The sequence below is a fragment of the Diceros bicornis genome, chromosome 6, assembly GCF_020826845.1.
Source record: "Diceros bicornis minor isolate mBicDic1 chromosome 6, mDicBic1.mat.cur, whole genome shotgun sequence".
Classification (NCBI taxonomy): Eukaryota; Metazoa; Chordata; class Mammalia; order Perissodactyla; family Rhinocerotidae; genus Diceros; species Diceros bicornis.
In genome coordinates, this window is record NC_080745.1 from 95,205,151 (window position 1) to 95,326,525 (window position 121,375).

The 121,375-nt window shown below is 56.4% G+C and overlaps 3 protein-coding genes and 2 long non-coding RNA genes across 7 annotated transcripts; 4 read left to right on the forward strand and 1 right to left on the reverse strand.

The window, feature by feature from the left end:
• Positions 1 to 13,207: 13,207 nt before the first annotated feature.
• On the forward strand, positions 13,208 to 79,217 carry KNDC1 (kinase non-catalytic C-lobe domain containing 1). Of its 2 annotated transcripts, XM_058544337.1 has the most exons (30): positions 13,208 to 13,339; positions 19,118 to 19,316; positions 19,981 to 20,039; positions 34,914 to 35,060; positions 35,454 to 35,571; positions 37,059 to 37,750; positions 40,455 to 40,569; positions 41,456 to 41,527; positions 41,624 to 41,685; positions 47,076 to 47,234; positions 48,314 to 48,391; positions 49,007 to 49,100; positions 49,775 to 49,934; positions 50,011 to 50,741; positions 51,070 to 51,214; positions 52,125 to 52,225; positions 53,017 to 53,429; positions 62,588 to 62,681; positions 62,753 to 62,850; positions 63,093 to 63,313; positions 65,043 to 65,156; positions 66,052 to 66,199; positions 66,312 to 66,491; positions 67,136 to 67,342; positions 67,970 to 68,052; positions 68,320 to 68,470; positions 75,246 to 75,368; positions 75,451 to 75,510; positions 76,206 to 76,363; positions 78,300 to 79,217. In XM_058544337.1, exons 1-30 carry the CDS (start codon positions 13,238 to 13,240, stop codon positions 78,529 to 78,531), a joined length of 5,316 nt encoding a protein of 1,771 aa, XP_058400320.1. In that variant the 5' UTR covers positions 13,208 to 13,237; the 3' UTR covers positions 78,532 to 79,217. The 2 variants fall into 2 exon arrangements, with proteins under 2 accessions (XP_058400320.1, XP_058400319.1); XM_058544336.1 differs by lacking the exons at positions 50,011 to 50,741; positions 51,070 to 51,214; positions 52,125 to 52,225; ... (12 more) ...; positions 76,206 to 76,363; positions 78,300 to 79,217 and having other exon boundaries at positions 34,947 to 35,060; positions 49,775 to 49,993.
• LOC131407569 (uncharacterized) lies at positions 71,324 to 86,453 on the reverse strand. The gene is made up of 3 exons (XR_009220521.1): positions 85,502 to 86,453; positions 78,385 to 78,579; positions 71,324 to 73,478 (listed from the first exon to the last, which is right to left on the reverse strand). It is a non-coding gene; the product is annotated as an uncharacterized LOC131407569 (long non-coding RNA).
• UTF1 (undifferentiated embryonic cell transcription factor 1) lies at positions 84,454 to 85,800 on the forward strand. The gene is made up of 2 exons (XM_058544338.1): positions 84,454 to 85,096; positions 85,201 to 85,800. The coding sequence occupies exons 1-2, from the start codon at positions 84,550 to 84,552 to the stop codon at positions 85,680 to 85,682; spliced, it is 1,029 nt and encodes a 342-aa protein (XP_058400321.1). The 5' UTR covers positions 84,454 to 84,549; the 3' UTR covers positions 85,683 to 85,800.
• A 5,071-nt stretch (positions 86,454 to 91,524) lies between the features above and the next one.
• On the forward strand, positions 91,525 to 92,573 carry LOC131406847 (uncharacterized). Its single transcript, XR_009220365.1, has 3 exons — positions 91,525 to 91,730; positions 91,800 to 91,946; positions 92,180 to 92,573. It is a non-coding gene; the product is annotated as an uncharacterized LOC131406847 (long non-coding RNA).
• Positions 92,574 to 94,424: 1,851 nt separating this feature from the next.
• VENTX (VENT homeobox) lies at positions 94,425 to 99,558 on the forward strand. Of its 2 annotated transcripts, none has more exons than XM_058544339.1 (4): positions 94,425 to 95,185; positions 95,571 to 95,936; positions 98,205 to 98,365; positions 98,454 to 99,558. In XM_058544339.1, the coding sequence occupies exons 2-4, from the start codon at positions 95,699 to 95,701 to the stop codon at positions 98,823 to 98,825; spliced, it is 771 nt and encodes a 256-aa protein (XP_058400322.1). In that variant the 5' UTR covers positions 94,425 to 95,185; positions 95,571 to 95,698; the 3' UTR covers positions 98,826 to 99,558. The 2 variants fall into 2 exon arrangements, with proteins under 2 accessions (XP_058400322.1, XP_058400324.1); XM_058544341.1 differs by having other exon boundaries at positions 94,425 to 94,889; positions 95,022 to 95,936.
• The last annotated feature ends 21,817 nt before the right edge of the window (positions 99,559 to 121,375 follow it).

The window sequence follows — 121,375 nt, forward strand, 5'->3', positions numbered from 1 at the left end:
AGAATTAAGATTCTCCAGGGCAGCGGGAAGAGGGACACGGGTTATTACTGCTTGCATACCTACGACCATTCACAGGAGAGACTTGGTTAAGCATCATGGCAAAGTGAGCTTCCCCCATTGAACTCTCCCCCTCTAAGATACAACAAAAAGGACATTCATATTCCAACAGAAGCTATTCACACAACACAGGACGTCTGAGGCACCCAGGCAGCCGTACGCCCAAGGAATGAGGCGCTGGAATCTCCAGAGCAGCGGCCCCCAGGCGCCCGGTCCGACCAGCAGTAGGGAGAGCCTGTACCCCCGCACCAGAGGCAGTGGCAGCTTAGTCCCCACCACGCCACAGCCCCAGCTGCTCCAGCTGGACCAAGCCATGGCCCCAGCTTCCCCAGCTCCACTGTTCCACGGCCCCAGCTGTTTCAGCTGGAACATGCCCTGCCCCTAGCTCCTTCGGCTTGACCACTGCCCCTCTCCCCGGCTAGCAGCTCCGGCTTGGCCTGTGCTCAGGCTCCAGCTGACTTGGTGTCAGCAACTTCAGCCCACCGCACTCCAGTTCCAGCTTCTTTGGCCCAGCACACTCCAGTTCCTCCTTCTTTGGCCCAACACACTACAGTTCCAGCTTCTTTGGCCCAGGGCACTCCAGTTCCAGCGTCTTCAGCCCAGCGGCACTCCCACTCCTCCTTCTTCGGCCCAGCGCACTCCAGTTCCAGCTTCTTTGGCCCAGCAGTGCTCCAGCTCTTCCTTCTTCAGCCCAGTGCACTCCAGCTCCAGCTTCTTTGGCCCAGTGGCACTACAGCTGCAGCTGCTTCAACCCACCCACACCCGAGCCCCAGCTGCTTCAGCCTAGCTGTGCTCCAGCTCCAGCTGTTTCCATACTTCCCCCCCAGCTGCCTCCACTCAGCCATATCACAGATCAGCCAGGGGCCAACAAGAGTGCCCACGGATTGAGGTGGGCCAGAATACACAGCCCTTGACTCCCACCCAGCAGCAGCAAGAGGAAACTGCGACCATATATTTTCACTATGAGGAAAGGTAAGCCAACACCAACAGGCACCATGCAAAAATATATTAACTCTCCAGACCAAAAGGAAAATGACAAGCACCCAGAAGTCAACCCGGAAAACACAGAAATGTATAACCTTAACAATAGAGAATTCAAAATAGCCATCATAAAAAAGCTTAATGAAATACAAGAAAACACAGACAGACAATTCAGTGAAATCAGGAGTTTCTTCACAAAAGAGATGGAAACTATTAAAAAAAAAACAATCAGAAATCTTAGAGATGAAAAACACAATAGAGGAGATAAAGACAAATCTGGAAGCCTTAAGCACCAGAACTGACAATATGGAGGAAAGAATTAGTAATATTGAGGACAGCAATGCAGAAGTGCTCCAGATGGAGGAGGAAAGAGAACTAAGACTAAAAAGAAATGAAGAAACTCTCTGAGAAATATCCAACTCAATTAGGAAATCCAACATAAGGATTATAGGTATTCCAGAGGGAGAAGAGAGGGAAAAAGGAGCAGAGGACTTGTTCAAAGAAATAATATCTGAGAACTTCCCAAACTTGGGGAAGGAGCTGGAAATACCAGTGAATGAAATCAATAGATCTCCTAAATATATCAACACGAAAAGACCCTCTCCAAGGCATATAGTAGTAAAGCTGGCTAAAGTCAATGACAAAGAAAAATATTAAGGGCAGTTAGACAAAAAAAAAATAACATACAAAGGATTTCCTATCAGGTTCTCAGCCGATTTCTCGACAGAAACTTTACAGGCTAGGAGAGAGTGGAACAATATATTCAAAATTCTAAAGGACAAAAACTTTCAGCCAAGAATATTCTATCCATCAAAAATATCCTTCAGATATGATGGAGAAATAATAACTATCCCAAATAAACAAAAGCTAAGGGAGTTCATTGCCACAAGACCCCCACTACAAGAAGTGCTCAAGAAGGCCTTTATCCCTGAGGGAAAAAAGAGAAAGAGAATTCAAAGTTGTGAATGAGGAGGAAAATAAGTCGACAAAACCAGAAAAATTGCAGTCCTCTATCAAAATAGATTAGCAAACACTTAATTATAAAACCAAAGATCAAGGGAAGGTAAGCACAAAGCATAAATATAACCTCATCATGTTAAACACGAACTCACAACACAAGAAGGAATAAGATGTGACAACAGTAACATAGAAGGGGAAGAGGAAGGGGATCGAATCGACTTAGTCTAAGGGAATAATAGACCATCAAAAAATGGACTATCACATCCACAAGATTTTTTATACAAACTTCATGGTAACCACTAACCAAATAATCAGAACAGAATCACACATGATAAAGAAAGAGAAAACTAAGATAACCCCCATACAGAACTACCAAACTAAATTGGTAATCTGAAACACATGGGAGGAGAAACAAAAGAAATGCAAAAGAACTGGAAAAAGAGTGATAAAATAACAACAACAAGCCCCCATATATCAATTATTACCCTAAATGTAAATGGACTAAAGTCTCCAATCAAAAGACACAGAGTGGTGGGATGGATTAAAAAACAAGACCCAACAATATGCTGCCTCCAGGAAACACATCTCAGCTCTAAAGACAAACACAGGCTCAGAGTGCAAGGATGGAAGACAATACTCCAAGCTAGTGGCAAAAAGAAAGCAGGTGTTGCCATACTTATATCAGACAAAGTTGACTTCAAGATAAAACAAGTAATGAGAGACAAAGAGGGGCATTATGTAATGGTAAAAGGGACACTCCACCAAGAAGACATATCACTTTTAAATATATATGCACCCAATACAGGAGCACCAAGGTACCTAAAGCAACTATTAACAAACCTAAAAGGAGATATTAACAACAACACAATAATAGTAGGGGATCTTAATACCCCACTCTCATCAATGGACAGATCATCCAGACAGAAAATAAATCATGAAATAATGGACCTAAATGAAAAACTAGATGAGATGGACTTAATAGGCATATACAGAGCACTGCATCCAAACACAGCAGATTACACATTCTTCTCAGCCACCAATGATCCACCAATGGATCATTGATGAAATTAAAGGAGAAATCAAAGCATATCTGGAGACAAGTGAAAATGAAAATACACCATACCAACTCATATGGGATGCAGCAAAAGCGCTCCTGAGAGGGAAACTCATAGCAATACAGGCCCACCTTAACAAACAAGAAAAAGCCCAAATAAGCAACTTCAAACTACGCCTAACAGAATTAGAAAAAGAGGAACAAACAAAGCCTAAAGTCAGCAGAAGGAGGAAAATAATAAAAATCAGAGCAGAAATAAATGAAATTGAAATTTAAAAAAAAACAGTAGAAAGGTTCAATGAAACAAGAGCTGGTTCTTTGAGAAGATAAACAAAATTGACAAACCCTTAGCCAGACTCACCAAGAAAAAAAGAGAGAAGGCTCAAATAAATAAAATTAGAAATGAAAAAGGAGAAATTACAACAGATACCACAGAAATACAAAAGATTATAAGAGAATACTATGAAAAACTATATGCCAACAAATTGGACAATCTAGAAGAAATGGATGAATTCCTAGACTCATACAACCTCCCAAAACTGAATCAAGAAGAAATAGAGAACCTGAATAGACCAATCACAAGTAAAGAGATTGAAACAGTAATCAAAAACCTCCCAAAAAATGAAAGTCCAGGACCATATGGCTTCTCTGGAGAATTTTACCAAACATTCAAAGAAGACTTAATACATATCCTTCTCAAATTATTCCAAAAGACAGAGGAAGATGCAACACTTCCCAACACATTCTACGAGGCCAACATCACCCTGATACCAAAGCGAGGCAAAGACAATACTAAGAAGGAAAACTACAGACCAATATCCCTGATGAACATAGATGTAAAAATCCTCAACAAAATATTGGCAAACCGAATACAGCAATACATTAAAAAGATCATAGGCCATGATCAAGTGGGATTTATACCAGGGACACAGGGATGGTTCAACATCCGCAAATCAATCAATGTGATACACCACATTAACAAAACAAGGAATAAAACCCATATGATCATCTCAATAGATGCAGAGAAGGCTTTTGACAAGATCCAACATCCATTTATGATAAAAACTCTCAACAAAATGGGTACAGAAGGAAAGTACCTTAACGTAATAAAGGCCATATATGACAAACCCACAGCCAACATCATACTCAATGGGGAAAAACTGAAAGCCATCCTTCTGAAAACAGGGACAAGACAAGGGTGCCCACTTTCGCCACTCTTATTCAACACAGTACTGGAGGTTCTGGCCAGAACAATTAGGCAAGGAAAAGGAATCCAAATAGGCAACGAAGAAGTAAAACTCTCGCTGTTTGCAGATGACAGGATCTTATATATAGAAAACCCTAAAGAATCCATTGGAAAACTATTAGAAATAATCAACAACTACAGCCAAGTGGCAGGATACAAAATCAACTTACAGAAATCAGTTGCATTTCTATATACCAACAACGAACTAACAGAAAGAGAACTCAAGAAGACAATCCCATTTACAATTGCAACAAAAAGAATAAAATATCTAGGAGTAAATTTAACCAAGGAAGCGAAAGACCTATACAATGAAAACTATAAGACATTACTGAGTGAAATCAATGATGACATAAAGAAATGGAAAAAGATTCCATGCACTTGGATTGGAAGAATAAACATAGTTAAAATGTCCATACTACCTAAAGCAATCTACAGATTCAATGCAATCCCAATCAGAATCCTAAGGACATTCTTCACAGAAATAGAACAAAGAATACTAACATTCATATGGGGCAACAAAAGACCCAGTATAGCTAAAGCAATCCTGAAAAAGAAGTACAAGGCTGGAGACATCACAATCGCTGACTTCAAAACATGCTACGGGGCCGGCCCCGTGGCTTAGCGGTTAAGTGCGTGCGCTCTGATGCTGGCAGCCCGGGTTCGGATCCCGGGCGTGCACCAACGCACCGCTTCTCCGGCCATGCTGAGGCCGCATCCCACATACAGCAACTAGAAGGATGTGCAGCTATGACATACAACTATCTACTGGGGCTTTGGGGGAAAAATAAATAAATAAAAATTTAAAAAAAAATTAAAAAAAAATACTACAAAGCGATAGGAATTAAAACAGCATGGTACTGGTACAAAAACAGACACAGATCAATGGAACAGAATTGAAAGTCTAGAAATAAAACTTCATATCTATGGGCAGCTAATCTTTGACAAAGGAGCTAAGGACATACAGTGGAGAAAGGAAAGTCTCTTCAATAAATGGTGCTGGGAAAACCGCACAGCCACATGCAAAAGAATGAAAGTAGACCACCTTCTTTCACCATACACAAAAATTAACTCAAAATGGATCAAAGACCTGAAGGTGAGACCTGAAACTATAAAACTCCTGGAGGAAAATATAGGTAGTACACTATTCGCCATCAGCCATAAAGGGATCTTCTTGTATTCCATGTCTACTCAGACAAGGGAAACAAAAGAAAAAATAAACAGGTGGGACTTCATCAGATTAAAAAGCCTCTACAAGGCAAATGAAACCAGGATCAAAATGAATAGGGAACCCACAAGCTGGGAAAAAATATTTGCAAACCGTATATCTGACAAGGGATTAATCTCCATAATACATAAAGAACTCACACAACTGAATAACAAAAAAACAAACAACCCAATCAAAAAATGGGCAGAGGAAATGAACAGACACTTCTCCAAACAAGATATACAGATGGCCAATAGGCACATGAAAAGATGCTCAACATCACTAGTCATCAGGGAAATGCAAATCAAAACCACACTAAGATGTCACCTTACACCCATTAGAATGGCTATAATCACCAAGACAAAAAGCAACAAATGCTGGAGAGGCTGTGGAGAAATGGGAACCCTAATCCACTGCTGGTAGGAATGCAAACTGGTGCAGCCTCTGTGGAAAACAGTATGGAGATTCCTCAAAAAATTAAAAATAGAAATACCTTATGACCCAGCTATCCCACTACTGGGTATCTACCCAACGAACCTGAAATCAACAATCCAAAGAGGCTTACGCACCTCTATGTTCATCACAGCATTATTCACTATAGCCAAGACATGGAAGCAACCCAAGTGTCCCTCGACTGATGATTGGATAAAGAAGATGTGGTATATATATACCATGGAATACTCCTCAGCCATAAAGAAAGACAAAATCGTCCCATTTGCAACAACATGGATGGACCTGGAGGGTATTATGTTAAGTGAAATAAGCCAGAAAGAGAAAGACAAACAGGGCATGATTTCACTCATATGTGGAAGATAAACCAACACACTCACAGATAGAACTGTTTGGTGGTTACCAGAGGCTAGGGGGTTGGGGGGTGGGCATAAGGGGTGGAGGGATGCACTTATATGGTGACTGATAAACAATAATGTTCAATAAAAATTTCACAATAAAAAAAATCTGAAAAAAATTTTAAAAAATAAATTAAAAAAAAGGAATTGAATCTATAATTTAAAACTTTCCTACTAAAAACCAAAAAAAACCTCAGGTCCAGATGGGCAAATGGCTTCACCAGAGAACTCTACCAAACATTCAAAGAAGAAATCATATGAATTTTACAAGAATTCTTCCAGAGAACAGAAAAAGAAGAAACACATCCCAATTGTTTCATGAAGTGAGTATAACCTTGATACAAGGATATCATGAGAAAGACAAATTACCAGCCAATGAAAATAAATGCAAAAATCCTTACACAAAATATCGGCCTGGCAAATCGAGTGATATTTGCAAAAGATAATGTATCACAGTCAAGTGGATTTACTCTGAGAACACAAAATTAGTTTAACTTTAAAAACTCATCAATACTGTCTAACACATTAACAGAATAAAGAAGATCATATAGTCATCTTAGAGGCAGAAAAACACATTTGATAAAACTCAACATCTGCTTGTGATTTTAAAAGAACACTTGGCAAATTAGCAATAGAAGGTAATTTCATTAATCTACAAAAACCTATAGCAAAGTGACACTGGTGAAGTAGTGAAAGCGTGCCATCTCGCACTGGGACCTCAACGAAGAGGACTGTTGTTACCACTTCTGTTCGACACTGCCCTGGAGGTACTGTCGGGGGCAGTGGAGAAAGAATCGTGATAGGTAACATAGAAGTCCAGCTGCCTATTCTCAGATAGTGTGACTGCTGACCGGGGAGACCCAGAACAATCTACAGATTAGATTGCTAAGTAGGCTTAGCAAAGTTGTTGGATACAAGTATCTTATACAAAAACCTATTTTATTCCTACAGGCCAGCACTAAACAGAAAACAACATTTTTACAAAGATACAATTTACAATAGCACTACGAAGTATCAAATATTCGTGATAAATACAAGATACCTAAGACCTCCTCAAAGAAAACTGTAAAATATTATTAAAATATATATCTATCTCTGAAAGAGAACCTGAATATAGAGAAAGATATACATGTTCATGGATAAGAAGACTCATCGTCATAAAGATTTGTGGATGTGTAGATTCGGTGCAATGCCAATCAAATCCCGGCAAGACTTTTAAGGCACACGGCAAGCTGAGTCTAAAATGCGTATGGAAATACAACGGGCCAAGAAGAGCAAAGGCGTTCTTGAAGAAGAAGGAGGGAGGGGGTGAGCTTCGAACACGGCGACTTCTGCAGTTGACAGGCTGGTGCAAGACAGACAAGACCAATGGAAAAGGCACAGACTCACACGCGGGCACACCTCACCTGACAGAAATCAAAACGGCAAACAGACTCACACGTGGGCACACCTCACCTGACAGAAATCAAAATGGCAAAGCCAAAGGGAAAGACTGACTATCTTCCGACAAGCGGAGCCCGGTCAACTGGACATCTACATGGGGGAAGATACGACATTTAACATATGCCTATCATCCGACCCAGCAATTCCCCGTGTAAATATAGACCAGCACACATGCAATGAGAAACTTAAACAAAATATGTCCCAGGTAACCTTGTTCATAACACCTTCATCTAGAAACAACCCAACCGTCCGTCCACAGTGGGAAGGGAGAGTAAACTGTGGTGAACTCATGTTACTCACTACAGTTCAGTAACAATAATGCGCAAATTCCAACCACCCAGAACGATGTGGTTGAATCTTGCAAACTATGAGTGAGAAAAGCCAGACACAAAAGACAATATACACAGTATGATTCCATTTATACAAATTGCCAAAAAAGGAAAAAATGAGCAAAACTAAGCTATGTATTGACCACCTACGCTTAGTGGTAAACCTATATAAAAAAAGGAAAAAGCACAGAAATACTTCTGTAAATGCAGGACAGTGACAGCCATGGGACATGGGAGGGGTTGATGCCTGGAAGGCAGCTCCAGGAGGGACTGGGGTGCCCACTGCCATTCACTCAGTGATAAATCTGAGGGTGCTCCCTGTCCCCTGCCCCTCTCTCTACAGACGTGATGACTGACAATTTACTGCACGTGTTCCAGCAGCCCTTCTCTGGTGACCCCGCATCTGCCCCCCAGGGGCTGTGACACCCTTTGCTGGGGCCGGGTCCCCCACGTGTTGACAGTTTGTCTGAGTCCCCCCAGAAGGCAGGCTCACTGCAGTCACCTGGTGCTGAACAGGCATCCACGCCCTAGCTCCTTGGTGGACCCTCAGCCTTCACGTCCAGCCCCGAGCTCCAGGGCCAAGAGCTCACCTGGATGATCACAGGGGCAGCAAAGACCACCAGAGGTGGGCGAGCTCCACCGTCAGGGTTAGAGAGACTGGTGCTCATGGTGATGGCATCAGAATCAGAGTGTTGGGGGGTCAGGCTTGCCCTCAGGGGCAAGAGAGACCATGGCCCCCTACTCACCTCTAAAAGTTACCCTGCCCAGCCTCCATCCGAGAACCCTGGTCTTTCTGAAGTTCCCCAAGTGTGAGGAGTGGCATTTGGGGTCTTTGAGTATTCCCAATCAGGCATGCTACAGGGTAGGGCAGCTGGACCAGGTACCCTTGTCCGTGGTGACCTCACCCCATCCCCCCAAGCACGTAAAAAAGCACTGCATGGGGAGTGGGTGCCCAAGGATGGCAAGGTGAACGCAGGCGAGGAGCTCAGGCCCACTGCGCAGATCATGTGGGCAACGTGTGCCAGGGTATAAACCCCTCGTACTCCCTCTGCGTCTCATCCTCCTGGGAACCGCGAGTTCGCTCATGCCCCCAGCCTGTGACTCGGTTGTACATTTGTGTGACCGCAACAAGAAGGAGATGGCAGATTAATGGGCAGCTTTGAGTGAAAGGATGTACACTGGTCAGAACCGTGGGAAAGCAGAAGCCACGCCAGTTGCTCCAGCAGAGAGGACGTGCTCGCGGATTGAGTACTCAGACACGGAAGCTGGTCAGAGGGCTGGACGGAGGGCCGATCGGAGGAGGAGGGCCCCTCCAGCAGAAGCAGTCAGTGGTCTACCATCCTGTGTGTTTGTTCCCATCTCTAAGAGAAACGGTGTCATTTTCTTTGCCAAAAGACTTCAGTATTGTAAAATGAGCCTTATGGTCACTGGAAACAAAAAAAAAGTTTAAATTTTTTTATTTATTAAATATTTGATTTATTAAAACTTACATGCCCATTTGCTGCAAAGTGTAATGGTGGACCTATAGAAACTTTCAAGCACAGAAATATATCACCGTAGGATAAAATTCTGGCCAAAATTAGATGACCATAATGAGTTTAAGAAAAGAACGTTAACACAAATATTCCTGACCGTTAACGAAGAACGTGTTCGTGTGGTTTTTTGCTCAATGATTGATGGTGGATATCAAAACCACTTTGGTATTTAGCTCCTTGGATACGTTTACGAGTGACTAACAGCTTTATTTGAAAACGTCAATATTTGCACACACCAGAAATTACACTCCTTGCAATTATTTACATTTTTTTATTTTTAAAAAAATTTAGATATCAACTTCAAAATGGGCAAGTGGTTTGACAGCTTCTCAAAAATTTTTTAGGGAAAACAAGAGCTACAGCTTTCAAGATTCCTGCTCCATTCGCCTCAGCTGCATGCTGGTCACGCTGAGCACCAACTTCGTGCCCTAAGACAGGAGCGAGCCCCCACCTGGCGGCGAAAGGGGGCTCAGAAGAACAAGACAAAGTCCTGACAGTGTCTGAATGTGTCAAGGGCCCAGAGACCAGCACGGAGCAGGCTTTGCAGGAGAAAGCATCCGTCAGGGGGCTCCTGTCCTGGGCACTGACCAGGAAGGAGGTCAGTGGGAGAGATGAGGGCTGAGGCAGAAGGGAGGGTGTTGCAGGAAAAAGGGGATGGGGCTGAGCATAAGCAGACTGGTCAGGAAAGACTAGTGAGAAGACCAGGGCACCAAGTCACGGCCCTGGACCGTGCAGCTGACCATACAGCCAGGATGCCTCTGCAGGATTCAGACAGCACCTGAGCGTCCTCAGGAAGATGGCGTGCTGGCTGGCACGTGCTAGACACGCGGGGGTGGTGGGGAGAGGCAAGCGTGGAGGCCAGATGGGGTAGGCCATTCGGTAGTCTGTTCAGGAGGGCTCCCGGCCCTGTTTGGAACCGAGCTTGGAATTAGCATCAGTTCTGCTTGGACGTCCTTGTACCCATCTGTGCTGTCTCACGAGCTCTGGGAAGATTTGGAGCACCTGGTCTAGACTTGCTCTGAGCTCAAGAATCATGCCCTTATCCAACAATGTTAATTGAGTATCCACTATGTTCGAGGCACCAGGATACAGGGCCATACCATGTCCTTCCATGGAGCAAAGCTTGCCATAAATGTAAGCAAGTGTGCAAACTCTCAGTAAGACTAACAAAACTTCCAGCAGAAGAAGGTGCACTTCGCTCCAGTGAACAAGGAAGACCAATGACTACAAACTTGTAAAGGAAAGCAGGCAGGTAAGAGAAGGAATGGCAGCGTGACCCTGTCCCAGGCCACTCCCCTGGCGCACCCCCTGGTCCCTGTTCACCGAGTAGCGCTCTGCCTGACCCAGGAGATGGGAGGTGCCCAGTGAGTGCTTTCAGGCTGCAACAGCCAAAGCCGACTCAGCCGACATCAGCATCCTGTTTCTTCTACATTTCACCCAAACTGGATGCACCTTTTCCTGAAGTAGACGATGTGTCATTGGGCCCAGGTGCACTTGCGAAGTGACTGCTCCCTCAGGTACGGGGTTATCTTTGCCCCTTCCACTCAGTGTCTAAGTCCTCACCCCTGAACCCTGGGCCAGTTGCGCGGTGACCCGAGAACCAGGTGGCAAAGCCCACATCCTCTTCCATGGGGCCCCCTAGCCTTCCTTTAGTGCCCACATCAGCCAAGGCCCCCCACGGGTTTCACTAGCCTTTTGTCACAGTCTTAGACAAAGGGAAGTGGCAGCCCCCCAACCCTGCAGCAGAGGGACCCTGCAGCCAGGGCATTCAGCTCTGTGGACCCAGCGTCCCAAGACGGGGTGCAGCTGGAGCCCTGGGGTCCTGGAGCAGGGCCTGCCTGCTGCCGTCTCCTGCTTCTGAGACCCAGTGTGGTGCCCACAGAGAGAGCTCAGGGACAGCCTGTCCAAGCCACACATCTGTGGGTGCCTTTTCTCCAGCCACTGCTGCCTCCACCCCACTCACGACAGGGGGAGGCTGCACCCGACTTCCACATCAGTCAACTTGGGTGGGCCCAAGGAGCAGCATTTTGCACAAGGTGAGGCTGCCCAGCACCCACCCTGGCTGCCACCCTAAGGCCTCACTGCCCACCTGTCTCTCTGGTGTCACATCCTCGGGTGTCACAGTCTAGGGCAAGGGCCACAGTGACCCAACCCAAGGACAGAACGTTGGGAACTGGTGTCGCTGCCCACTGCACCCTTGGACTTTGCAGGGCCTGCCACCAGCTCTGCCTCATTCACAGGAGGAGCACTTATGGAGCGCCTGCTGTGTGCCTGGCCAGGCTAGGCTGTGGGGATAGGGCTGGCCACGTGGGGGAGCCGACAGCCTGGCCAGCAGCGCCTGCTCTCCTGTGGGTGCTCTGACCCACAGCTCCGCTCTCTGAGGGGGCCACCCATGCCCACACAGGGCAGTGAGATGACCATTCACTCTCCTGCGGAAAAGGCGGGGTTGTGCTGTCCCGCCCTTTGCTGGGCTTCGGAGAGGGCATCCCAGCTCTTTGCTATGCTGGGGGTGAGGGGGGCATCCCAGCTCTTTGCTATGCTGGGGTAGGGGTGTCCTGCTCTTTGCCCAACCACAGCCCCCAGCTTGGCACAAGGTTCACCCCACCACCAGCAAGTGGACCCTGATGGGCAGTAAGGGGTTAATCGTGAGCCAGCAGGACTGCCAAATGGGGGGGGAGGGGTTGTCTGGTCTTTGGTTTCTGTTTTACACCCAGGATGCTGGTTGGCAAGGTGGGGATGAAGCTGTAATCCTTGGTCCCCACAAGGCATCGATGGGATCCTAACTCAAGAGTGGGGGCAGGCCAGACCCCAACAACTCAGCCAGATCCCCTCTCCGGTCTCCTGCCCTCCCCCCATCCCCCCAGCTCCCGCCCGCCCCGCCTGGCCCGGCTGGGGCGCCTCTGCAGCCGCCACCCCCAGCGGGGACTGCGGCAGCCCCGCCCCTGGGCGGGTGAGGTGGAAGCAGGGGGGACCCGGTGCTCTCCTTGGGGTGGGCCGCGGCCCTCCACCCTCTGGGTGACCAGGTGGGCGCAAACCCCGGCACCACCCTGAGGCGCCACTCAGGACACTGGCCACACAAATGGCCCCGCCCCAAACGGCGCCAGCCGCGCACAGGCCGCCCCCACCCCCATCCCGTGCATCCTCCCCAGAAAGCGGCTAACGTCTGGAGAGACAAAGTCCCCGAGAACGCCGGCAGAGCCCCTAGCTGCCCCCAAGCGCCGGCAAAAGTGAGCTCTGCCTTTCGAGTGCCAGGCCCCCCAGTCCCGCCCCAGGTGCCCCCCAAACCCTATCCCCCGCTGGGGTGACACTGCGGCAGGCGCGCAGGCGGGGCGCACGGGGGCGGGGCGGCGGGGGCCGCGGGGGGCGGGCGGGCGCGCGTTGCCATGGCGACCGGGCGCGCGTAGCCAGACCGGCCCGGGCGCAGGGGCGGCGCGCGGAGTCAGACGCGACCCCGGGCGCAGGGGCGCGGCCGGCGGCGGGAGGGGGAGGCGCGCGGGGAGGGGCGCGAGCGGCGCAGAACGCGGGCGGCGGTGCGTCCCGGCCCCGAGCTTGGCGGCCCCGGCGGTGGCCCAGTCGCAGGATGCAGGCCATGGAGCCTGCCGCGGCGGATCTTTACGAGGAGGACGGCAAGGACCTAGACTTCTATGACTTCGAGCCGCTCCCAACTCTGCCCGAGGACGAGGTGAGCCCTCGCCCCACGGCGGGACCCCCCACCTTCGGCCACCTTCCCAGCCGCGGAGAGTCCCCCAGGCGCCCTGCCCCTGGGCCAGGTCCTGGCAGCAGGGCGACCCCGCAGCATTTCTCATTCCCCCACCCCATCTTTAACATTTTCGCCTGGAGGGGACGGGACCCCTGGAATGCGGCATGGGACAGCAGCGGGTGGGCTGTCCCTGCAGAAGTTGGTGCCATGCGGGGGGGGGCTCCTGATTATCCATGTGAGGTGGGGGCTGTGGAGGAGGGCACGCGGGCGCTGTTTTCCTCCCTGCCAGCAGCCCTAGGAGGTTTGCAGGAGGCTCTGGGCGGCAGAGCCCAGTCAAGCCGGACCCATCAAGAGATGGTGAAGAGGCCCCCGTGACTGAGGGGTGCCTCCTGCTCACAGAGGACAACCGTGGCCCTCAGTAAGGAGCCGGAGTCCTGAGGTAGCCCCCTCCTGGAGGTGCAGAGGGGTGGGCAGTCTCTGTCATGTGGGGCTTCTGGCCACTAACGGGGCCGAGTGCCCACGGAGCCAGTTTGCTGGACTCATGCAGAGAAGCCAGTGCTCACTTGGCCGGGGTGTGTCCCTACAGCTCTGGCTTCCCCACAGCCCCCCACAGGCTTGGGGTCAAATCAGTAAATTCCATGGCCTGTGAACAAGCCAGGCCCCTCCACAGGAGAGGTGGCCCCCAGAGGATGCAGCTGCTCCCAGGAAGATCCTCCCAAGCCTCCAGCAGGCACATGCCCCAACCCCCGGGCTTCTGTGCTCACTGGTGAGGAAAGCTGGCATCACGTGGCCCACTAGCCGAATGCCCTGGAGGCCTCCCCGCAACCTGAGAGGTGCTGGTGAAGACCCTCCACATGCCCATCTGGGCAAGGCCGGCTGAGAGTCAGGCCTGGCCAGCGCCTTCCTGAAGTAGAAAAGGGGGGTTCAGAATGACCAAAGCCTTCTGCCCGCCCCCCAGCCCACTTTCCCAGGGGAACTGGCTCTGAGGACGGAGAAGCTCATGTCCTCCAGGGGGGAGAGTCGTCTCAGGAAGCTGGTCAGGAGGGGGCCGCTGAGGCAGCGCCTGTGGGGGCTGGTACGCCCCCCCCCCCCCCGTGGTGGCCTGGATTTGGCTGGGGAGAAGGCTGCAGGGAGGAGAGGCGAGGAATAAATAAACCTTTGGACATCCTCATGGCTTTGATGGAAAAAAAAAAAAGGGTGCGCCCAGCCCACAGCCTTCAAAACCTCTCCCAGAGGACACATTTCAGTGAGTCTGTTAGAAGACTCACCTCCGAAATCACCATCCAAAGCAGGCACAGAACGTGGTCCTCACACAGAGCTTTCTGTGTCCTCCCACCCACGCTCCGAGGGCCTCCTCTGTGCCTGGCGCACTGAGTCAGTGACTGGTGCCAAATAAACAGAACGAGCAGAGCCAGAGTTTGGGCCCAAAGCCTCAATCCTGAGCCCATGGTCTGTCCTCCACCGTGCCCTGGTGCCTTCTCCTGGTAGAAGTGTCCCTGGCGCCCTTCTGGGTTGGAGGCCCCCCAGCTGTGCACAGTGTGTGGGGTCTGGGGGTCTCTGTGGTCCTGTGGCTGAGGTGAAGCTAGGCACCACTGCTGTGGTAGTGTCCATTAGGAAAGTTCGGGGGGCCTTTCAAGTTTCTCGCGTCCTCTCTGGAGAGAGAGGTCTTGCCTTTGGATAAGACAGGAGGTCTGTCCCCAGGGCTCGAGCCCTGGAGTGGGCTGATGCCCTGTACCTGCGGACACGCCTGGCACAGACTTTGTGCCTGCTGCACACATTCGGCTCGGTTGGTGTTGGAGACTTCATCTCCTTCAAGGACGCATGGCTCTGTGCCTGCCATGGCATTGTATAGCAGGGTGCACCCGAAAAGCCATCCTGCGTAAGGCAAGGGGGGAGTGAGGCTATGGCCTCATCCCGGGTGGGCCTTCACTGAAGGAGCCGCCAGAGAGAACCAGGATGGCGAGGACGCGGGGCAGCTCCCAGAGAGGGACGGTAGGCACCAGACCTGGCATTGTGCACACTACATGAGACAGAGGATTCACTAATATACAGCTAATTCTGACAACTCACTGCACAGGGACGTCGAGAAAGAGAAGCCTACAGGCCCCCCAGGAGTCCCTGAATGTCCCTCCTCAGTTGTGACCCCAGAGAAAATCCAGATGGCTGGTGAACAGATGCCGAGATGTTTGGCTTCATTATAATCAGGGAACGCAAAATACACCCACCATGAATACCTTTCCACAAGCGCCAGGTTGGCCAGAACCAGAAAGCTGGACGGTGGCCCGAGCTGGCAGGGACAGGCGCGGCGATGGCCCTCCTGCGCTGCTGGTGGGAGTACAAAGTGGAACAGCCACTTCGGAAAACAGCTTGGCATTCCCTGGTGAAGCGGAAGATGCCCGTACTCTGTGACCCAGCAGTTTCACTCTGGGCGTGAGCCCGGGAGACACGTGGCTGGTGGGCGACGACGGGTGTGTGAGCTCTCTTGGCAGAAACTACTGGGGCGTGTGGTGAGTGGGCCAGCACCGCCCAGCAGGGTCCTGGAGGTTGTAGCCTGGCCCGGTCCCTGGCCACCTGCAGGCAGCACCGTTGCATCGGTACAAGCAAAGGGCAGGGATGCGCGATCAGGCAGAGCAGCCAAGAGCAGGACAGTGGGTGCAGAAGAGGCAGATGCCAGGCCGTGGGGAGGCAGGTGGTGTCACCGGCCTTCAGGGGCCTTCCGGGGGTGAGGACAAGGGCAGGCTTGGAGATGAAGACGGCGCAGTGGTTTGGGCACCCGGCAGAGTGTCTCACAGTCCGCAGACTCCCCGGGGGAGTAAGGAGCGTTCTTATCCCTCCCGACTTCAACGAGCACCTCCCCAGCATCTGTGGGCCGGGCGCTGGGCTCGGCTCAGGGATTTGAAGGCACCTGGGGCCCTGTGGCTGCCAAGAGGAGCCCGCGGCTGGGGGTTACCCTGTGAAGAAGCACATATTCCCACTGTGCCCCACAGGGGTCCATACGGCGTCTGTACCAAACAGCTCAGAGCAGCAGGCAGCCCTCTGAGCATGTTCCCCTTAGGCGTGGAACTGGGCCTGCCTGGCCGTGAGGCTCAGAGCCCACGGGGCTCCCAAGCTGCCCCTTCCAGAGGGGAGTGCAGACGTGCAGGACGCCCACGTGGCTCCCATCTCTCAGGGTGGCCGTGGGGGGCATCCGCTGGAATTCTGGCAGGGCCTGTGGACTCAGGGTGCTGACACATGCTGTCCAGTCGCTGTCCTGCTTGTCCCTGGCCCGTTAGCCTAGGCCCGTCCAACATTCCTGCCTGCCCTACTTGGGCCGTGGCGTCAGGCAAGAGAGACTCATTCCTCCCACCTGGGCCAGAGCAAGGTGGACCAGAGGGCCAGGCAGCAGGTCCCAGAGGACCGTGGTGCCCAGGGTTCAGGATCCCTCAGATGCACGAGATCTCCCCTTGACATGTCAGGGGAGCCAGCAGTGTCCCTCGGTCCTGTCCTGGAACAATGTGCCAGTTGAATCCCACCTTCCCGTTGCAACAGGGGGGTTTTAGAGGGGCTGCAACCATCCTGCCCATGAGTGGAGGGCTCAGCCACAGGGAAGCAGTGACTCAGGACCCGTGGAAGTCACCCTATAAAGTCATGCAGAGAATCCCCCCATTTAGATGCTCCCACCACGAATAGGCCCCGGGGCCACACGTCTCCAGCTTCCCTAAGGAGTGGAAGGGGCTTCCCCGCTCACCGGGGCATCTTCCCACTGGGCAAGAGGTGGGGAGGGGCCTGGACCTAAGCAGGAGTCGTGCTGTGGCCCGTGAGATGCCCCCGGGCCCACCTGACCTGGGCTCCCTTCTCTTGGCAGCACAGCCAGTCAGCAGCTGCGCGAGCAGGCAGGCCTGCTGGCCTGTGTGGGCCGCAACCAGTAGGATGTCAGCAAGGCCCCTGTGGTGGACTGGCTCAGACTCACAGCGTGGGCTGGCTTCACTCTCTTAAATAGCACAGAGCCACGGGGTCTTCAGGATTGTTCATCAGTGTGTGCCTCCGCGTGTGTTTACGTGTGTGTGTGTACATGTGTTTGTGTTCGTGCTGTATTATGTGTGTGGATGCACGTGCCCTGTGCATCTGTGTGCGTGCACATGAGGCTGCAGGTGTACCCGTGTGTGTGCCTGTGTGCATGCACGTGTGTGTTTGCACGCATGCGTGCGCTCACAGTGCCCAGGCGCCTCTTTAACTGGGCCCCTCTGGCATTGCAGGAGTGTCTGGCTCCCTGAGTCCTGAGGGGCCCCGGGCGGCATGGAGAGGCCCCAGGTTGAGCCAAATCAGAAAGACCTTTTATCAGTGAACCTCAGGCACCTGGGGAACACGGCAGAGAGATTTCTGGGTTCCCCACCCTCCTCCACCGCCCACTCTAATCGGGCACTCTGCTTTTACTCTGGTGTCTCCTTTTGAAACCCTGTCCACCTCCCTCACAGGGACGCACACGGTTCTGGCATCCAGCTAGGGTCTCTCTGCTCTCAGACTGCTTCACGCGGGGGTCTGTGACCCCTTCTTCTTGAACCAGCTTCAGTGAGTTCCCTTCATCCATCTAACCCCATAGAATGAGCTGGAGGGACCTGGGGAGTGGCGTCATCAAGCCCCTCCCTGGGCTCAGAGGAGGAGGCAGATGGTGGGATGTGCCGTCACAGGGGCACAGAGCAGACCCAGCCCCGGTCCCCCTCTGTCACCCCCACTGCCGAATCCCTGAGACTCAGCAAGCCCACGAGGGAGCTGCCCCCTGGGTCTCAACCTTTCCTTCCTGGTTTAAACCCTTTATCCTTGTGCCTGTGCCTATGGGACCCCTCGCAGTGCAGGTGGGGAAACTCGAGGACAGGAGGTGGGAGACATTCTTTAGGACCTGACACCTTGGTTGTACTTGAACCTCAGCTCAGCAGTCCTGTGTGCTGGGCAGCGCGGAGCAGCTGAGGCTGGAGGCAGAGGCTGGATGGAAAGGAGGGGCTCGGCCTCGCTTCTGCACCACCACCACTCAGCCCTGCCCTCCTCCGGCTTGGCCCTATTCTCCCCCCCACCCCCGACGTGGCCCTAGTTCCTGCCCCCCCACTCGGCCCTGCTCTCCCCCAACTCAGCCCTGCTCTCTCCCCAAATTGGCCCTACTCTCCCCCAGCTTGGCCCTGCCCAACTGGGCCCTACCTGATGTCCAGGTGTCTCTGTAGCCATCATGTCATGTGGGTCTTTGTATGTCACATGATCACGTCGTTGGAACACAACACATCAGCTCTGTTAACGGCTTCCCATGCACAGCTGTACATTTGTAGGCGTCACCTCCATCTCCACAGGTTTCTGCGTCTTGCTCATCTGCCCACAATGTAAAAGAGTGCAAGCCCTCTGCATGCCTGCTGAGCTGTGTGGTAAGCCTGTGGGGTCAGGGGTGTCTCAGCGAGTGGGTGACCGGCTGGGCAGGGGGCTGCACAGAGGCTGCACCTTCCAGAGCCCAGGTCCCGGCTCCAGGAGTGACACCTGCTCCCAGCAGCACGCTGGTCATTTCACTAGAGGCGCTGTGGCTTCTGACATCCAGGGAACAGTGGGACGACTTTCTGTTCCTGTTTTTAAAGACCTTGCCTAAAACCCCACTCCTGACGTAAAATGAAGCAGTGCCACACGTCATCTGCTCCCCTAGACTTCATCTCGACGTCGGGGTGCCGGGCCTTTCCCAGGGAGGAGGGCCTGTTGGTGATGTGGGCCTGTCCCCAGACCTGGCTCAGCGGAGGCCTGTCTTGGCAGGAGAACGTGTCCCTGGCCGACATCCTCTCGCTGCGGGACAGCGGCCTCAGCGAGCAGGAGGCCTGGGCCGTGTGCCTGGAGTGCAGCCTGTCCATGAGGAGCGTCGCCCACTCGGCCATCTTCCAGACCCTCTGCATCACACCTGACACCCTGGCTTTCAACACCAGCGGGAACGTGTGCTTCATGGAGCAACTCAGTGGTGAGGCCCGAGGGCGGGGCGCATGGGGACACACGGGGGTCCCTCCCCTGGCTTGGCCGGGCGATAGCAATGGAGCCCAGGTTTCCATGGTAACCTGAGGGGAGCTCCAGCCCGAGGTACCACTGGGGGAGAGTGAGGTGGGGGCAGCTCTCATGGGGTGTGGACGTGCTCCAGCGCCGGCCCACACGGCCCCCTTCGGAGGAGCAGGGAGGGGCCCACCGGCCCTGATAGCAGCGAGGACAGGGTCAGGGCTTCCTGGCCCTGCGGTGAGGGGACGCAGGGGCCTTGGAGCAGGGAACCAGCGCAGCCAGTGCCCGCCCCTGCTCCAGGGAGAGTGTGAGCGGAGGGGCCTGGTCTTTCCTAACAGGGGCCTTCAGCCCTCCTCCTCCAGGAAGCCAGACCAAATCCTTTTCTTTTTCCTCCTTGGAGCCCATTTCCCACACTTACAGGGAAGGAGGTGGTTTCCCTTTTTAACCGGTGTTTCCTCTAACACTTAAAACTGTCCTTGGGGATGCCAGGACAGAGGGGAGGAATGGGCACCTGCTGAGCCACCGGACGGGGTCCCCTCCTCCGCCTGGCCCTCCTGTGGCTCCTCACTGGTGGGTTTTCCCTTCACCATGAGCTCCGCAGGTGTGATAGAGCATCTTCTCTCTTGCTTCCCCAGATGACCCTGAGGGCGCCTTTGTCCCCCCGGAGTTCGACGTGACTGGGAACACCTTCGAGGTACGTGGCAGCTGGTGGGCCACCGCCAGCCTCTCTCTGACCTTTCCTGAGCAGCGAGCGTGATGAACATGGGAAAGGCACTGCAGCTGGGGTCTCCATGCGCTGGAGCAGAGGGCAGAGCTGCGGCTGGCCCGCACGTGGACCGTCCCAGCGGGCTTTGAGGTTCGCGCACCTGTGTCAGACACGGGGTCCCCGCGGGCACGAGGCTCCAGTGACAGCGTGGTGTGTGGAGGCCTGTTTGCTGTAGTTGTGGAGTAGGCTGTCTAGAGTGTGAATTGACTATATTTAACTCGTTAAAAGTGCTGGCTGGCAGGGAATCGTCATTTCTCTGAGGGATGAGCAGCACTCCGACAGGACACGTGGCCTCTGGATGATCGTTTACAAGCATGAGCAGTGGCCACGCCGAGGCCACACTGAGGCCACACTTGGGCTGAGGTCACTGAGGCCTCCCAGAGACCCCTGCTCAGCAGAGCGGACCCCTGGGCGCCCTCTAAGTCCACAGCCGACCCCAGGGCTCCCTGTGCATGAGACGTGCCAGAGCAATGGGCAGCACGGCTCCTCCAGCTTGGCCAGGGGACTAAAGAAGGAGATGGGGGACCTCTGCACATGCCCCCCTATCCATAGGTCCCCATCTGTCCATCCATCAGGCCCCGTCTGTCCATCGAGCCCCACCTGTCTATCCCACTGGGCCCTGTGTGTCTGTCGGGTACCGTGCTGGGCTCTGGCCGACAGTGGAGTCTGGTCATGGTTCCTGTGTTCATGGCACCCACAGTCCCCTAAGATGGTTGGGTAAAAATAAATCAGTCATTAACAAATAAATGAGTAATTACAAACTCAAAAATCTTCCCAATAAAAGCCCGTTAGCTTAGTGACATTAGATTAAATTTTTACCCTAAAATAAGTTTTAGGATTGGCTCCTCCTAAGCTTAATGTTACTTTAAGTAAGCTAATCCTGAGGCCCTTGCCCAGCTCCGTGGATGGGCAGGACTGCAGGGCCGTCAGACCCTGGTGGATCCCACTGTCGGGTTTGCGTATTTTTTGGAAACTCAAGCGTCCAGAGTCAGAATCCTCATAACCTTTGTCCTCGGCAATTCTCGTCACTGGTGCACGCACAGACTTCTTTTTTTATTGCGTTTTTAGTGATGGGACCTAGCAGCAACATGAAAGCTGAGGCCCTGAAACAACTTCTGTCCTTCTCAGGCTCCCTCCCAATCCCGAGCCCTGCCCCCCGCCCCAGTCCCCGTCCCTGGGGCAGTGCCCAGCAGGACCCCTGTGTTCCTAAAAGCAACGTTGTTTCGTTTGTGCTGTTTGCGACTTTCTAAAGAGCTCACGCTGCATGTAATCTTTGGGAACTTCCTTTCATGTTTTTGCCAAGACTCCTCTGCACAGCACCGGGTGTCACTGTCATCATGTGGGAGATGCCACCTGTCACCTGCCCGCCTTTGGGAGGGCCCTGAGTGGCCGAGGTTTCCAGTGGGGTTCGTGCCGCTCTGCATGTTCCTGGTGTGTCTGGGCTAGAGCTGCTCCCAGGTGTGCACCAGGGGTGGAATTGCTGCACATGGGGCAGGGACCCTCCAACTGGTTTCTAAAGTGGTTGCCCCCGAGTGCACCTGGTGCCAGAGACCCTGCTTCCCCCCTAGCCCTGTAGATTGCCCGGGGTGGGGGAGGAGCACCGCGCTCACTCCAGCCTCATGGCCTCGTGTGTTTACAGGGGATGGGATAGGAAGTCCCTCTCCAGTGAAAGCCCATTTTCTGGTCAGTTGCTAGGCTTTTCTTCATAAATTGTCAGGATTGCAAATGTCGTCTCCAGTCTGGAATGTGTGTTCTCACCCTCTTTAAGGCAGCGGTTCCCAAACTTTTTGGTTCTTGGGACCCCTTTATACTCCTAAGAATTATTGAATACCCAAAGAGCGTTTGTTTATGTGGGTTATATCTGTCAGTGTTTACTGTGTTACAGGTTAAAACTGTGATGTATGTCAACTATTTGCCTATTAATTTGTTCAGAAATAACAATAATACCTCCGTTGCATGTTAACATGTATAATATATTTTTATGAAAAATATTTTTTCCCCCAAAATAGAGAAAAGAGTGGCATTGTTTTGCATTGTAAATCTCTGTGTCGCCAGGCTTGGGGCAAACCTGGGTCTTCACGGCCGCGTCTGCCTTCAGTCTGTCGCAGGACCACACGTCGTGCAGCCTCTGGACGCCTCCACCGTACGAGAGTGGATGAGACAAACAGCAGCTCAGTGTTACTATGAAAGTCGATTTACCCTCTCAAACCACACTTTGAGAAGAGCTGCTTGAAGGCGTCCTCTGAGGAAAAAAAGCTTCTCAATTCTGACATACAGTCCTGCATCGCCTCACGACGGGGATACGTTCTGAGAAATGCATCTTTAGGGGTTTCGTGGTTCTGTGAACGTCCTAGAGTACGCTTACGCAGACTTAGATGGTACAGCCTCCTGCACATCTAGGCTGCGTGGTGCTGACCCTATGGGGCCACCGTCGTCTGTGATGTCCGTTGTTGACCGAAACGTCATTATACAGCGTATGACTGTAGTCAGATTTATTGATGTTTTCTTTCATTGTTAGTTTTTGTGCCTTAAGAAACCTTCCCAACCTCTAACAGAGATATTCCCCAGATCTAACAGATATTCATTATTTTCTACCACGAGTTTTAAAGGTTTGTTCTTCACATTTAATCTGACTAAAGTTGATTTTTTTTTTTTTTTTTTTTTTGTAGTGTGAGGTAAGGATCCAATTTCATCTTTTTCCATATAGATTACTGTTTCTCCCAGCTCTGTTTATTGGCTGGCCTGGGTACAGGCCAACTGTGCCTTATACCACAATTCTAGACAAAAATGGGTCTGCTTCTTGGGTCTCTGTTCTTGCCTGTGGGTCAGTCTGTCCATCCCTGCGCTAGATCTGCGTTTATGAATTATCCCAGCTTCACAACGAGCCCCGCGTCTCACAGGAAAAGTGCCCACTCCCTGTGCTCTTTCAGAAATGTCCTGACTGTTCTTAGCCCTTTCTTCTTCCATGTGAGGTTTAGATTTAGTGTATCAAGTTCCATGAAAAGCTCTGTCGGTATTTTGGCTGGAAAGGCATTGAATCTATAGATCAATCTGGGGAGAATTCCTATCTTTATAATATATGGTCTTCTCTATAAACACTTAATATCTCTTCATTTATTTACATTTTATTTAGTATCTCAGCAACACTTTTAAATTTTTACTATAGGAGTCTTGGATATCCTTTATTAGTTTATTCTCAGAGAGAGATATATTCTGATTCTATTCTAAATTGATGGCCATCTTTGTCATTACGTTTTCTGCTTGCCTGTTGCTGGTCGACAGAAATGCAATTCACTTTAATATCTTAATCTCATGTCCCGCCATCTTGCTGAATTCTTTTATTATTTTTATTAACTTAGTTTCTTTTAGTTTTTCTGTTCAAATCACCAGCAAAAGACGGCAGTGTTGTTGCTGCCTGTCCAAAGGCTGCGTCAGTTCCCTTCCTCCTCTGGCTGTGTGGCAGCACGGAGCGGCAAGGAGACGCCCGGCAGAAAGACGCCGTGTGCGGGTGGCGCCCACCTCAGGAGACGTCGATTCCCGCCCCCGTTCTGAAAGAACTGCCTTCACCTCTCCGCGTCCTGGGCGACGTGTGCGTTGGCTGTGTGAGTTCCCCTCCTGCCAGACGGGTCAGGTTCTCTCGTGAGTGTATGTTGCGCTTTGTGAAGTATTTCTGCATCCTTTGAAACGATCATTAAGATTTCAGTATTTCCGTATTTGTTTTCAAATATGAAATCATCCTTTCCTACTTAGAAAAGACCTAAACTGGCGAGGGTCTGGTCTTTTTTGTACCGTGTTGCGTTCGATCTACCAACACCTGCCTTGGATTTTTGCGGTTCTTCCCGAGGGGATGGGTGGTTTCCATTCTGCCGATGTCAGGTGGTGTTGGCATTGGGGCTGTTCTAAATGAGCGCCCCCTCTCCCTCTGTCCTGTGAGAGTTCACGTAAGAACGGGGTGATCCATTCTTTGGAAGTTAGGTCAACTTACTCATGAAGCCATCTGTTCCCTTTGAGGAAAGATCTTCAATTGCTGCTCTATTTTTAGTGGTTATAGCACTCGTCTGTTTTGTATTTGTTATTGAATCATTTTTGGTAAACTGTATATTTCTGAAGTGTATCCATTTTTACCTGTGTTTTTAAATTGTTGACAGCGAGTTGCAAATGACACCCCTTCCCAGCCGCTGCGTTATCTGCAGAGACGCCCTCTTCCCGCTCCCTAGACAGTTCACTCTCCCTCTCCTTTCTCTTGTCAGTCTTTCGGGACTCCTCACTTTGTTAGTTTGTTCAGAGCCCACTTTGTACCACGTGGTCTTTCCTGTGGTGTCTTTTTCTTTTTTGTTGATTCTGCTGTTATTTTCACTCTCTTTTTTTCTACTTGTTTTGAGCTTAGTAACTGTTCCTTTTCTAACTAAAGTTAGACACTCAGCTCATGAGTCTCCAGCCTTCCTTCCTTTCCAATATTAGCGCTAGTACCTAAGGCTATGAATTTCCCTCAAAACATGAGTTTCGCTGCATTCTGCGAGCTTTGCCGTGTAGCAATTGCAGTATCACTCACTTCTAGGTATTTTTTTGTTTCCGTTGGCATTTCTTCTTTCACCCATGAGTTATTTAGCAGTGTGAGTGGGTTGGGTTTTTTCTTACTTTTTGTTGAGATGTACATACAGAAAAATGCATATATCACAAGCATACAGCTTGAGTAGTTTTCACAAACTGAACATTGCTGTAACCAGCATCCAGATCAAGAAGCAGAGCATGACAGCACCCCATAGCCCTGCCCGGCCCCCAGGAGAACCGCCATCTAGACTCGAGCGATGCTGATCTCTCTTGGTGGCTCCTTCTGCCCAGCATCACGTGTGTGAGATTCAGCACATGGCACGTGGTCAGCACAGAGCTTCCACTCTCAACAATCATTTGTCCATTTATAAACACACTAGGACTTTTTGTTTGTCTTTTTCTTCTTTTTTTTTTTTTTTTTGTGAGGAGGATCAGCCCTGAGCTAACATCTGCCAATCCTCCTCTTTTTGCTGAGGAAGACTGGCCCTGGGCTAACATCCGTGCCCATCTTCCTCCACTTTATATGGGACACCGCCACAGCATGGCTTGCCAAGCGGTGCATCAGTGAGCGCCCGGGATCCGAACCGGCGAACCCCGGGCCGCCGCAGCGGAGTGCGCACTTAACCGCTTGTTTCACCGGGCCGGCCCCTGTCTTTTTCTTCTTGACTTCCAACTGAACCAAGTTCTGGTCAAAGAACGTCCCTGTGCACCTACTGTTTGGAGTTGTTGAGGTGTGTTTTGAGAAGACGCGTGTTCTGCAGTCGGGACGTGCAGTTTCTCTGTGTGACCCAAGCACATGCGGTGGGTTGTTCCAACATCTGTAGCTTTTTATTTTTTGGCCAGCGGAGCTCCGTGGCGCCCAAGCTCCAGTGGAGAGAGGCTTTCCTGGAGGGACTGTAGGGTGCAGGGACAGGCAGGGCGGGCAGGCCCTTGATGGGGAGGGGGCACGCTCCGACCGTCCTTGGTGGGAATGGGTGGCTCTCAAGTGTTGAACGTTTCATGTCGCTGAATCTTCCTCTGATGAGGCGTCTTCTGTTCTCTGAGTTGCTTTAATTCCCGATGGGTAATGGTTGATTCCCCTTGTTCCACCCACACAGCAAGTCAGTCCTTCTACCTTACACCTGTGAAGGGCCCGCCGGTGTGGTATGCATGGACGCCTTGGTCCCCTTGTCCGCACAGGCCCACACGTCCCTCCTTCAGGCCCATGAGTCCCGGGTCTCTGCTCTGCTCCCCGGTTAGCCTCGTTCTGGTGCCCATTCCTGGGGGCTGCCAGCACCCCCGAATGGTTCAAGCACTGCGTTGCGGGAGCCCAGGGGTAGCTGCACACGCCTCATGGGCCTGTCACACTGCTCAGGCACCCCTCAAACCTGTAACCAGGGCGACAACACCCAGCTCATGGGGCCCACCGTGGCAGACGCACCTCTTAGTGTCACTCCCGCCGTTGAGCTCCCACAGGGTCAGCTGCTGCTGGTGACACCAAGACGCCTCCAGCCCGGCCCCCGGGTCTCTGGGCTCCTGAAGGACGCAGCAGGTGGGGCCATGGCTGCTGCTCACGTCCAGGCTGGACCCTCCCCCTCTGCCTGCCTGTGGTCCTCTTGACCAGTAGTTACCACAGTTCACGCTGCCACACACCAGCCCGCCCTGTGAGCTCCCCGCTGCCCTGGTCCTTTGTCCCTCTGAAAACGTCAGCCTAGCAGTTTCTGCCTTTCCCTGTGCCCCTGGTCTTTTTTTTTCAAGATTCACCCTGAGCTAACATCTGTTACCAATCTTCTTCTCTCTTTTTGTTTTTCCCTCCCCAAAGCCCCAGTACATAGTTGTATATCTAGTTGTAAGTTCTTCTAGTTCTTCTATGTGAACTGCTGCCACAGCATGGCAGCTGACAGACGGGTGATGTGGTTCCATGCCCAGGAACCAAACCCAGGCTGCCGAAGCAGTGAGAGTGCCAAACTTTAACCGCTAGGCCATCAGGGCTGGCTTGTCATGGGCCTTGTCTTATCTCCGCATCCTCCCCACAGAGGCAACAACAGGGAGCCCTCCACATCCTCACGCTGAATTCTGCATGTTCCAGGCACCACAGAGCTGCCCCCTCCTGGGTCCAGTCCTTCCACTTGGCCCCACCCCACCCCCCCTCCTGCTGCTGAATTCCCCAACACTCGATGGCTGGTCCTCCTGTGACTATCCCCTGCGCACCTCACTCTTTGCTCAGGAAACCTCAGTGGCAGCCTAGTTTCCAAAAGCTAAAAATATGACCTGTGGCCAGCATTCAAGGCCTGCCCCGGGCCAGGCCCTGGCTCCCACAGGGCTCTTCTCTGGACCTTGTCACCCTGAACAGGTGTGGGCTCCAGTGGGGCACGGCCAGGACAACCTCAGCACCTATCACCTGTCGTTACGGAGTGCTTGTCACCTATCACAAACATGGGTGCACTCAGTAAGTGTCAGGGCTCACAGTGAACAGAGCACATGGCATCCTGCTCGTGGGGGTCATGGTCTACACAGGGACGAACTTGATGTGGACAGTGGGCTGGGCCTGTGAGTCAAGACTGGGCCTTGCAAGGAAATAACGAGGGTCTTCATCTAGATTGAAAGGCCCTGGAGGACGCTTTGAGAAAGTGATGTTTAAGTTGGGACCTGAAGGATGAGTAGGGTTCATAGGATCAAGACTAGGGGAGCTTCCGAGATGGATGGAATGAAATGTGCAGAGGCCTTGAGTGGCAAAGATGCGATATTGGCCAGTGGACAGTGGACAGTGTCATCCCACAACTAACAAGAGGTTTATTTGCTGAGTTATTTTCAAACTAAAAGAGTTGGACGGATGGATGGAAATCAACAGAGACAGATAGATAGAGATACATACAAAAGAAGAGAGAAAGAAGGAAGGGAGGGAGGGAGAGAGGAGGGGGGAAGAAAAATAAATGTGGGTAGATGGATAGAGAGAGGGATGAACAGATGTGTAGACGGATGGGTGGATAGATAGGTGGGTGGGTGGGTGGGTGGGTGGGTGGATGGATGGATGGATGGATGGATGTGTGGATGTGTGGATGGATGTGTGGATAAATAGATGGATGGATGACTGCATAGATGAATGGATGGATAGTCGTGTGGATGGATGGATGACTGCATAGATGGATGGATGGATGGATGGATGGATGGATGGATGGATGGATGGATGGATGGATGTGTGGGTAGATAGATGGATGGATTGATGAGTGGATGCATGAATGGATGGCAGCACGGATGGAGGGAGAGATAGATGGATGGTTGCATGGATAGATGGATAGATGGATGTGAGGGTGGGTAGATAGATGGATAGACAGGTACCGGTGTGCCTGGAGGGAAATAAGAGGGGATAGAGGGCAGAAGTGGATATCCTGGCCTTGCCAGCTGTAGTACAGGGCCAGGTTTTATTCTCAGGGCTGTGATTTGCTGGGGTCCTCACTGTGGGACTCACAGCTCAGAGCCCTGGCTGGGGCCTGGACCTCTCAGGCTCTGCAGGTGGAGGCTTGGGGGGTCTGCCTTTCCTTCCACACCAAGCATCAGCACTCAGCAGGGCCTCCAAAATAAGGCATCTGCCCTGAGTCTCTGCAGCAGATTGACTTAAGTTTGGCCCCTTCAAGAAGCACTGGATGCTGCCTATGTGGGGACTCAGGTGTAACAGGCGTGGTCAGTGTGAGACAGGGCAACATGCTGCCCTCCGCGTGGGGACCAGGGCTTCTGTGAGAGGGGGGGCAGCGTCATAAGGGCCCAGCCTCGGACATGGGGACAGTGAACGGATTCAGGAGCCGTCAGGGCAGCTCAGCCATGTTCCTGAGGGGCCTGAACGGGCAGCAGGATGCCAGCACTGAGCGGTGTGTGAGTGCGGGGCCAGGATCGCATTGTCTGCAGATGAAAAGTTTGTGGGCCTGAAATCTAAGAGCCTTCGCCAGAAAACGATAGAATAAAAGACTTCAGAGGCCAACTGAAAACAAGATACATCCCAAAAAATAAATAGCTTTTCTTTGTGTCAATAATTACCAGTTAGAGATGAAAAGGAAAATTCTCCATTTATGAAGCAACAACTATAGAAAGCCCATGCATAAATATAGCAGAAAAGATTGGAAACTTAATGTGAACCACTTTCTAAAGATGAGGAAAGCAACACACGAGAAAACAAGGAGACAGCCCCCGTCCCTACACCTGATTTTTTCCAAGCTTATTGAGATAAAATTGACATATAATATTATGTAAGCGTAAGGAGTACAAGGTGTTGATTTGACACACTTACACTGTGAAATGATTGCCATGGCAGGGTTGGTTAACACCTCCCTCTCATGGTCACCGCTTCTTCTTGTGGTGATAACTTTTGAGACCTGCTGTCTCAGCAGCTTTGAAGTGTGCAGTGCGGCCTTGTTAACTGCAGTCGGCATGCTGCCTGTCAGATGCCAAGAACGCACCCATCTCATGACTGGAAGTTTGTCTCCTTTGACCAATATCTCCCCATTTCCTCCCCCTGCCCCCAGCCCTTGGTAACCACCACTCTACTCTCTGTTTCTATGAGTTTGACTTTTTTAGATTCCACATATAAGCAAGATCATGCAGTATTTGTCTTTCTCTGTCTGACTTGTTTCACCTGGTGTAATGCCCTCAAGGTCCATTTATGTTATCGTAAGAGGCAGGATTCCCTTCTTTCTCATGGCTGCATAATATCCCATTGTATCTCTATACCACATCTTCTTTATCCATTCATTGGAGGACGGACACTTAGGTTGTTTTCCTATCTTGGCTACTGTGAATAATGCTGCAATGAACATGAGGGTGCAGATATCTCTTTGAGATTCTGATTTCACTTCCTTTGGATATATTCTCAGAAGTGGGATTGCTGGATCATAATAATAGTTCTATTTTTAATTTTTTGAGGAATCTCCATTCTGTTTTCCATCGTGGCTGCACCAATTTACATTCCCACCAACAAGTGCAAAAGGGTTCACTTTTCTCCACATCCTCGACAACACTTATCTCTTATCTTTTTGATAATAGTGATTCTGACAGGTGTGAGGTGATATCTCACTGTGGTTTTGATTTGCATTTCCCTGATGATTAGTGATGTCAAACATCTTTTCATGTGCCTGTTGGTCATCTGTATGTCTTCTTTGGAAAAATGTCTATTCAGTTCCTCTGCCCGTGTTTTTAGTTGGATTGTTTGGTTTTTTGGCATTGAGTTGTGTGTATTCCTTATATATTTTGAATATTAACCCCTTATGAGGTATGTGATTTGCAAATATTTTCGCCCATTCGATAGCTTGCCTTTTCATTGTGTTGGTGGTTTCCTTTGCTCTGCAGAAGCTGTTAGCTTGATAGAGTCCCGCTTGTTTATCTTTGCTCTTGTTGCTTGCACTTTTTGGAATTTTTTGTCACATCTGAAAAATCGTTGTCAAGACCAGGATCAAGGAGATTTTTCTTTATGTTTTCTTCTAGTGGTTTTACACTTTGGGGTCTTACATGTAAGTCTTTAATCTATTTTGAGTTGATTTTTGTGTATGGTGTAAGGTCCAGTTTCATTCTTTTGCCTATGGCTGCCCAGTTTCCCAACACCATTTAGTGAAGAGAATATCCTTTCCCCATTGTATGTTCTTGGCACCTGTCAAATATTAATTGACCATATATGCATGGGTTTAGTTTGGGCTCTTAATTCTGTTACATTCATCTCTGTGTCTATTTTTGCACCAGTGCCAACTGTTTTGATTGCTATAGCTTTCCAGTGTAGTTTGAAATCAGGGAGTGTGGTGCCTCCAACTTGGTTCTTCTTGCTCAGGATTGCTTTGGCTGTTTGGGATCTTTTGTGGTTTGATACTAATTTTAGTATTGTTTTGAATTTTGATAGATTATTATGTTCAATTATAGATGGCTTTGGGGAGTGTGAACATTTTAACAATATTAATTCTTCTGATCCATGAGCACGAGATATCTTTCCACTTACTTCCGTCTTCTTCAGTTTCTCTCATCGAAGTCTTATAGTTTTCAGTGTAGAGATCTTTCATCTCTTTGGTTGAATTTATTCCTAGTTACTTTATTGTTTTGGATGCTGTTGTGAATGAGATTGTTTTCTTTGATTCTTTTTCAGATATTTCATTGTTAGTGTATAGAAATGCAAATGGGAGCCAGCCCAGTGGTGTAGTGGTTAAGTTTGTGCACTCCACTTTGGTGGCCCGGGATTCGCAGGTTCAGATCCCGGGCATGGACCTATGCACTTCTCATCAAGCCACACTGTGGCAGTCCCATATATAAAAAAAAACTAGAGGAACACTGGCACAGATGTTAGCTCAGGGCCAAATCTTCCTCAGCAAAAGGAGGAAGATTAGCCACAGATGTTAGCTCAGGGCTAGTCTCCCTCACAAAAAAAAAAAAAAAGAAATGCAAATGATTTCTGTATGCTGATTTTGTATCCTGGAGTTTTACTGGATTCATTGATTAGTTCTAACAGGTTTTTTGGTGAAGTCTAGGATTTTCTATAGCCAGTCCTGGTGGACCCGTGGTTAAGATCCGGCAGTCTTGCCGCCACAGCCCAGGTTTGTTTCCTGGTCAGGGAACCACACCACCCATCTGTCAGATGTCATACTGTGGTGGCTGCATGTTGCTGTGATGCTGAAAGCTATGACACCGGTATTTCAAATACCAGCAACGTCACCCATGGTGGACAGGTTTCAGTGGAGCTTCCAGAATAAGACAGACTAGGAAGAAGAACCTGGCCACCCACTTCCAAAAAAATTGGCCATGAAACCCTGTGAATAGCAGCGGAGTGTTGTCTGATACAGCACCGGAGGGTGAGAGGATGGCGCGAAAAGACCGGGCAGGGTTCTGCTCTGCTGTCCACACGGTCACTAGCAGTCGGAAACCACTCAATGACACTAACAACAGGATTTTTCTATATATAAGATCATGTTATCTGCAAATAGTGACAGTTTTACTTCTTCTTTTCTAATTTGCATAGCTTTTATTTCTTTTTCTTGCCTGATTGCCATAGCTAGGACTTCTGGTACCATGTTGAATAGGAGTGGTGAGAGTGGGTGCCCTCGTCTTGTTCCTGATCTTAGAGGAAAAGCCCTCAACCTTTCACCACTGAGTATGATGTTAGCTGTGGGCTTCTCATATATGGCCTTTATTATGTGGAGATATGTTCCTAGTATGCTCAATTTGTTGAGAGTTTTTATCATGAAAGGATGTTGTAATTTGTCAAATGCTTTTTCTGTTTCTATTGAGATGTTCACATCATTTTTTTCTTTCAATTAATGTGATGTGTAACATTGATTGATTTGCATATGTTGAACCATCCTTGCATCCTAGAGATAAATCCCACTTGACCATGGTGTATGATCCTTTTAATGTGCTGTTGAATTCCGTTTGCTGGTATTTTGTCAAGAATTTTTGCATCTATATCCATCGGGGATATGGGACTGTAGTTTTCTTTTTTTGTAGTGTCCTCATCTGGCTTTGGTATCGGGTAGTGTTGGCCTCATAAAATAAATTTGGAAGGGCTCCCTCCTCATCAGTTTTTGAAAGAGTTTGAGAAGGACTGGCATTAATTCCTCTTTAAACATTTGGTGGAATTCAGTGAAACCATCTGGTGCTGGGCGTATCTTTGTTGAGAGGTTTTTGATACTGATTCAATCTCCTTAGTAATTATTGATCTGTTCAGATTTTCTGTTTCTTCAGGGTTCAGTCTTGGTAGGTTGTCTGTTTCTAGGAATTTATCCATTTCTTCTGGGTTATCCATTTTCTTGGCATATAATTGTCACAGTGGTCTCTTAACGATCCTTTGTATTTCTGCAGTATCAGTTGTAATGTCTCCTCTTTCATTTATAATTTCGTTTATTTGAGTCCTCTCTTTTTTTCCTAGTTAGTCTAGCTAAAGGGTCCACAGCCAGGGCAGAGGTTTGCCTGCCTATTATCTGACCACAGGTGGGCGAGACTCCTGCCAGGTCCCTTGGCGTGTGGTGCTGGATCCCAAAGGTACTTTTGTCCGTGCATAGATCCAAATTTGTTGTTGAGGGGGACACCATATAGGGACATCTTATGTGGCCATCTTGCTGATGTCTTAAGTATTTTATTTTGTAAGACATTGGTTCTTCCCAAATTCTGCAATGTCAATGGAGTTACAATAAAATCCCAATGATTTTTGGTTTGCTTTTTGAATGGGAATAGGGGAACTTACATTTGTTTTTCAAAACCTGACAAATGTCAAAATAAAGAAACTTCTTGAAAAAAAAAATGAAGGGCAGCTTGTCATCCAGATATGAAAATACCCTCTGAAGCTGTTATGACTAAAATAGCACAGTCTGCCCAGAGGGAGAGACGTGCAGAGCAGCTAAGAGGAGGAGAGGCCAGCCAGCGCCCAGCCCTTGGGGAGCCGAGCGCAGTGGGGCAGCGGTCCTGGCCGGCAGAGGGGAATCTCCTCTAACGGCGCCAGGAGGCTGCTCTCCAGCAGGAGGGAAACAATCCCAGTCCCAACAGCGTTTCAGCACGCAGACAGATTCTACATGGATTAGAGCTAGATGTTTAAAAACTATAAAAATATTGGAGGAAATGGAAAAAAAGCTGTTTTTATCATCTTAGGGTAGGAATGGTCCTTCTAAAAAGCCACTAAAGAAAAAAATTATCCCATTTCACAAATTAAATATAATTTTTGATGTCAAAGACACATGAACAAAGTTAAAAGGTAAGGACAGGTGGAAAGAACATATGGGTGACACACCAACCAGGGGTCGGCCCCCTAATGTGCCAAGAGTGCACCCAAAACAGGCACCGGCTCAGTGGAGAAATGAGCCAAGTCCGTGAGTGGGCGTAGAGAGGAAAATCAGAACGGCAAATAGATAGGAACAGATGCTCGGTCTCATTCATAATTATAGCAATGCAAATTAACCTGAGACGCTACTTTCCCCTAAGAGACTGGCAAAGCCGCAGAGACCTCGGGGTTGGGGGCAGGTGCAAATCCTCCAGTTTGTCAGCAGCTATCCAAATGTAAATGGTTGTAACCCGGGACCTGGGTCCTGTTTGTGGGGATGGAGCCTCTGGAAGGTAACATGGATGCATAAAGACCCCACTGAAGCATCGGTTAACCGGCAGAACATAGAAAACACCCTGAGTGGTGAGAGCGAGCACAGAGGGAGGGCATGGACCCCCACGTGCCCAGCTCCTCAGACAGAGACCCTGGCAGAGAGACGAATCCAGAGAGGGGGATCTCAGCCAGTGAAAACCAGATAGTCCTGCAGAGCCAGAGAGAGCTGGTCATCCTAGACCTCACAACAGACTGGGAAGGCCGGGTCTGAGGGTCATGGGATCAGGGGAGGTGGGACGTCACTGGCAGATCATGAGGCCACCCAGGAAGAGAGCCAGGACCATCCAGGATCCCACCACTCAGTCATGCTGGGTCTGGCTGAGGATGGGGTGTTCACCTGGACCAGAGTGTGCACCAAAGACCAAGGTGTCCTGGGGAAGGGAGTGCCGGGGAAGGAAGGCGGGGAGAACCTGGCCTTCAGTCAGGGCCCAGGCCTCCACTGCGAGCTGTGTGACCTGACTCTCCGGAGCCATACGGCCCAGGGCCCTCGCTGGCTCCTCCTAGCCTGGCTGTGAGGCCCTGGGCCGGTTCCTGAACCTCTCTGGGCTCAGCTTCCTGTCAATGAAGGGGGGATGATAAAGCCCCACATGCACTGTCGTGGGATGAGGTGGGGAGGCGCCATGAGGGCAGGTGACGCCACCTGGCCCCGGGGAGTGACAGGAGCCACTGTCCGCCCCTCCGGGACCTGTGGCCGAGGCCTGCCCTGTGCCCCTGTCCCAGCGTGCGCAACCTGAAGAGCCCACACGCTCATGAACGCGGATAGGAAAACTCTAACTTTCAAACTAAAAGAAAATCGGTCTTTCCTCCTACTCAAATTCAGTTTTTGAAGAATACACCTGAAAAAGAAAAGTCTCTGCCCTTCAGAGTCACGGCAGCCGTCAGGACAGGAGTCTGTGCCCCGGGAGGCTGGGTGGGGCTGGGGCTCTGGGAGAGGCGCTGGTTGGTGCAGCCAGGCCAGCACGGACCCCAGACCGGGGAGCGCGGGGCGGTGTGCTTTAGCCTGGAGCGTCTCTGCGGTGGGGAGGCGCTGCCTTGGCCATGTTTGCAGATGTGGTCCCTGAAAACGCATGTTCAGAGGAGCGGCAGCCATGTGGGGACAGGGGCTGCTGGTCGGAGACCACTCGGCATGCTCCATAGCACTAACAGGCTCTCTGGTGCCGCAGGCTCACATCTACTCTCTGGGGGCCACACTGAAGGTGGCCCTCGAGTATGTGACGGAGCCAGAGCCGGAGCCCAGGCTGAGTCATGACCTGGAGGCGCTGCTGGGCCAGATGCAGGCGGAGGACCCCAGGGACCGGCCCGACCTCGAGGTACGCTCGCCGGCCATCTCCTTGCTTCACCCCAGAGGCTGAGACTGGAGACCCTCCATGCACCCCGATGCCCTTGTGCACACACACATAACACCCAGCATGTACATGGGGCTCTCCTGTTGCCCCCCCCCAATCACGCGGGCTCCTAGCCTGGGATTTGGTGGCATTGCATTTTGTTTAAATAAGAACTTGATTTTTTTTATTAGACATGTTTGTTATGAAGAAGTTTGACTTACAATTCTTATGGGCTAAACAGAATGTCCTGGTTTTCTGTATCCAAGAGGCATTGCTTTCTTAGACCTGAAAATAGACATGGCGGGCGGGTGGGCTCTCGGAGGCCAGGGCTTCCTCCTCGGTGAGCGCCCCATCTGAGCCACTCCCCTGCGTCTGCAGAGCATCATAGCACTGTGCAAAGAGAAGATGCAGTTCACGTCCTCCTGCCGCCTGTGCCGCAGCCTCTCGGCCGTCGGGAGGAGGGTGCTCTCCATCGAGTCCTTTGGAGCGTTTCAAGGTAAGCACACTCGCACATGTATGTGCTTGCACACGCACAGACTCACAGGCATATACAGACACACACATATGTGCACCCTCACATGCACACATGTGTGCACATTTATACACATGCACACGCGAATGTGCACAAACAGTAACACAGACCATGTACACAGATTTCACACCAGTGGACTCACACACCATGTAAAACCCACACTTGCACACATGTTCAAACAAATCACATGGGCCCCCACAAGCACTCACATATCACACTCGCTCAGTCACACACATAAACATACATGTATGTGCAAACTCATCCATACCTATTTATACTACACACACACAAGCATGCACATGCATGTACAAACGTAGCACACACCCACATTCTCATGCACACCGTGTACACCCTCTCCCACACATGCAAATATGTAGAAACATGAGCACAAATTGGCACTACACACATACACACACTCACATGTTCAGTCATACTGTGCGTGTTTTGCAGACACCCACTCGATTAGAGGTGAGAGTCAAGGTCACGTTGAGAAATGACTGATGCAGCTGGTCATCACCATTTTAGTCTGTGAGCATGTCAGAACAGACAGGGGAATGTTTCTCGGTTCATTTCCGTTTGCTGACACCACACGGCGTCTGTAGGCCTCTTTTCTTCTCCAACATGCAAGAGGTTGCAGGAGCATCTGGGATTTCCATGACTCACGTGGGGCTCTGGCGGAGTCTCAGGTCGCATTTTGAACCAATGCCAAAGTCTCCTCTGTGCTGTGCCTGCAGCATGAGCCTGGAGGGGCCTCAGGGAGGCGCGGAGCCTCCAGGTGGCAGCAGGGCCCTCCCGCCGAGCGGGCATTTCCGACCTGACCGCGTCAGAGTTTGTGTCGCTACAGCACCAGGCGACGCCGCGTGGTGGTAACCACAGCGGAGGGTGTTGCACAGCGGAGGGTGTTGGCACAGCGCAGAGCAGAGCTGCCGCGGGAGGGGCGCAGGCCACAAAGGGGCTGTGCTCGGCTGGAGCGGTTCCCACGGAGACGTGTGTGTGGAAGGTTGTGCGTGGGGACTGGGTGGGGCTGTAGCAAGATTTAATTTCTTCCTCTGGGGAGTGTCCTTGTGTAATTATAATAGAACAACGATGAGCTTTTGGATGAGATAATTAGACAGGCCAAGGGCTCCCTTGGGGAACCGCTGTAGGAAGCTGTGTCTGGTGGGGGGAGGGAGGCCCAGGAGCCTTCTGAGGCTCGTTAATTAACTGGATTAAGTGACTAAGGATGAGGACGTTTCTGGGTACTGAGGGAAGGGGTGGGGGCCTGGAAGCGCAGGAGAGGAGCCCCATCCTGGAGGCCCTGTGCTCAGGGTCTTTGGTGATGGTGGGGTCCCGGGTTCCTATAGGAGCTGGTCAGAGGTGGCCGTGGGTGGGGGCAGGTTGCAGGGGTGCCCATCCTGGGCTCGGGTCCCTGGCCGCCGCCTCCACAGCAGCTGCATCTTGCTTTTGCCCAGATGTTGACGAGAGCACCTGGAGAGGGAGACTTGCTCCAAGAAGTGTGGGGCCCAAGCGGCAGCCTGGAGACCGAAGCGCTGACCCGCAGGCCCTGCCCGCCCCAGAGGGCCTGCCCCAGACCCCCGCCCGCACCGGCCCAGAGCACCCCGGGACTCCTCCCTCAAAGCCTCTCCTGTCCGCCCCTGTGAAAAACGGAGACAGCCACGGCCGGGAGGGGCTGGCCAGCCTCATCCTGGACGCCCAGTGCCCCCTGGGTAACCTGGACAGAAGCTTCCTGGAGAGTCGCCGCCTGAGGAAAGTGCAGACGTTCCCCAGGCTCCTGCCCGAGGGCCCCGAGGCCAGCTCCCTCTGCCTGTCGCTGACCAGCGTGAAAAACCAGCTGCCCATACCCGAATTCCTCCCTCCAGACCCCAGGAAGGCCTTTCCGGAGGCGAGAAATGGCCTTTCCAGCTTCAAGGCACAGCCCAAGTCCAGGCTGTGGCTGGAGCAGGAGCCTGAGCTCCAGTGGGAAGGGGCTCAAGGCGCAGGCCACGGCGGAGACAGGGGGGCTGGGGCGCCCAGCCCTGCGGAGGAAAGCCCCCCGCCCCATCCCGAGGACCCTCGAGAGGCAGGCCAAGACCCCGGGATTCCAGAGGCTGTTGAGGGGATTCTGGATGGGGCCGGGGAGCCCGGAAGTGCAGCCATGGAGCAGGTGGGTGGCTTCGTGTTGGTGTTCCACGTGGCTGGGGAAGGGTTCTGCACACACACTCCCTCGGCAGGCCGGAGCCTTGTTGAATGCTGGTCACTTACGCCAAGGAAGGAGGGTCTCGGCCTTCACTCCTGCTTAATAATTCACAGGTTTTAGGAGAGTTGCCCTGGTTTTGAAGGAAGCTGTGAATTCAGCTTGGGGGGCTCACTGTCGCCCCAGGAGTGGCCCCCAGGCCAGATTCCCTCCCTGCAGCCTCCCTGGAGATGGACGGCTTCACCCCAGGTGGTGGTCGGTCGTCCTGAGAGCAGCCACCACCCCCACCCTCCCCGTCGCCCATCACCCACCTGGCTTGCAGGGCCCCGCCTGCCCCACACGTTCATTGACCAAGGCACACCCCTGCTCTGGGGTTCATTTTCTGTCCAAACAACACACGCAGAGAGCAGCTTCCCGGGAGGAGGCCCCAGCAGCCCCAGCTCTAGCGGGGTTAGCTCTGGGGCTCTGCTTCCCTGGTCTTGCCACTGAGGGCCTACAGTGGTCTCCTCTTCTGACTTTTAAGTCAGAAACTAAAACTATGGGTGGAGGCTGTTCACCTGTCAGGCTTGGTCTGCGAAAGACACCAGGAAGCATTGGAGCCCGAGCAGCCCACTGAGTCCTCGGATGCTGGGATTTTGTGCAGCTGCCAGGATGAGGTCTCCCCAGGTCAGGACAGGGTCTCCCCCAGGTCAGGACGGGGTCTTCCCGGGTCAGATGGGGCCTACCTCAGGTCAGGACGGGGAGTCCCCAAGGTCAGGATGGGGTCTCCCCAGGTCAGCATGGGGTCTGGCTCATGTCAGGTCAGGGTGTCCCCAGGTCGGGATGGGCTCTACCTCAGGTCAGGGCCGGGTCTGTCAGACCTGGTGCGGTCCCCTTATCAGCACAAGGGACAGAGGAGTCTGTTAGAGCCAGTGTTCTGGGAGGTTTGGGGTGTTTTTGGCATGACCACAGGGGCTCTGAGGACAGCTCTGTGTCTCCGTGGGCTCCCAGGGGCTATGCCACCTGCCAAGCGCCTTGTTCCCGGCACACTGTTGAAACAAGGACAGCGGGGTGGACTCTGTGGTTTATATTTTTATTTGTATCCTGATAAGCACGTGAGGGTAACTTATGTGAAAAATGTTCACTTTAAAGTCTGTCCCGGAGACCCCGGCTCGCTGGCACATGGTAGATGAGCACGTGTCATCTCACACCATCTCCACCGGCCACGCCGGCTCTCGTAAGGCAGGAAGACTTCATGCACCTGAGGCCTGGACCAGGCTAACCTTCCCATGACAGCCCCAAGACAGCCCACCTTCTGGATGGGTAAACTGAGGCATGGAGCTCTCGTCCGGCCTGTCAGGTGATGGGTGGCCCCTGAGGGGCCAGAGCTGACTGGAAGCCCAGCTGTTGTCCTAACCACCAGGCTTCCCTCTCTCAAAGGCCTCATGGGATCAGGGCCCATCCAGACCTTGGCCCCACACAGGGAGAGCCGGGGACCTGGGTCTCTGCTGCAGAGCCCATCCTGGGATCAGAGCTGGCCACTCTGACCCCACATGGAGCAGGAGGCGTAGGGAGGGGGCACCGTGGCCCGGCACATGTGCCACCTGCCCCGCACAGAAGGGTGAGGCAGCAAGCCGGGAAGAGTTGCAGGACCGAGGCCGCCACACCATGGGCATGGAAGGGGTTGAGAGTGAAGACATAGCCTCTGGAACCTTCCTCTAAAGCATGCACTTCTGCCTGTCGAAGGAGCTGGCTGGCTGTGGTCCTCGCTCTTCCCATGGCCTCAAGTGGAGAACTACCTTCTGTCTGAATGCATTCCTCTGACCCCGGGACTTTTACATGTGTTGGGGGAGTAAAATACACGTAACATAAAATTTACCATCTTACTTGCTTTTAAGTGTACAGTTCAGTGGCATTAATAATGTATATTCACATTATGGTGCAGCCGTCACCACCATCCAGAGCTTTCTCATCTTCCCAAACTGAAACCCTGTCCCCAGGGTTAAACACTAACTCCCCATCCTCCTCCCCAGGCCCTGGCACTCACCATTCTACTTTCTGTCTCTGTGAATTTGGCGGCTCTACAGACCTCATATGAGTGGAATCACACAGTGTTTGTCCTTTTGTGACTGGTTTATTTCACCTAGCATAATGTCCTCAGGGTTCATCTATGTTATGGCATGTGTTAGAGTTTTCTTCCTTTTTAAGGCTGAATAATATTCCATTGTGTGGATGGACCACATTTCATTTATCCATTCATCCCCTCTGTGGACACTTGGGTTGCTTCCATGTCTCAGCCATTGTGAATAGTGCCGCTGTGGACGTGGCTGCACATGTCTCTTCGAAACTCTGCTTTCAGTTCTTTGGGGTGCACACCCAGAAGTAGAATTGCCAGATCGGAGGGTAATTCTATGTTTATCTTTTTGAGGAGCCTCCAGACTGTTTCCAGGCAGCTGCACCATTTTACATTCCCATCCACAGCACACGAGGTTTTGACCTCTCCACATCCTCACCCACACATGCTTGGATGTGGGGACTTTTCCCAGCCCGCTTTGTCGGGAGTGGCTTGTGTCACAGCCCACCGTATGGAGAGCAGCTCTCGCCCTGTCTGTCACCTTCCGCTGTAAACCCTCCCCAGGGTGTCTGGGCGGAGCGACTCCCGGCCCTTTTCACTGAGGGGGACTTCTCCCCGCAGGACGTCTCCCTGCAGGACCTCTTGTCCAAGCTGGGCCGGCCCTTCAGGGAGTACGAGCTGTGGGCTCTGTCACACGCCTGCCTCAGCACGCTGCGAACGCACACCCGGCACCCAGGTGACGCTGCGTCCTGCGGTTCCTTGTTCAGCCCGCCCCAGCGTGTCCCCAGGCCGGGACCGAGGGGCAGCCTGCGGCCTCCATCAGCTGGTGTGGGCCGTGCGATGGCCTGGGGCCAGGCGGCACTGTCCACGCTGTGAGCCGGGGCACCCTGGGGGGTGTCTGCTCCAGTCTTAGGACCAAAGGGGGTCAGGGGGCAGCAGAGGACACATGCTTAAACTGTGGCCTTAAAGTAGGTGACCCTGATACAAGGAGAAGCCGGAGCCGGGGGGTGGCCCACACCCTCTCGGGGGCGACGTTGTCCCCAGGGAGGTGAAAGGCAGCTGGGCAGGGCGGATCTTAGACGGAACACTGCTTTGTAGCCCCCAAAGCTCCAGCCTCCCGGCAGTGTGGCAGGCCGCAGCCCCTCTGTGGTGCTAGTCCGTCCCTGCCATATGGCTGCCCTCCAGTCCCATGATCCGCAGACCTTTGGGGTACAGTCTGAGGGGGCCCCCAGCCTCCTCTGGGACCCCTCTGGGGGCAGCGCTCGGCGGGTGGGCCGGGCCCCTCCGTGCCCTCTCTTCCTTCAGCTCCTTGCATTCCAGCCCAGTATGTCCCATGCAGCCGCGAGGCAGCTCTGGGGGTGGGAGGGGCGCCTCGGAGGATCCTCCTGGTGCCCTGTCCACTCTGGGTGCTCTGCCCAGGGCCTCTGGGAAGGGGAGGAGGCCCCAGCCCCTGTGCTGAGTCCAGGGAGGCCCCTGGTGTTCTGGCGTCCCCTGGGTGACCCGGGGGGTGTGGGGATGGGTGGGAGGAAGGGCTGCCCCACCCCGACCGCAGCTCTGCAGGCCCCCGGGAGAACAGGTCCCCGCAGTGAGTCCGGCCACCCTGATCCTCACCTCTGTTGCAGCCTGCCTGTGTCTGGACTCCGTGCTGGTGGCCGAGGATGGGGCTGTGCTCTTCGGGCCACCCCCAGCCAACGGTGGGTACGCGGGTTCACCCTCGAGGGCTGTGCTCTGGCATCGATTGCCGGGGCTGAGAGGAGAGCTCACCTGGGGTTTGGGGGTTTCTCTCTTAGGCGCTTACAACTCGTTCTTTCTGGCTCCCGAGGTTGCAGAGCAAAAGCTGGTGACTGAAAAGGTACCTGGGCCCTCCCCCTTCCCTTCCCGTGGGCTCCTGCCTGCGCCCTGCCGTCGGTGGTGCCCCCTTCTTTACAGAGAGCCTGAGGGGGGGCGGCATGGGCCCCGGATCAGGACTCGGGGCGCCAGGGTGGCCCCCGAGTGCAGCACCCACGTCCAGAGCCCCGGCTCTGCCTGGTCTGGCCAGCCTCCGCCTGGCAGTGCCTCCCCCGGAGGGTGACAGGGATGTGGCTCTGGTGGTGACACCCTGAGATGGAAGTTCTGTGTGTACAGCGCTGGGCAGTGCGTGCTGGCTTGAGAGTGCCCACAGCTAAACTTTCAGGAATATTTGCAAGGCATTTATTAAATTGTTCAAACCTACAATTAAATACATTAAATTATATTCAAGACCAAGGTAGAACTTCCACTTCTGGGCAGGTGGAGGAGCTGTAACTTCCTACTCCCCCCACTGAGTTCACTGAGAAACCCACACCCCATTCCTAAAACAAGCATGAGAAGACTGAAAGGTGGAAAACAGAAGGCAGCTGGCCGGGGGCCTCTGCCTGAGGAGCTCGTGGTAGTGAGGGCCCTGCGTTTTCTTTCTGCCTCATACATGGAGACTTGGCGCTGAAGAAGCCACAACTGAGAAACACCATCAGGCACAGACCAAAAAGCCCCAACAGAAGCCTGCACTCTTGAGCCAAAGGACCAGGGCAAAGGAAGAGGCAGGCCCACCCAGGCCCACGAAGGCCGAGTGGGAAGCTTGGACACCCATCCCACCCATCCATAATGAGGTGCCCCTCCCAGCAGGAGTGGTGTCAGAGGATGCCTTGCAGAGAGTTGGGACTTTCACCATTGCCCAGCAGTAACGTGGCCGCCCACCCTGTGTGAGTGGAGGCAAGCGAGGAGCAGTAAGGACTCCTTCCCCTCCCAGTCAGAGAGGCGTCAGGGGAGGCCTAGTGGGGAGCTGGACTCCCACCCCTGTCCAGCAGCGACGGGAGCCCTTCCTCACCTGGATTTCTGCCCCACCTGTCAGTAACAAGATGGTGCCCCCTCTTCCTGCCAGAGTGGTGTCTGAGAAAGCTAGCTAAAACAGAAGTTTAAGTAAGATCCAGAGTCATAACCTGAAAATGTCAGGTTTCTATCAAAAATCACTTCCCCTACCAAGAACCAGGAAGATCTCAAACTGAATGAAAAAAGACCATCAGTAGATGCCCGTGTTGACACTGTGGGACACAGCTGTGCAGGACCAACAGGGAAATTCACAGCACTAAATGCGTGTGTTAGAGAAGAGGTCAAGTCAACTCAGTGATCTAACCTCCCACCTCAAGAACCTAGAAAAAGAAGAGAAAAATATACCCAAAGCAGAGGGAAGGAAACAATAAAGGTGAAAGCAGAAGTCAATGAGATGAAAACAGAGAAACAATAGAGAAAACTAATGAAATGAAGAGCTGGTTCTTGGAAAAGACCAGTAAAATCAACAAGCTTCCAGCAAAACTGACAAGGCAAAAAAAGAAGACACAAATTGCCAATATTAGGAATGACACAGGGGATATCCCTAGGGACTCCGCAGACATCAAAAAATAATAATGGAATACCATAGACAACTCCACACACATAAACTCAAAAACTTAAATGAAATGGACCGATTCTCCGAAAAACGTATACCATTACAACTCATCCAACGTGAAATAGACCTTTGAACAGCCCCATAACTATGAAGGAAATTGAATATATAATTTTAAAACTCTCAAAAAGTGAGCCTCTAGGCCCAGATGGTTTCACTAGAGAGTTCTACACAATGCTTAAAGAAGAATCGGCACCAATTCTATGCAGTCTTTTCCAGAAAACAGAATATGAGAGAACACTTCCCAACCTATGTTATAAAGCTAAGATTCTCCTCATACAAAGACAGTACCATATACAAATATACGTATATATGCCAATATCTCTCATAAATATAAAGGCAAAAATCCTTAACAAAATAAATAACAATAGAATTCAGCAATATGTAAAAACAATGATACACCTTAACAAAGTGGGGGTTATTCCAGGGATACAAGGCTGGTTCAATATTTGAAAATCAATCAGTGTAGTTCAATATATTAACCAGCTAAAGAAGAAAAATCCCATGTCACATTCATTGGTGCAGAAAAATCATTTGACAAAATTCAACACCCATTCATGATTAAAAAAAAAAACAACTCAGAATAATAGGAATAGAAGAAACTTCCTCAACTTAATAAAGAGCATCTACAAAAAAACCAAAAACCTACAGCTAACATACTTAGTGGTAAAAGACTACATCCTTCCCCCTAAGATTGGAAACAAGGCAAGGATGTCCATTCTCACCGCTCCCGTTCAACGTTATACTGGAAGTGCTGGCTAAAGCAATAAGACAAGAAAAGGAAATAAAATGTATACAGATTGAGAAGGAAGAAATAAAACTTTGTTCACAGGTGACATGATTGTGTAGAAAATCCCACAGAATCAACAAAAAAAATCTGGAACTAATAAGCAATTATAGCAAGATTGCAGGATAGAAGGTTAATATACAAAAGTGAATTGCTTTCCTGTTTCCTAGCAATGAACAATTGGAATTTGAAATTAAAAACACAATACCATTTACATTAGCACCAAAAAAAATTACTTATGTATAAATCTAACAAAATATGTATAAGATCTGTATGAGGAAAACTACGAAACTCTGATGAAAGAAACCAAAAACGATCCAAGTAAATGGGGAAATAGTGCATGTTCATCGATAGGAAGACTCAATATTGTCAACATCTCAGTTCTTCCAACTTGACCTACAGATTCACTGCAAGCCTGTTCAAAATTTCAGCAAGTTATTTTGTGGATACCAACAAATGATCCTAGCATTTATACAGAGAGGCAAAAGACACAGAATGTCAACACAATATTGGAGGAGGAGAACAAAGTTGGAGGACTGACACCACCCGACATCAAGACTTACCATAAAGCTACAATAATCAAGACAATGTGGTATTGGTGAAAGGACAGACAAATTGGTCAGTGGAACAGAAGAGGGATCCCAGAAATAAACTCCTGTCAATATAGTCAACCAGTCTCTGACAGAAGAGCAAAGGCAATTCAATGGAGAAAGGACAGTCTTTTCAACAAATGGTGCCAGAACAACTGAACAAACACATGCACACACACACACAAAACAGAATCTTGACACAGACCTTGCACCTTTCACAAAAATTAACTCAAAATGGATCATAGACCCAAATGTAAAATGCAAAGCTATAAAACTCCTAGAAGACAACTTAGGAGAAAAACTAGGCAGTGGGTTTTTAGACCTGACCAAAAGCACGATCCATGAAAGAAAAACTGATGTTAAACTTCATTAGGATAAAAACTTCTGCTCTGCAAAAGATATGTTAAGAGAGTGAAAAGACAAGCCACAGACTCGGAGAAAATGTTTGCCAAACACGTATCTGATAAAGGACTGTTATCCACGTATACAAAGAACTCTTAAACATCAACAATAAGAAAGGAAACAACCCAATTAAAAAGTGGGCAAAAGACCAGAACAGACACCCCGCCAAAGAAGACATCTTATGTTGAATAAGAATAAGAAAAATGCTCACCTCCATATGTCATCACGAAAAGCAAATTAAAACAATGGAAAACCACTACACACCTATTAGAATGGCCAAAATCTGGAAAACTGACAACACCAAATGCTGGCAAGGATGTGGGGCAACTGGCACTCTCAGGCATTGCTGTGGGAATGCAAAACAGTGCAGCCGCTTCAGAAGACAATCTGGCAGTTTCTTAAAATACTCAACATACAGCTACCACACAGCCCAGAAGTTGCTCTCCAAGACGTTTGTCCTAGAGAAAAGTTCACACAGAATCCTGTACACGAATGTTTGTAGCAGCTTTATTCGTGATAGCCCCAAACTGGAAACAACCCAGGTGTCTTTCAGAGGGTGAGAGTTCAACAGGCCGTGGCACCTCCACACCGTGGACTGCTGGTCCGCAGTCAAGGGAAGAGAATGTTGAAGCTGGTGGATCTGCAGGTGACTGTACTGGGAGGAAAAAGCCAATCCGGAAAGGTTAGCTATGGTGTGATTCCATCTACGTGAAATGACAAAATTATGGAAATGGAAGCCAGAGGAGCGGTCGCCAGGGATCAAGGAGGGCGGGAATAGACGTGGTCAGGGCCACAGGGGGTATCCTGACGATGCTCTGTGTCTCTGTTGTGTCACCGGCCACGTCCTGGCTGTGACGTGGTGCTATGGTTTTGCAAGACGTTACCATTGTGGGAAGCTGGTGAGGGCGCACAGGATCTCTGTACAGTGCTTCTTACGACTGTGTGTGAATCTACAATTGTCTCAAATAAAAAGTTAAACTTCTTAAAAGATTAGATACTCAAAACTAACAATTTCCTAGAGGTTTGACTGGAGTGTCCTGTTGGCCATGCTCCTGGCTGGGGGGGCGCTGCCTCGAGGGGGCCTCTGTCCTTCCTCTTCCCCGTCCACTGGCGCCACCTGGGCAGCTTGAAGTTGGCCATGCGGAGTGTTTACACCGCGGCAGCCAGCAGGCGCTAACACCGGCGGTGGTGTGTTGTTCTGTCGATTGTCTGGACTTAGCGGAGCAAGGCGGGAAGTGTTACCACAACTGAACTTATGGGTGTGTCCTGGCTGTGGCTGCTGCATTTCGGGAGTCACAAACGCTCAAAGGAATATTCTTCCGGTTCTCAACACTGTTCCGATGCAGCAAAGACGCCACCCAGACGAGTGCAGCACCAACTTGTGTCTTTCTTGTTTCATGTTCGTCTTATTGAGATAAAGGAAAATACCGACCAACGTTCATGTCGGAACCACTCACTCGTCATAGGCTGATTGCGGACGCAGCTGTTGGGTAAAAATCCAGGAAAACTCTCAGTGAGAGTCAGTCGCCTGGATGGGACTTAGAAAAAAGAGCTTTCATTATTTTAAACTGTGTGCTGCACATCCTATATCTCAGTAAATTCTAGAATACGCAGAGGTGTGCAGGTTTGTTCGGAGAGCCCGTTCTTAACCGTTTAGCAGCACACCACTGATTCTGGGGCTCCTGGCCTCAGACTCCCCAGGTCGCCACCTTCACCTTCGTGAGGAGAGTGACAGGGGGAAACCCGGCTGAGACCTAAGTCGTGGCTGTTCACACTCGAGTGTTTCGGCCCTGTGGGTACCTGTTAAACATGCAGATTCCAAGGCTGTGCCCCTGGGTGCCGACGCAGGGTCTGGGGTGGGGCTCCAGGCTCTGAGGAGGTGCCTGGTGGGGGTCCCGACAGGAGTGTGTCTGTGGGGACAGTGCCCCGGTGACCCTTTTGGGGAGCCCTGGGGCGAGGGCAGGCCTGCTGAGCAGGGCTGACCCTCTCTCTCCTCCTCCACCCAGGCCTCAGTGTACTGTGTGGCCGCGGTCCTGTGGACAGCAGCCAAGTTCAGCGTCCCCCGAGACCACAAGCTGGCCCTGCCACGCAGGCTCAAGACCCTCCTCCTGGACATGGCCAGACGCAGCGCCCAGGAGCGGCCGTCCGCAGCCGAGGCCATCAAGGTAACAGAGCTGCAGGGGGACCAGCTCACCGTCCAGGGCCTGGGAGGTGGCCCACAGGGGAGGAGGGCTGGACACGGGGTCTGGATTCCCGGGAAGGCCAGTGCCGCTGGATGGGGAAGGGCAGCGGGGGTCTCAGCTGCTCACCACCCCGGCATTCCCTCCAGACCCCCTGTTGTCTCCAAGGTGTCCACAGGCCAGAGAGTAGGTAGGGGATGTCCTGGGGCCGAGGGCTGACCCCTGCCCTTAGGCCCTGCCAGAGGGGAGCAGAGCGTCCCCTAACACCTCCTCTGAGGGTCTTGTCAGCCTCCCCCTCCCCGGCTGGTCTCTCCAGGCTGGGCGGGGGGCCAGTGGGGTGGGTCCTGACCATCCTCCAAGAGTGGCCGGTGCCACGTCTGCCAGCTACCGCTGGACGAGTGCAGGGGGGCCCACCATTGCATTTTGGTGGTTAGGGGGCCGCAGAGCCTTCTGGAAGGAGAAGCTGTGTGTAGACAGGTGGAGGAGACAGCTCTGGGGCTAGGGGACCTGGGTGCCAGGCCTTCTCTGTGACCTCAGGCAGCCTGCATAACTTCTCTGGGCCTCTCTGGCCTGCTCTCTCCAGTGAGGACGAGATCCAGTGTCAAAGGTAAATACGGCCAGACATCAGTTGAAGTGGTGAGAGCGGATTTTAAGCAGTCAATGCTGCAGGAGGGGCAAAGCGAGCCTGCCCTCATTTGCACAGAGGCCACTGCCATTTAGAGGGAGAAGGAGGGGGGCAGGTGAACGGGGGCTCAGGTGGCTCCGTGCAGGTGGCCATCCGCAAGGCCGGGTCGGGGGAGAGGCCATGCCCATCTCTGTTCAGTTTTCATTTCCAGCTGGGGAGGGACGGCTGGTGGACGCGCAGACACTGAATCTCATCACAGGCGGCCCAAGGCTGGGGCGCCTTCAGGGTCCTCCTGGCGAGAAGCCCCCAGCCCTCCTCGCTGCCACCACGTGCTCTGACGGGCTCCTCGTCCAGCTTGGCGGTTCCCTGCACCGCCGGAGCAAAGTGGGGCGGTGCCTGAGCCACCGATCCCCAGGTGTGGCCGTGTGCTTGCTTTCAGACGTGCGGCACCCACCTCCTCCAGCGAGGCATGGACAGCAGGAAGATCTTGGCTCACCTGAGGGCATCGACTTGCCAGGTGAGACGGTGGTGTCCGGAGCCCGGTGCAGACCCGTATTCTGCCCGGGGCCCCAGGGAGATGGGGTCCAGTGTCCAGCTGTGTAGAGAGCTGAGAGAGAAGGTGTAGGTAGCTCGGTCGCTCTGGCTCTCTGTTGACCACCTGGCTTGTGTGGGTGCTGTTCACCCAGCGCTGGGGCAGGGCACACCCTGGGGTTCCTGCACAGTGACCCTCAGGTAGCTGGCATCGTCTACAAACGAGCCTGTCGGCACCCTAGGCGCCCTGACCAGGGCAGGGCCACATCGGGGGTGGGTGATGGGGGTCACTCTGACAGCAGACAGGCACACCTCCCCCCTGGCAGCTTTTGGGAGTCTGGGTTCTGGGTAACCCAGGGTCTCGGACCAGATGGCGCATAATCTTCCCATGTCCTAGAAACCTACCAAAACCTTGTTGAATTGGGAAGCAAAATGCCCAGAAAGCTCTTGTTCCAAAGAGAAACAAGCCCAGCTCTGCGAGCCAGCACGCTGCGAGCTCCTCGGGGCTGAGAGGGCGGGGATCACGTGCTGCAGGGTCCGCCCAGCATGTCGGGGCCGCTGTTGTCACCTCGACTGGGGGTGTCTGTGTGCCTCTGCCCAGGTTCACCAGGAGGAAGAGACCATCAGTCTCCAGAACGCTTTCTCGGTGGTTGAACTGAACCCCAGCACGGCACCCACTCCCGGGCCCGGCTCAGGTGGGACCCCCAGGCCCGGCCTCTCCTGCCCCCGGGCCCCTGCACCCCCGCCATGCTGCCCCTGCGGCCATCCCACCAGAGCTGCCTCTGGGAGTCCAGCCCTGAGTGGACACCCGGACGTCACCAGGACCCCCAACCTGCTCTTCCCTCTCTGCCTCTGTCTCTTCTAAACTCCTGGTCCCTTGGGCCTCGGCTCCAAGTTCTCTCTCCTGTCTCCCCAGGCTCCAGAGCAGGCGGCCTCCACACCCCCATGCCCCTCCCGCGTCCACATTGTACCAACCCCCAGTCCTGGTCCCACCCTGTCTCCCTCCACAGAGCCCACAGGGTCCCATCCCCGTGGCACCCGCCCCATCCTGCAGCATGAAGAAGACCCCTCCCCTGCAGGCTGTGGGAGCCCCCTATCTGTGGCCCAGCTCTTCTGGCCTTTTCTGTCACTCCAGTGCTCCCCTGGCACCTGTGTCCCGCCTCCCAGCTCCCAGCCGCCCTGGGCTCAGGCCTCTCCCTCGGGCCTCTGTCCCTGAGGTCCCAGTGTCTCCTGGGCCCTTAGAGACGTGGGAGAGGGGACGCGGCACCAACAGTCAAAGCTGGGAGGAGCTGTGGCTTTTATGGGGAGGCGCACCAGGGCATCTGCATAGCCAGCCCCCCCCACCCTCTCACCTCGATTTTGTCCCCAGGCTTCATGCGCGTTGGCGACACCAGGCTTGTCGCCATGCAGGGGCCCATGCCCTGTCAACCCTCCTGCTGCAAAGGGGCCACGTTGCTGCCAGAGGCGTTCACCTCCACGGCCACCCACTTTAAGCCCATTGTCCTGGCACCAGACGCAGGTGTGGCCAGGTGAGCACCCCCCGCCCCCCAAGGAGCTGCAGGGTCCGGAGGCCCTCCTGAGTGCTCTCCCTTTCTCTCCCCACAGGGTCGCACTTGCCCTCTCCTCAGGGCTGGCCGAGGAGCCCGAGGAGAGGAGAGGCCAGCTGGATGGGGAGGGCGATGGGAAGCAGGCTCCTGAGGCCCACGGAGTGGCCACCAGCCTGAAGGCGACTGACCAGCCAGCACCCGGTCCCAGACCACAAGGAGCACCACCAGAACCCCTCAGAGACTCAGCCCAGGGGTGCCCCTGCCCCCCACCCCCTTCCCCCGCCAGCCTGCAGGAGGGGCCTTTGTTGACAACCCCTGAACCTTCTGCCCCCGTCCCACCCCTGAAGGCACAGGTGCCACCCCCGGACCAAGGGCTGGATGAACTAGTCCCTCCTGGAGCCTGTTCTGGAGGCCTCGGGCCCTGCCCCCCAGGGCCCACCACCCAGCATGGCCCGTGTCAGCCAGCCAAGCCGCCCAAGATCAAGGCCACTGAGGGCCCCGGCCAGGAGCCCGAGGGCCCCCCACCAGCCCCACGGGGCCCCTGCCTTGCCACGGCGAGTCCAGACAGCCCCAGGGGCACCCCTGTCAGGGAGCAGGATGACCAGACCCCACACGGTCACCCCGAGCGGCCCCAGCCAGCTGACTGCAAGCTCTGTGCATCTAATGTGGATGCCTCACCCCTCCCGAAGGGGACGGGCTGCCTGTCGCTGCAAGAGGCCACACGTCTCATCCAGGAGGAGTTCGCCTTTGACGGCTACCTGGACAATGGGCTGGAGGCTCTCATCATGGGTACCTGGGGGAACACAGAGGGCCCCAGAGAAGCCCCAGGACCAGGGAGAGGCCATGGGGGGACGCAGTGCACTGGGGGAAGCTCAGTGTGAAGGCGCCTTGGGGCCACCACCAGGAGGGATCCCCACTCATCTGTCTCTGCACAGAGAGCACGGAGGGCAGAGCTGAGCCCCCCAGGGGCCAGCTGGCAGCAAAGCCTCAGGATGGAAGAGGGTCTCAGAGCCCAGCTCCCCCCACCCAGTTCCCCTCCCCACCCCCCAGCTCCTGAGATCAGCCTGGCCCATTTGTAGCCCACATCGTAACCTGCCCTGTCATCCTGCAAACGTAGGGGAGTATATTTACGCCTTGAAAGATCTCACCTATGCCACGTTCTGCGGGGCCATTTCCGAGAAGTTTTGTGACCTCTACTGGGGGGAGAAGTTGCTGCAGAATCTTTTCAAAGTGGTGAATGGGAGGACGTCGCCCCCCGAGAAGTGAGTCCCCCCCGCAGCCTAGGCTCCCCCACTCCCGATCACTGTGGCCGGGCCCCAGGACGGCCCTGCATTCCTGCCCCCTCCAGGCCCCCGATGTGCTCCCGCCACGTTCTCCTGGCCAACAGCTCAGCCTTCTCCTGCTGCACCCTGGCCTCCAGCTCATCGCCCTCCCCAGAGAGGTCACCCACTGGGGGCCCCTCTCGTTGGGCTAGAGGCCCACCCTGCCTCCAGAGCTTTCCCTTTGGGCACTGGGCTCCTTTTGGCAGGAAGAGAGGGTTCATGGAGTCATGGGGGCAGGAGGCGCATCTGCCTGCTCAAAGACCAGCTCCAGGAGGCGAAGTGACCAGGAGCCTGGGGGGTGTGGGGGAATGTCCCCTCAGGGAACAGCATACTGCCCTGCTGTCCAGGCCAGAGTCAGGTGACAGCTCTCTCCCAGTGTTAGAAGGTGGGGTGACTACAGCTTCCCTCTCCCTGTCCCCACCAGCCCCCGCAGCCCCCATCCCTTCACTGCCCATGCCCTGCTGCTCCCCAATGCCTCCTGGGGGCTGCAGAGGGCGATGTCGGGGGCGGCCAGGCCAGGCCCGTGTCTAGAGGGGCCCCGACACCCTCATAACACTGAGAAGACTGTCTGGGGACCCCAAGACATCAATGCCCGGAGAGCCCTCTGCCTGGACAAAGGGGGGCTCCGCGGCAGCCAGGCTATCCCCAGGAAGTGGGAAGCTGGAGGGTCTCTGTGGTGTGTGTCCCAGAAGTGGGGCGGGTCGCTGCGGGGTCCCCACTCCGCACCCCAGGGTGTTTAGGTAGGGTAAGAGCTGGGGGTTCCCCAGGTGAGCCTGAAGGAGGCTGCTATGTAGTGAGGGGCCTAGGGGGCCAGAGGGGGTGCCTGCAGTATCCTCTGTTCTGACGGCAGCACTTCGGAAGAGGCTGGGTCACAGCCCGAGGGCAGTGGCAGGACCAGAGCTCCGCGTGGCTGCTCACCGTCCAGCAAAAGGCCCTCCCTGCATGGAGCAGGTGAGAGACGTGGGCTCTAGGGGGACCTTTCCATGTGGGTTCATCTCTACCCTCTCGGCTGCACAATTATAGGAAACGTGCCCCCCTAGGTCCCCAGGGCAGGGCCCATCCTCCCCTGGGGGGTCTACACTGTTGGGGGGCATGTTTCCCCACGCCAGCAGGAGCCCAGGCAGCCTTGGGGCTGGGGGTTGTGGTGGGCGGGGCGCCTCTGCCTCCCGGAGTCGCTGGCCAGCAGCTTGGTGATGCCAGCGCGGATCTCTGCATGTTTTCTGGAAACGTGTGCCACTGGAAGGCTCTGAGGCTTCTGTTCCTGGATTGTTAGCCCAGGGCGCCCAGATGACTGACATCTCTGTAATTTCCCAAAATCCGGTCTAAGAGGACACGGTTTTGGGGGTGAGGTTGTGTGGCCCTGGGAGCCGGTGACAAGGACTGGTGACCGTGCCCCACCCACTCTGCAGGCATGTGCGCTGCAGGAGATTTAAGCAAAGGGACGTGCTCAGGACAGCCACCACTTGCTCCCATCCTCTCCCCACGAAGGACCCTCTTGTATCCATGTATTTACAAACAGTTCAAATTCCCGCAAACCTGCACCCTCGACTCTGCTCGCGTGACAGCGGGGGATCCACAGGACCCCTCCTAGGAAGCAGGACCCCCCACCCCCACCCCTGGCCCTGAGGTCCCCTGGCAGCCCCTCTAGAGTGGCTGTCTAGGGGTCTCAGGTTCCCAGCTCGGCACGGGCGGCCTCTCTGTAAACAGTGAGTGACGGACTCTGCCCATTAACTTCCGTCCAGGGATGGAGAAGCCGGCCTCCAGGCGCCTGGGCCGAGTCCCCTGTCCGCCCGCGGCACTGTCCGACGTGGACTCAGAGGAGCTGTCCCAGGGGAACTTCGAGGTGGGATTCCGGCCTCAGAAGTCGGTGAGAGCTGAGAGGGAGCGGCAGCCAGAGGCCAGGGACCGGCAGCAGGGTGAGGGCCCAGAGCCGGCCGGCGGGGCCTCGGGCGTGGAGGCAGTGGCCCGGCTGGCCAGGCCCGAGGTGGGCGGCCCGGCCATGAGTCCGGGCCCGGCCGAGTTCCAGAGCGGCAGCCCAGGCTGGGGTAGTGCCTTCTACGAGGCCGAGTGCTTTGGCCCCGACGTCTGCAGCTATGTGAAGGAGCTGGCGAGGCAGAAGGCCGGCGGGGCCCCCGACGCCGACGCCCAGAACCCGGTGAGTCCTTGTCCTCCGTCCACCACGGAAAGGAGGTGGGGGGTGCTGTGGCCTCGGGGTGCCATGTGCAGCGAGGCCCGTGTTCAGGCAGGAGCTCCAGTCACGTGGGGGAGAGAGATGAGGTGTGCTGGGAGCCCCTCCCCGTGTCCCCCGGCGACCTCCCTGTGCGTCCTTCCCTGGGGGTATCGTGCTCATCTGCATATGTTCTCCGTGTTTGGTATAGGAAATGGCTTTTTTCCCTTTGTTAGCTGGGCACCTGGTCGCTAGGCGACAGATGGCGGGAGGTCACCTCGTCCTGTCGACCATAGTCAGGTTGGGCTGTGTCTCTGGCCGGGGCAGGCAGGTGCTGCACCCTCTTCCCCGTCAGCCCTTCAGGCTCCTGTCCCTCAGGCAGCATCACTTAGGGGTGAGAAAAAACACCAGAAGCGCCTGGCCCATGGCAGTCAGCTCAGGCCGGGCGCCAGGGTCAGTCTGGCCTATCCCGGGCTTCTGTGGTGGGCAGTGCACGCTGTGTGCCATTCTGGGTCAGAGGCGGCCCAGGCTTCTCCCTGGTCAGAGGGCAAGGAAGCCATAGACTTGAGAGCAGCCAGGCCTGGCCAGCCGCTGCGTGCAGGTCAACCCCACAGAGATCTGGACCCAAGGTTGCTGCCCATGCCATTGGGAGCCCACCCCACCCCGGCCACCCGACCAAGAGGTCCAATCTGCATCCCCACTCAGTGACCAGAAACTCTGACCTGGGCCTCAGCCCCGCAGGCTGGGCCCCCAGTGAAGCAGACGAGAGGGAACCATCTGTGGTCAGGGGTCCTGCTCCTGGTGCCTCTACCTGCCCCTATTTCTCTCACCATTTCTGGCCTCCGAGGCACAGGAAAGCTGCATCTCCCCAGCCATTTCAGCACCATCTGAACCTTTCCCGGGTGTTTGTCTCTTGTTCGCCTCTTGCCACTGTCTGACTTTGCTTTATCACTCAGTCTCATGCTGGCAAGAGATGGGCACTGGACTAGGTCTGCACACTTGGGGCGAGGCTGTGTGCTGTGGATGCACACCATTGTCTCCGGGGCATCGTGCTGCCGCCTCTGGGTCTGCTACCTCGGCACCCAGACCGCGAGGCCTGGCGTTGTCCCCTGGGGGCTGTGAGGACGCGGGCCTCAATGGGGCCCTGGTGCGGGGGGGCTTGCGCCGCAGACGTCGCCAGACACCCGGTCACGTGTGCAGTGTCCAGCACAGGAGCACAGAGTCCTCCCACCTCTCAGGGAAGCCCCGTGTCCCTGCGTCAAGGTCTGGAGCTCTGCCAGGAGAGGGCGGCTCCCAGCTCCTGAGGCGGGCCCTGTGAGCTCCTTCCTTCCATGCTGGGGAGCCTGCAGTCCTCGATCCGCTGCCGTTTCCTTAATGTGCCTTTGTGCACAGTGAAGCTCCCCCGGTACTGCTAAACATTCTCGTCCCAGCAGCACTCGGCTCTCCACCTGTGGTGGCCTTTCCCAGGAATGGAAAACGAACCGAGGGGCAGAAAGTGCCAGCCAGGAAGCATCCTCCTGCCGTCACGGGAAACTGAGGCTCGGGAGGGTGAGCGCTTGTGCAGCAGGCGAGGGGCCAGGGTGGGGCACCAGTGATGGGGCCACCGCTCATGACAACGCCAGACGAGTGCAGACCTTGTGACCAAGTGTGGAACAGGCCCCCCAGAACTGGGCTGTCCTGATGGTGGAGCACCCGGAGGCATCTGGGGTCTTTGTTGGCATGAAAAGTGTCCTTGGGCAGCCAGTGTTTCTGTGAGGTGGTCACAGAGGGTGGACGAGGACACAATTTACCTAAATACGAGTCCACACATGTCCTAGTGCTGTCCCCTGACGGGGCCTGGAGGCGGGAGCACCTCTCAGGCCCAGATCTCGGTTTCCAGCATGTTCTCTAGTCAAGGCTACCAGGGCTCCTCAGGGACGTCGCTGGCCCTGGGACTGGGGCAAGGAATGCATCAGACATGTAGTGCCAGAGAGTGCGGAGATGACCAAATACGTGCTGGGGGACGGAGGTCACAAGAACCAGCTGAAGAGCTCCCAAAGGCCCAAGTGGAACAATTTGAGCACCAAAGAGGTGGCTCAGAGCTGGATCCTGACTCCAGGTGCGAGGAAGGACCCTCACGTCCATGCTGATGCAGATGGTGGACTTAAAAGGGAGTGATGGCCCAGTGCCGTTTTTTGCAGAAATAGAAAAACCCCTCCTGAAATTCATATGAAATCTCAAGAAAACCTGAATAGCCAAAACAATCCTCAAAAGGTAGGATAAAGTTGGAGAACTCACATTTCTGATTTCAAAACTTACTACAAAGCCACAGTAGTCAAAACAGTGTGGCGCCGGCATAAAGACAGACATGCAGACCACGGACGAGAAGAGAGAGCCCAGAGTCTACTCCTGTGCACGGGGAGATGATGCTGACAAGGCCGCCAAGGCCATTCGGTGGGCAAAGGACAGTCTTTACGACACAACCAGACATCTACACACAACACAATGAAGATGGACCCTTAACTCACACTATTTTCAGAGATTCACTAAGAGGTAAAAAAACTAAACATAAGAGCTAACACTATAAAACTCTTAGAAGAAAACACAGGGGAAAAGTTTCATGACATCAGATCTGGCAGTGATTTCTTGGATATGACACCAAAAGCACAGGCAGCAAAAGTGAAAATAGATAAATTGGACTTGATCAAAATCAAAACCTTTCGTGCCTCAAAAAACGCTATCAACAGAGTGAAAAGGCAATCCACAAAACAGGAGAAAATAGTTGCAAATCACATATCTGAGAAGAGTTTACTATCCAAAATATATAGAGATTGCCTGAAACCCAACAACAAAAAAACAACCTGACTGAAAAATGGGTGAAGGACTTGAATAGACATTTCTCCAAAGAAGACAAACATATGGCCAAAAGCACATGAAGATGCTCATGAGGGAAAAGCAAGTCAAAACAATGAGATACTGCTTCACACCCTAAATTAGTATGGCAATTATAAAAAAAAAAACAAAAAAAACAAAATAGCAAGTGTTGGTGAGGACGTGGAGAAATTGGAACCTTTGTGCACTGTTAGTGGGAATGTAAAATGTGCAGCCACTGTGAAAAATAGTATGACAGTTTCTCAAAAAATTAAATATAGAACTTCCACATAAGCCATCAATTCCACTTTTGGATATACACCCAAAAAAATTGACAGCAGGGACTCAACAGATGTTTGCACACCCGTGTTCACAGCAGCATCATTCACAATGGGCAAGAGGCAGGAGCAACCCCATTGTCTATCAACAGATGAATGGATAAAGAAAATGTAGAATACACATACAGGAATATTATTCAGCTTTAAAAAAGAAGGAAATTCTGCTGCGTGTTATGACATGGATAGACCTTGAGGACATTATGCTGAGTGAAATGAGTCAAACACAAAAGGACACATACTATGATTCCACTTACATGAGGTCCCTTGAGGAGTCAAATCCATAGACAGAAAGTAGATGTTGGGTCCCAAGAGCTGTGGAAGGGGGATGGGGAGTTAGTAATTAGTGAGGACATAGTTTCAGTTTGAAAAGATGAAACATTTCTGGAAATGGGTGGTGGTGATGGCTGCGCAACAACGTGAATGTGCTTAATGCCGCTGAACTACACAATGGAAAATGATTAAAATTTTATGTGTATTTTGTCACAAAAATATTTAAAAATTAATTGAGAACAAAAGGAGGTAGGGATGAGCATTGGCCTTGGGGACTTCAGGGTTGAACTGAAGCTTGCCGATGTCATTTTACTTGAATCTAGTAGACAGAGAAGAGACGCTGGGGGCAGCGTCCGTGCCGGCTTTCCTTTGCCCCCTCCAACTCCAAGCCCAGGCGTCCACACTGTCCCGCCTGCAGCCCCGTTGTATTGCGCTGACCTCAGCTGGACTACGAGACTGGGGCCCTGCTGACCTGGCCCAGCGACTGGTGGGAACCAGGGGTGCCCGCATCCCCCAGTAACAGAGGGCATGACCTTTCAGAGGCAGGTCGCGACTGGTGGGGACCAGGGGTGCCCGCATCCCCCAGTAACAGAGGGCATGACCTTTCAGAGGCAGGTCGCTGCGCCCGCACAGACTTTCTCAGTAGCTTCATCCCACTAATCATGGGGAAGGTGGGATGCTGGGCGTCCAGGCCTGTCCTCCAATGTCACAGGTCACCCTCCAATGTCACAGGTCACTCTCTGATGTCACAGGCCACGCCCTCTGGTGTCACAGGTCACATCCTCTGGTGTCACAGGCCATGTCCTCTGGTGTCACAGGCACATCCTCTGATGTCACAGGTCATGCTCGCTGGTGGCAGTCACGTCCTTATGGACAGGCAGCCACGCTTCCAGCCCCGTGTTGTGTTCAGGGCCGTGGAGGGTGGCCCGTCCCCAAAGGAAGCTCAGCGTGGTGTTTGCGGGTTCCTTGTGCGGTGCCAGGTGTGGGCTGATGGGGCCCTTTCCTCCATCCTGGGCTGTCTTCAGGGCAGTGGCCCCTTGGAGGGAGGCACGCCCACTGGTGGGCCCCAGGTCACCCCTGCAGCGCACTTAGAAAGTGGGCTTGGGGCCAGCCCCGCGGCTTAGCGGTTAAGTGCTCGCGCTCCGCTACTGGCGGCCCAGGTTCGGATCCCGGGCACACAACAACACACCGCTTCTCCGGCCATGCTGAGGCCGTGTCCCATGTACAGCAACTAGAAGGATGTGCAGCTATGACATACAACTATCTACTGGGGCTTTGGGGGAAAAAAATAAATAAAATTATTAAAAAAATTATTAAAAAAAACAAAGTGGGCTCGGAGACCAGCTCCGACCGGAAGACTGGGGGCTGGCGTCTGTCCTTGTTTGGATGAGATCCTGTGGTTGGGACGAGGTTCCCATCTCTGAAGCGCCAGTGGGGCTCTGGACGAGCCAGCCCAGTGAGGGCCCTGGAGCCCGCCTGGTCCCACCATCACTCTGCGAGCGACTCCTGTGGGGGTCAATCTGGTGGTTTGGGGGAAGCACTACGGGGCGGCTGACCGTGAGTGACCTTGTTTTTCCCTCTGTTCCTGCTCCCCTGGGGAAGACATGGCTCCTGGAGCCTGAGTGCAGGCAGGTGAGTGTCCTGTGCTCTGCATCCTGGGCGGGCTGGGAAGATCGGCCCCGGGGCCACAGTTTCACGCTTCTCCTTGAAAACCCACATGTCTGTTTCAAAACAGGAGCCTCATAAAAGCAGAAGGCATAAAACAACCATTGAACACGTGTTCACACTCGCTGCCCAAAAAGAGAGAGCGTGGGTGACAGGCCCGGGTGCTGAGGGGCGGAGCAGCTGGAGGATGTGCGTGTTCTCCGGTCCTCACGGGCCCGAGAGCAGCGTCTGTCCGCCCAGCACATGCTGACTGTGCGCCTGCCGTGGCTGTGGGCCGTGGCCGTGCTTTCGCATGCCCGACACTGTGGACGTTGCTGAGGCTCAGAAGCCGGTGCTGAGCCGGCCTCTGACCTCCCAGTGCAGGTGCTTCCTTTCACTCACCCGCCATTAAAACAGGCTTTACTTGTAGTGTTTGGGTGAACGGCACTGATTTCAGTTCATCCTTTTCTGTGTACAATTCCTGCTTTTTCCAACTTCCTTCTGACTACTGTTTTCTTTGCTCCCCAAAACTGGTCAGCCTTCGGGTCCGTGTATGTCCAGTAGCCACTGTGCATAAATTGTGCCCTAGATCATTCACACTGATTTCACTAACTAATGCTCTTTTAACTCTATGAAACAGCCATTGGTCCAGTTAGGCCAGGAGTCACCCCTAAACTCCAGCGATCCCGAGTATTTGGTTTGGATCTGGCGGGTCCGAGGCAGCCTGTGGTCCGTGTTTTCTTGGGCTCCTGCCAGGGGGTGGCCGTGGGAGCGACGCCCAGCTCGCGTGTTTTATTCTCCGTTGTCCTAGGTGCTGTGTGGATTTTAGTTCACACAGATTTATCTTTAAAATCAGTCAAAACAGTCCTTTTCTGAGAATTGGCCTGCAGTCCAATAACGTGAGAAGTGTTGCTGACGAGCTTCAGACCTAATGTCATAAACTGAGATTGTCGAGACGCTGACCCAGAACGAGCACGTGAGCCGGGTTCAATTAGGCAGCAGGCACATTGAGATGGTCTCAGTGCCACCAAAGCCTGCCCCGGGGGGTATTGTCAACGTCAACATCTGGACACGTGGACAAGGGGGTAATGGGGCTGGACACAGCCTTATGCAGGGTGGCATCCAAGGGTGCTCTCCCCACCGCTGTCCCAAGCCTCGAAGGAAGGAGGAGAGCCCGGGAGCGCAGGGCCCGGGCCATCCTGTCCCTCTCCAGGCTTTGGGGAACGTCAGCCAGAGTCACGGCCACTGTCCTCGGAAAGCCAGGATACAGACACATGCGTGGAGAGGCTGCAGAGACCCTCAGGCCTCGCTAAAACAGACGTCCAGACAGCAGGGGATGAGTCCTGCTGTGGACACAGCTCTGCGGGGCCACCTGCATTTACCACCGGTCTCGACCTGCACCGTCTGATAGGACTGTCCTCCATGATGGAATGTTCCAGGTCTGTGCAGTCTGTGGGGGTCCCCCACCATGTGTGGCTACCGAGCACTAGAAGTGTGGCCCACGTGACAGAGGAATGGATTTCTCCGTTTCATTTTAACACTCGAGACGCCACACGGGCCAGTGGCTCCCATGTTGGAGGCCCAGGTTCCGGCCCGCAGCCCCGGGGGCTCATTATTCTCCCCACTCCAGCCACTAGTGGCCGGGGTCTGGCAGCTGTCAAGTGGGGGAGCCAGATTTGGACCTAGGCTGTGTGACACCAGAGCCTGTGCTCTCCTCGAACACTGTCCCATGGTAGTGGCGTCTTAGCAGTTTTGGGTGGCTGTAGTGGCTTCCTCTGGAAGCGTCCGCCTGATGCGGAAATCTCAACATTGTCTAGGTCAGCTGTCTCGTTTGTTTCCTTGGAGACAGCTGCCCCTGACCTCGCCCCGGGGTGTCTGGAGAACTCTCTAGAAGGGCAGGCTCCCCGGGGATGGAGTGACAGCCTCCCCTGCACTCTGCACACGGCTGAACTGGAGGAGTATCCAGAAGTCTTGAGGGACATGGTTTAACCACCACGATTTGGCAGAGGGATGTGGTTTTGTGCTCATTCTGCACCAACTTCCCCACCGCCGCCCTGGCCTGGAGGTGCCCACCGTCCACGGGCTGCAGACCTTCTGTGGGGCTGCAGACCGTCCGTGGGGCTGCAGACTGTCTGTGGGGCAGACCGTCCGTGGGGCTGTAGACCGTCCACGGGGCTGTCTGAACACCAGTGCACGGAAGAAGACAGCCGCCTGAACCACGTTTTCAGGAAAACCACCAAATAGAGGGATTCACATGTTTAAGTAAAAATACCACCTGCATTTTTTGTGTTGCAAAATTGTTCAGAAATAAGTGCTATCAACAAAGCACAGTCCTTGTCGTGGGACGACGAGGTGAGGGGAACACCTGTTTGATTTGAGGTGACTCAGTTCCCACAAGGAAAGCCAGGGCGTCTGGCCTTCAGATGGACACTCCTGTCTGCGTGGCAGTTTCAGGGCCTTGGGGCCACCGTGAACCCCCTAAATAGGAAGTCCTTTCCCAAGAGCCTGAGCGGTGGGCCAGTGCCTGCCCCCTCCTCTGGCCCCCGGCCCCCAGCCCAGCCCCTCGCTATGGCCCGCTCCACACCCCGTCCTCCTGCTGCAGGAAAAGCCAACCTCAGTCCCAGCTGAAGACCCACTCGACCTCGAGGCCCAGCTCCCAGGGACCTCAAGGCTTCCCAGACCCCCTCAGTGCCCCAGAATCACGTCCCTCCTCGGGTTGGGGGAGGGGCTTAGGTGGGGAGGCTGTCTGTCCTCTCCACCCTGAAGGGAGGAGCCGTGTCTGGGTTCTGGTTGTTTCTAACACTCGTTGCCCTGGGCAGGCGCTGACCTCGGAGCTTTCCTCCCCGCTCCTTGTGAGGGGAGAACCAGGACTGTCTCACAGGGCCGGGGGGAGACGGGGGGTGGTTACTGTCTGTGCCAGGCAGGCTTGTGGTCCCTCCTGGAAGGCTGTGGCATCCTCTTCCTGGAGACACAAACAATTCCTGGGAAGAGCTGGTGCTCGGCACACGAAGCAGACCCCAGGGCCCTCGGCACGCCTGCAGCCTAGGGGTCTGGGACCCCTTCCATGGAGCAGATGTGGCTCTGCTGAAGCCCCCGCTGTGTTCAGTTCTCTGGACAGAAGCCTCGCACAGGCTCCAGGGCTCGGACTCGGGTTCTGGCCAGCTGTGGGAAGCATCCGCGGGTCCAGCATCTCACTGAGCGCAGAGCAGCTGAGGGGCTGCACCTAGAGGGCCGCATGGTGCTCTCCGGGGGCAGGGCTGTCTGGGGTGCATTCAAGCTTAATGATAATAGCGGGGCTGCCTGAAGGTGCACAGGGTGCGCCCTGGGAGGTCATCTGGCCGTGGCGTGGATGTTGCGCGAGGCTGCAGTGCTCAAGGATTCCCAGGGATGCTGGCAGGACGGTGACGCTGGGCGGCCCCTGTGGAGGGTCCTCACCGGACCACCTGTGCCTGGGGAGGGGGTGCACACAGGACTGATAGCCACTGCTTGCCGAGTGGACCCCACCCCAGGGTGTCTGGAGAACTCTCTAGAAGGGCAGGCTCCCCAAGGACGGGGATGGGACCCAGGGGACAGATCCGAGCCCCACTCCTCACTCCTCACGCGACTTCCCATCCTGGGGGACTGCTGGGGGCCTGGCATCCTTGGGGGGCGGTCAATAATGGTGATATTCCATCAGCTGTCTCACTCTTTTTGGCCTCATTTTTTTAAGCGGGTTTTCAAATCTACTTCCTTCCAAATACCAGTTTACTGAGATGTTTACTTACTTGTCTTTGTGCCTTGGTTCCTTGCTTCCTCCTGGGGTCAAGGAAAGCGGGGCTTCTGACCCCGTCTGCTCACACATGTATTCGTTCTGTCGCTGCAGAGGCTTTCCTCTGAAGAACTCCTATGAACCACACGTGTCCTCACGTGCTCACGTGTGTTCCGTGTTTGCATGTTGTGTGAGCCCTGGTGAAACATGCACTCTGGGACAAGGGGGAAGCGTGTTCCGAGTGGTCCTGCAGACGGAGGGCGCAGCCCTGGGCTCATGAGCTCTCTCCTCACCAGGAGCTGGAGCAGCAGCTCGTGATAGAGAAAAGAAACTACCGGAAGACTCTGAAGTTCTACCAGAAGCTCTTACAGAAGGAGAAGCGGAGTAAAGGTAGCGTTGGGGTCCGCGTGCCAGAGCACGGGGTTGGGGGCCACCCTGTGCTAACTCTGACCTGTCCCCAGGCTCCGAGGTGAAGACCATGTTGTCCAAATTGAAAGGGCAGCTGGAAGAAATGAAGGCCAAGGTCCAGTTCCTGGGACTGGTCAAGAAGTACCTCCAGGCAAGTCTGCATTTCTGCTCCCCTCCCTCCCGAGGCCTTAACACTCCGTGGGTTTTCCTGCCGTTAGAACCTTGGAAATCAGCACACGTTAAAAGTTGTAAAAACATACCTGATTGTTGAAGGGCCACAAGCTGTGTCACCCCCTAGGTCAGTGGCAGGGTGGCGGGGCACACGTGCCCCACACACGCCTGGTGGCAGCGGGTCAACCAGGCAGCAGCGACTCACTGCCCGCCCCCCCCCAGGTCATGTACGCAGAGCGATGGGGCCTTGAGCCCTGCGCCCTGCCTGTGATCGTGAACATCGCGGCGGCCCACTGTGACACGCTGGACTTCAGCCCCCTGGACGAGTCCTCGTCCCTCATCTTCTACAATGTCAGCAAGCACCCGCAGGGCAGTAGACGGAAGAAGGCCCGCGTCCTGCAGGCCGGCACGCCACTGGGGCTCATGGCGTACCTGTACTCCAGGTACGGCCACACCCCGCGGGAGGGGCGGGCTGTGGCTCCCCTGTCCCCCTCAGGCCTTTTGAGAGCCAAAAGGAAAAGCAAAGAAAGAAATAGGCCCCAAGGAGGTGAAGGGGTGGGAAAAGTTTCCACCTTCCCTCATCTGAGGGGTTGCACGTTTTTTTAATTGAGAAAAAATTTTCATCGGAGTTCTAAGTTGCCTTGTGTTAGGCGCCACGTGGCTCCCTCACGGAGCTCCTGGCCTGAGTAGCCGCAGGCTCCGCCAGATGCGCACCTGTGGTCCTGAGCGTCTGGGTCTCAGGTGTGCCCGCCCTGACCATCAACGTGGCCCCAGGTCATGGTTCTCAGACACAGGACCCACAGGCTCCCTTGACCCAGTGGCCTGGCCCACTCCTGGGCATGGGACCCGGTGGGCCAGGGTTGGGCACAGACCAACTTCCCAGGCAGTGGTGGAGGCCTCACCCCAATCTGGGCTTCTGGGGACTCGTGACACCATTTTGGAGCCTCTGGGGTCTTCTGTGAGCTGGAGGCTGTAGTGACCCCAGAACTAATGGCCAGGTATGAACAGGAGACACCGAGGAAGGCTGTCAGGGGACGAGGGCTCTCAGGGGCCAAGGGGAGCAGGGCAGTCCTCCCGGACAGCTGCCTCTTCCTACGCACCCCGTTCTCCCGAGGTGGGCTGCGCCTGGTCGTGCTGGGGACCTCCTGCCGGCCAGGGACTCCATGCCAACCCTCAGACTCAGGCCTCAGCATCCTCCTCTGTAAGATGTGTGCATCGCACACCCACCGGCAGCCCGCTGGGCTGTTACAGGAGACGTGTGTGCATGTGGTATGTGTATGATGTGAGTGGTGTGTGTATTGGGGGGTATCACGTGGAGTGTTGTGTATGACGTGTGTGCACACACCATCTCCAACCAGGGGAGAGGCTCATCTCCACAGACCCTGTGGGCGTCCCTTTGCAGGGCAGGCTGGGCTGGTGGCTGCCTAGTCCCTGGCCTGAGTCTGGCCACAGCGTCCCCAGCCCACAGAGGCCCCAGGCTGACCAGGTGACTGGTTCCCTCATTCTTAGGATGCGATGTCCCCACCCTAGAGCTCCTCCTCCCAGGGGTAGGGAGGGGGCCTTGCCAGGACCCCCCACTTTTCTTTCTCACTCCCAACCCTTGTGACTGAGGATGGGGGATGCTCGGCGAAGGAGAGGGCCCCCCCATCTGCCTGGTTTCACCCTAACAAAACCAAGAAGTTTGGGGCACAAATTGTCACTTCTCTTTCCAAATGCAGTGATTGCAGGCTCAGGGGCCGGGGTCACGGCCTGTGCACAGCAGTTTTCTTAATTAAAAGATTCTGAAAGGAGATGCTCACAGTGAGGGGCCTTAAAACGTGATGTTAAGAAAAGGTCCTCACACTGGAAATAGTTGGGAAATTCTGATGTTTTCAGTGCCCACACACACCTTCCACTTCTCCAGTGGGTCTCCTGCCTGCCCCATCCCAGCAAGGGGCACCCACGTACACACACACACATTCACTCCTCACACTCATTCACGCTCACACGCTCAGGATTCACACACACACTCTCTCACATATCTGCCCCAGAACTGCTAACGAAGGCTGAGGGGAGCCAGGCCTCCCCCCTTACCTGAAGCACAGGTAGGGTTGGGTGGAGAGGAGAGGCCTCCCGGGACCCCGGGACTGGCCGCGAGGCCGGGCTGTGGTCTCACTGCCTCCCTTGCCCCAGCGACGCCTTCCTGGAGGGTTACGTGCAGCAGTTCCTGTACACCTTCCGCTACTTCTGCACGCCCCAGGACTTCCTGCACTTCCTCCTCGACCGCATCAGCAGCACCCTGTGCAGGTATGGCCGCAGCCTCTCAGCTCCACGTCCCAGGCCCTGCAGGGGGCGACACAGCCGCAGGGTGGACCCCGGGGCGCCTCCTTGTGCTGTGAAGGGCGAGGAGTCCCTATGACCCTGACAAGGACGATGGCGGAGCCCAGCTGAAGGTTGAGGCGAGGACAGGGTGGCGCAGAGAAAGGAGCCAGCAGGTGCAGGAGGGGACGGTGGCCTGGAGAGGTGGCTGATGCCCATGGAGGGGGCAGGGGTGGGGAAGGCAAACTGTGGGGGCAGGGACAGGTGGGAGTCAGAGGATGAGCACCAAGCCGCAAGGCGGGAGGAGGGTCCGCCCCGAGGGCTGGTGGGGGAAGGGGTGGTGGGCGGTGGCTGGACACACTCCGGCCTGTTCTCTGAGCTGGCTGTCCCACACCCCCATGCACCACTCTCACCAGGCCTGCCCTCACGCCCAGTCTGGGCCCCCCCCGCAGCCTCAGGCCATCAGCGTCAGCTCCCTCCTTGGGGGAGAGGGCCTCGCAGGAGACCCCACTCCCCTGCTCCTTCCACATATGGAGCCGGGCTCCCCTTCTGCCTCTCAGAGGCGCTGCACGCTGCTTCCTGGCCCCCCTTGCGCCGTGGGGGTGGCAGGTGCTCCAGGACAGGGCACAGGTGGGGTAGAGGAGAGGCAGCAGGCCCCTGCCCCGAGACGCTGCCTCTCTCCTCTGTCCCCAGGCGAGCAGGGTGGGGGTGAAATACCCCCTCAAAGGAAGAGCAGCATTCAAATCCCACGCACGCTCCTTTGCTTGTCGGCGTGACCCCGGGCAAGACGCCTGCCTGTGCTGGGCCCTCCTGGCAGCAGACAGGCCTCTTGATGCTGGCAGGGGATCCTGCACAGTTCAGGCCTCTTCCCTTCTGCCTCCAGGGCCCACCAGGACCCCACCTCGACCTTCACCAAGATCTACAAGCGGAGCTTCTGCCTCCTGCAGGCCTGGGTGGAAGACTGCTACACAGTGGACTTCATGAGGAACGCCGGGCTCCTGGGGAGGCTCGAGGACTTCATCTCCTCCAAGGTGACCGCTGGGCAGAGCCGGCGGCCCCTGCACCCCCGAGGGCACACTGGGGGAGTAGGAGCCACCTCCCCTGTCCAGGAGGTGGCAGTGACCGCCCTGTGCTTCTGCCCAGATCCTGCCCCTGGATGGCTCTGCAGAGCACCTGTTGGGCCTCCTGGAAGTGGGCATGGACCGGAGGGCCGAGGGTGCCCCACGAGGCACAGACCTGGAGGACCCCAAGGAGGCTGAGGAGGACACCAGACCCCTCAATGCCTTCTGTAAGAGGCTCTCAGAAGATGGAATCTCCCGGAAGGTGGGGGCCTTTCCCAAGGGAGGGCCTCCCGGGGCAGGCAGGTGCCCACCCCTGAGCTCAGCCTTCAGGACCCAGCAAGCGAGTGCACACTCACACGTGTACACGCATACTCAGGCACACACACGCACATGCACGCACATTCGCACGTGCTCACCCGTCATGCACATGCGTGAACATTTGTCTGTGTGCATGCACACGTGCAAGTGCACACAAGCACACACATGTGCTCCCCGTGTTGCCAGTCCTGGACACCAGCCCTCTGGGGCTGGCACTTCCTGTCTCCCCCTCGCCCTGGGCAAGGACAGCAGAGGGGTCCGGCCAGGCACTCAGATGACCTCACCTAACTGACCCTCCAGCCAGAGGTCTGCGTGGAAGAAACCACTGTCAGGAAATGGCCTGTGATGGGGGTGGAGTTTGAGGGGAACTTTCCATAATATATGGGGACAGCCCCAAATTTCAGCAGCTCTGTCCATGGGGGAGCTATTGAAATGACAGCAGGTGTCCTCAAGCCAACATGGCCGCGGGCAAGGGGGATTTGCCCTGTGGCTCTAGCTGAGTCAGTCTGAAGGGTCCTGGGCCTGGAGGGCTTGGGTCCTCTGCCACCCCTGTCCCCACCCCCAGCGCTGCCTGGCCTTGCCCTGCAGAGCTTCCCCTGGAGGCTGTCCCGCAGCAACGGGCTGGCACTGCCACACCACAAGGAGCGCCAGTACACCATTGCATCCGCCCTGCCCAAGCCCTGCTTCTTTGAGGACTTCTGCGGCCCCTATGCCAAGGCCGGTGAGAAAGGGCCCTACTTCCTGACTGAGTACAGCACCCACCAGCTCTTCAGCCAGCTGACACTGATGCAGCAGGTGAGAGGGGCCACTCGGCCCTGCTGGTCTAGTGGGCAGCAGGCCCCAGGCTGGAGGGCGAGGGGGCGTCTAAGGGAGGGACGCTGTGGTACTCACGGGCCCTGAACAGATGTTTGGTGGAAGGACACACGGACGGGCAGTGAATGGGGCCAGTTGCCAATGCTCAGGCCCAGGGGAGGCCCCAGGAGGGGCTTGGGCTCCCGTCCCACACAGGGCACAAAGAGCCCGCCGTCCACGGGGCCCTGACACTCCCACTCGTGAGCATTAGAGGGCGCTCTGCAGGCCACCATGGGGCATGGGCCTCCTCCCTCTTGGAGCTGGGCACCCACCAGGGCTCAGGCAGGCCCCTCTGGTCCCGTCCCAAGCACAGCCCCCAGGCATCCCCTTCCCAGGCCCCCCGCCATCCTGAGGCCCCGTGTCACTTGGCAGGTGACAGCGACCCAGTGATCACGACTGGACAGACGTCAGGAGTCCCCCAGGGGCCCAGCCCTGCAGCACCCTGGGCAGGCGTTGAACCTGTGACTTCAGAGATGCCCCCCCATCACCCCCAGCCCCCAGGGACGCTGCCTTGACCAGGAGACCCCCTGGGGAAGGTGCCCTAAATGTCTGTCTCCTTGTCTCCTGCAGGAATTGTTTCAAAAGTGCCATCCTGTCCACTTCTTAAACTCACGAGCCCTGGGCGTCATGGACAAAAGTGTGGCCATTCCCAAGTGAGTGTCCGCTGCGGGGTGTCTGCCCCGGAGTTCTGGGATGGGTGGTTGGCAGGAGGGTCTTAGGGGCTTCACCTAGGTGTCTCATGGACACTCTGGGCTGAAGGGAGATGCTGGTGTCATGAACGACCTTGGAGCCAGACCCTCCCCACTCTGCAGAGCCCGACCTGCTGGGCCACCTGGATCTGGAGAGCCCTCTGCAGCCTCAGGGCCTGGAGGGCCACCTGCGCCCGCCCTCGCTGTGATGTGCACCTGTGTCTCTTCCAGAGCCAGCTCCTCCGAGTCTCTGTCGGCCAAAAGCTGCAGCTTATTTCTTCCCAACTACGTCCAGGACAAGTACCTATTACAGCTTTTAAGAAGTGCAGACGACGTCAGCACCTGGGTGGCTGCTGAAATTGTGACCAGCCACACCTCCAAGGTTGGTGCCTCAGCACCTCTGATCTCAGAGCAGGGTTTGGGGTACAACTGCATGGGGCGAGCGGCACCTCCTGTGGAATCCGAGTTGTTAGGTTCTCCAAGTGCATGGAATCCAAGGACCCAAGCAGGGCAAAGGGTAAAAGCAGCACCACAGCTTTAGTCGGCAGTAATATCAGACACACCATCCAGCTCTGCAACACACACCGCCTGTCACACCCCCAGCCTGGCATGCTCTTCACTCTATTGGGGAGTGCACATTGGCTCTGGACTACCATGAGAACCCTCTGTCATTGTGGAGTCTTTACACGTGTGTGTGCACACAGTCTCACACATGTGCATACGCTGTCATATGTACACACCATCACTCACACTCATTTTCACACACTCCCTCTCACAAATCCCTCACAGTCCCTCACACACACTTTGCTCTCACACAGTCCCTTTAACACACAGAGACCCTCATAAAAACTGTCCCTCACACACAGTCCCTTCTCAAACACACACCCTCACACACAGCCCCTGACACACCAAGTACCTCTCACACACAGTCCCTATCACACACAACACCTGACGCACAGTCTCTCACACACAGTCTTTCTCACACAGTCCCTATCACACACCCATTCCTTCTCACAGTCTTTCGCACTCACAGTCACTCTCACATACACAGTCCCTCTTAAACACAGTCACTCACTCATACAGCCCCTCAAATGCGGTTTCTCTCTCACACACAGTCCCTCATGCAAAGTTCTTCTCACACACACACACACATTCCCTCTCACACACAGTTCATTACAAACAATCCCTGTCACAGTCCCTCAGTCAGTCCCTCACAAATGCAGTCACTCACACACAGAGTGACCGTGAGTCCCTGTCACACACAGTCCCTCTTCATATGCAGACTCTCTCACACACAGTCTCTGTCACACACACAGTCCCTCTCACAGTCACAGTCCCTTTCACAAACAGTCTCTCTCACACAGTCTTTCTCTCACAATAGTCCCTCTCATAAACAGTCCTCACACATACAGTCCCTCACAAATGCTGTCCTTCTCACACACAGTCCCTCTAACACAGTCCTTCGTACATATAGTCCCTCACACACACACACACGTGCGTTGTCTCCTAAACACAAACCCTCTCACATACATTCCCTCAGAAACAGTCACACACAGTCCCTTGCACACATAGTCCCTCTCACACAGTCCTACACACACACACAGTCCCTCTCAACAGTCCCTCCAATACAATCTCTCACACACACTCACTCACACAGTTCCTCTGTCACACATATTACCTCATACATAGTCCGTCAGACACACAGTCGCTCACACACACATAGTTCCTCACACATTCATATGCCTCTCAAAACGTAGTCCCTCTCACACACAGTTTCTCACACACAGGCCCTCACATACACAGTCCCTATCACAAAGAGTTCTTGTCACACACAGTCCCTCTCACAGTCCCTCACACGCATATATCACATGTAGAGTTCCTCTCACACACAGTCCCTTTCTCAAATACAGCCCCTCTCGCTCACACTTCCTCTCATACACATACACTTCTCCTCACACACACACACCTCACTTACATTCCCTGATACACATTCCCTCACACAAAGTCTCTCACACACAGTCCCTCATGCATAGTTCCTCTCACACACGGTGCCTCTCACACACACTCCCTATCACACATTCCCTTTCACAGACACAGTGTCTTTCACAAACTGTCCTTCTCATTTACACTCCCTGACACACACAGTCCCTTTCACACAGTCCCTCTCACACAGTCCTTCTCAAGCGTAGTCAGTCTCATCCATAGTCTTTCACACACATACGTCCTCTCACAAACAGACATTCTCACACATAAAGTCCCTTTCACAGTAGTCCCTCAGACACATCCCTCACACACATAGTCCCTAACATATAGTTCCTCGCACACACACACCCCTCACATACAGCCCCTGTCACACACAGTCCCTCTCACATAATTCCTATCACACACAGTCCTCACACAGTCCTTCTCAAACGCAGTCTCACCCAGAGTCTTTCACACACACACACATTCCCTCTCACACATAAAGTCTCTCTCACACATAGTCCCTGTTTCACTCACGGTTCTTCTCACAAAGTCCTTCACATACGCATCCCTCTCTCACATGCAATTCCCCACACAAACAGAATTTTTCAAACACATAGGTTTTCTCTGACACAGTCCTTCTCACAAACACAGTCCCTTTAACACAGTCCCTCAAGCACACATAGTCCCTCTCACACACACATACCTTCTCCACACACATTCCCTGACATACTTTCCGTCTCATCAAGTCCCCATGCACACAGTCCCTCTTATCAAGTCCCCATGCACACAGTCCCTCTTACACAGAGTCCCTGACACAAACAGTCCTCACAGTCCCTCAAATATAGTTTATGTCACACACGGTCCTCCTCACAACCACAGTCCCTTTTACATACACATTCTCTCTCACAGTTTCTCTCACACACATTCCCTCCTCAGTCCCTCACACACACAGCCTTTCTCATACACTGTCCCTCTCACAACACAGTCCCTCACAGACATAGTCCATCTCATACACATAGTTCCTCTCACACACAGTCCCTCACCACCACAGTCCCTCTCATACACAGTACCTTTTACACACACTGTCCCTCTCACACACAGAGTTTCCAACATACACAGTTTTTCTCTCATACATATTACCTCTCACACATGATCCATTACACACAGTCCCTTTCACACACATAGTCCATCTCACACAGTCCTTCTCACTCATTGCCTTTAAAACACAGTCCCTCTCACAGTCCCTCCTACACAGTCTCTCACACATGCAGTTCTTCACACAGTCCCTCACACACACAATCCTTCTCACACTCAGCCCCTCCCATACACGGTCCCTCACATACACAGATCCTCACACTCAGTCTCTCAAACATACATTCCTCACACCCACAGTCCCTCTCACACACAGACTCACAACAGTCCTTCTCATACACTCAGTCCCTCTCATATGCACAATGCCTCTCACACACAGTTCTCACAACCCCCCACACACAGACCTTCACATACACAGTCCCTCACACAGTCTCCCACACACATCACTCTCACACACACAATCCCTTTCATACACAATGTCTCTCACACATAGTCCCTCTCACACCAATTCCCTCATACACAGACCATCCCTCTAACAGTCACTCTCACCCACAGTCCTTTTAGACAGTCTCTCTCACAGACACATCCTTCACACACAGTCCCTCTCACACACAGTCCTTTGCACACTCAATCCTTCTCACACACATTTTTTCAATCAGTCCTTCACACAGAGTCCCTTTTATACACTGTCCCTCACACACAGTCACACACACAGACACATGCACAGTGTCCCTCTCTCACACACAGGCACCTCACACACACACTCACACCATTCTCCTTACACACACACAACTCCTAACAGACTCTCAGACACACGCTCAGGGTCCAATCAGAGTACACTCCCCCTAGGAGCTCCCTCCACACCCCTGCCTGAGCTGTGTCCCAGGGCTGGGAATTGTGACTCCCAACTGTCCCACTAACCTAAACTCTTTGAGGGTAGGGATCAATTTGGTCACTGTCACATCCCCTGCAGGCAGCACATTTTGTGTCCTCAGCCAGTTTGTGGACTAAATGAAACACAGGTCAGCAGTCCAGTCCAGGTCAAGCTCCCTATTCCCACGCCAAGGCCCAGTCTCTTCTAGGTCCTGTGGGTCTAGGGCTGGACTGTGGGTATCTCAGCCTGAACTGACCCATCTGCTTCAGACAGTGCACTGGGCAGGCCAAGAGGGACAGTCACCTGCCTCAGGGCCAACACTTCCATTCAGGTTCCCACCCACTCAGGAGGGGTTGAGGAAGGACAGAGCCCCCTCAAGTCCCTGGGGCGTCTGTACCTCTGCCCAGGGAGCACCCTATTGCCAAGGCCTCTGATTTCCTCCCTACCTGAGGCCAGCAGCCGGGTGGGGGTCACCAGGGTCCTGCCCATATGAGGCGGCCACATTGACAAGCACAGAAGCGACTGTTGGGACCACAGGGCTCCTCCTGTGTCATGCAGCCCCCTCCTGCAGGTGGATGCCCACTGCCTCCCAGGCAGCAGCTCCCTTAAAGCAAACTCCAGCCCAAATAATAGGGCTCCCCAGGCACGAACCCCACCACCACTGCCCCTTAAGTGGGCTGAGTGCACTGAGGAGAGCTTGGGGGTTGGGGGAACATCATTGTTGTGCCCCAGGAGCTGCCTCAGAGCCCACTGAGGCCACCTCCTCCCCATCAGATGACGAAGCCAGGATATGTCCATTCCTGGTATTAACAGCCTCTAAAATTTGTTTTCCCTTTTCAAATATTCCTTTGTGTCCTCCAAAATCCCATGGGGCAAACCCAAGAGCTGTCAACAAATGCAGAGTTTTCTGCTCTTTCCCCCTCTGGGGAGAATTTGTGAGCTTTAGGAGTTTATTAGCCAACAAACCGCCCCATCCTCACTTCTGCCAGGACGTGGGAACAGGGAGGCTGGGCTTCTCCAGTTTGTTTTAATCCACAACGTTACGAATATCACAAGTGACATCAAAATGTAGCTCCCCCAGTCAGGGTCTTTGAATAGGGGCCTGTGTGGTTGGGCTTCACAAGGACCTTCCAAGGGGACATGAACAAGGACAATCGACACTCACTTCACAGACCTCGTCTTCCCGGGAACATTCCTAAATCTGAGCCCCCAAGTACAGGGAGTACAGGCCTGCTCCCAGCCTGAGAGAGGATGGGCTTCCCATTCTGAGTCTGCAGGTGCCCTTCCTGACGGCTCAATACCAGGGGTGTGGCGCATTTCCAGGCCCGTGCGGTCAGCATGACGGAGCAGATCTGTAGACACAGCCAGCATGTCAGCACCCAGCCTGGAATGGTGGAAGGAACTGATGGCTTTGCTGTGGCAAAACTCCTTCCATTGCCGTGAACAGGCTCCTACATCCCTGTAAGCAAAAGACAGAAATAGAATTGTTCAAACCAGCAACGCTCATCGTGACACGGAATCAACGAGAAAAAGAGCCGGGTGCATCTCATCAGGAGACACGTTTCTAATAAAACTGCATGTGTACCTTTAACAAATGTGCTTATCACATTCTGAAATATATGTTGTTTCATGTATTGTGTGTTACTTACTGTAATGTCTGAACAATCCAGAAGACTGACTTTTACATTTGTAAACTGTGGTCACAGAAAATTGTTAACGTTCAAAATTTGAGGCAGAGAATGTAATGGGCAGACAATAAATGCCATCTGGGATAAGAGTTCATTCCATTCGGGTGATAGCCTGGGGGTGGAAATACAAGGTCAAGAAGAAAAAGAAACAGTGCAAGGTTCCTCACCTTAAAAAAAAGTTTGTTGTCTTTTTTTAGATGAATAGTGGTGGGTTAGAAAGCAAAACAGGATTTTGATTTCATCAGATAAGTTTAAAAGGGATGGAAAACAACAGCCAAGAGGAAGAGGCAACCCAAATATCCATCAGTGGGTAAATGGAGAAACAAAATGTAGTGTACAGGTAATGGAATATTATTCAGCCTTAAAAAGGAACAAAATCATGTCACATGCTACAACATGGATGAACCTGGAGGACATTATGCTGAGTGAAATAAGCCAGTCACAGAAGGACAAATCTGGTGTGATTCCACTCATGTGAGGTATACTTAACAGTGATGGAACAGTTTTATCTGAAAGTGCTGGAAATTACATACTTTGCATCTATTTAAACTATGAAGAAAAAATTGAGATATCAACTTAAAAAGAGTGGGTAAATGTTTTCCAAGATTCTTTAAAAGGCACTCAAGCCAGAGAGCTGGGAAGCCACAATGGTGAACGACCTCCAGGGGCCCATCTGTGCAACCTTCAATTGCATCAGAATCACTGCAGACAAGGGTCAAGCCCAGCGGAAGGGCATCTGGTTGGAACCTACAGGTGCTGTTCTCACCTGAAGGATGGCCCTGGCCATGGTGAGAGTCCTCAGGGTGCGGTCGCTCTGAAAGGAAGGATCAGCTGAATTCTCCGGAATCTTCTAGGAGCCTCTGGAATTGTGTGAAATTCAAGTGTTATCCGTGGGTTCATGAACTCTGCCCCTCAGGTCTGCTCTGAGGTGGCGTGGCCCGTTAGGAATGAGAATCTCACTGGATGCAGCACATGCTGCACAGGAGGTGTTCCCATCAAATCTGGTGACTCTGCTGCTGCTGACCAGCGAACCGTGGAGGAAGCCGTGGGCCCACATGGGACCAAATCCCCAGTCAGGTGCTGAAACCCTGTCCTGAAGTAGGCTCTAGCCGAGTGGACAATGAGAAGCTGCTCATTTGTTCCCCGTTTGCTTCTGGACACATCGGCTCCATCTTCCACACGGGGGTGCCCTTTCTGGTCCTGAAGATTTGCCCCTCCACCATTTGTCCCACTTCTGGCACAGAGGTTTGTCCCACAAGTGCTTTGCTTTTGAGAAGCAAGGGCGACTTCTTTCTCTCTTTATGCTCGTGGTACTTGCCTTTTTGTTTTGTTTTTTCATGTAACACCCATCCTCCTGCCCAGCCCGCCATGGCCACCCCTCCGAGGCCTGAGCCCACCTGCCAGCCTCCTCCATGCGCAGAAGGTGGGGCTCACGCTGTTCTGTGCCCCGACACTGGGTTATTTAACAGGTCCCAGAATGTTCTCTATTTGTTCGTCTTAAACTGGAAGACAATGAATGCATTGTTTTCTCGTTTCAGTTGCAGGTGAATTTGCTGTCCAAATTTTTGCTGATTGCGAAATCTTGCTATGAGCAGAGGAACTTTGCGACAGCCATGCAGATCCTGGGTGGCCTGGAGCACCTGGCCGTGAGGCAGTCCCCTGTGAGTCCCCCGGAGGGCAGGGCCTGTGCACACATGTGGGCCCCGCACGGCCGCAGGGCCTTCACCTCTGCTTTTATTTTAGGCCTGGAGAATTTTACCCGCAAAGATAGCGGAGGTCATGGAGGAGCTGAAAGCTGTGGAGGTACTAGTGCTTCGCAGGGGCTTCCAGCAACTTGTGTCCACCCGGGGCTTCTACCTCACAACACACTCCGCACACCTCACGCAGCAGAGCCTGCCTCATGGCCCAGAGGCCACAAGGCGCCCTCACAGTTGTGCATGGCTGGGGTGGCCTTGCCTGTCTCCCCACAGGGCCTCTCTCCAGGAGCCCGGCCCGCTGGGCCAGGGGCACAGGGTACAGATGCCCAGAGGACCAAAAGGTCTGAGGCTGGCCTGAGCGTGGCTGCCTGGCAAAGTGCAGAGGGGGCCTCAAGTGATCACAAGTGAGGAAACACTGGAATGATGGGGCATCTTCCCCGAATAAGGCACAGGAACAGACCGCAGCAGCCACTCGGGCAGGCCCGCTGCTGGCCACCCCGGGTCTTGGTCTCATTCGGGCAGTTGGGTTACCGGGCTCTTCTCTGGACGCCGGCAGAGAATAGCTTAGGAAAGGATTGCCATTTCAGGAGCAGGAAGTGTACAGCTTTCTGATGGTGTCAGTGCTCCTTTTGTGTCGTGTCTGCAAGCTTAGGATATCTGGACTTTTGGCCCCCAATCCAGTAATCCAAAGTGTAGCCCCCATGCAGCAGGAATACAGGCACCAACCGGGATTGGTCGGGCTGAGTGTCCTGGACTGAGCTCTCCCCTGTCTCCCCCCCCCACCCCCGGCTGGGCCCCCAGGTCTTCCTGAAGAGCGACAGCCTGTGTCTGATGGAAGGGCGGCGCTTCCGGGCCCAGCCCACCCTGCCCTCAGCCCGCCTCCTGGCCATGCACATCCAGCAGCTGGAGACTGGTGGCTTCACCATGACCAACGGGGCCCACAGGTGGAGCAAGCTCAGGTGAGGGGCCTGCCCCATCCTCCTGCTCCTCTGAGGCCTGGGCCCCGCCCATCGCTGAGCCCTCACCCCAGCCCCGGGCCTCTGCACCCTCCACACCAGGTGACCTTCTGCCACCTCCTTTTCCAGAAACTTAGTGCAAGCGTTTCCCACACTTCTGGCATCCATGGTCCCAAACGCTGTCCCCAGGTCACCGTGACCTTCCTGTTGGGAGATTCAGGCCCACCCTGAACCCTACCTCCATGCAACCACCTTCCCTGACCCTGGATGTCACATTTTCCCTCTCTCCCTGCCTCCAGCGACCCCTTGGGCCCCTCTCCCTAGAGCCATCTGCAGAGGACTCATGGTCAGTCCTCAGCCTGCTCCTGCAGTCCCACCGTTCACCTACCCGGCCCACCTGGGCACCCACACACCTGGGGACCCACGCACCCGGGGACCCAGCCCACCCAGGGACCCGCACACCTGGGGACCCACCCAGAAGGCACAGACAGTGGGGGATGCTCGTGAAAACCACCACTGTGACCCCGGCCAGAGACTCACTGCTCATTCCCCCGGGAAGGCGCAGGCTGCCCTTTGAGCCCCACCGCCAGCCCCCCCCCCCACCTCCCATGGAGCTCCAGGTCCATGTTCCAGCCGCCCCTGGATTCTCTCAGGATCCAGGGCAGCCTGTCTGCAAGAGGACCCTCATCCCACCCGTTCTTTCCCGCCTCTCCTCTCCATTGTACACATGGGCAGTCACGTGGAGCCTGGTCAAGCCACAGCCCAGCTACATACTCCTCGAGGTCAAGGGCAGACAGCCTCGCTCAGCAAACACGGCCCGGGGACCTGGAGCCCAGTGGTTCCAACCTGCTACGTGCAAGACCTTTCCAGTCACCAGTTTAAAAGCAGTATTTAAGAGACCCCACAATGCACACTAACCCATGTCGGCAAAATGGAAACTAGAAACCAAAGGGCGTCCACGCTCATTAGGAGCACAGGCTGAGCGGTGTTTGCTGCTCCTGCCTGTTTATTGTGCACGGACGTATGTGTCTGTTTTTAATTAACAGTGAAATCATGGGGTCGGCCACGTGGCATAGTGGTTAAGTTCACATGCTCTGCTTTGGCAGCCCGGGGTTCGCAGGTTCGGATCCCGGGCTCCGGCCTACGGACCGCTCGTCAAGCCATGCTGTGGCGGTGTCCCACATACAAAATAGAGGGAGATGGGCACAGATGTTAGCTCAGGGCCAATCTTCCTCACTGAAAAAAACAGTGAAATCATTCAGATTGGACATACTGCTTCTCATCCAAAATCAGGATAGGAATATCTGTCTATAGAGTCCCCCACCCCCGCCAGGCAGAATGAAGGACTTTAGACTCTGAGCTCCCACTTTGCCCAGATGACACCCAGGGGCGTGTGGTTGCTGTCTAACTTCCGGCTCTCCAGCAAACAAGCCCTAGGTCACAGCCCAGGCCAATTCCCGGGGTGTAAATACTCCCACGGTGGCCGCTCTGGAGCTGCTATTGTGACGTAACTGACCACAGCACTGGGGAGAAACGTGTGCCCAGCAGCCACAGAATGCACCCCTTAAATGACCCCGCATCCACCTCATTTGCTTCCCCGGTGTGCCCCAGCAACTGACGCTGGGTTTTATTCATGCTGGAGTCCTTAGCACCAACCAGGGCCCAACATAGATTTTCAGTAAATATTTGTGGAATGAAAAGTGGACAGACAGACGGAGGAGTGGACAGAGAGATGGATGCGGGGTGGACAAACAGGCCTGGGTGATGAAAAGAGGTCTGGCCTTGTGCATAAATACAGAACTCTCACCCCTCAGCATCTGTACTTTGAAGAGGTTTGGTTTAGACAATTCCTGAGAGCACCTATGAATTCACTGGCCACAGGACGCTGCTCTTTGTGACTTGTGCAAACTAACGTTTGATTTCTTTCCCCTCAACACAGAAACATAGCCAAGGTGGTGAGTCAGGTCCACGCGTTCCAGGAGAACCCCTACACCTTCGCCCCCGACCCCAAGCTGCAGTCTCACCTCAAGCAAAGAATCGCCCGTTTCAGCGGAGCCGACATTTCCATTTTAGCAGCAGACAACAGGGCCAACTTCCACCAGATCACCAGCGAGAAGCATTCTCGGAAGATTCAGGACAAGTTACGGAGAATGAAAGCCACGTTCCAGTAGATGGTGGGGGACGGGGGTCTGGGCGTGAATTCCAAGGCAAGGACAGACCTGGGTAGAAAGGAGCCGCCTTCTTGCTGCTCCAGGCCCAAAAAGTCCTTGCCAGGGCAGCAGCTGCTGCATTAGACTAGGGACCCCAAACCACAGGAGAAGAGCCGGGGCCTCAGCCTGGGGCCGGGCCACACCAGGAGTGGGCGCCCGAGATGGAGGCTCCCAGGGACTCACCGAGGGGGAGGGAGCGCTGGGCTCAGACCTGGACCCGAGAGGAGAGCACCAGTGGAGGTTGGGGTGTTTCTGCTAGAGTTTAAAAATTAAATTTAAAACCTTAAAATTTAAATGACAATAGAGTAAGGAAACTCCCGGGGAGCCGCATATCCATTTATACTTCTCAGAGATAAACGGCTCTCACCTAATTCTCCAGTGATCCGGCACACCACCCAAAACCCCACACCCACCCACCCGGCTCAGATTTTTAAACTCACTTGCCCACTGAGCAGTGTTTTCATGAGTCTGACCTATGTCTGCCTAGCAACGAAGGACCAAGACTGACCTCTGATCCCCCACCAACCCAAGTCCCAAGGGGTTCCAAAACCTTTCATGGGGCCCCTGAGACTTCCCAGGGGCCCGGGCCCCAACCTGGGTTCACACTCTCGCCCCCCAGACCTCCCCCCCACTTCCCCTGACCCCTTCCAGATGACCCCGCCCCCCAGGCCTCCCTCCACAACCCCCAGACCTCCCCCCAACTTCCCCTGACCCCATCCAGATGATCCTGCCCCCCAGACCTCTCCCCAACCCCCAGACCTTCCCTACCTGGCCACTTCCCCTGACCCCTTCCTGACCGCCCCCCCCGCTGTTCCCTGGCCCAGATCCCTAGGTGCCCAGCTCATCTCACCCTGTCCCAGCTTCAGACAAGTGGGGGTGCCCCAGCCTTGCAGCCTTTCCTGCCCACAGGCCTGGTGTTGCCTCGATCCCACCCCGGCATCCTGCTAGCAGTGATCGCCTGGCAGCTCTGCACTGGTAGCCCCCTCCACCAACCGTGTGGCCCTGCGTGCCCGCCATCCCTGCAGCTTAGAACAGCTCCCGGTGGGGCAGGCACGCGAGGGCAGAGGCTCTGCTCCCTAGCAAAGCATGCAGGACACGGACAGCAGCTCCAAAGCAGAGACGTGGCCTCAGGGGCCCTGAGAGTATCCCTCCGCCCAGTCTGGGGTCTGCAGGGCTGTGGCCGACGCCCGTCCACCTTCAGCAGCCACGCATGCGATGCGCACACCCGCACCCGGGCTCCCGCAGCTTGCCATCACTACTAGCCCTCCACCAGAACCGATGAGGACATGAAGTTGGCCACCTCCATGGCACCACGCTCCTCCCAGGCTGTTTCCAAACAGCTGGTGCTGAGCGTTGCTCAGTGGGCGGAGGCTGCCCTCGCTGGGGGCCTGGGGACAAGGACAGGCTGTCCCATCCCCGACAACAGGGAGGCCAGACCCCCCAGCGCCATCCCAGGCACCTGCGTTCTTATGTTGCAAATCGCTGCAAGACCCAAGATTGTTCTTTCAAGTTCTAGAATTAGCAATTATTTAGAGCAACTAGCTAGTGGTATTTCTAGGAAAACTGTTACTTATGATAAAATGCTGAATTTTTAGTGTCAAGATGTGTTTTCCCACATAAATTCATTTGAGACATCCCAGTCCTGCCTAAATGGAATATAAGAGGAACTTGCACTCCTGGCCACGCAAATGTGGGGGGTTTTTAGGCTTTTATATGAGGATTATGTTCTGCCAATCAACGCTCACATTTTCAGATTTTGAATTTAACAAAGATAGTGTCACAAAGCCTGGAATGAAGTTAGTGTCCGGCGCAAATAAGCACTCCACTTGTAGCGACTTATTCACAGAAGTGACCGGGCCTTCAGCTTCAGCACCGCCGTTTGCATAGCGCCCGAGTGTCATGTGGTACAGATTTCTAAATAAAATCGTTTCTACCAAGACAGCTTCCGGGTGGCTCATTTTCTGTCTACAAAGTGACCCCTGCTTGTGGGTCAGGGTGACTCCCTCATGGTCAGATGAAGACAACTTCGAGGAGGCTCGAGGAGGTGAGAAGTGCTCCGGCCGCAGCAATGTCCTGCGACGGCGCCGAGAAGGGCCACGACTGCCGACTCCTTTCTAATTCGGCCCCGCCACAACCGAAACCCCATAACTCTGGCTTGTGAACAAGCAGACCCACTCGGCTGCCGCAGGAAACACCTGCCTCTGGAGAAGACTGCAAACCACCCAAAAAGCTGACCCACCGAGACCTCACCACACCGCGGCCCCAGGGCTGCTCTGCCACAAACCCTGCCCGTTCCACCTGGCCATCTGCTCCCTCTGGCAGGCCCCACGCTGCGCGCCGGCCACCCAGATGGAGCCGGGGGGCGGGAGAGCGCTCGCCGCTCCCCAGGGCAGGACCTCACCAGGGCAAGGCTGGGGTGCTGCCTGGGGCTTGGTCACCACTGGGAAGGGTCTTGATGGGAGAGTTTAAGATTGTGGATGCCGCAAAGGAAGGGGTGGAAGGCCAGGAATTCAAGGAGTTTTGGGGTAAACTGTTGACGTTTATGTGGAAGAGTCAGCGGGGAAGTTCCTGCAGCGGATGGTCAAGTCCTCTGCCTGGCAGGACAGTTCTGGGAGTCAAGTTGTGTAAGGAAGACAAGGACACAGCGAAGTGGTGCCCCTGTGGACAGCAGCTACCATTGTTAGGTGGTTCTGGTGTCCCAATCCTGGGGGGGCAGTAAGACCCTGATCTCTTCCCTCTTGAGACACAAGTAGGCGCCATGAAGACAGTGTCCCTTCACTGCACTGGCCTAATCAACAGGTTTTCTTTCAGAGAAGTTACAGCCAATGACCCCTTCAGGCCCCCATGAGCCATGCTTCCCAGGTGCCCACACATGCAGCCCCCCTCTGATGCTGAATGGAGCCTGGCCCAGCATACTCAAGCTTGGAGGAGCCCCAGCACATATGGGTTAACCAGCCCGAGCCCAGCATGCTGAGAGCAAGCCCAAGGTACCACTTGGAGATGGCCTTCGCAGCCCAAACAACCAGGCCATCGACCAGGAAATAGTGCCCAGGCCAGCCGGGGAGAGGCCACCCCCACCAGCCCCAGTCACAAGGGAACGCAGAGGCGCCCACCCCCATCCTCACCCCAGCCCCAACCACAGAATCATGGCCTGATCAAATAGCCCTCACCCTGCCTGCATGGTTTGTGATGCCACAGCGAAGACTCAAGTGCTGGTTGTGCACTGGGACTCGGATCAGCCCCCTCGCTGAGACCTGGGTTCCTGTCCGTGAGCAGGACTCTGTCGGCAAGCCCGCTGGGTTCACTCCACAGACGGGTTTGCATTGTGCCCTGCTGCTGTTTAAAGCCAGCTGTGAAGACAGTGGGAATTCTCATGGCCGTGCTGGGCCTCGAGCTGCCACCTCCCCCCGGCCCCGCCTCTTCAGTGGCCCCTCTCACCCCTCAGGGGCTGACCGAAGGAACCGTGGGAAATGATCTTTTGAAGGGAATCTGTTTGGCCACGGAAGAGCTGTGCGTGAAGAGTGCACGCCAGCTAGTGAACCAGCTTCTCACAGGGATTCAGGTCAGCAATTCTCAGTGACTTTCTGTGCACTACAGGGCTGGACAACAAATAAGTTGTAGAGAAGGGAGCCAGGCCTCCCCATCAGAGAAAGAAGTTACAGAAGAGCCGGAGCGGGGGTGAGAAAGACCCCGAAGTGCTGGGGACGGACGTGAACACAGGTGTGCGCGGGTGTGGGTTAGTGCACCCACGGGGCCCTGCTGGCTCGCCCCCTGCAGGGCTAGCACCGGGCTCCTCAGCGGCGGCACCAGCGACGTCTGGTGGGTGATTCTCTGTCATGGGCACTGCAGGGTGTTTTGCAGCTTCTCTGGTTTCTACCCTCTAGAGGCCACAACACCCCCCAAGTTGTGACAACCAACAGTGTCTCCAGACATCACCAAATATCCCCTAGGGGACAAAATCGCCCCCCAAGAACCAGTGGCCTAGAAGCAGTGACACCCCAGTAGCAGTGCGTGCACCCTGTACCCATATCTTGGTGTCCAGATACCATTCTCCTAGAAAAGGAACCACAGGTATTTTGGAGAAATAGCTGAATGGCTGACTTCAGGACTGGGTGGGGAAAGTGCCAGGAGAGCCAGAAGCAGCTGCTTATAGTGCCAGAAAGCAAGCAAGTGCTTAAAAGGGGCAAGAGCAAAGGGACAGAGAACAGGAGAAGAGCTGGGAAGGACTCCCAATGCCCGAGCTGGGGATCACGACCCAGCAGTAAGACAAACGTCCACGAGTCCACACGGACAGGAATGGACGACTGGATAAACAAGTAAACAAGGAGAGTCCCACACAACACACGTAGGTGCCCCTGAAGGAGCAGCCTGGTTACCCGCCATGTGTGGAGAGGACTTGGGGACGGGCCCAGTGCCGGGGAGGGCGGGGAGGAGGGTGACCTCACAGTGGAGAGACAACAGGCGCCATCTTAACCGGAGGTCAGGTGAGCATCACGGTGCCAAGTCCTGCCGACGTCACACACCCAACATGATGTGGTAAGACGGCCACGTCACCTCCGTGGTCTTCTTCCCAGAAACCCATAACCCCAGGCTAATCACAAGAAGACATCAGACAAACTCAAACTGAGAGACCTTCCACCAAATACCTGACCAGTCTCCCCAGCGTGTCAAGGCCGTGGAACTAGGCTGAGAAACCGCCCCGGCCCACAGGAGACCGAGGAGACAGGATGACTACATGCAGTGCTCACGGGACCCTGGACGGGATCCGGGACGGAGAACGGACATAGTGGAAAACCCGAGAGGACCCAGATAAAGTCTGTGGGTCAGTCGGCAGTGCTGTACGGATGTTCATTTCTCAGCTTTGACAAAGGCGCCATGGTCGTGTAAGATGTTCATCTGGGGAAGCACAAGGACTCTGCGCTGTCCGCAACCTGGCTGCAAATCTAACTACCCCAAACTCAGAAGTTTTATGGAACTGTCGTAGCTAGCATACAGAAATACAGTTAATTTTTGTTTATTGTTTATTCAATGACCTTGCTAAATTCATTTTTTAATTCTAATAACGTGCTTGTAGATTATTTTCCATGTGAAAATCATGTCATCTGCAAATAATTACTATTTTACTTCTTCCTTTCCAATCTGTATGTGTCTTACTCCGTTTTCTTGTCTTATTGGTCTGGCTAGGACTTCTATAATGACGTTGAATAGAAGGGTGATGGTGGACATCCGTGTCTTATTCCTAATCTCAGGGGGTAATGCTCAATACTCGCTATTAACCATAAAGTTAGCTGTAGGTTGTCTTTATCAGAATAAAGAAGTTTCTTTCTCTGAAGTGTGTGTGTGAATTATGACACTAATTCTGACCAAGGGCCATAGCTCTTTGTCAGATCCGGCCCTAAACTGGCCACACGCAGTGATTACCACACACTGAAACCTCACCAGAATGGGGGGAGGGCAGTGCAGAGCCAACACGTAACCATGTGTGTGAACAACACACTAGGGCGCACCAAAAGCAAAAAGGAGGGGGCGTGAGGGATCCTTCTGGAGCTGGAATGCTCCATGGCTTGATCTGCGCAGCGGTGAAAGGGCAGGGCACATGCGTAAAAACGAACTGAACTTGGCGCGCCTAATGCACGTTGCCGTGTGCATTTGTATCTCAATTAAACAGTTGAAAAAGTACAACCACTATTGTTTGGCAGGTTCTTCCCCATCGGGCGGCGGCAGAGCTCTGCTCTGTGTACTCACGGCCGAGGGGTCCAAAGGCTGACAGGGAAACCAAGAGACAAGAACAGCCCAAACTGAACTTGGCGCTCGGAGGGGGCGGGGCGGGGCGGGACAGTGGGAGGGTCGCGTAGACCCGGCTCCGGCTCCCGCTCCGGCTCCAACGCACGGCGGCGGACGCGCGCAGGGTTCTCAGAGCGCGTGTGGGCGGCCTCTCCCGGGCCCGGCCCCGACCCCAGCGCGCCCGCCTGCCCCAGGATGCTGCTCCGGCCCCGGCGGCCGCCCCCGCCCGCGCCCCTGGCGCCACCGTCGCCGGCCAGTAGGGACCCCGAGCCGCGGCCAGTCGGGGAAGCCCCGGGGACCCCGCCCGGGCGGCCCGCCTCGCCCGGCGCGCTGGCGGCGCCCGCGTCCCCCGGGTCGCCCGTGTCCCCGGGCTCGGCGCAGCGCACGCCCTGGAGCGCGCACGAGACGGAACTGCTGCTGGGCACGCTGCTGCAGCCGGCCGTGTGGCGCGCGCTGCTGCTCGACCGCCGCCGCGCGCTGCCCACCTACCGCCGCGTGTCGGCCGCGCTGGCCCGCCAGCAGGTGCGGCGCACGCCCGCGCAGTGCCGCCGCCGCTACAAGTTCCTCAAGGACAAGCTCCGCGACGCGCACGGCCAGCCGCCCGGGCCCTTCGACGCGCAGATCCGCCAGCTCATGGGGCTGCTGGGCGACGACGGGCGCAGACGCGGCCGCCGCCGCTCCCCCGGGCCCCGCCGCGGCCGCCGCCCGGCCCCCGGCGCGCCCTTCGCGCCCGCCGAGCCGGGTAGGTGGGGTGGGGGCTGGGGGGGGGAAGAGGTTGGGGCTAGGGAGGAGAGAGGGGCGGGCGCGCCCCCGGTGCCTGGCCCGACCATCCGCTCCGCGTTCCAGACGCCCCGCCACTCCTCGCCGCCCGCGACCCCGACGCGGACCCCGCCTGGACGCTCAGGTTCAGCCGGTTCTCGCCCAAGTCTGGGGACGCCCCCCGCGCCCCCGGCTCCCCGACGGCGCTCTCCACCTTCCCTCCCGCGCCCGGCCGCCCCGAGGACCACGCGCCCTTCCGCGCCCCTGTCACCCCGTCGCCGCCCCCAGACTCCGCCTGGGAAGACGCCGACTCGCCACCCGGCTGCCCCGAGGACCACACGCCCCCGCAGCCCGCGCCCCCGTCGCTGAATGCCGCCCTCCTGCAGACCTTGGGGCACCTGGGCGACATCGTGGCCATCCTGGGCCCGCTTCGCGACCAGCTGCTGACCCTGAACCAGCACGTGGAACAGCTGCGCGGCTCCTTCGACCAGACCGTGTCCCTGGCCGTGGGATTCATCTTAGGCAGTGCCGCCGCCGAGCGAGGCGTCCTGGCGGACCCGCGCGAATGAGGCCTGGCCTGTGGCCTGCTCCCTCCGTAGAGCCGCGCCCCCCTCGCCCTGACCCGGTCCTGCGGTCCTCCCCCACCCCAGACCTAGGTACGTTCAATAAAAAGATTGCTTTTCCCGACTTGATCCTGTGAGTGTGTGCAGGTCCCGCGCTAGGTAGAATGGCCCCTGCGGTCCGGCCTGCAGAGGTCAGGGCGAGGTTAAAATGGCCTCAGGATCCGAGGGAGGGGCGGAGGGGGGGCCCAGGGCTGCCTGTGCCCCGGGGTGAACTGGAGCCTGCTGGGATGCTGGCCAGGACCTTCCTTAGGAGCCCAGGTTCCAGTGGGAGGGGGCCTCTGGCAGGCGGAACCAGAGATTGGGGGCCTCCTTACAGGCCAGCGTCCTGGCGGTGTGGCTAGAGCCTGCCCACCAGGCCCTTCACCGGCACAGACCAGCGTGGCGGATGAAAGCTATCTCTGGGCGCCCTGCCGAGCAGAACAAGGGGAGGTTGGGCCCCACTGGGAGGGTCTGGAGGGAAATGGCGTAGGCAGCCCTCTCTGAGCTTGTGGGGGGAGGTGTGATCCTTCTGGCCCCACTGTGGGCGCCCTGAGCTTGTCTGCCCAACAGAGAGAACCCCTGGGACATCCCCAAAGTGCGGCCTTTGCCCCAGCCAGGCCCGAGCCTCCTGGCTGTGCTTAGTCTGGTAACAGGATCCTCAGAGGAGCCCGGGAGCGCTCAGCAGGAGAGCTCACACCCAGGGAAGGGGCAGTTTTGTCCCCAGGGAGGTGACTGGTTTGGGTGGGCCCCAGGACCACTGGGACTGAGAGTGTCAGGCTTTCGACCTTGGCTGAGCCAGGGTCCCTGCAGTTTTGAGAGGACTTTATCAAAATCGCCTGGGAGCGTTTTCCAGATAGTAGTAGAGGGCCCCACCCTGGACGGATGGATCGGATGGGAGTGGGGCTGGGTGGGGCCTGACATGCTCCAGCCAGGGGGAGATAAGGAAGTAGCCAGAGGCACTCCCAGCATGACAATACCACTCACCTCCATGAGTGCAGGGCTCCCAGTTCACCAACCCTGGCAGTTCAGAGACAGGGATTGCCCCCTGCCACAGCTCAGTGAGGCTGGAGCCCCGCTGGCCCTGGGGTTCCAGCGTCATGAGGGGCTCACAGTCCCTCCCTCAAGCCCTTTACAGCAGGTGTCAGAGAAGAGGCCCCAGTTGGGTCCCCGGCAGGCAGGGGACCAAGGGTGGTCTCCCCGACCCCACGCTGAGCCCACACGTCAGCTGTATTGATGGCAGGTCCTGGGGGTTCTGTGTGTGAAAGAGCAAATCCACAGAACTGAATGCAAGTGTCACCTCATTTCCAACACACTGGCCTCCACTCCACGGTGCTGTCTGTGCCGTGGTCCCTGAGAATCTCCAAGCTGCCAAAAACCTGTTGTGGGATGATTCACACTTGCAAACATGCCTTCGCCCCACACACACACCCCAGAAGTTCAGAGGCACAGGCTGGGGGTCTGAAACAGCCCTGGACCACATCCCAGCAAATTTGCCGACCCCCCCAGGGGCAGGGACCATGTCACTCTGGTCACCAGGGACGCTCTGCCCTAGAGAAGGGTTATTCTGGGGCTGAAAGAAATCTACCTAAGTCTCTAAGTTTGAGATATTTGGGAGCACCAAGGAAAATCCATTTTCCTCACTGCCCCCTTGGTCAGCAGATATGCACCTTTTTTATTTATTTTGGTAAAATACAAGTTAACATTAAATTTACCACCTTACCCATTTTTAAGTGAACAGTTCAGTGGCGTTAAGCACATTCTCATTGTTGTGCAGCCATCACCAACATCCATCTCCAGAACTGTTTCATCTCCCCAGACTGAAACTCTGTCCCCATGAAACACGAACTCCCCATCCCCCCCAAACCCCTGGCCCCCACCATCTTACTTTCTGTTAACTATGGACTTGACTCCTCTAGGGATCTCCTATAAGCGAAGCCATACAGCATTTGTCCTTTTGTTACTGGTTTATTTCACCTAGCACAATGTTCTCAAGTTTCATCCATGTTGTAGCATGTGTCAGAATTTCTTTCCTTTTTAAGGCTGAATAATATTCCATTGTATGGATGGACCACATTTAGTTTATCTCTTCATCCATCAGTGGACACATGGGTTGTTTCTACCTCTTGGCCATTGTGAATGATGCTGCTGTGAACATGGGTGTGCAAAGATCTTTGTGTCCCTGCTTAATTCTTGGGGTGGACACCCAGAAGTGGGACAGCTGGATCGTGTCATAGTTCAATATTTGATGTTTTGAGGACCCTCCATACTGTTGTCCACAGTGGCTGCACCATTTTACATTCCCACCAACAGTGCACGAGCTTCCAGTTTCTCTACATTCTTGCCAGCACTTGTTCTCCGGGGTTTCTGATGTAGCCGTCCCAGTGGGCGTGATGCTCGCACCTCATGACGACTGTTCTTACAGCACGTGGTGTTCCTGCAGGGCTGTGCTGACCAGCTGAAGCCGTGTGCAATGGTCTGGTGGACCCATCGGCTAGTGTTCCTACCAGCTGGCTCTTCTGATGTTAATCCCTGGTGAACTTACCCGTATGCTCATTCTATTCTGTGCTGCCCCACGGCCCACGAGGTGTGCTTGTCACCAGTGTCCCCCGCCAGCTCGATGACCTCCGGCAGTAACCATGGGTCCTCCCCTCCCAGCCGTGGGCCCTGCTCCCCCCCCACACAGCTTCAGGGACACAGGGCTGGCTTCAAGTGTTTGCTTTATCCCATGTCCTCCTAGTGCCACCCAGCTGTGTGTTCAGGACTGAGGCAGGCCCACAATGGGACTGTATCTGGGTCCCCATCAACACTTGCCCCACGTGGGGACTGTAGCCGTGGCTTGCTCCCTGAGGGCCGGTTTATTTCTGCGGGCAGCCAGTGGGCTGGAATCCAGCTCCTGCTTCACCCAGTGCCCTCAACCCCCGGCCTCCCACCCAAATTCCATTCCCTTTGAGGTGGGTACTGGAATGAATTTGTTTTCACATCATGTCCCTCCATCAAGGATCAGGGCTGTCCCGGCCTCAGTAAAAGCAGCTTTTTCTAGCGATCGATACATCAGTTATATGGGAATACCTAGATTTTAAAGATTCTCTCCAAATAAGCAAATCACCCTATCAATTTGGGGGCTTCCTTTTTATCCCTGGATGGCGCTACCCTCTTTACCTCTAATAAGTTCTGCCACCTGTCTCCCTCTGATGTCCAGATTGCCCCTAAAAATTTAACTGAAGTAAATTTCCTTTATAACTTCATGCTGCAAAATTGCCCATATTCTCCATTCTCGTCATCTATCTGTCCAAATTATTGTTCCTTCTATACTTGTTCCTGTAATTGTATCATCTCTATAATGCTCCACCGATAAACGTTTTGATATTTGGAACATTCTAAAACCCCACTGCAATCCGGGGAGTCTGTGGGGGCGTTTGACTCTGTGGGGCAGACTCTGAAACCTGTATCCTTTTCCAAGTCAACGCAAACCGGGCTTGGTGAGCCTGACCTATTTTCTTTACAGAGAACATACGTCTAAGATTTTGGTAAATGTGTGTTCATCTTCATATGATTTATAATGACATAAGGAAGGCTCCCTTGATTTTCCCCAAGCTTTTACCAGAGGCCTGTGGTCTGCCTGATTGCTCCCTTCCGTTCCAACTCATCCACGGCGTCTATGATCTCTTCCTCACGTTTCGTGCCGTGAGGCGGACCACTTGGCCAAGAAGGGCAATATCACTGGTTCCCACTTTGCCTCCCACACCAGTTCTGGTGCTAAATTTATTTGCCTGCCAGAAGCCATGCTGCTCTGTGTTGTGGACTGAATACTTGTGTCCCCCAAATTCCTGTGTTGAAATCCTAACCCCCAAAGTGATGGTATTAGGAGGTGGGGCCTTTGGCAGGTGATTAGGTCATGAGGGTGGAGCCCCCATAATTGAGATTAGTGCCCTTATAAGAAGAGAAATGAGGGAGCTTGCTTTCTCTCTGCTCTCCGCCATGTGAGGACACGGCAAGAAAGTGGCCATCTTTTGACCAGGAAAAGAGCCCTCACCAGAACCCGACCACACGGGCACTGTGATCTTGGACCTCGGAGAAGTAAACGGCTGTTGTTTAAGCCTCCGTGTGTGGTGCTCTGTGACAGCAGCACGAGGTGATGAGACACTCTTGTCAAATCTATCAGACGTGTGCCTTCAGAATCCAATACTCGACCCACTCCAGCCTGAGGAAGTCTGCCCAGCCAGTCCCAGAATTGTTGTCATTGGGGATCTGCATCTAGAAAACCCTTCATGTTTCTTGTTCTTCCAATTTTTTAGCAGATAATGGCTACTCCCGTGTGGGGCTTATCTGCCCCTCACCAGGCCTGGATCCAAGCCCTGCTGAGTCCCTGAGTCTGACTCCGGCCTGATCCCCTTCCCAGGTCCCATGCTCGGATGCAGCCCCTTCCTGTCCTCGGGTTTTCTGCCCAGGTGCTGAGTCTAATCTGTTTCTTTCCCCTCAGGACACCCAGGGGGCCCTTCATGCCTCCCTATCTTCTGAGCCCTTGGTTCTGCTCTGTTCCTTCAAGGGCCCTCTGGACTCTAAGAAACGTCAGATCCCTGAGCGAGGGAGCAGTAGGTCTTCATCCTGACCGTTTCATGGGGACAGGATTAACCTGGCCTGTATTTCCTGGCTGTGTCTTCTGCCAGATGTTTTCCATGTTTGTCAGGGTCCCGGAGGCCTGCCTTTGTACAGACTGGAAGGTCCTGTGCCCCATGCCCTGTCACCGGCCTTGCTTCTCAGGGCACCTCTATGCCAGCCTCCTGTTCCTGGCAACTCTGCTTCCCCAGGGCCAGCGACCTGAGCCTTTAGGGCGCTGTGTTGATTCTCGCTCACTCTGTCTGCTCCCTGACCCTGGTGTGACGCATGCTGGACACACTTGCAGATCTGGGGGTGAGCCTGTCCTGCTTTGCCGTCATCACAGATCTCTTTAGTCCCCATGGCTGCTGCCATCCACAATGCCTGTCATCTTTGTCACCAGAATCTCCCAGAAGGGGGTCCCTTCCTGAAGACCCCAGGGGTCATTGTCCTCATCATATTTATAAGGAAGTACCACTGCTGCTTCTGTTTTCTCTGACTTGTCTTGGTTCTTTGCTGTTTCTAATAGCAGCAGCACATCCTGTATGTCTGGAGCAGCACTGTGCAGTAGAACTCTCTGGAAGGATGGGAATGTTCTAGAACTGTACTGTCCAATACTACAGCCACCAGCCACATGTGGTCACTGAGCTCTTGAAACATGGCCGGTGCGAATGAGGAACTGAATTTTTTTTTTTTAATAATTTTATTTATTTATTTATTTTTTCCCCCAAAGCCCCAGTAGATAGTTGTATGTCATAGCTGCACGTCCTTCTAGTTGCTGTATGTGGGACGCGGCCTCAGCGTGGCCGGAGAAGCGGTGCATCAGTGCACGCCCGGGATCCGAACCCGGGCCGCCAGCAGCAGAGCGCGCGCACTTAACCACTAAGCCATGGGGCCGGCCCTCGGAACTGAATTTTTTAATCTAAATTAATTTAAACCTCCACGCGTGCCTGGAGTTCTACATCCAGCCCTTACATAAATTCTACTTTATTTCAGTGTTAGGTGCCGTTGGTTTCAGGTTCCTATCTTCAGAATCTTGCCTTTACATTTGCATTTAATTCCATTGCTGAGTCCCCTTCCTTTCCCCCGTCTAAAGCCTGGAGCCTGAGGCCCTCCAGCAGAAGTTTCCTCTGCAGTGACCAGGGGGACTTACTGGCAACTTAAGAAGCGCAGCAGAAGGGCACCCCATGTAACTCTCAGCCCGTCCACACGAGCCCTTCAGAGCCCTGCCTGCACCCTGTCTCTTTGGGGTGCAGCTACAAGGCCACAGGGCCTGGCCGCCAGGTGGTGGCTTTGATCTGTCTGCTCTGCGTGGACTGCGCAGGGGCAGGGCTGCACTCCAGAGCAACCCAGAGCCTCCAGCCAGAGGCCTCTGCTGCGGAGGACAGAGGAGCCAGGCACCCGCCGCGGGAGAAGCAGGTCAGCGGGGTCGAGCTGGCGGGAGGTCACCCTGGAGCTAGGACAGCCTCTCAGGATACCGGTTCCCAGGTGCCAGCCATGCCACTGAGCAGAGCGACGGAGATGAGGGCAGGGAGCGCAGACAGGGTGTGAGTGCAGAGGCCACACTGGACCCGCGCCTGCCGAGCCCACTGTCTCTGTGTGTGGGACACAGAGCAGTGGCTACGAGGACCAGACGTGAGGGTGGTCAGGGTTCCAGGGTGGGCCACGGCTCCCTGACATGCTGCCAAATGACCACAGGTGTGGTCCGTGTGTCCGGGAGGGGCATGTGGGCCCTGATGTGTCAGCAGTGGGGGTGATTCAGGCCTGACGTCACTGTCAGCCACCATCGTACGGGACCACCTGGGTCTTCATCCCTCTGTCCCACCCTTTTTTAAAATCACGGATTCCACTGTTCTGTCTTTAACCAGGTGTTTTGCAGACCGCTGGCTGGTCCCTAACGCCCTTGTGTGTCCATCATCCACGCTCTTCTTCCTTTCGCGGGGGGCGTGTTCTCGGGGAACGCCCACGCAGGTGAGGAGCCAGCGCTGGCCGAGCGGACGCCCACAGCCTGTGCCCACTCCCTCCCTCCGGGACCTTCTGCCCTGGATCTTCACCCGCTTGGATCCTGGATCCCGCTTCCCACCGTTTTGCAGAGCCCCGAGCTGGGGGGCTTTTCAGGTTTGTCCTCCAGAGCCCCGCCTTCCCTGTGGGGTGGGTGGGCGCTGGGGCTTTGGGGTGGGTCATCGCCCACCTGCCCCTGTCTGTCCACCCTGCCTGCCCTGCTGCAACCTCTGGGGGCCAGAAGGACGAGAGGCGGGCAGGGGGCGTGGCTACGGGGAGGGGACAGGGTCGGGCTGGGGGAAGGACGTGGAGGGGAGGGGCGGGGCCGGAGTGGGGGAGGGGCGTGGAGGGGAGGGGGGAGGGAGGCGAGGCGGCCCCTGGCCGTGGTTTCGGTTCCCCGATCGCGTCGGAGGCCCCGGAGGCTCCAGGGCTCGAGCGAGGGGGGACCAGACCAGCCTCCACCTCCCAGTGGGGCGGGCGTGGAGAGGGGGTCTTGGGGTGGCCGTGGAGATGGCCGGGACGAGGCGAGGCCGCGGCGGGAGGGGGAGCGAGGTGGGGAGCCTGGCTCCGGACTACGTGGGGGCGGGGCAGCCAGAACGCCCGAGGAGTGGGGGCACCCACTCACCGCCACCCCCACCACGCCCGTGCCGCCCGGGTACAGGTGGGAGGCGGCCCCCCCGGCGCGCAGGTGCCGCGACGTAGAGCCAGCGGCCGAGCGCCAAGGCCACGCCCGCGTGTAATCCCCGGGTCTCGGGGAAGGCGGTGGAGGGACGGTGGAGGGGCAGCGAACCCGGGGGCGCGGGTCCCAGAGCCAGGGGAGGAGCAGGCCCGGGGAGCCCTAGACGCTGCTCCGAGGCCAAGTGAGGAAGCTGAGGCTAGGCACGGGTGACATTGGCCCGAGCAGCCGGCGGAGACAGAGGGGCCCACAGTGCAGGAGGGAGGGGTGGGGAGACCCCAGTGGACACGGCCGGCCGGGTGAGGGGAGAGGGGCCTGAGCCCGTGGCAGTGCTGAAGGGAATGACCGAGGGGCCGCTGGGAGGAGGGGATCACACCAGGCAGCAGCCAGAGCTGGAGGGGAGGACACAGGAGGGAGAGGCTACTTGACCTGCTGAGGTGGGGTCACCTTGGACTCTGGAGTGGGACTCAGGTAGGGGAGGGTGTAGGCAAGGAAGCTGGGAAAGTGGAGGCCGGAGGACGTTAGAGGAGGGTCCCTGATTACGGAGCAGATGGCTGGGCAGAGCTGAGGAGGGTGCTGAGGAACGTGCGGGTGTGGAGCCAAGAGGCCAGGGGACCCGGCGGGAAAAATCAGAGGTGAAGAGACGCTAAAGCAGACTTTCCAAAGACCAGAACCTGAATGGCTGACATTTCACGAATTAACGCTGCTGAGTGCACAATGCAGTAATTTCCAACAAATGCTCCTTTGTCCGGAGGAGGCCTCTCCGGCCTGTTCTGTGCGTACTGAGCAGCCATGGGGGGGCTACTTCCCTCTGCCCGGTTTGTGAGGTACCCTCCCACCCCCGTTTGTCCCGGAGGAGCTCTGCGCAGGCCTGCACCAGCTCGGCCTCTGTCCCCAGCTAGCTGGACGGCCCCTGTCGCAGTGGTGCTAGCAGCCTGCCCCAGGGCGTCCTTGGAGGAAGCCCTGGAGCCACGCGCACCCGAGGGGACCTCACTGTCCACCTCCAGGACACCCTGCAGTTCTCGTACAAGACACCTCACCGGACACTAGGCCAGTGATTCAGATCCCAGCCTCCCCCTGCGGGGTCCGGTGATCTAACTGGGCTGGTGCAGGGGCGGGAGGAAGGCCCAGGTCAGCGGCGTTGTGGCCCTTCACACGCACGGGCGGTCAGCGCCGCCTGGTTCCCCGCTGTGCCCGCGGGGGTCCGGCTCCCACATCATCACCGGCCCCTCCCCTGCCCGAGAGGCTCAGGAGGCGGGGTCTGGGTGCTAATCCTGGGCGAGGCCGCCAGGCCTTTGATCTCCGCCGGGCCGCGTGGGCGCGGGCGGTCGTCCTTGCCCCTCCCAGCCTGGCGCCGGCGTCCCCGGGGGTCGAGGCTGCTGACTCGATCCGTTTGCACTGAAGCCCAGCCGCGCGCTCGGGTCCGGACTAGCGCTGCACCCGACTCCAGCCGCCGGGGCCGTAGCCTGGACTCCCCCCAGCCCGCGCCCCAAGGGGCGCCCAGGGCCCGCCGGGGTGGGTTTCCGCAGCACGTGTCCGTCTGCCGGGTCGCGTGCAGGAGACTGACGCTCTCCCGCGAAGGTTGTGGGGAGGCCCGGGGGAGGCACCGCCGGCCGTGGCTTGGGGCGGACGGCGTGGCGCACCTGGCTGCCTGCGCCTCCCGACGGACGCGGACGAGGCCAGTTCAGGGGTGAAGTTCAGGAGTGAAGCGGCCGCGGGGACAGGGTGACCGTCTCGAGGACACCCTCCTTAAGTTTTGGGCTCCACCGTCCCCCGGGGGCTCTGCAGTTGCCCAGCCCCAATGGGGGCAGCTGGGGCGTGGGAAGAGTGATGTCGCGTGGCTGCAGCTGAGTTCACGCCCTGAGCGAGCACACCCCCCTTCGTGTCACCCCAATCTGGAGGTAGCTCCTGGGGCACCGAGTGAAACCCAGCAGAGGGGCTGGGCGGGGGCGGTGGATGGTGAGAGAGAAGGGCCTGCAGAGCGGAGGGTCCTTCTCTGCACAGCCCCTCCCCGCCCTGTCTGGCTTGTGCAGTCTCCTTCCAGGAATGCCTGCCCTACATTCCTACCCAGCTGGACAGCCTGGACGCAGCAGACACCCGCCCTGGCCGGGCCCACTGTGTCCTGCGAGCAGCGATGCTGACGCCCCACTTGTAGCGAACTCTCCCTCACCGCGGGCACTGCAGACACACGAGGCAGGTTGGAGGACCAACCTGGAGCGAGAAGATGACCTGGCACCCCATAGGACAAGCCCCCAGGGAGGGTGCTGGGGTGGGAGGGGCCGTCCTCACCTTCCTGCAGCCTGGGCCAGCCGGGTGGGGGTGGGGGAGATGAAAGGATGTAACGAGTTCCCAACCTCCCCCAATCTCCCCTAACGCTGACCGAAGCCCCGCCCCTCCCCAGACATCTTGGAGCCGGGGGAGGTGCGAATGGCCTCCTTTGTGCCTCTGAATTGAAGGCAATTAGGTGCTACTTATCTGGGGGGGGATTTGAGCCATCTATGCAGACCTGCCTCCCAACCCTCCTTCTCCTGAGCTTATAAATGTAGCCCGGCCCTGCCAAACTGAGGCGACCCTGTGCTCAGCCCAGGCCACCTGACCAACTCTCTGCTGACGCTGCGCCCAGCCCCCACCGTCCGCCCTGCAGAGGACCCTGTACCTGGGCCCACCACCATCTATCCCCAGGATCCTGAGCAGAGCACCACGTCCAGCCATGCCTCCCTTCCCCGCCCTGCCTTGTGGCCGCAAGCCAGCCTCCAGCTTTGGCTCTGTGGCCTGGCTATCTCAGAGCAGCCATGCAGAGCAGTCGCACACCTCCAGGCCCGCTGAGGTCTCTTGGGAGAGCTTCTCTGCCCCAGCCAGGGTGTCCGGCAATGGGGAGCCCCCTCAGACCGTGGGCATGGGGGAGGTGAAGTCCTCAGAATTGTCTGCGCCAGGGACGCCCACAGCTGGTAGGTCTGGAGATGGGGGGAGGTCCCTTCCTCCCCAGATGAGGATGGGAGTTGGGGAGGGTTCAGGAGGTTGGGGGCATTCTCACTAGGGCTGGGGTTTGGGGTTTCCTGACCTCTCTGGCAAGTGAACGCTTCCCCTTGGAAGCAAAAGCCACAATGGGGGGTTTCCCTCCTCAAGCCCCTTGGGGCTCCTCTTTCCCACCCACCTCCTACAGGGGCCAGCCCCCTGCCCTCTTGCCCAGGCCTGGGCCCACCAGTCGCCACCCCCCACGTCCTCACTGTGAGCCATAACGCTGACGTTAGTGCCTTTGTGCACGTGGATTTCAGATTCTGTAAAAGTCTTCGGGACCCATTTCCACCATGAGTCACAGGGTTGTGGATAAGTGTGTCATAAAGCTTATGAAACCTGCCCAGTCCAGAGGGCTCCTTGTGGCCCCACCCGAAAAGCCGGGCCCCTTAGTTTGGCACCTAGACTTGAGTTGGAATCCTGCCGCGTTAGTTCACGGGGAGCCACGACCTAGTGACGCCGCCCTTTGCATTTCCGCATGTGTGAATTTTGGTGCCTTCTGCGTGCTCGGCTCCCGGGAGGTCTGGTGGCTCCTCAGCTCTGTCTGACCTTTTGTTCACTGCCGAGAATCCTCAGTTTTGTCTCTGTGACGTAATCATCACTTTTAGGTTTAAAGTCCAACGTGGTCAAAAATGGGGTTCTTGTTATACATAAGTTTTCATTTTTAAAAAAGTTTAAGTAATCCTTACAGAATAATTTTATACTTCGATGAGGTGAAATTTTAAATTTATTCTTTACAACCAGTACTGCCCCCAAAAGGCTAGCCAATCATCCTGCATCAAAATCCTTGATGCTGACTGGTTACGCCCTCCAACCCCCACCCCTCCAAGCAAGCCTTTGCTCCTCTCGTCCACTGGACGCTTCTAGTTAAGTGTTTAAAACTAATTTTGTAAAATTTGGTTTCCCCGAAGCAGCTGATTGGCCTTTTTGTCAGATGAGTTGCATAGTGACCGAGTAGACGATCTTCACCATCCTGTCTTCCTTCACCCCCTCGGGGGGAGTGTTGGGGGGTTGCTTACTGCCATTCCTCATCTCCTAGTTTATTTTTTTTTTAAAGATTTTATTTATTTATTTTTTCCCTCCAAAGCCCCAGTAGATTGTTGTATGTCATAGCTGCACATTCTTCCAGCTGCTGTACGTGGGACGCCACCTCAGCATGGCCGGAGAAGCGGTGCGTCCGTGCGCGCCCGGGATCCGAACCCAGGCCGCCAGCAGCAGAGCGCGCGCACCTAACCGCTAAGCCACGGGGTCGGCCCCCTCATCTCCTAGTTTAGAAAGTAGGGGGGCCGGCCCGGTGGTGCAGTGGTTAAGTGCCTGTGCTCTGCTGTGGTGGCCCGGGGTTCGCAGGTTCGGATCCCGGGCGCGCACCGCTGCACTGCTTGTCAAGCCAAGCTGTGGCGGCATCCCATATAAAGCAGAGGAAGACGGGCACAGATGTGAGCCAAGGGCCAATCTTGCTCAGCAAAAAGAGGAGGATTGGCAACAGATGTTAGCTCAGGGCTAGTCTTCCTCACACACACACACACACACACACACACACAAAACAAATTAGGAAACAAAGACTGGCCAAAGACACACGGTGGGTGGTGACAGCCTGGGTGCATGGTGAGGAGTACTGTGTGACTGAACCCTGTGACTGTGGAGAAGGCGCGCCACCTCCGGGCTCTCCCCTTGCCCTGCAGTCCTTCAGGCCTTTGCATAGAATGTGCTCCACCGGCCCTCACTGCCACCACCCCCTCACCTAGTGAATTGGGTTCCTTACCTGCAGGCGAAAGAACGTGCTTTCTGGAAGGGTATGGGAGGGTGGAAGCCCTTCTGGAAGGGACCGAGTGGGCCAGGGCAGAGGTTGAGGGGCCTGCATCAGAACTGCTGTTCATTCCTCATCTTTCTCCAGTATCCACATCCAGAGCCACGTCTCTGGACCACATTCCACACTGGGCTGGGAGGCGAGAAGGGGGGTGTCACCTTGACTGACAGTCAAGCCAGGAACAAGTGGGACAGCAGAACAGTGGAGAGGGCGGGTCTGCGCTTCCTGAGACCCCTCCCACCCCGCTCCCCACCAGCACCTGGTCGTATTTCTTAGCACTGTGTCTACCGTCTGCGACCACAGAGCTTGCGGCACCTTCCGAGCAAGGGGAGCATGTCTCTTGTGGGCAGCACTGTTGGCCAAATGGATTCAGTGCCCTTCCATCCTCCCTCAGGATTTAGCAAGGAGCCAGACATAACTCGGGCTCCCCGCGTCCGCACAGCCTTCACGTCGGAGCAGGTCAGCACCTTGGAGAGCTCCTTCCAGCACCACCGCTACCTGGGCCCCCTGGAGCGCAGGAGGCTGGCCCGGGAGATGCGGCTCTCCGAGGTGCAGGTGAGGCTAGGCACCTGGGCGGGCTGGCAGAGCCAGGCTAGGGTGGTGGCCCAGTGTCGCCCCTGCTCTGATCCTGTTTTCCCCACAGATCAAAACCTGGTTTCAGAATCGCCGGATGAAGCACAAACGCCAACTGCAGGACTCGCAGCTGAAGGTCCCCTTCTCTGGAGCTCTCTACATGCCCCTGGCTTTCTACCCACCACCCTCTGCCCTGGGCGATGGCCTGCAGCTGCTGTACCCTTGGGCATCCCTGCCTGGGCCTCCAGCTCTGGTACCGCCCCCTGGCTCCTTCTGGGGTCCCTGTCAAGTAGAAGAAGCCTCCCTGGCCTCAGCATGGGCCTCATGCAGCAGACAGCCTCTGCTTTGCTGCCTCCCTGACCCTGGGGGCCAGGTGCACACACTGGGCCCCGCCTTGTCCTGGGGCCTGCATGCCCTGCCAGATGTCGGGGATGCCTTTTGAGGAAACGTGGCAGCCCAGAGCCTTCAGCTGGGGTGCGTCCACACTGTGCTGTCCCACACACAGTAGGTGTGCGCGGAGCTGTGCCTGGCATCTCCCTGGAGAGACATTCGCCATTTGTGTTTGCGTCACAGTGACGCCCTGGTGTGGGCCTCGTGCCCCTCCACAGGTGGGGCCTGGAACCCTGACCCACCTTAAGATTCCGGAGGGTTTAGAGTTGACGACGTTTTAAAGCCGCTCCTTCGCTGGAGACTACCAAAGTGTGAGTTCAGGAAGCAAGTAAAGTGTCAGTGAACAGAATCAAAAGCAGAAAATGGGCTCATTGTCCGTGGGCTTTTAGCAAATGATAAAAGGATAATTTATTCAATATATGGTATTGGAAAATCTGGTTTTCCAGTTAAAATAAAAGTGGGTCCGTTCTTGTGCTGTATGCTTTGTGTGTAAAAATGAAAGGATTAGGAAGAAGTGAAGGTGTTTGTCTTTATCACCTTGGGGTTTGCATTTCGCATTACCAATGACTCTGCAGCTGGGATCCAGAAAGGAACAGAGTTGATGGTTTTGCCCACTGAAGAACGGGAACCCAGCGGTGACGGCAGCCTCCACCAGGCCCTCTGGATCGTGCACCAGCCCGGACAGTGTGCTCTATGCCTCTCGTGGCTGTCCTGCTCCTTCTCTTGGGGAGGAGAAGCCTGGGGGACTGGGATCCGAGCCAGTGTCTGATCTGGCTCCCGGGCTCAGCCTTGTGGGTTCCTTCCCCCCAAGCTGCCCTCCCCTGCAGGATGGAGCCCCTGTGCCTCCTCCATGAAGCAGTCTGGGTGAAGGGCAGAAGGCTTCCTGCGGAAGGTCAGCCCAGGAGGAGGAAAGAACGGTCCCTCCCCAAGGCAAAGACAGTGGGTCTTCCCACTGCTGGAAGGAGGGGTCCTTGGCACAGACTTTCTGGAGGGCTTCTGACAGTGTGACCAAACTTCAAATGAACACACCGTTGTCCACGGCACAGCGAAGGGGTCCGCACCATGTGGGTGAGTGCGGGCTGGCTGAGGTTTGGGGATGGGTGCCCAGGATGCCCGCAGTGAAGGGCCAGTTCAGTCACGAGGGGACTCAGGTGTAGAGATCCGCATCATGCCAGGGTGACATGGGGTTTGGAGGAGAGAGCAGGCGGGATTGAGGAGCGAGGCAGGCGGTCAGGGCAGGCGTCTGTGACGGGGCAACCTCAGAGCAGGGCAGGGAGGACAAGGATGTACCCTGGGGCCTGCAGGAAGGGGGACAGCAAGGGGACACCATGAGACCAGTGCGGGTGGGGCACCCCGAGGGAGGGTTCTGAGCAGAAAGGAACCCCATCCAGTTCGAGAGGCAGACATCTCCAGGTGTCTGAGAGTAGACCCGGGGGGTCCAGGGAGGGCACAGCCACCAAAGGCCAGTGTAAGGCCTTCAGAGTTTGGCCAAGTTCCCCAGAATCTTGACTCCACCACAATAGCAGATCACTTCATGAGACGAGGTTTCCGCGGTTATGCTGAGCCCTTTGTTTAGGACTTCTCCTGGGGTCAGGATCTGATCAGACAGTGCTGTTCAGGTTTGTATGTTTTCATCTTTGGTTCAAAAACACTGACTTGAATTCTTTCTTTCTTTGCCCCTGAAAGCTTGAGCGAGTGTCTGCTTACCTTGTTACTTCCAGGTTACTGGGTGGTTCTAGGGGAAACTGAGCAACTCACAGTGTGTCCTGTGGTGTGTGTCCTGTCATGTGTGTGGTGAGTGTCGTGTGTGTCCCATGTGTGTCCGAGTGTTGTCCGTGTGTCTGTGCTGCTGTCCCCCGCACTCCCAGGAACCTCCCCCACACACCAACACACACACACCCTCCCCTCCCCCCGTAGCCTTGGGCCTCACTCTCTGAAATGTCCGCTCACTTCTGGGCAGCGGGTGCCCCTTTGCCTGGTCCTCTGGGTGACCCAAGTGGCCGTCATGACCAGCAATGACCGTTGGGCTAAGGAGTGTAGACTGACCAGTGGGACCATGCACCCCAAGCCCCCCACAGTGATGCAGCCTCAGACAGGCACTGGACACGGGGTCTGCCTGGGCCGGGATGGCGCCTCCGTGCTGGCCCAGACACAATCACCTGTGAAATAGTCTTGCCCAAAACCTAAGTCCAGTTTACAGGAAACGGGGACTTTGCAGGGGACACTGACTGGGGCTCCTCAAGAAGTCGCTGTTGTCAGGGACGCGAGACCCAGCCGCCTGTGAACCTCGAGGAGGAGCCGTGGGAAAAACAGCCGTAAAGACTTGGGAGGCATCCGGCAGCTCTGCCAGGTGGGGTGGGGGGGTCCCCCTCCCTGTGTTGTTAATAAGGCCAGGCGAGGAGCCGCCCCCCTCTCTGTAGGGTCTCATATCTGAAAGTTAGATTCAAAACATTCAAAAACCATACAGTGAAGCACATACGGCGAAGTACTCAGTGCTGAACCCAGGTGGGTCGGGGGGACTTTCGACCTTTCTGTCAGGTCATCACAGGAGGTGGCTGGGCAGGGCTGCCCGGACGCTGGCCCAGAGGGAGGCGAGCCCAGACCCCGGGCACGTGGGCCGGCTATCCCCGCTCCTCTCCCAGGGCCAAGCGCATGCCGGGTTCTGAGCCCCGAGGGTTTTTGGTGCTGGGGGTGCGGAATCAGGCCCCCCAACGAACCCCGCAAGTAGAGGGGAAGTGCTGGGCTGGCTGCACAAAGGCTGCGCCCGAGCCCTGAGTAGGGGTGTTTGGAGCGACCTGGACACCCTCCACAGTGACAAAAATGCAGCTCTTGGGGCTGCTGCACAGATCCTCCTGCACGTGCCACCACATGGGTGCTGGTGGGAGAGGAACTGCCATCCCCAGGAGCCCATCATTGTCCCGGGGCCGCGGGTGGGGCTGGGGGCACATGAGGCAGCATCCCTGAGGGCACCCAGGCCTCTGCAGCTGGAGGACGCAGCATCACCCCCTGCCCAGGCCAGTAAAACTCTTTGTCCCAGCCCTTCTGGTTATTTGCAAGTGGCAAAGTGACAGGTGAATGGAAACCCCTTCCCCGGGGCAGGATCATCTGCCTGGTGCCCCTGGGACCCCCCCACCCCGCCCTTCACAGGATGAGGCCCCGGGACTGACTGCGCCACGTGGGTGAGTGCGGGCGGGCCAAGGTTTGGGGATGGGTGCCCAGGAAGTCCCAGCCTGAGTCCTGGCCCCGGGGCTGCCTCGGGGCCCCACAGCCGGGTTGGGGCTGCACAGGACACACTGGACTTCTCGGCCTGACCTCCTGGTGGGGACTCCATCACCTTTCCCCCTGCCCAGGGAACTGCCCACCCAGCTCCAAGTGTGGACCAGGGACCCCACCTTGGGCCAGGGGCAAGGCAGCTGACCCATAAGTCCAGTCAAGCACCCAGGGGAGGGCAGGCCCCACTCCCAGCTGCGGTGACACTGAGGGGTCTCCTTCCCTGGCCCAGGAACCGTGCCCTGCAGCTGATGTCAGGAGGAGAGTGGAGAGCCAGGCAGACTTTTGCTCCCTCCATCCAGCCAGGCCTGCAACCCACCGCTCTCCCTATCCCAGGGAACAGGGGTGTCTGGATCAACACAGCAGCTGTTGCTTACACACTGAGGGTGTTTTGATACCTGCTTTCCTTTCGTATTCTCAAGAGTCCGTGGGAGCCTCACCAGGGAGCCAGCCCCCAGCCCCTTCGTGAGGACGGATGAGAAGGGGCTCGGCCCTGGGCGGGGCGCGGGGTATGGGGGTGGTGGGGGGGCTGCCCTGCCCTGCAGCCCCTGCTGTGGGCCCATCCCCCACACGGGAGGCTGTGGTCCTTTGAGGGAGGCACGAGTGAGCCAGTCTATCAAAGGAGATTAGGGGCGAGGCCCAGCCTGGGCGGGCCACTGATACAGGGGCGCCTGTTGTCAGCAAGTTAATAGCTCCATTTGCTCGGCCGATTAGCCTACAAAGGCCGACAAAGGCCGACAATCGTCGTTGTTGAAGCTCTCTGCGCAGGAGGGCTGTGTCCGTGTTCCTGCACCAGGAAGTGAAGACCACGCTCAGGGATGCGAGCTCCCACCCTGACCTGCAGGCGGTGCCCGGGGGTGCACTCACGGTCAGGCCCTGGCATTCCTGGCCCTCCCATCACCGCCATCTGCTCCAGGCGCGCTGAGAGTGCCCCCTCAGTGACCCCAGTTGTCAGGTCATCAGAAGCCCCCGCCACTCTCCGGGCTGGAAGTCCCCCAGACCAGTCTTGCTAATGTGACCCCCGCCAGGCCGGAGGAGAGGAGACACCACACACAGGCAGCATTGTTTAAACTCTTGTTGATTGTCCAAACTTTTCCACACTACATTTACACAAAATTAGCTTTATTGACATTTCTGATCAGAAAATCAACTCTGGCTCATTATCACAAAAGTACAATGAAGGCATAAGAAGTAGCGACCACTGCAGACGCGGCCCCCACGGTGACCCCCAGCTTCTCTGCACGTCAGGCCAAGTCACCCTTGTGGCCTCAGACCCAGACCCCGGCAGCGGCCTCACACAGGCTGTGCCAGGTCCTGTTCCGGCACCTTCTCTTAACTCCTTGGGGGCCCCCCAGTGAGACTCATCACAGAGTGGAGAATCCCTGCTGCCTCCGCCCAGGCTCCCGGGGACAAAGATGAGGCTGAGGGGCCTGGACCCGTCCTCCCCGACACCCCCAGTGCACACAGAGCAAAGGTTACCGAGGAGAAGGACAACGGAGCCCCCTCAGCCGGTCCGCGGGCAGGAGGGGCAGCTGGTCAGGGCGCAGGAGTGGTGGGAGGAGGAGGAGAACTCGTCGCCCCCTTTTCCCATGCCTACACCTCTTTAGGCCTGACCCTCAAAGAAGTATATGCATAGGAAGAAGGAACAACGAGTGAGCAGCTCCTCGGCGCCTGGGGTGGCCATCTCGGCGAGGGGCGAGGTCCATGCACGGCCGGCGGGATCGGCGGGAGAAGCTGCGGGCGAGGCCAGGCGGGCGGCAGCTCGGAGTCCTGGGCTGTGAGCAGGCGGCCGACGAGGGGAGCCTCGCCTTACCTGGTCCGGCCTCAGGGCCCCCGTGGCGGGTGCGGCGAGTGGAGCCTGGCGCGGAGGAGAGCCCGTCTGCTAACAGCGGAGCTCTGCTGCTGCCAGCCTCGAGCCCCATTTATGCGAGGCAGAGACCTTGGCGGCCGGGTGCACAGAGCAGCCGCTGTCACACGTGGTCACGGGCTGCGCCCTGCCAAGGCCCCCGTCCACCCCCGCACCTGCAAGATTGGGGCACAAAGACCTGCTCTGAGCAGAGCGCTGAGCGCGGCCGGGAGGCGGGTGGGCGGCAGCCCCACGGGGTCTAGGGGCTGCTGGCTCGGGACCTGGGACAGGGCCAGCCCTGGCCCGCTGCCCTCCTCCGGCGCTTATCTCCCTTGTGCGTCAGGGCCCGGAAAATGCACATGGGGAGAATCGCCACAGGGATGGGGGGTCTCTCCCCCCTCCTCCCACCTGCTGCCCTTCCTGGAGTGCTGCCTGATGCCCCACTATGCCCCGCTGCCCTGGGCGCTGAGCCCCGGTGAGGCCGCCTGGGCCTGGGGCTGCCCAGGAGTCCAGGGGACCAGGTGAGACAGCACTCCCGGGGCCACACACATTGATGTGCGCTGAGCTCTGCTCCCAGAGCCCCTGGGCTGTCTGGAGAAGGGCAGGGTCTCCACAGCCTTGGGGGTGAGAATGCAGGGACGGACGAGTGACAGACACAGCGCAGGGGGAACAGCTGATCAAAAGTCCAAGGCTGCCCACACAGAGAGAGACCACACAGACACCACCTCTCTCCCAGGCAGGTGACCCCAGGCTGAGGGACCACAGGCAGGGCGGCTCAGCTCCTGCTGTGTGTGGAAGTCAGTGCCCGCCAGAATTAGGGGACAGCGGGGTCCATGTGGACTCGTGTCCCCTACTCTGCTCACAGAGATTCCTGGCCTGTGGGGAGTGGCAGAGGCGGAGCCTGAGTCTGCAGCTGAGGAGCCTCCAGGTTCCCCCATCTTCTGGGTCCTGGGGGTCCCGTCCTCTAGCACCCACAGGCCTCTGCTCTCCCTTCCACCCCTGTGGTGGTCTGCGCCACCTGAGCCACGAGCCAGCGGAGCCACTGGAGCCAGGATGGCTGCACCCCCTCTGCCCTTCCTCCAAAGAGGCCCCCCAGCCCCACCTTCCTTTCCCTCTGCCCTGAGGCCGGCTCTGGTGTGGGTCTGAATCTGTGTGTGTAGCTGTGTGTGCCTGTGCATCTATGTGTGTGTATCTGTGTGCGTCTGTGTACCTGTGTGCGTCTGTGTGTGTATTTCTGTGCGTCTGTCTCTGTGCATGTCTGTGTGCGTGTGTGTCTGTGTGTGTCTGTGTCTGTGTGCATATGTATGTGTCTCTCTGTGTCTGTGCATCTGTGTGTGCATGTGTCTGCGTATCTGTGTGTGTGTGTGTACACCAGCCCTCATGCTCTCACCCCACCTGTGGGGTGGGGCAGGGGTTCGTTGGCTGTTGAACCCAAATCTCTGACGGAGTGATGGGCCCCGGGTGGGCAAAGGCGGGTACAGGTGGACACTTGAGGGAAGCCAGTGAGAGAGCGTGACCACCCACGCCCCGGGGACATGCCCAGGCCACTGCCGACCTGGCCCCGGCCCTCCTGACAAGCCCCGTGGTGGCCTGGACCCCAGTTTGGGCTGAGGGGTGTGACTGAGGAACAGCAGACCCTGGGCTGGATGGGACGGTGGGCGGCGACCCAGACTCTGCCAGGCGGCTTGTCTGCAGACCCACCGCCTCTAGGAGGGGTCGCCCGCCCCCCCAAAAGCTGACCCGGACGTCAGGCCATGCAGCCATGGCGCCGGCACAGAGGAGTCACCACACTAGCCGTCAGTTGGTCAGGAGCTTCCTGGGCAGTGGGGGGCTCTGGCCTGACCTCTTGGCTGGACGCCCCCTGAGGCCCCCGGTGGGGGGAACAAAGGGGGTGTCAGACCCCGTCCACAGCTGGAGAGGGGGCAGGTGGGGCCCTGACAGAGGAGGAACCTCCAAGAGCTCAGACATGCTCTCTCTCGTCACACTCGCATGCACAAGTGCTCAGAGGGGTGCCTGCTGAGTCTTGGGCTGATGGATGAAGCCCCCACGCGAACGGCAGCTCCGGGGCCTCTCCTTTGGCCACTGCTCTCTGTGAACCCCCAGGGTCCTCTCCCGCCCTGAGCTGCCCCCTCACATCCACCCTCCCCCTCAAAGCTGCCTCTAGCACTTCTGGGAAACACACGATGCCTTTGACCTCGGGCTCGACCTCGGGCTCCTAGGGTCTGGTCTGCGGGAAGGAAGGAGGCAAGAGGCAGACGGAGAGAGAGTCAGAGAAAGAGAGACAGACAGAGACACAGACTGAGACAGAGAGAGAGATAGAAAAAGGGAGGTAGAGGGACAGGAGGGCGGCAGGGTGAGGGAGGCCCGGGCTGTTCTAAAGCATCGCCGAGTTCTTCACTCTGTTTTCTTAAACTTATTTTCCTGATTATACAATCAGTGTCTGCTCGTTACAAAGCACATTAGAAATCCAGGAAGGTGTAAAGACGGCGACAGGCAGGGACAGCCAGGGCTCCACCCAGAGGGACGAAATCCCAGTGTCTCCGGCCCTCCCCGACCAGGGTCCCACTGCTGGGTGTCGCTGGGCTGGCTCGTCACCTCATTATCCCCCTGCCTCCGCCTTTCCCTTGAAGCTGGAGGAGCCAAAGGCCTTGTCCTGGGGGCGGGGTGGCCGGCCCCCCCAGCTGGAGCCTGGGGGGCTTGGGTGTGAGGCCAGCAGGGGGAGGGGCCTAACCCACCGTCTGTGTCTCCCCAAAGGGCACAGGGAGCCAGGCAGTGACGCCATAGATTCTGTGTCCAGGAGTCACCTCAGGCTGCCGTGTGGAGCTGGTCAGAGGGAGGAGGCAGCTGAGGGACCAGGCGCTCAGTGGGGGGTTCCAATCCCAGCCAGCTGACCTGGCTGTGGCCCTGGAGAGCCCTGACCCTCAGGGTCTCAGCTCCTCTTGCACAGTTGTTTTACGGATCCGGGAGGTGGAAGAATGGACTCAGGGATAGCTTCAGCCTGGGAGAGCTGAGGTCAGGGGGCTCCAAGCAGGTAGATGCTGGGGCCACTCACGTGACAGGTGCACCCTGCATGCCAACCCTGCTCTGAGCTGCTGCAGGGCCCCTCTGTGCTTTGAGAGAAACCCAAACCGCGGGGCAGCCCCTCCCTGCACACGGGGCCACACCGCCCGCCTATCCAGGGGGCCCTCTGGTCAGACTGCCCAGGAGCAGAGTGGAGTGGGGCATGCCGGTGAGGGGCAAGGACGGTCCCCACTGGGCAGACACAGGCTGGATTCCAGGGGGCCGGACGAGGGCCAGGGCTCCAGGTCAGGTGGGTCTTTCCCACTACTCCTGGGGCCTCCAGCCAGACCCCTGCCCCCAGGAAGCCTTCCCGTCTGCCAGCCCCTTGGAGCCCGTGCAGGCTCCGGCACTGTGTCCTGGTCCCTGTCACCTGGGGCAGGGCTCCCAGCTGGGTCCAGCCAAACCTGGGCACTGTGGAACCCGAGCGTGGCCCCTGCAACAACAAACCGCAGGCCCAGCCCTCCCTTTGCCCACAAGACAGAGCGTACCCTTGTCGGCCCTGGGAGGGCGTCTTGGCACGGAGCTGACAGCGATAAGGGGTGGCCTTCAGGACTGCGCACTCCCTCCCTCCGCTCCATTCCTGGGGGGCTCCCACAGCTGTCTGCTCAGCTTAGAGCACAGGTCCCAGGCCCAGAAGGTAGCCGACCATTAACCCTTGGTGGATTCCCCTGCCCGTTCCCAGAGGGTGGCCTGTGGGTCTGTGGGACTCGGAGACCTCAGTGTCTGCCCTGCAGCCCTGGAGTCACCGCAGTCCCCGGATTGTTATCCAGTGGCTCTTCACCCAAGGGCCGGGCCAGGCAGGGTCAGTGTCCACGGAGGAGTGGCTGAGGGCTTGGTCGCAGGTCCCCACGGCTGTGCCGTGCAGGCCGCCTCTGGCGGCCTCAGTTTCTCCTTCTGTCAAAGGAGCACTGAAAATGGCCAACTCCTTTGGAGCTATGAGGTTGAACACCCAGGTGTCTGCGCCAAACAGACCAGAACAGGAACGTCCTCAGCCTGGAAACCTCTCCAAGGCCTCCACACGGAGGAGTGGGTGAAAATCCACAGGCCGATGGGTCCACGCACTGGAGTGCCACACAGCAAGGAGGAGGCCATATTCACAATAAAAAATTATTTGCTGTGTATCTGAAATTGGAACTTAACTGGGTGTCCTGAACTTTTATTTGCTAAATCTGGCATCCTTGCATCCTGTTTGTGGAGAGAACGTGGGCTGCGAGACGTGGGGCGACAGGAAACCAGGTCTGGGCGTCGGCCCGCAGCCGGCCAAGGGAACCTGGGGCCTGGGAGTAAGGAGACTCTGCTCTCTTGGGCTCGGGGCTTCCAGAGCGGGGAGGCTGGTCTGGCCGGTGTACAGCCAGCGTGACCGTGGGCAGAGGCCCCTGTGGCCCTGGGCACCAGTGGGAAGCCCCCATGGGGTCTGGTCCTCAGACCTGGGCTCCAGGCCGGGTGTGCAGGGTGTTGTCCACGGGGCCTGTGCCTGGAGGTTCTGAGGATGGACGCAGAGGCCCTGGGAGGAGTGGGAGGGGGAGGCAAAGAGTTAAGCGCGGGCTCTGGCAGGCTGGGAGGCCACGGGAGGCCCGGCCCCTGCGTCAGGGTTTCAAGGCTGCATCTGGGTGACTCCCTCTCGGGGAGATAATCGTGGCTTCTTGATATCTTCTTTCTCTTCTCCCAGCAGTATCAGGAACTCTGCCCGGCCATGGGAACTTTCCTCTGCCCCCCAAGGCCACCAGGCAGACAGCCCTTCCCAGGGCCCCCTCAGCCTTTCCAGGACCCCCACCCTGCGGAAGAACTGTGGCCACATTGTCTGGACTGCTGACCTGGCAGCCCCACCCCCAGCCCGTGGGTAGCCCAGGCCACTGGGCTTGCACACAGGCGTGCACACAGCCACACACACACGCACACGCGCCCGCACACACTGGGCCTGTCCCTCTCCTGCCCACTGCCCCTGGGTCCAGACAACAGGCTCAGCCCCGGCCCCCAGCCACCGGCCTTGGTCCCAGCACAGTCACTACCGTCCATGACCCAGGGCCGGGGGGTCTCTTCCACTGGGGGGGGCTGGCCCCGGGTTTGGGGAGGGACGTGTCACCTTCAGGCCTCCCCCCTTAGTGGCACTGCCTCCACAGCCCTGCTCATGGTCTCCCTGGGTCCTCGGCCAGCTGACCCACAAGGAGATGCCCTTCCTCAGGCCCCAGCTCAGGGTCCTTGCCCCCAGGACCCCCAGGATCCCCACAGGTACTGCAGGCCCCTCGGCAGAGGCCTGGGGGGTCAATTAGGAATTGGGAATGCTGCAAGGGGCACAGCCTGTCAGAGCCAGCCAGGCCCATGGGGCCCTGGTCCCAGACCCCCACTTTGCTGAGGGGAAACCAGTGCCCAGATCAGCTGGGCGAGTCTGGCTTCCCAGGGACGAGGGCCGGCCAGGGTCAGAGCCAATGACCCTTCCCACTCTCCTGGCCGACGGAGAAACTACCTGGCCTGGCCAGGCTGGTGGGGCCTATGGGGCGCCATCTCCCCAGAAAGCCCCTGGCAGAGCAGCCACATAGCCTCACCGCCCTGACCTGGGTGAGGGCTGGGAAGGCGAGTGGACCCTGGATCTGGGGAAGGGGCTGCGCTGGGGCTGACCTGTCCTGGCTGCCAGGGCTGAGGACTACACGGAGGGAGTCCCCAGACCCTCCTGCTCCAGGCAGAGCTGGGTCACAGACAAGAGGACGGCGGGGACTCTGGAAGGACAGGGAGGGAGCCCTGCAGGGCTGAGTGTGCACACGCACACGTGTGAGCACACGAGTGTGCACCTGTGGGTTGGGGGCTGTGGACTGGGAGCTGGGCCCTGAGTGGGTGGGATGGTGAAGGGCATGTGGGGTGGGCTCAGAGGCTGCTGGGCGGGGAAATGTGGGTGAGCAGAGAGCCCCTCCTTCCTCCTCCACGGAGATCAGGGTGGGAGTCTTGCATGGCTGTGTTGACACACCTCAGGCAGGAGAGGGGGCTCGGGGGCAGAATGGAGCAGGAGGGAGGCCGCGGTGAAGGACCGTGAGGGCCTGGCCTGGCTAGGGACACCGGGGTTGTGGAGGCAGAGGGATGAGGGGGAATCAGAAAGTTTGGGGCAGGGGGTGGAACCCTCCCTGAGATCCTGGCCCCACATGGGCCCGAGTGGGAGGTAGGCGTGGCGGTCGTCTTTCAGGTGGGACCAGCTGACTCCCTACACCCGCTTGGTCTCTCCTGGAGCCCCCTGGAAGGGTGGGCTTCCCTCTGGGAGCCCAGAGCGGACTCAGCACCCACGGGCCAGCTGCCTGGCATGGGCTGCATGTAGTAAGCAGGATGCGCATGCTGGCACAGTGCTACCCAGGGCCAGGGTCCATGGGTGAGCCCAGCATGTCCAGGTAACTGCCACTGGGGGTGTCCAGGAATGCCACAGCCTCCACCCAGCCCTGCAGCCCCACTCCGACCTGCAGCGCCCCCGCCCACCCTCCTCGACCCCGTGCCTGCTCTCTGCCTGGGGGGCCACTTGGCCCCAGCTTGAGGGACAGAGGCTGGCACAGAGAGTAGGTGTCACTACTCCACTGTGGGGCCTGCTTCACTGTGGGGGAGGGGAGGAGACCAAGACCCCTGAGAACATGCCGGGAGTCTGGGGGGCAGAGGGGTCTGGGCCTGGGTCCCCATGCTCCCCTGGGCAAGGCCAGGGCTGCTCCTGCCCCAGGACCCCATCAACCATCTCCTGGCCACAAGGTTCCATTTGTCCTGGTGGGGAGAGGCCGGACTCGCTGGATGGCCGAGAGGTCATGGGTCCACCCTCAGCCACTTCGTTTGATGGGTCTTTGAGGGAGTTTCTTTTTTTCAACGAGTGTGGCTTTTTCAGAGTCTCTGAGAGGCGCCGGTACCCCTGGAACATACTCCAAACACACGAGGGGAGCAGAGCACGCCCCTGTGCCCCAGACAAGCTTGGAAGAACCACCGTTCCCATTTTCCCAGTGGCAGAGGATTGCGTTGCTATGAAGGAAATTGTGAACAACACAGAAACGTGAGGCCGTCCTGTCCCCAAAAGGCAATCACTGTTAATCACCTTGGTTTTCTGTCCAGCCTGTTTTCGGGGCATTTCACCCACTTCTATGGTGTGTACCAGCCGCCCCCTTTCCAGTGCTTTCCGGGCACCCACAGTGTGGGGTCCCCCAGAGCTTACCCAAGGGGACTGCAGCCCTGGGGCCGGTCTGCGGGCGGGGGTGGGTTTAACACCCCCTTGGCGGCCGCAGCAGGAGAAACCTGGGGACCCGAAGGCCCCCCTCTGGGGGTGCTGAGCGTCCTGCACCCCCGGGGGGGCAGTGGCCCCTGGACATGAGTCTGCGCCGTGCTGGAGCTCGCTGTCTGGCCGTGCTCACGGCTCTTTCCTGCTCGCCCGCCTGTGCCTCCATCTCTGATTACTTCCAGTCAGTGGCGTCTGCTCTGCTAATTTACTGCTTGCAGTGATTTAAAGCTTTGATCTAAACAAACTTTACACTTTAAGTAAACCTTTAAATTTTATGAAAGGAGATTGTTCAGCAATGAGTTTCCAACCATCAGTTCACATTTTTATACCTTTTGTGCATCCCACGGTGTTTTTTCCCACAAAAATGTTTTAGGTGTTACAAAATCTGTAACACACGCAAAGAGAGACACCAAACGCCACGAGGCGCACCCACCTTCCAGCCACTCAACGTCTGAAACCCCCAGGCGAGCCCAGATCTCGGGGTTTCATTCCACCCGAGGACGGCTTTATGACCCTTTGGCAAAAGCACCCACTTTCCCCGTTTTCTGGAATCTAACTGCGCTTCATCAGCCGTGTTGAGGACGCTCATGTGTCCTTCATACCAATCCTGCTGGCTCCACCTTCAACGTGCACCCAGCACCCAGCGACTCCTCGCATCCTCGCTGCTCCTTCCCGGTCCTCTTCCACCGGGGTTATCAGGGTGTCTCCCTGCCTGCCGCCCAGGCCCCTACAGGGTGGCCACAAGGACCCCACCAGAACACTGAGCCTCTCGCCTGCTCAGCACCCTCCAACAGCGCCCACCTTTCTGAGGCCAAGTCCCCCACCGCAACGCGCTAGCTCGCATGCCGTGGGTGGGTGAGCCCTCTGACCCCTGGCTCTCTGCCCCCAGGGCCTTTGCACCTGCTGCTCCTCTGTTTGAACCACCAGCCCCCTTGTTTTCTCCATGTCTTTACTCAAATGTCAGTCGTGGTGGGCTCCCCTGAACACCCACTCTAAAACATCGGCTCTTTTTTATTTCCCTCTTCCAAGCCCGATTTCTGGCTGGCACCCTGCACGCCCTGCCCTGCCATCTCGCTCTTCGCCCTTTCTGCCACTGGAGGGCGCATGCCATGTGCACGGGGAAGCTGTCATCTTGTTTTCCGGGAGCTGGAGTCGGAGCAGAGCCGCAGTGGGGCCGGCCTGGTGGCACAGCGGTTAAGTGCGCGCGCTCTGCTGCTGGCGGCCCGGGTTCGGATCCCGGGCGCGCACCGATGCACCTCTTGTCAGGCCATGCTGTGGAGGCGTCCCATATAAAGTGGAGGAAGATGGGCACAGATGTTAGCTCAGGGCCACTCTTCCTCAGCAGAAAGAGGAGGATGGGCAGACGTTAGCTCAGCGCTGATCCTCCCTGGCAGCACACGGCCCGTGTGAAATGACTTTCCTGCCGTAACTGGAGCCATCGGGAGCTCATGAGGCCCAGTGGGAGTCCCGGGCGGGCCTCAGCCTGGAGCCCCTTGAGGTGTGTCCACAGCAGCACTGTCCAACTCGGGTTAGAGCTTCCTCAGCCTCTGTCGCACTTACTCAAAAGCACACCTGGGAGGGGAAAGTTGGAAGCAAAAGTACTAAAAAGTTGGGTCAGTCATTTCAAAATTCATGAAAATGTGCAGAATCACAAGCCAGGGTAGGGCTGGGTGGGCCAGGGCTCCCCACGGAGCGCAGGGTCTCTGTCCACACAGGGCCTCCGCCACCCTCCTTCAGGTCAAGGCGGCCTCGCAGGTTTCTGCTGAAGTGGGACTTTCCGGTCCTTTCCAGGCAGGAAGGTGGCGAGGAAGGCACACCTGCCTCGCACGTGCTGCCAGGTTTGAGGGGTCGGGCAGTGTGATTCCCACACTGGCCACGTGGGGTCACCCTTGAGCCAGGCCCATAGGAGGGCACCTCGCTTCCCCATCTTACAAGTGAGGAAGCCCGGGCTGTCTCCAGATCTCGGCGATCCTGGGCAGGCGGGCGGGCTGGAGGGGAAGCTGCTTGGCACGGTGAGGGTGTGGTGACACCACTGTCACGCGCACGGGGGCCGGGGCACCAGGGGTTTCTGATCACAGTCACATTTACACCTCTGTGCGTCTAAGGTTTCCCCCTGAAACAGTTTTTAAATCATCATGAAATGTTTAATGCAAAAAGACCTGCTGGTGATCTCCTGTGCACCCATGCGGCCCCTCTGGGCAGAGGAAACACCTGAGCCAGCGTCCGAGTCTGTGTTCTAGACCCAGAGGGGCAGGCGGCACCTTTCCTTTAACCTTCTCACTAACTCTTAGGCGGCTGTTTCTGCTCTGCCTGGTGTGTGGCTGGAGAGAGCTGCAGGGTCGATTTGACCCAGCAGCTGTGCAGGTCCGAGCGCAGGGCTACGTGGGGACAAGAGGGGCTCAGCGGGCTGACCCCGAGTCGGCTGCCTCACATTCTTCCAGAGCCTGGGGGACTTGTCTGTCTTCCCAAGGAAGGGCCCTGACACAGAGAGAGTAATCCGGTCACGACGAGAGAACACTGGAGGTCCTGGAGGAGTTTTGCACTGGACCCATCGTAAGCCCCCTCTGCTCTGCCTAGAATAACCGCGTGAAGCGACCGGGCGGGGCAGAAGCGGAGGCCCGCCAGGTGTCCGAGCGGCATGCCGGCCCTCCCAGAGGCGCCCCCTGCGTCTGCTTCCACACAGCTCAAGTGAGACGCAGCGCCGGAGCACGGCTTCTGCTTCTGCTCCTGCCCTAAATTTAACCTCGAGGCTCAGTTCTCTCTGTGGTCACGTGGGCAGTGGAGCGCGGCCGCTGTGACTCGGGAGTGACGTTAACGCGGTGCCTGTTTCACGACTGCTTCCTCGCTGAGGAGTCACAGCCGGGATGTGACGCAGCTTCTCAGGACTCCTGATGAAACAGGATATCCCCTTGGGCAACTGAGCCCCTGCGGTGAGGCGGTGAGGCCGGGCTCAATCTCAGCCGCCCTCGGGCAGGGCTGGAGACCCAGGCCCGAGCCCACCCTCAGTGTGCAGGAGAGACACAATTTCCATCTTATTAACTGTCTGAAGGAGCCTCTGCAGTGGGCATGGGAGGTGCTGGACCCTCAGCCCAGACCCCAGGCCGTCTGAGGACCCCTGTAATCTGGCCCAGAAGCCTGTAGACAGCGAGTGTTCCCAGAGGCCCTGGAGCACCGGCACCCGAAGAGCCCAGGGTCAGGCCGTCCCCAGGGGACTGCCCGCAGCCCGGGTTAGGGGCCCCTAGAATGAGGATGAGGGTGCTCAGAGGGGGCTCATGAGGCTGTGTGGGGGGGTCCTCCTTGCCTCCTCAGAGAAGGGTCCAGAAGCCTCTTGGGCCTGAGACTGTGCTGGCCTGAGTGTGAGGTTGCCCCAGGGGCCCAGGGAAATGGGGGTGGGGCGGGGACCCACAGCAGCGCCCACCGTTCACTTGTCATCAGCTCTGTACAGGCCCAAGGGAGCCCCCAACCCTGCAGCCTGTGGGACACACTGCCCCTCCGGCACCGACCCCCGACCCGGCCTCCTCCAGGTGGGGCCCCAAGACACAGGTAACGAGGGCCTGCGGGGGCACAGGAGGCCTGCTCTTGGCAGGTGTGGCCATCCCTCGTGGAGTATCCTGGACAGCGTTGGGCTTGGCTGTCAGCCCTCTCTCCACAGAGGACGCGTGGCCTGGGCTCTGGAGTCCTGTGACATCATGGCCGCCCAAGGTCTTGGGCAGAGGGGCAGAGAGCGGCCAGGAGCCACCAGGCCGGAGGGAGCTCCCAGGGGAGCCCTTGTCGAGGTGCCAGCCATGGGGTCTTTGCCAGCCAAGGGCAAGGCTGGGTGGGGTGGGGAGAAGCAGCCCCCTTCCCCTCCCACAGACCTGGAGAGGTGCTTCCCACACTGGTGGCCCAGGACCCAACACCACACGATGGGCACTGGCCGGCCTCCAGGTCCTGCCTCCCACTCGGGTGGTGGAGCAGCTCCTCCCCAGGGGCCCAGGCCTGAGTCGGCTCTGCCCACAGCCCAGCAGGACTCGGAACCCACTGCCCATCAGCCTGTCTACGCTGGTCCACTGTCTGGGCGACGTCATCCCTCCAGGAGCTGGGCTGGGCCGGGCCAGGCCGGAGGGCGGCCTTGGCCCCTGAATCAGGCCCTCCCGAGAGCTAGCTTGCTCCACCCCACCCCAGGGACCCCCAGACCCCGACTCCGCACTGCTCCTGCCCCTGCCGGTGGCACAGAGCAGAGCTGTCCCTTCCCTGCCTCATGCCCCTGGTCCCTGGTCAGCCCCTGGCCTACCCCCACCAGCCCTCCCCATCCCTACCCCCAGCCCCGGGCTGAGCTCCTAGAAGCTGGAGCAGAGCAGGGATGGGCCTCTGGCTGGGACCCCACAGAGGCTGCTGTGGGCTTGGGGCAGGGTTTGGGGTTGTTTGGGTGTGACGCTCCTCATCTGGGAGCAGCCCCCTGCCCCCAGGACCCTGGCGCTCAGCCCCCCGCCCCGAGGTCCCTGCAGGGAGCGGGTCCCTGCCAGGGCAGCACATTCCCCAAGCTCCATCCTCTGCCTCCACCCCACAGCCCAGCCCTCAGGGCCACCTCCTTGGCAAGCACACAGGTACGCGTGCACACACACGCAGGCTCACACAGTGGCCTCCTACCTCAACAAGGGACCAACCAGCCTCACGCATGTGCACGCATGTCCACGCGTGTCTGGGCCCTGGAGCAGAGGGGCAGCCCCCTTGCTGCAGGACGAGGCAGCAGGGAGGGTGCAGGATGTACCCACCCCATCCTGGCTCCTGTGGGTCGGCCCCAGCATGCAGCAGATCTGGGGTCTGAAGTGACCTCAGGCTCTGAGCCAGGCCCTCCCCCAGCTGCCAAGCCACCATGAGCTCTGGGCTGTGGGAGCCCCCAACTCCGGGAGGATCTTTCCACTCTTGATACCAGGAATCAGCAGGTGCTGCTTGTAGCCCAGATTCCCACGACTGGGGGTCTGGACCCCCTGCAGACCCTGTGGCTCCTCATTCTCCAGGGGCAGCTGTGCACAGGGGGGACCTCCGAGACAGCCCCTCCCAGGCCCACCTGTAAGGCAACTGAGGACTCCCCTCCTGGGAACGGCTCCCTCCCACACGCAGCCTCCCACACCCTGGCCACAGGCTAAGCAGGCCATCGCCATCGGGAAGCCTTCCTGACCCACGAGTCTCAACGTGCTTCCCGGCTCGGGGAGCAAATCTTCTGCATCAGCCATGCTTCCACGGAGTTTACACCCCAACTCTCTCAATGAAGGCCTCGGACACACCCTCCTAGCCTCGCAGCCCTGACCTGTGCTGCGGGGTCCTGGGAGGCCCTGGGCGGGGGCTACGGACCACCGTCTGACTCAGGGAGGACTCAGGCTGTCTGACTCAGGGCTGGAGGTGGCTCTGAGACCCTGATGGAGGTTTGGGCTCTGAGGCTGCTTCCTGAGACCCTCCAGGGGCCTGGCTCTGGGCCCAGGAGCCTGGGGGTGGGCAGTGAGGCAGCAGGAGAGGGAAGAAGACCAAGGTCTGGGGTGTTCCCAGCTCCCCACTCTGGGTGCAGAAGCAGGGAAGGCTAGATGCCAGGACACAGAAGCCAGCAGAACGCTCCCCCCTGCTGGTCCCCTCCAGCCAGCCTCAGCATCAGGGGCACCCTGGCCACATTCATGCACCTCCCTGGAGTCCCCATCCCAAGGCCCGGGACCCGTGTGGCCTGGGTGGGGCCCATCCCACAGTGAGAAGGCTGCAGCCACAGCGATCAAGTCCCGGCTCCAGCCTGAGCCCCAAACTCTCCCAAGCAAAGTGGAGTGACCAGTCCGTCTCGGGGGGTTGCTGGGAGGCACCCAGAACCACCCAGCGAGGGCGGCCCTTCCCCCACTTCACGTGTTCCTTCAGCGCAGAAAGCGGACAGACCCGGTGGCCACAACTTCCCAGTGAGCTGTTTCTACGGAATCCTCCGCAGGAATTCAGGGTGGCTGACACACGACGCTGGTGGTCAGCCTGGGGCCCTCTGACACAGTGAGTAACGCAACACCCCGCAGACTGGCACCTTCCGTGTTCACAGACACGATGATGACAAGACACCTCGGGGCTCAAGGGAACCAGACCAAGTCTTCGTGTCCAAACTGGGCTCCAGGCGCAGGAACCGGGGGCGATGCCCGGCAGGAGCCTGGGCCCTGCAGCCTGGGGCCTGGCCTCCACACCCATGAATGCCCACATGCTGAGGGCCCCAGAGCACTTTGTTCACAAATGTCCCTACTCTGAGCCTGCTGCACAGCAAGTGGCCACATCCGGAAGAACCCCTGGTCTACAGAGTCCCATGTGGGTTCAAGTTCAGGGTCCAGTTGACTTGGGGAAGGAGCGTTCCTTCGCATCCCCTGGGGATCCCTCTCAGAGGAGTCTTTCTCTGCAGCCTCTCTGTCACTGGGGCTTGTCCCCGGGTCTCATCAGCTCTCCAATCCACTGGTCCTTCAGCTTGACCAGGCTCTCTAGCCTGACCACCTTCATCGGCAAAATCTTCAGGAAAACACACATCTCTGAAGGACATCAGGCACAACCAACGCCACCCTGTCCATCTGCCAGAACCGGGCAGTTTTAGCCCCACTGCAAGGCCACATGGCCAGTGGTCAGACCCAAGGCCCTCGAGTGGAGCACCCTGGAGGGAGCCAGACGTGGGGCCCTGCAGGAAAAGTCCTGTTGGAAATGAGCCTGAAGGACCCAGGGTGATGATGGTGTCTGGGGTTCCTGGCAGCAGGAGCAGAGTCAGGGAGAGCAGGACATGAGAGGGAGGGGGATGTAGCAGGCAGGTCATGGGAGGGGCTGGCTTTTCTCCCCCCGATCCCTTCCTGTCTACTCCTGGGTTCCGGCTGGCCAGAGCTGCTGAGATCTCCTAGAGCCTCCCAGTTGGTCCTCTCTGCAGCCCTGGAAGGGCCCAGCCAGGTCCCGGGCAGGTGCTCGGAGCATGACTGCCAAATCAATGATTGATTGAATGCCTGCATTGCAGTTGGACAGTCTGTGCAGTGTTTACTTCTCAAAGCTAATAGCCAAGAAAACATTCTCCCGAAGAACAACGGTGCAGGAGGGACCTCCGAGCTCCACACCTCCCCCAGACCGTCCTGCCTGCACGCAGCGGCTGCCTCCTCCTTCACAAACTTTCCCTTACTGGAAGCATAGACCCAGCCATGCTCCAGCAGGTGAGAAAGGTGGGCTAGCTGGATGTGGAAAAGCTTGCCTGCCCCTAAACACCAAAGTGAAGTCGATAGTGTGACGGCCCACAGTCCAGCTAAAGACAGACAGCTCCCACTGGCCGAAGCAGGGAGCGGGTGTCTTGAGGGACGGATCCCTCCGTGAACCCCTGGCGGCATGGGGTGACCCAGTGTGCCACCACCTTGGGTGCTCATTCACACCCTCCATGTCCTGGCCACACCCCTCCCCACTGAAGCTGCAAAGGAGAGGCGTCCCGAGGCTGCACTGAGTGAGCGCTGTCCACTGTGATGGACTTCCCACTTTGGCCGACACAGAAGGCTCCCGCCCCTGCACACCTGCTGCTCTGCCAACAGGCAAGACCAAGGGTCCCCCACGGCCCCCAGGCGTCTATTTCATCCCATGGGGAGTATCTTACATCGGTGACAATCACGGGAACAGCACTCGATGTGTCACCATTTTAAATGGCAGGTGGACCTGTTTTCCCCTCGGAGTTTTGAACAATAAAGTAGTTAGGATTCGCTTTGTTAGCACCAGGGCCAGAGCTGGGCGCGGCCACCAGGGCTGGCGGCGACCTCGCTGAGACAGCAGCCTCATCTCGCCTATGGCTTCCTCTCTGCTGTCAGTCAGCAAACGCAAACCACACGATGATATCACTTTCCTGCTTCCTCAAGAGCACAGCTCATCAAGATCTGGGCACCCACTCAGGACCACACCGTCATCACAATTCCTAACGGCCCCTTTGACCCTGAGGCTTGCCTGGTGCAGCTGCACCCCCACTGTCTCAGGTCGGAAGCTGCCGCGTGTACTCCCACAGGGCAGGGGGAGGGGGTGTGTGGTAGTCACTCTACGGCAGAGACGGACCTGAGCACTTCCTGAACCAAGGAACATTGGAGACCCTCGGGGAAGAAGCAAAAGGACAGGTGTGCACCTGCAGAAGCAGGCATGTGTTTTCAGAACTAGGTCTGTGGCCTCAGAACCAGGCGTGCACCTTGGGCGAGTGTCTTCTGCTCCCTGACCCCATGGCCCCCATGGCCCCTGGGGCTGCTCTCCAGCACATCTGGGTGGTGAGGCCTTGACTGCCTGCAGCCCCTGGAACGTGGGCCCCAGGTTTGGTAACTGGTGAGGCTGGGTGGTGAGTTCGTGGGAGGGGTGAGGGTCCACTATACTCTTTTCCCTGCACATGGGTATGTGTGGAATATTCCATAATTAAATTGTTTTCTAGATAATCAAACTAAATGTGGGTTCTCCCTGGTCAGGGACCTTGCCTGCGCCACCCACCACCAGACCCCATGTTGGCTCCGAGCTGCATAGAAGGGAAGGCTTACAACCAGGGCCTCTCCCTCAGGGGTGTCTGGGCATTGAGGGGCCCAGGTCACCCTACCTTGACTGTCTCCTGCAGAACAGCCAGCGCCTGCTCCTTTTCCTCCAGCAGCTGCTGCACCCCGGGGTCCGGGTGCTCCCAGGGCCCGCTGGCTGGGTCCCGACTGAAAGGCAAACACCGGCCTTTAACCCAGCAGGCGGGGGGAGGGACGTGGGGCGGCAGAGAGTTTGAGAGACAGAGGCCCACCTCGTGCATGCACAGCGGCCTGTCTCCTCCAAAGCCCTCTGACTCCAAAGAGTCTTCGCGCCAGAGGGCACCGGGGGGCTCAGTAGGCCTGCGAGACAGGCGGATGTGTCAGCTCAGGGCCTGCGCCTGGAGAGGAGCCCGGCCGGCAGCAGCACACAGACGGTGCCACGCAGCACGGGCCTGGCCTAACGTTGTCCACGATGCAGCCCTGATGCCTGTGAACAGCTCCCGGCTTAGAGATGTGTCCACTGAACAATGGCCACTCTGCACAGCCCGTGGACTGGGGCCGTGGGCTCCCCACTCGGGGGGCTGTGCCCAGGAGGCAAGAGAGCCAGGGCTTCCCCTGCCGTCCCCTCGGAGCGAGAAGCTGCCCTCCTGGAGGCCCACGGGGCCCTGTGTGCACCTGAGCACACCTGCCCTCCCCTGCAGGTGAGTCAACTCGAGTACCTCACGCCGGGTCCCACGGGAGGCCCAGAGGGGCTCTGAGGGCCTCAGTCCCCACACCAGGGGTTTGGATACTACCGGCATGTGTGGGGGTGCCGAGCCCAACCCACAGCCCGTCAGCTTTGGCAATGGAGGATCCTGGGTCCTGCAAAGATTTCAGAGGTCGTACAGTGAATGTGGCCAAGGGGCTGAGACTTGTCTCACTGCCAACACACCTCCCTGCATTTCCCAGTCACAGACTGGGGGGAGGGTCAGGGGGCAAGCTGGAGGAGGGGAGAGGGAATGGCCTGGCTGGCCTGGGAGTGAGTGATGCTGAAAAGGGAGTTTTCACTGCCCTGAGGCTGGCAGGTCAGGCTGGGAAGGGGCCAAGGGTTGGGCCCTGCCCTCCACCCCCCACCCCTGCCACTCCCAGTCAGCAGCACCGCCAGGGTCTTCACTGCAGTCTGGACCCCAGAGCTGTGGGGAGCAGGGACTTCATCACCACTTATTTCAGACGCAGCGGGTTCAAAGGCCATAGGATGGCACTGATAGGTACGTCTGTGCCGGGGGTGGGGGGGGAAGGTCCTCATGAGCAGTGCAGTCCTCCACCTTCTCCCGTAGTGCACACAATATGGCCTCGACGGCCCCAGGCGTGTTGGCCATCACTTTTCGGATATCCGCCTCCGAGACACAGAAATGCAGCTTGTGAACGACTTTCCTGCAAAGGAAGCAGGTGCAGCCTCAGAGCAGTGTGCCCTGCGGGCAGGCCGCGGGCCCACTTTCCTCAGAGGAGAGAGGGGAGAGAGAGGCTGGGACTGGCCCCTTCCTGCAGCTGCCCCTGTGGAGGCCCAGAGGCCAGCTCACTCCTAGCCACCCCATCAGGGGTCACGGAACACTCGGTGCCCTGTGCTTTCAGGCCAGGCGTGTCCCAGTCTGGGCCCCAATAGTTCCAGGGACTCTCTGCAGCAGGACCCATCTTCCTGCCCGTCACCCTTGGCTCTGTGAGGAAGTCCTCCT

Excerpts from the sequence above, each read along its gene's own strand:
- KNDC1 (XM_058544337.1), top strand. The coding sequence starts at position 13,238 with ATGCAGGCCATGGAGCCTGCCGCGGCGGATCTTTACGAGGAGGACGGC. Across the intron at positions 41,686-47,075 it reads AAAAGCTGGTGACTGAAAAG|GCCTCAGTGTACTGTGTGGC; the intron begins GTACCTGGGCCC and ends TCCTCCACCCAG. Across the intron at positions 68,053-68,319 it reads AAAAGTGTGGCCATTCCCAA|AGCCAGCTCCTCCGAGTCTC; the intron begins GTGAGTGTCCGC and ends TGTCTCTTCCAG.
- UTF1 (XM_058544338.1), top strand. The coding sequence starts at position 84,550 with ATGCTGCTCCGGCCCCGGCGGCCGCCCCCGCCCGCGCCCCTGGCGCCA. Across the intron at positions 85,097-85,200 it reads CTTCGCGCCCGCCGAGCCGG|ACGCCCCGCCACTCCTCGCC; the intron begins GTAGGTGGGGTG and ends TCCGCGTTCCAG.
- VENTX (XM_058544339.1), top strand. The coding sequence starts at position 95,699 with ATGCCTCCCTTCCCCGCCCTGCCTTGTGGCCGCAAGCCAGCCTCCAGC. Across the intron at positions 95,937-98,204 it reads GCCAGGGACGCCCACAGCTG|GATTTAGCAAGGAGCCAGAC; the intron begins GTAGGTCTGGAG and ends ATCCTCCCTCAG. Across the intron at positions 98,366-98,453 it reads TGCGGCTCTCCGAGGTGCAG|ATCAAAACCTGGTTTCAGAA; the intron begins GTGAGGCTAGGC and ends TTTTCCCCACAG.